At 41.4% G+C, this 144179-nt stretch overlaps 4 protein-coding genes across 22 annotated transcripts; all 4 read right to left on the bottom strand.

Annotated features, from left to right (window-relative positions):
• Positions 1 to 67074: 67074 nt before the first annotated feature.
• Positions 67075 to 79716, bottom strand: asmtl (acetylserotonin O-methyltransferase-like). 4 transcript variants are annotated; one of them, XM_036974092.1, is made up of 16 exons: positions 79585 to 79690; positions 78810 to 78867; positions 78430 to 78538; positions 78074 to 78205; positions 77896 to 77943; positions 77738 to 77802; positions 77578 to 77642; positions 77292 to 77400; positions 76469 to 76829; positions 76047 to 76286; positions 74051 to 74219; positions 73710 to 73891; positions 72733 to 72865; positions 72371 to 72511; positions 69330 to 69452; positions 67075 to 68478 (listed from the first exon to the last, which is right to left on the bottom strand). In XM_036974092.1, the coding sequence occupies exons 3-16, from the start codon at positions 78523 to 78525 to the stop codon at positions 68273 to 68275; spliced, it is 2070 nt and encodes a 689-aa protein (XP_036829987.1). In that variant the 5' UTR covers positions 78526 to 78538; positions 78810 to 78867; positions 79585 to 79690; the 3' UTR covers positions 67075 to 68272. The 4 variants fall into 4 exon arrangements, with proteins under 4 accessions (XP_036829987.1, XP_036829988.1, XP_036829986.1 ...); XM_036974093.1 differs by having other exon boundaries at positions 78801 to 78867; positions 79585 to 79648; XM_036974091.1 differs by lacking the exon at positions 78810 to 78867 and having other exon boundaries at positions 79585 to 79716.
• Positions 79717 to 80052: 336 nt separating this feature from the next.
• Positions 80053 to 103705, bottom strand: LOC110519965 (regulator of nonsense transcripts 3A). Of its 3 annotated transcripts, none has more exons than XM_036974090.1 (11): positions 103450 to 103705; positions 99405 to 99511; positions 98918 to 99000; positions 96106 to 96204; positions 95535 to 95645; positions 95400 to 95455; positions 91016 to 91174; positions 88742 to 88875; positions 86191 to 86488; positions 84823 to 84915; positions 80053 to 81788 (listed from the first exon to the last, which is right to left on the bottom strand). In XM_036974090.1, the coding sequence occupies exons 1-11, from the start codon at positions 103588 to 103590 to the stop codon at positions 81621 to 81623; spliced, it is 1449 nt and encodes a 482-aa protein (XP_036829985.1). In that variant the 5' UTR covers positions 103591 to 103705; the 3' UTR covers positions 80053 to 81620. The 3 variants fall into 3 exon arrangements, with proteins under 3 accessions (XP_036829985.1, XP_021452560.1, XP_021452561.1); XM_021596885.2 differs by having other exon boundaries at positions 98918 to 99024; positions 103450 to 103704; XM_021596886.2 differs by having other exon boundaries at positions 84823 to 84900; positions 98918 to 99024; positions 103450 to 103702.
• Positions 103706 to 107629: 3924 nt separating this feature from the next.
• On the bottom strand, positions 107630 to 135789 carry LOC110519964 (cell division cycle protein 16 homolog). Of its 9 annotated transcripts, XM_036974089.1 has the most exons (19): positions 135606 to 135789; positions 132987 to 133041; positions 132768 to 132865; positions 132085 to 132118; positions 131135 to 131173; positions 129557 to 129691; positions 128964 to 129123; positions 124951 to 125045; positions 124407 to 124540; positions 124101 to 124180; positions 123951 to 124000; positions 123682 to 123755; positions 123345 to 123470; positions 122937 to 123089; positions 121848 to 121911; positions 121628 to 121689; positions 110651 to 110786; positions 110398 to 110506; positions 107630 to 108490 (listed from the first exon to the last, which is right to left on the bottom strand). In XM_036974089.1, exons 6-19 carry the CDS (start codon positions 129647 to 129649, stop codon positions 108231 to 108233), a joined length of 1596 nt encoding a protein of 531 aa, XP_036829984.1. In that variant the 5' UTR covers positions 129650 to 129691; positions 131135 to 131173; positions 132085 to 132118; positions 132768 to 132865; positions 132987 to 133041; positions 135606 to 135789; the 3' UTR covers positions 107630 to 108230. The 9 variants fall into 9 exon arrangements, with proteins under 9 accessions (XP_036829984.1, XP_036829981.1, XP_036829980.1 ...); XM_036974086.1 differs by lacking the exon at positions 132085 to 132118; XM_036974085.1 differs by lacking the exons at positions 132085 to 132118; positions 135606 to 135789 and adding an exon at positions 134713 to 134840.
• Positions 135790 to 139813: 4024 nt separating this feature from the next.
• LOC110519963 (uncharacterized protein CFAP97D2) lies at positions 139814 to 143038 on the bottom strand. 6 transcript variants are annotated; one of them, XM_021596879.2, is made up of 5 exons: positions 142655 to 143038; positions 142353 to 142433; positions 141995 to 142113; positions 140869 to 141052; positions 139814 to 140332 (listed from the first exon to the last, which is right to left on the bottom strand). In XM_021596879.2, the coding sequence occupies exons 1-4, from the start codon at positions 142748 to 142750 to the stop codon at positions 140872 to 140874; spliced, it is 477 nt and encodes a 158-aa protein (XP_021452554.2). In that variant the 5' UTR covers positions 142751 to 143038; the 3' UTR covers positions 139814 to 140332; positions 140869 to 140871. The 6 variants fall into 6 exon arrangements, with proteins under 6 accessions (XP_021452554.2, XP_021452552.2, XP_021452556.2 ...); XM_021596877.2 differs by having other exon boundaries at positions 140869 to 140973; XM_021596881.2 differs by having other exon boundaries at positions 141995 to 142107.
• Between the last annotated feature and the right edge of the window lie 1141 nt (positions 143039 to 144179).

The raw sequence follows: 144179 nt of genomic DNA, 5'->3' as shown, positions 1-144179 counted from the left end.
TCTCTCTGTACTTTGCTCCATTCATCTTTCCCTTGATACTGACTAGTCTCCCAGTCCTTTCCAAATCATGTCCAACCAATTGAAATTACAACAGGTTGACTCCAATCAAGTTGTAGAAACAGCTCAAGGATGATCAATGGAATCAGGATGCACCTGAGCTCAATTTCATAGAAAAGGGTCTGAATACTTATGTAAGTAAGGTATTTTTGTATTAATATTTTGTATGAATTAGCAAAAAAAATCTAAAAACCTGTTTTTACTTTGTCATTATGGGGTATTGTGTAGATTGATGAGGAAAATGTGTTTTACAATCAATTTTAGAATAAGACTGTAACGTAACAAAATGTGGAAAAAGTCAAGGGGTCTGAATACTTTCTGAATGCACTGTACATACATGCAGTATGTAAAATACCAGTTGTAGTAGTTCTACCCTAGCCTGATCCCAGATCTGTTTGTGACAGCAGTGTGTAAAATACCAGTTGCAGTAGTGCTACCCTAACCTGACCCCAAATCTGTTTGTGACAGCACAAACAGATCTGGGATCAGACTAGTTCTGCACCATCATCTCTAAGAACCTGTGGCAGGTTCTCACAACATGCCACTCCTGTTGAGGAGGATAGTTTATGTTAAATCTATGAAGCCTAGGAATTACCGTTGTTTACCACCATGCCTCTTTTATGGTACTGGCACTAACCCTGTATATAGCTTAAATTCTCATGTTTTTCTTATTTTTCGTCTGTGTTTTACTTTACCTTGATATTGTAAGAAACATTTTTGTGACATTTTTTGGGGGAGTGAAAGAGCTTGCAAGTATGCATTTCACAGTACTGTTTAACATCTGCTGTATCCTGTGCACATGACAAATACAGTGCCTTGCGAAAGTATTCGGCCCCCTTGAACTTTGCGACCTTTTGCCACATTTCAGGCTTCAAACATAAAGATATAAAACTGTATTTTTTTTTGTGAAGAATCAACAACAAGTGGGACACAATCATGAAGTGGAACGACATTTATTGGATATTTCAAACTTTTTTAACAAATCAAAAACTGAAAAATTGGGCGTGCAAAATTATTCAGCCCCTTTACTTTCAGTGCAGCAAACTCTCTCAAGAAGTTCAGTGAGGATCTCTGAATGATCCAATGATGACCTAAATGACTAATGATGATGAATACAATCCACCTGTGTGTAATCAAGTCTCCGTATAAATGCACCTGCACTGTGATAGTCTCAGAGGTCCGTTAAAAGCGTAGAGAGCATCATGAAGAACAAGGAACACACCAGGCAGGTCCGAGATACTGTTGTGAAGAAGTTTAAAGCCGGATTTGGATACAAAAAGATTTCCCAAGCTTTAAACATCCCAAGGAGCACTGTGCAAGCGATAATATTGAAATGGAAGGAGTATCAGACCACTGCAAATCTACCAAGACCTGGCCGTCCCTCTAAACTTTCAGCTCATACAAGGAGAAGACTGATCAGAGATGCAGCCAAGAGGCCCATGATCACTCTGGATGAACTGCAGAGATCTACAGCTGAGGTGGGAGACTCTGTCCATAGGACAGCAATCAGTCGTATATTGCACAAATCTGGCCTTTATGGAAGAGTGGCAAGAAGAAAGCCATTTCTTAAAGATATCCATAAAAAGTGTTGTTTAAAGTTTGCCACAAGCCACCTGGGAGACACACCAAACATATGGAAGAAGGTACTCTGGTCAGATGAAACCAAAATTGAACTTTTTGGCAACAATGCAAAACGTTATGTTTGGCGTAAAAGCAACACAGCTGAACACACCATCCCCACTGTCAAACATGGTGGTGGCAGCATCATGGTTTGGGCCTGCTTTTCTTCAGCAGGGACAGGGAAGATGGTTAAAATTGATGGGAAGATGGATGGAGCCAAATACAGGACCATTCTGGAAGAAAACCTGATGGAGTCTGCAAAAGACCTGAGACTGGGACGGAGATTTGTCTTCCAACAAGACAATGATCCAAAACATAAAGCAAAATCTACAATGGAATGGTTCAAAAATAAACATATCCAGGTGTTAGAATGGCCAAGCCAAAGTCCAGACCTGAATCCAATCGAGAATCTGTGGAAAGAACTGAAAACTGCTGTTCACAATGCTCTCCATCCAACCTCACTGAGCTCAAGCTGTTTTGCAAGGAGGAATGGGAAAACATTTCAGTCTCTCAATGTGCAAAACTGATAGAGACATACCCCAAGCGACTTACAGCTGTAATCGCAGCAAAAGGTGGCGCTACAAAGTATTAACTTAAGGGGGCTGAATAATTTTGCACGCCCAATTTTTCAGTTTTTGATTTGTTAAAAAAGTTTGAAATATCCAATAAATGTCGTTCCACTTCATGATTGTGTCCCACTTGTTGTTGATTCTTCACAAAAAAATACAGTTTTATATCTTTATGTTTGAAGCCTGAAATGTGGCAAAAGGTCGCAAAGTTCAAGGGGGCCGAATACTTTCGCAAGGCACTGTACACTTGACATGACTAGTTTTAACCTATGCTCATTATACTCTATCATGCTCTATAAGTGTTATAGCTTTTTTTTCAGGAGGTCCAGAGCTAGACTGATAGGCCTTGACTATTTAAAGCCTTAGCATGTCACTAAAACCTGTGTATATCTAGTCTTGATGAAGGTGATGATTGCTGTTGCTCATCATCAATGACCCTGATGAATGAGTTGGTTGTGAATGCTTATAGCAAATCTTATAATGCACTATGGGGTGATAATAGGTGCAGTAAGTGCATCCATAATGCATTTTAAACAAGTCTTACTCTTCCCCATCTTTCTCCCCTTCTCTATTTCTCTCTCTCTTTCTTCCTTCTCCATCTAACTTCCTTTCACACTATTTTCCTTCTGTAGTGTTATGCTTTATATGAAGAATCCGAAGGCGAATATCACTTTGGTTAACTTTAATGAAACAATAAGTAACAGTGTACGACGGGTGTACGCGGACCGACTTGCCAAATCACCTTATGTCGTCATAAATATACTTGTGCCATTATAAAATAGTTCCAATACAATACATCATTTTTTCTTTGAGTCTTTTGAGACATGTCTTTCGAAAATATCAAAACATCACATAGTGTTTAAAGTTCATCACTCTGTAATAAGGTTTTGAAATAACACCATCTTTCTCTCTTTCTAAACCCATCTCTTTCTCTTCTCTCTGACTACTATTTTCTCACTTTCTCTATCCATCTTTCCGACTCTCTCTCTCTAGAATGTAAAGGCGAGGTCTCAGTTTATTAATCTGAAGCTGAAAATTCACCAAACGCTCAATCTTGGCTCTTCTTTGATCTGGAGAAACTTTGGGAAATTCTCCGGTCTTGAGCTGGCTCCCGTCCCCCCAGCCCCCATCAGCCACTGCTTCATTAGCCAACCTTTAGCTGCCGTGCAACAATTAGGCCTGTCGGGCGCTCACTGTAGATCGAACTCCGCTTGCCAGCTCCGCTCGCTATCTATACCCAGGAACAAATCCTCACTAATGACTGGCTAAAGAGACCTGACAGCGTGTTACAGCTGGAGACGTAATTTCATGGAAGCTCTAACAAGCCTTTGAAGGAGTGGAAGAAATATTTCATAAGCTTGATGCAATTTGGTGGGTGCACATAATGAAAATAATGAGTGCGCTCCCTTCAGATTTTAACACGTAATTGATGCCTCTTCTTTTTGTTCATTGCAAATAATAACAAGCGCAGACACAGACAGCAGATCATCAGATGTGGTTCCTTTCTCCCTCTGCATGTTGAGTAGGCTAGATAAAACCATTGTTTCCTGACATTTTACATACTAATATTTTTTGGGTCCCTTGCGTTTTTAACGAGATTGATGTTCCCATCTGCGAAACACCTGTTATACACCGAACATGGTGGCCCTTGACAACCAACTTATTAATACATGGGCAATGCACAATGAAACCAATGTGTTCTTCCATGGAAAACCATTCTGGTTGTATTTAATCATTAAGCTATATCCATCTGTTACAGCTCTGCCTCTTTTAGTGTCAGCCTGTTTTTATCTATCTTGTCGCACCCAGTCAAACTGGCTTAGTATATAATTCAACTATGTAAAAACACACAGTAATCAGGACCTTCTGAAAAACAAACATTTTGTTATGTTAAGAACCCAGACTATCAAAATAATGAAGCATTTATGAATAATAATCCTGTTTTGTTGGCGATGGAATCTGCTCATCCTAAGAGTTAGAGAAAGGAGCAACAGAGAGGGAGAAAAGTTTTCGGTCCCCACAGTGGCCAATAAATGATGCCAAAAAAAGACAAATATGGAACATCAAAAGATAACCCGATCTCATAGAGTCCGGTTAATCAGGACATCTAGATCAAAGTGATGCCACAGGAGCCAGTAAATTAAAGGAACAAAATGATTAATTGGACCAAATGACATTGAAAAAACAATAAAATATTAAGAGTGTACACTACGTTTAACTTTGGCATCAAGGGTGCACAGAGAGTAATCGCCAGGCTGAAGTATCATCATTTCCTCCATTTAGTGTAACAGTAATAAAAGACTTGTCAGAGGTTTGAAGTGAAGAAGCACCCAGGCCCCTCATTACCGCCATGGGAAATACAATGTTTTCTGGCCCCTAATAATGACAATATTTTGCCAAATAAAGTCATTTTGTTAATAGAAACGCTAATAATAAGGCACTTCCTGCTTGTTTGTTTTCTAGTTTGGACATATTTACATTATATTACACTGATGAACAAAAGCACAGTCCATTTGATTGCATCCATGTCTTTGATTTTGGTTCTGGGAGCGGAGGATGGGTACGTGTGCTTTGAATTCACTAGGGATGAATCTAGATGGGGTTTGAATATTTAAACAAGGCCCTCCTCTGAGCTTGTTTTATGAGATGATATTCCTCTTTGTATTAGGCTCCTCTATAGGAAATCATTACCTGGGCTAGTTAAGTCTAAAGTAGGTTACCACCGGTCAAAGTTTGGTTGTATTGAAAAGTCCTCAGAACTCAATTGGTTTGGTAGAGTAAACTTGAGACATTTTCTAAACTCTTCATTATGTGCCAATATTCCCTGTAGAAGGCAAATAAGTAAACAGATGGTCATACTATCAACAAACTATCTGTTGATAAGCAACTGCTTATATAGGGTTTGGTTTAGAATAAGCATTAGGGTAAGGGTTAAGGTTATGTTTAAAGCTAGGGTTAGTAGATAGTAGAAATGTTACGATAGTCAGTAGATAGTGTGTAGAGAGGATCTAGAGATGGACTATCCAAATAAACTGTTACAGCTCGTTACAGTTTTTGACATTTATTCAACAGCCACAAATGGCTGCAAACAGCGAATTAGGAAAATACGAATATGACGATCCATATGGGAGATGCACCTTGTCAATGTTATGAGTTTTGCTCATAAAAATGATTACTTATGCTTATAACTTCATAGACGCACCTTGGGTGAGGTGCCATTGCATGTCTAACAGAGCAGATTGACAGTCAACTGGAATTGAAGGCACCATTTTTTTCATTTTTTTCATTTTTTTTTCTTGCTTGTATATTTTTGTTTCTAATGGGGCACCTGGAGAAGGAAGCAAAGAACATTGTTGTGTCTCTGTATTTACCTCTGTATGTATCTCTATAATGTACCAGGGCCTCTACCAAGAGGTTTGGACTTTTACTGTGTGCCACAGGAGGTTGTGTGCTTGTCCTGCTTTCACATGATTGATGGTTCAAGACCTGCTTTGTCTGTTCCCTTTTAATCACTACAACAGTATTTACCAAGAGACCATCCCTGGGCCTTGTGTCAACAGACAAAGGGCTGTGTGGCCTATCCAGCAGAAGTCAGACAGCAACAGAGTGAGGTATTTTCCTTTTGAAACCTCTCCCCCTGAAGTCAATTAAGTGATGCTGACATCTGCAACACCCGGCCCTGATCAAAGGTTATATCGCCTGCTCAGCGGAGGGACATTAAATCTTAGCTGCCTCGCTACAAGGCCTGAGACGAGGCCTGATGCAGATCAACAGGTCAGGTAATTATCAGAAAGTTGGTGTTTTGCTACCGCTGCATCACCAGCAATCCCTTTTATTTATTTTGTTACTATTATAGGCACGGAATTCCCGGAGAGAGGTAGGAAAATAGCTCCTCCAGGAGAGGAGCGTGTGACATGAAACGGTCCCTGCCTCAGACAAGGGCAAGAGGGAAAAAATACGGAATTAATTTGACTATGAGTAAGTGCCAGCCATTCCTGTCGTTTAATGCATCGCTCACTCTCTTCCTTTTCTAATTGCACTGTAGACATCTTCAAGCACGTTGGGGAATTCCTGGCAGAGAATACCAGTCCCCCAATCCTTTGTTGCGGCGTTATTTGCATGATAATTAGTTGATGGCAATATCTATTCTAATTCATTTATTATTTCACAACCGCAGTGAGAGGGATAGTGTGTAAGAAAGACAGGGAGACCCCATACATTAATTATAGTGATCATAGCATTCATTGAACTTGAATATGCTTATTAAATTAGTAAGTCAATTTACAGATGAGTCTTTGGTTTCCTCATTGTAATTTACTCTGATCTATTTTGGTGAATCCGTATCCATTTTCCAGCTCCTACACTTCTCCACCAGGGTCTCTATCCTTATATGGCTTTCTACGGAACATGCTGCTCAGGTTATAGCCTGTGTATTTACACTGGTTTGAACATATGACACATTAGGGCACATACAGACATGAATGAGGTGTGCTTCAACAGGGTTGGAGCAGGAACCTGCACACCTATAGTTGCACTCCAGGAGGAGAGGTCACCGTCCCTGATTTAAACCAAAAGTGAGTACAATTCATCAGTGCTATGCAGTGCTAACATCCTATTAAAAATGTATGAATATCAGTACATATTACTGAGAGAAAATAGTTAATTATGACCCCATTATCCACGAACAGTGAAGAATCGGTGCTCTTCGAAATTCAGAGCAACACAAAATAAAGGTTGCAGGTCAAACAAAAACGCATCAACACAAAAGTGTAGAAAGACCCTTGGTACTTCATTGCTCCTTGACAGATGGAGAAGCCATCTCCCCCTATCCTCTCTTACTTTCCTCTTTCCTGGAGGGTCTGGGATAGGACAATGGAGGAACCACTGTGGTCCCGTTATGTTTGTGTACACACACACCACCCCAGCCTACATAACACTACAGCACATTCAAATTAAAGCACCACCTTATTGTTCTCCTGTGTGTCTATCTCGCTCCCCCAACACATCTCAAGGTGGAGCAAAGGGAACAACATGTGTGTGATAGAAACCAACAGTTGGTAAGATATTTGAGATGAGTGCGTGGAGTGGTGTATGATGCTATTTGCCTAGAGAACGCCTGAGGATTCAGGCCAGTCGGTGCTAGTGGTGGAATAGGCCTGTCAGCTGGCAACCAGCAATAATTTCTTCCTATGGCAGGGCCTGATGAAGAGCGGAGAGGAGGTATAAGCGGTCCAGGTATCCCATCTCCACAACAGCCCCAATAATTGTTTTGTGAGGGATGCAGAGAGTTATTGCCAATCTGCACGCTGGGCTGAGGCTCTGATTGACCGGAGAGATCTGGGGAGATGGAAGGGAAGGGGAATGCCTATGGTGCTGCAGACAATTTTGCCTCGAGTATCACAGCATTTTTCATTCAGAGAGAGGAGATGAGAAAGGGTAAAGTGGGGGGAAAGTTAGAGGAGAAAAGAGGGAGTGGGGAAAAGGTAAAGAAGGAAAGACAGAGGAGAAAGCAGGGGATATGTTTATCACAGCTTGTGTCACTCAGAATGGATGATAGGAGAGGGAATGGAGGGGAGACGAGAGGGAGGTATTCAAATCAAATTGTATTCGTCACATGTATTTGTGAACACCAGGTGTGGAGACGAACAGTGAAATGCTTACTTATGGGCTCTTCCCAACTATGCAAAGAGTAAGAAAATAGAGAAATAAAAAAGGGTCAATGCAGATAGTCCAGGTAGCTATTTGGTTAACCATTTAACGAGCTATTTAGCAATGTTATGGCATGGGGGAAGAAGCTGTTCAGGGTCCTGTTGGTTTCAGACTTGGTGCATCGGAATCGCTAGCCGTGCGGTAGCCGAGAGAACAGTCTATGACTTGGGTGGCTGGAGTCTTTGACCATTTGTAGGGCCTTCCTCTGTCACTGTCTGGTATAGAGGTCCTGGATGGCAGGCAGCTCAGCTCGGCCCCAGTGATGTACTGGGCTATACGCACTACTCTCTGTTGCCATACCAATCGGTGATGTAGCCAGTCAAGATGCTCTCAATGGTGGAGCTGTAGAACTTTTGGGGAATCTCAAGGCCCATGCCAAATGGTTACAGCCTCCCAAGATATTATCTTGCCCTCTTCACAACTGTATTGGTGTGTGTGGACCATGGTAGATCCTTAGTGATGTGGAAACTTGGAAGCTCTTAGCCTGCTCCACTACAGCCCCATCGATGTGAATGGGGGTGAATTCGGCCCTCAATTTGCTGTAGTCCACGATCAGCTTTGTCTTTCAGGAAACCCTCTTGTGCTGTAACTTTGCCGTATAATTATCCATACGTAACATTATTATTAATTTGACATGTGTTTCATTTCACAAGTGTTTCAAAAGGGTTCTTTGCAGAGGGATAGGGTTCTACCAAGAACCATTTTCATCTCAAGAACCCTTTTTGGAAGACAAGGGTTATTTGTAAGGCAAAGAACCTTTTTTATTGTAAGAACTGTTTATGAAAGAAAACAAGGAGCATTCTTTGGAAGACAGGAAGGGTTATACTGTCACATTCTGACCATAGTTCTTTTGTGTTTTCTTTGTTTTAGTGTTGGTCAGGACGTGAGCTGATTGGGCATTCTATGTTGTGTGTCTAGTTTGTCTATTTCTATGTTTGGCCTGAAATGGTTCTCAATCAGAGGCAGGTGTTAGTCATTGTCTCTGATTGGGAACCATATTTAGGTAGCCTGTTTTGTGTTGGGTTTTGTGGGTGGTTGTTTCCTGTCTTCTGTCTTTGTGTCTATGCACCAGATAGGACTGTTTCGGTTTTTTGCACATTTGTTGTTTTGGTATTTTGTAGTGTTCACGTTTATGGTCTTTATTAAACATGTTGAACTAACCACGCTGCGCTTTGGTCCGATCCTTCATCCACAGAAGAAAACCCTTACATATACATAGAACCCTGCTGAATCTGAATAAGCTTTTATAAATGTATTTTTTCTTTTTCTTTTAAATAGTGCCTTGAACATTAGTGTTTACCTTAGTGTTTGAACTTTAACCCTCTAGAAATAAAAACAAATTGCTGTAAGGATTTTTTAACTGTACCTACATTATATGGGAATATTTGTACACAGCAAACTGGCCAGTGTTACCAAGTGTAGACTTTTCTGTGTAACATTTCTAGAGTTGATTCAGGAGGTAAATTAACACTGTAAAGAGGTAAATTAACATTCAGTTGTATAAAATAACCCCAGTGCTGGTGTTAATAACCAGAGGTGAGTGTGATTTGTAAGTTTTACTCTGTGTAGAGTGAAACATTCAAAACCATGCCCATCCTTATCATATTAGCATATTAGCATATTATCATATTAGCATACTCCACAGCAAGTCGATTTTTATTTCAAAATCTGTTGTCTTTGCATCGATTGATTCAGCTTGTGCTACACAAAGATACACAACATCCTTTTTTTCTACACTAATAAAATCTGTTAGTAGTTGGACTTATTGCACCCATTACTGAGGTGATTTTTCCAGTTTAGATGGTTTAGATGGTAGTGTCATTTATCAATCTTCCCTACCCTGGCAGTCATTCTGAATGTATGTTGCGAGTGATTAAAAGTTTGAATTGTTGGATATCCTAGCACTGGATTCCAATAGGAATTACATATCACTTTGCAAGCCAGCATAATGTGACTTGTAGATCTTGCACCACTGTGTTAGGGTATAACTAGGCCATCAAAGAAAGATAAATGATAATGATAAATGTCATGTACAGTGTATTGTCATAAAGAGTTGAATTTAAAAGCTAATAAGTCTGGTGGAACCGTTCATAGAGGATTCTAGGTAGAACCCTTCAAATAATGGTTCTAGGTAGAAGCCATTCAAAAGGGGTTCTAGGAAGGAACCCTTCATAGAGGGTTGTAGGTAGAACCATTTACAGAGGGTTCTATGAAGAACCCTACAAAAGGGTCCTACCAAGTACCCATATTTGTATCCTATGTATCCCATGTCAGCTATCAGTTAGCAAACGTCAATAAAAGTGTAACCCTGACAGCTTATGACAATGCTCTATGGGGAGTGAGGCATATATCATCCTCCATAAAATGCAGGAAAACTCTTGATCAGACAAATAATTGATACGCTTGTCTTTAAAGAGACGCAAATCTCTGTCTGCCGATCTCAAGAGATGATATCTATCATTGACCGTTTTTAAATGGGTCATTATCATATCCTTTTACTGTTCAATCTCTCTCTTCAGGCACGACCTAATCTGTCTCGCTACAGCAACACTCTGGTCTTCTCTGATCCTGGTGAAAGTAGTGCTCTGTCCCAAATGGCACCCTGTTCCCTATGTAGTGCACTACTTTTTATCAAAACATTATGGGCCTGGTGAAAAGTATTGCACTAGATAGGGAATAAGGTACCATTTGGGATGCAGCCCAGGACCTTATCACTCACCTGTCTAAAGCAAATTCCTGCCAGTGTCAAGCATAGAATTGGATTTAAAGGCACTGGAGATGCGTGGGTCGGTCTACTGTCAGCAGGTCCCGGTGCCCCTACTTAGATGTCACTTCTGGAAGAAGGCTAGCTGAACCGCTATCACAAGACATTCAATGTCACTTCTAGAGAGCGCTAACATGCTAAATTCCTAGCACGGAGCATCTTAGGTCCTCAGTGACAAGTGACGTGCTATTATCTGTCAAGGAGAGAAAGGAGAGAGAGAGCACTGTGTTGTCAAGTCTCTACATGTGTATCCATCACAGACGTCTGGGATCAGGCGGGTGTCGTGTTAAAAATGGTCCCTCATGAAGGTTTGAAATCTGACATGGCCGCATATACTTCCTGTATGGAGGATAATATAAAAGCATCTTGGGAGAAGTCAGCGACGTGGCCAAGGGTAGGATTTGGGTGTTTTTGTTTTACATGTAGCTAAGCTACAGTTCAAACATAATTTAAGAGAATGGAGTGTTTCTCTATGATTCATGTATCCATTTATCAATCGTTCAATCAGAGGGCTTCCATTTTCAGGCTAGATAATCAAAGACACACAAACATGAACACACACAGAAGTGTGTTGCGCATGTGTTTGTGCGTGGGGTCGCTGACGACAAAAATTCAAAGGGAAATAATAACCACACACAACCACACCACCAAATCCACACAAAAAAATCACAATGTTCGAATATAGCAAAATCAGTACAAAGCAACCCATTGAAACTCTAAGTGTATGGCTTTCTTGTCATAGCTGTATTTAAGGGCCTACCAGATTTAAGCCAGTGATTTGTGGGTATCCTATTCCCCCTCAGGGTGCCAGTCGCTAAAGCACTGTACAACACATGCCCTAAATAAAATAGTGTATAATACAGGCCTCACTAAGGAATAATCTACACCTGCTGCTGTATTCCCCCTAGCTCACTCCACTCTGAAAACACATGATTAGGTGCATCTCATTGGGGATGTTTGCACATATTATTGGTAATAATTGACGGATGCTTTTGCTTCTTGCCCCTACCTCATGTCGTTAAAGAGACAGATTGGCAGGTAGTTGCTGTGTGGTAGAAGGATGTCTACAGTATGTTTGTCTGTTGTGTGTGTTTGTTGACTCTGTATGTGTGTTACCGCTACTGTCCTGTGATCTGTATCCTTCCACCTGCATTTACACGAAGCATACGGGTGCTGTAATTACTGTGTGCCGATAGAAACCCCACTGAGTGTGTGTGGATGCGGTGGCTGTCGTTTTCTGTCACACTTTGTAACGCCTGCCACAGGTCAGTGCACACCGCTAACATCCATGGAAGAGCCTAGTAATTGCCGTGGTAACAGAGCTGTTTAGGGATTGGTCAAGGGTGAGGGATTATCCTGAAAATCTTTCCTGATTTAAATGGCTGCCTCAGCTATCTGCCTGCCTGGTTGGTTGGCATTCAAATTGACAGGATTCAAGTTTCTCATACACCCCCAATTCTCTTGTCTTTCTCCCATCTTGTACACTCTCAGTCCAAACCTGCGTGTCCATCTACTTGCACTGTATCACATCACACCTCTCTTCACCAGACACAGCTCAGAGCCATAGCAGGAGTGTATGTGTGTGTAATTAACTTACCTGTCTGATATCTTCTTGTGTGTTTGCCTGCATGTCTTTGTGTGCATAAAATGGGCCTGTTGGCTGACAGTCTGACAAGGTTCCCCTTGTAAACAAACCTCAACAACTACCATGATCTGATCTTACCCACAGCATTGTGCTTTGAATTAGAATTAGATTGAATCCTCTGTCTGTCTCTTATCACACACACACACACACACACACACACACACACACACACACACACACACACACACACACACACACACACACACACACACACACACACACACACACACACACACACACACACACACACACACAGTCAGTACCTTTGCAGAATCTTAAGTACCTTATGCAAACTGTGTGTTTGTTGGGGAAAGCACAGGCAGAGCGCTGATGAGTGTCTCATTAAGGCAACACCAGCAGTACACACTGGGTATCGCATAATCAAAGCCTGGGGGTACAGATTAATTATCTGTTTGAATAGTGATGACATTTAAAAAATGTTCTCCTTAAGGCTTCCATCATCAGCAGATGAAACAAAGAGTGATACAGCTTGCGCACTCGGGCTCACATGTGTCTTTACATCTGTTCAGGATATTTCAATTTGGTGCTCAACAAGCTGAGACTCAGATTAAAGGATAATAGTGTGTCATCCTCTCTCACAAACATCTCTTCCACGGCGTGGTAATAGTACGTTGCTAGACAAGCAGCTCTGCTCCTGGAGAAAAGAAGCTAGCAACTGTCACAGATGACACAGACTCTACAGTCACGCATGTATCTCCTATTCGTCTATAGCCACGGCGGCTGAGGCAATGCCTCTCTCACATCACATGTACAAGTTGTCGAGGAAGAGAGGGAGAAAGAGAGAGAGGGAGTTTTTGTATCGAGATTTGCTTGATATAAATATTTATGAGATGCTTTTCTTTTTAAGAAAGCATTGTCTTTAATGAACATGTTTCAGTATTGTTTCAGCATCTATACAGGTAATTTATAAGGTAAGGCTTCATTGGAAAACAGGGCTAGTTTGTAAGTGTTCTTAATAATGATGAAAAAGTGCATCCTGCACAGCCGCTGCTGCACTGGAGTAGAGGGCGGCAGGAAGCCTAGCGGTTAGCGCGTTGGCGGCCAGTAACCGAAAGGTTGCTAGTTCGAAACCCAGGGGTGACAAGGTGAAAAATCTAGTGTTCTGCCCTTGATCAAAACAGTTAACCCTCCACAACAACAGCTCCCCCAGCTCGACCTACAAGCCAAATTCAGATAGGCTCGACCTACAAGCCAAGTCCAGCTAGGCCGGATTACAAGCAAAGTCCAGCTAGGCCCGACCTATATTGCCGTACAGCTCACCAGTGATCCACAGAGAAAGCCTTTCATCTGCACTAGTGGCAAATCCCCCATAAAAAAAAAGCCTCCCACAAAACCGAGACATTAAACTTTGTGTTTTTGAATTCAAACAGGATCCTAAGTCAAGGAGCTAAACCCAAACACAACACACATTAGACTTCCTTTGGATTTGTGTAACAAGTTTGTCTGGGTGTCTCCTTTTATGACCATGGTAGAACAGTTGGAGATACACGCTTGGGAATGACAGTGTTGGTGAACAGATGAGGTTACAACCAATAACCAACGAATAAAAGGGAGATCAGCCTCGGCACTATAAATCTGGAGAAACTCTATATTCTGTGTATTTGGGTGGGTGCATTAGCATAGAAAAAAAATTAAAATACTGTAGCTGTCAAGCTTTCACCCTGTCTAAGTTTCACTTTTAGGAGTGTCTCACTCTATGCACACACCACACACACTGTTTGCAAGATATTCTTCCATTTGTCAGGGATGTTGGCAAACCTGTCACCCTCACAGAGAAAATCAAATGTCTTTATTTGGCTTCTAAGTAATTAGAGGCGTTACTGTGGCGCCTCACCGTGACAACCCTTTCTACAATCAAGTGTCAGAGTGCGGAGAGTTAAGACATGCCAGGAGAGAATCCCTCTTTTGCCCACCCCTCCCTCTCTCTCTCGAATATGGCAGAAAGTAAAAACATTGTGGAACAGCTAGGAATACATCTAGATAGCACGGAAAACATTTCCAATCAGGACTTCGATAGATGTTGGTCCTCAGGATTTGTTCAATTTGACTCACTAGGTACAAGTGAAGAAGGCACAGCGAAACACCAGTGCCAAGAATCCAATTGAAGGTATTTGTTTCCATGTCCAGCTATTTGGCAAAGACGAGACTAGATAGATATGAACGCAAAGGCTTAAGAGGAAATATGTTGATACTGTTGCCTCTTTTCTTTGACTCAAAATAATTGAACAGAGAGAGGAAGGCCTCTGCAGGGTTTACAGTATATTGAATTTTACAGTTTCACCCACATCTGTTTCACCCACTTGTCTCTACACACACACATCTCTGCATACACCAGGTGACAAAGTGCCTGTCTGTGCTTCAATTTCTTTTAGCTTTTTGACAAGGCGAAAAAGATTAACACTAGCATACAGGTACGACGTGGTAAGACTCTGCTGGGTTTGGCCAGCAGTAACACTCCTCCTCTACCACTAGACACCCACGCCCCAGAGCCCTGACAGGAGAGATATGACATATTAAAAACAGAGGACTGGAACAAAAACAACTTCCCCTTTTAAAGCTGCCTGTGTTCTACATCTCCCTCACACGACAGCTTCGGGGACAGCTTATGTGAGAAAGACAAAGACTTTGACACTGTCAGCTTCTGTCACTGATGCAGCAGATGGGTTGAGAGTTACAGTCATTGTTACAGCAAAGCCATACACAATTCATTCCCGCACCACTTGTGTGTTCTGTGCTGTCTTTGGCAGCTTGTAAAAGTGTGTGACTTGACTAACTCGTTTGTGCGACTGACTGAATGTCTGAGGGGTCTTATGATAATGAGTGCATGAGCCAGGCGGTAGGTTAGGTCTTCCCACACTAAAAGAGTTCAATAATACATGAAACATTGCAGCCCCCGGTTGATCCACCAACATCATTGGAACGACAAGAGAAGCGGAAGAGCTTACTTTCACTTTAAGACAGCGAAGTTGAGCTTTGATACGCATTCACTATCCTAAGCCACCTAAGAGCAAGAAGAAGGTTGCTTTTCCGGGGCAAAGGGAGGATAATTTAGAGAGTCGTGTAAAGATGTAATCATCTGGGTTGTTGATTATCCTGATTACCATTATGAAGTAGCTTTTAAAGAAACATGACCGTGAGACATATTTACATGGGTTCATTTATTAATCAGCAGCTATTTGTTCGAGCACACAAGAGATACAGTAGTAGAGGTATTAGCTTGGTTATACTGTTGCGTTAGGGAGAAACATACAAACAGTACAGTGGTGCAGAATAGGGGGTTCCCCCAAAAGCTTCAGAGATAACAGTGATTTTTTATTTAAATGCATGATTTGCTGAGAGTTAATTGCCATGCAGGTGTTTTTTTCTGAGCAGCATACACACAGAATGCTAGGTAGAACCAAGTATCAACAGTCTATCCATCACAGGCTGGAAGCTATCAAGCCTCGATTGGTCAATTACACATGCGATTTTGCCCGGAATTTGCATATAGTTCAGCTTCCCCAACTTTATGCATGCTCTGTTTACCGAGCTCCTCTTACTGAAAATTAATGGTAATGTAACTAAGCGTTTTACTGCACTGTTTTACACCTGCTCTATCCTGTGCACGTGACAAATGAACTTACCGTTAAACATCGACTGAGTTCAACAATTCTCTCTCACTGCAGTGTGGAGAAACAAAGTAACACATTAGCTAGAAGGCTCTCAGTTCAGTACTGTAAGATAGGGGTGCACTGACAGTGATACATGCACTCCGACTTTATAAACTGTGTGTGAAGAGCATTTACTCAGACAATGGTCCTTTAACACACACCATTATATTTATTAACCATTATCCTATCTTGCCAAATATTTTGAGAGTCACTGATATACAATTTATCCCGTACTCAGGTTTTTTATGGCAATAAGTCATTATACCATTAAACCAGAATTTATTCATATTATTGTTATCTGCAGTTTTTATGGAAGTCTGTGCCACCTTTCCTGGTTGTTGAGTTGCCATAAAAATAAATGATTGAATGCACATACAAAACAAATACATATTTCAGACTGTACACAATTCTCAATCTCTTATAGTCTTGCTACCTTTCACACTACAGTAGTTCTAATTTCAAAATCATAAAATGTGACTTTCCAATAGAACAGCAAAGCTTTATGGAATATGCATGTGGGCAATAATTATCAACCAATAATTATCAACCAAATTTTGTTTGGGAACCTGTCCATCAAAGCCTGTAGACAGCTCATTTCACATTACACAAATTGTGCCCCATTATTTCCATGGGATGCTTGCCTGACGACTCATCCTGAATTTAAGTCCTCTGCTCTATCGATCGCTCCATGCATTCAGTCTGAAACTGCCATCCTGTCATTTATTTGTGTTGATGTCAAAATGAGGGGCATTGTACAAAATAAGTTAATCAGCGATTGGATCTTCTCTAACCAATCAGAGTATCAAAGGCAATTATGTGATTCATGATTCGTGTAGGACGGTTCTGGCCCAACCCATCAGTATTGTCACGATCGTCGTAAAGACGAGACCAAGGCGCAGCGTGATATGAATACATGCTCTATATTTAATGAAGAAAGAAAACAAACAAACTTACAAAACAACAACCGTGCCACTATATAATCTAAATGTGCAGCCACAGGGAACTAGACATAGATATAGATAATAACCCACGAAATACCCAAAGAAGATGGCTGCCTAAATATGGTTCCCAATCCGAGACAACGATAAACACCTGCCTCTAATTGAGAACCAATCTAGGCAACTATAGACATATATAAACACCTAGATGATAAACAACCCCATAAACCTACAAAACCCCTAGACAGTACAAAAACACATACATCACCCATGTCACACCCTGACCTAACCAAAACAATGAAGAAAACAAAGAATACTCAGGTCAGGGCGTGACAAGTATATGTGGAACCAATCAGAATGGTCAGAATAGGTTTACTGTCTACAAGACATGGGGGAGGAAAGCAAATCCAGACTCATTGTGGAAGAAAACGCTAGTGGGCATGGCGTTTGGCTGGAGCGATGTGTATGGGTAGTCCGAATAATAAGATGCCCAGAAGTCCCGAAGAATATTGGGAATTCCTAGTCATTCATGGTGAATATTGTGTTGTGTGAAAGCAGCTGAAGGCTGTCCTGCAGACCAGGCCCAATAGATGTAACCAACCCGCTTAATCATGTTAAAAGTTTGGTGAAGACATTTAGAGAGCCTCAATTTTGTTGAAGGACGATGAATTCGACTAGAACACATTCACAATCACTGATAATGAAACATTTAAAGTGAAATCCCATGATGCTCTCCACTTTGATTATCATAGAGACAAACAAATTAGCAACTGGTCAGTCCCTTCTGCCCTTTAGAAAAAAAATAGACCTCTGTTTTCCCCTGATTGTAATAGTCAGGTTGTGAGTGGTCCCCCAATGTAAGGTTAGAGCTTAGGTGCCTGCAGGTTGACTCGAGAGATGTTGACTCAAGAGATATTACTAGTTGGTTGTAAAAAAAAAAGATGAAACATTGAGGGAAAAAAAGGGAGAAAAAATATAGAACTATTTTTCCAGATGCATGGTTGTAGTTGTGAGAAGCTCAAATTAGTTACATTTGATGAGGTGATGGTATAAGGGCACAAGGCGAGACCCAGATGCAGACATGGGAGGCAGATGGTTTGAGTCTTTGATATTTATTATAATCCAAAAGGGTAGGCAAGAGAATGGTCGTGGACAGGCAAAAGGTCAAAACCAGTTCAGAGTCCAGGAGGTACAGAGTGGCAGGCAGTCTTGAGGTCAAGGCAGGTAGAATGGTCACGGTCTACAAGACATCTAGATAGGCAGGTACAGTCCAGAAACAAGCAAGGGTCAAAACCGGGAGGACTACCAAAAAGGGAATAGAAAACGCAGGCGCACAGGAAAAACACACTGTGACAGACGGTTTGATTTAGCCTGGATGACTCGTGACACGTGAGTGAGTGAGTGACTACACAGTGAGTCAAGAACGTAGAGAGGCTGGTGTTAGCAAAATTAGGTTTGATGATGATGTTATGGATGTTAATTATTTAGTTGTGTATTCATTAATACATTACAAGTACTATGTCAATGGTAATTTTTCCATTCAAATCATTTCTGGAGCTTGATTTTTCCAGACACTAATTAAAAAATATATATATATACATATACATATATATGCTGTACACTGAGTGTGTGTGGCTTAATAGTGGAAATATAGTAATAAGAAATATAGTGGAAATATAGTAATAAGATGATCAAAGAATTTGTTCATTGGTTTGTCAATGTGGCAATACGCACTAGAGTATTCAGCCAGGCTCTTTCTATAACCTGTGTGCTGCTGTGTCCTACCCAATGATGTATATAAACCCTGGTGATGCTATGTATTGACCTTTAAGAGGCTTTGAAGCCCCCGGTTGGCCATATTGGCACTCCCCCTTATGAGCAGTCCTCCATATCAATCAATCAAATGTATTTATAAAGCCCTTGTACATCAGCCGATGTCACAAAGCGCGATACAGAAACCCAGCCTAAAACCCCAGACAGCAAGCAACGCAGATGTAGATTCACAGTGGCAAGGACAACTCCCTGAAAGGCAGGAACCTAGTTAGAAACCTAGAGAGGAACCAGGCTGAGGGGTGGCCAAGTACTCTTCTGGGTGTGCCGGATTGAGATTATAACAGTACATGGCCAAATTGAAATTAATGGAATCCTACAGTATTTCAACTATATTTTTCAAGGACAAAATTATAACAATTATTTGTTGTTGTGGTGGGGAAAGTAAAATTAGCAATCTATAAAATTATACTTGAAGGAAGCCTTATAAGTTCATTTTTTCCATTTTTATTTGTATGTTTAGCTCAAATAATTTAATTATAATTGAAAAGTATGCATTAACATGTAATACAAAATGTGGCAAAAACTATATAAATTAATTTATATTGCTTCCAACAGTGGGGTTGTGCTAAGATTGAGGCACGGTGGCTTCAACACAATGCACCCCATCGGTCATTTAGTGTATAGATAAATCATTGGTCCTATCCCTCAATTTCCTGTGTCTATTTTCCTATTGCTCCAATTCCTCAGTTACAGAGTTCCGGCATTGTAGAATTCCAGACATTGTCAGGATTCCCCTTACAAAAAAAGATTGCAGTATTATGGATGCAGTAATTTTTGGATCCCTTTTTCGTATCTGTACCAGATGGTAGGCATTCCGCAGGTCCAACTTGGAGAAGATGGTAGCCCCCTGGAGAGGCTCGAAAGCCGAGGTGATGAGTGGAAATGGTTAACGTTTAGGAACAGTGATGTCTTTCAGGCCCGGTAGTCAATACACGGGCGTAGGGCTTTGTCCTTCTTCTCCACAAAGAATAACCCGTCTGGAAGGACAGATACCCCCTGCAGCCAGAGAGTCCTCAATGTTTGTCTCCATCGCCTTGGTCTCCGGAACAGACAGGGAATAAAGTCACCCCCGAGGCAGTGTAGTGCCGGGGAGAAGGTCGATGGCACAGTCATAGGGCCGAAGGAAGACGTCCCGGGGCAATGAGCGTGGCAGAACGGGCTCCAACCCTTGATCAAAATCAAATCCAATTTAATTAGTCACATACACATGGTTAGCAGATGTTAATGCGACTGTAGCGAAATGCTTGTGCTTCTAGTTCCGACAGTGCAGTAATATCTAACAAGTAACATCTAACAATTCCACAACAATTTCCTAATACACACAAATCTAAAGGGATGGAATATGAACATATAAATATATGGATGAGCGATGACCGAGCGGCACAGGCAAAATGCAATAGATGGTATAAAATACAGTATATACATATGAGATGAGTATGTAAGATATGCAAACATGATGTGGTATCCCAGGAGGTCTAACCTGGGTAGAGGGGAGGTACGTGATGCAACGTTGTCTCCCTCTGCTGGGAGTACACGAGCTGGGCACCCCCAACACGGATGGCTCAAAGTGGAGGTAATTAGGAGAAAGTGCCAACCAGCCGTGGAGGCCACATAAATGGAGCACTGTGGCACACCGTGAGAGAAAACCGTGAGGGACCGACACAGAGCCAAAGCTGAGAAGAAGGACTGAGCCAAACCTATGTGATTTTCTTTGTTATGTTTATTTTATGGTCTAGTAAAGTTGTGTTTGCTGACAAAAACCTCCCTGTCTCAGTGTTAATCTCTGCAAGCTCAACCCAACACCCCAAGGGTTACCACAATTATTAAAGTGACTAGTGATGCATTTATTAAAGTGGCCAATTATTTCCAGTCTGTGTATGTAGTCAGCAGCTTCTCTGTGTTAGTGATGGCTGTTTAACAGTCTGGCTTCGGCATTGAGATAGAAGCTGTTTTTCAGTCTCTCGCTCCCAGCTTTGACGCACCTGTGCTGACCTCGCCTCCTGGATGTTAACGAGATGAACAGGCAGTGGCTCGGGTGGTTGTTGTCCTTGATGATCGTTTTGGCCTTCCTGTGATATCAGGTGCTGTAGGTGTCCTGGGGGGCAGGTAGTTTTCCCCCGGTGATGCGTTGTTCAGACCGCACTTGCGGTGCAGTTGCCGTACCAGGCGGTGATACAGCCCGACAGGATGCTCCCAGTTGTGCATCTCTAAAAGTTTGTGAGGGTTTTAGGTGATAGGCCAAATATCTTTGCGCCTTCTTCACCACACTGTCTGTGTGGGTGGACCATTTCAGTTTGTCTGTGATGTGTACGCCGAAGAACTTAAAAACTTTCCACCTTCTCCACTCCCTTTCCTTTCAATGTGGATAGGGGGGTGCTCCCTCTGCTGTTTCCTGAAGTCCATGATCATGTCCTTTGTTTTGTTTTGTTGACCTGGGGTGAGAGGTTGTTTCCTGACACCACACTCCGAGGGCCCTCACCTCCTCCCTGTAGGCTGTCTCCTTGTTGTTGGTAATCAAGACTACTACTGTTGTGTCATCTGAAAACTTGATTGAGTTGATTGAGTTGGAGATGATTGAGTTGGAGGTGTGCATGACCACGCAGTCTAGGGTGAACAGGAGGGGGCTGAGCATGCACCCTTGTGGGGCCCCAGTGTTGAGCATCAGTGAAGTGGAGATGTTTCCTACCTTCACCCCCTGGGGGCAGCCCGTCAGAAAGTCCAGGACCCAATTGCACAGGGTGGGGTTGAGACCCAAGGCCTCAAGCTTAATGATGAGCTTGTAGGGTACTATGGTTATAGCTGTAGTCAATGAACAGCTTTCTTACATAGGTATTCCTCTTGTACAGATGGGATAGGGCAGTGTGCAGTGTGATGGCGATTGCATCTTCTGTGGACCTATTGGAGCGATATGCAAATTGAAGTTGGTCTAGGGTGGCAGGTAAGACTAGTCTCTCAAAGCACTTCATGACAGAAGTGAGTGCTACGAGGCGATAGTAATTTAGTTCAGTTATCTTTGCCTTCTTGGGTACTGAGACAATGGTGGCCATCTTCAAGCATGTGGGGACAACAGACCGGGTTAGGGAGAGATTGAATATGTTTGTAAACACACCAGCCAGCTGGTCTGCGCATGCTCTGAGGATGTGCCTAGGGAAATCAACCAGCCTTGCGAGGGTTAACACGTTTAAATGTCTTCCTCACGTCAGCCACGGAGAAGGAAGGGGGAAGGGGCCGCAGTCCTTGGTAGCGGGCCACGTTGGTGGCACCGTTTCCTCAAAGTGGGCAAAGAATGTGTTTAGTTTGTCTGGAAGCAAGACGTCAGTGGCCGTGACATGGCTCTTTTTCTTTTTGTAGTCAGTGATTGCCTGTAGACCTTGCCACATACTGTACGTCTCGTGTCTGAGCCGTTGAATTGCGACTCGACTTTGTACCTATACCGACATTTAGTTTATTTGATTGCCTTGCGGAGAGAATAACTACACTGTTTATATTCCGCCATATTCACAGTCATCTTTCCATGGTTAAGTCACAGTCGGTACAATATCTCCAATGCACTTCCTTATGAACTCACTCACCGAGAATCCGCGTATAAATCGATGTTAATCTCTGAGGCTGCCCAGATCATTTCCCAGTCTGCGTGATCAAATCAATCTTGTGTGTGTGTGGATTCCGATATGTCAGACCAGCGTTGAATAGTTCTTGTCACGGGCACATCTTGTTTGAGTTTCTGTCTCTATGATGGTAGTAGCAAAATGTAGTCGTGGTCGGATTTGCCGAAGGGAGGGCGGGGGAGGGCCTTGTATGCATTACGGACGTTAGAGTAACAATGATCCATTGTATTGCCCGCACGAGTGCTACAATCAATATGCTGGTCGAATTTAGGTAACCTTGATCTCAAATGTGCTTTGTTAAAATCCCCAGCTACAATAAATGCAGCCTCAGGATATAATTATTTCCAATTTGCAAAAAGTCCAGTGTAGTTCCTTGAGGACCGTCGTGGTATCGCCTTGAGTGAGGATATACATGGCTGTGACCATTACCGATGAGATTTCCCTTGGAGATAATATTATCGGTCAGTTGAACAAAAGGAATGGAGTTCCGGCTGCTGCCTTTGCTGGATGACATGCCTTCAACAATCAAGTAGTTGACTTATTGTCAACTACTTGATTCACAGCAGCTCTCTTTCTCATTGGAGGTATTAGACCATTCTCCTTGTATGACTGGTGGAGAAGAGTCAGGTGTGTTCTACTGATGCTGAAAGACAAACTCCAGATACTAACGTTACACACACCTCATACATGTAAGTTAATGTTAGCTAGCAAGCCAGCCATCTAAACTCGGCTAACATTAGCTAGCTAACAGAAAGCTTTAACTTGGTCTTTTGTTTAGACATGTAATGTTAACGTTAGCTAGCTAGTTAAAAAATGAACTAAAATCCCTATCCATAGAGTAACGTAACCATCGAACTCCAGCTGGCTAGCTAACAGCAGGCTTTAACTAGCATTACAAACCGATTGTCATAGCTAGCTAAAGTTAACCAAATTAGGTTCAATGTTAGATTCTTACCCATATACATGGATGAAAGCTTCACGGCAGACTGCAGCCCCTATTATTAAATAAGATGTCCTGTGTCGTTTCAGTTTAACTTGAACAGTATGTTTGGCCCGTTGTGTCAAGTCACTCTGGTTCACACTGACCCTGTGCAATGCCATAAGAATCATCAGATCTTTCTCCCTCTCTGTCACCAATGCCATGGTTGCCTTTAGTTTGAAGATGTAATCAGGAGACATGTGTTTTATACAACAGCCTTCTGTGTTCTCTTTTCGACTCCCATTTGTCTTCAAACTCCTTATCATTTGGGGCGGCAGGTAGCCTAGTGGTTAGAGTGTTGGACGAGTAACCGAAAGGTTGCACGATCGAATCCCCGAGCTGACAAGGTAAAAATCTGTCGTTCTACCCTAGATCAAGGCAGTTAACCCACTGTCCCTAGGTCCTAATTGAAAATAATAATTTGTTCTTAACTGACTTGCCTAGTTAAATAAAGGTCAAATATATATATTTTTTTTAAATCATACCAGACATTCCACAGATTTCAAAACTCTTCCATGACAGCAACACTGTTGATTGTAGCCGTTTCTTCTATATCACTGTCATCAGAAGACTCAAATGTTTTTACCTAAATCAGGGATTTCCTCGTCTGATTAATTTTCATTGTCAGCGAGAGTCAGCATGGCACGATCGTCCTACAGAAAGTAGTCCATCACAAACTTTTCCCACTGACCTTTGTTGATACCGCCTCATAAATTCAGGGCAGTAATGTTATTGAGAGCAGTAGGAACATATTTTCAGTTCTCCATGGCTAACGTTATATCTTTTGAAAAAACTGCAATAGAAAGGATTATCTACGCATTACGACCAGCTCATTTTATAGACACAAGATGCTACACCGCAGACCAATCCAAACTCATCTCTCGGCATGTCCAGCCAACTCATTATCTCAGCCAATCATGGCTAATGGGAAGGTTGCCCCGTTTTTCTGTTGCTAAACCAACTAGGCTCGTAATTTAACAATTGTATTCGTCTTTACAGATGGCATACAAGTTTGATATTAAGGCAAATTAAAGTTCACATGTTCGAGAAGGCATTTCTGCCAAAAAAAACGCATTTTGAAAATATATTTTTTACATTCAAACGGCTCTCCTGTGAAGTCGTGACTTCCGACATACGCCTATTTTTCTGAATCGGATCACATATAGATAAATATATAGCTTTGGCCCTAGCTAAGTGCAGGAGCAAACTAGCCCAACCTTTACATGATGTCAATTAAAACATTTAGAATATCAGCTCATGCCCTGAATTGACATGTAATGACTGACTCTGTTTTCTACCAGTCAACATCACCAATGACTCTCTGTTTATACCTGCCAGGGAGGAAATGGAAGAATGAGAGGGTTGGTGGAACAGACATGAGGATAAGACAATGAACCGTACTGTCTCTGATTGTATCTTTGTTAATTTTCTCACATCTTTGTATCCTTCTCACACAATTTTCAAAGAGGGGACCCAACTCTACTCATGCCTCCTCCAATAATTTATTAGGAGGAGGAAAGACGAATTAGGACTAATATCTATTTTTTGTTTTGTTATTCTGTTATTCTTTCAGGTGATCCAAGAAGACCTGTGGGTTATTCCAAACAGTCCAAGAACTGGGAAGAGAAGAGAGCGCCTGAAGAGAAGACATTCAACTTTAGAACCCGATTGGTCCAGCAGTTTGTCAAGCGGTGGGAAGATGAATGGAGTCATATGCAAAGACCCAGTCTTCAAATTTGACACACCAGACCAACCTACCAACTTTAACCTTGTTGAAACTCCTGTAACCAACGAGGAGTTGGTGGAATAACTTTTCACCCTAATTGTGTAACTAACTGGCCTAATGATGTTGTGGAACGTCATCAAAAGCATGTCATGCAATCATTGGGGTTGTGTGCAATAGGACTGCTATGTAGACCACCCGGAACAGCACTATTCTCCATCTATGGGGTGTATTCAATCTGGTAAATTCATGGGAATAGAAATCAGAATGACTAGAACAGGCTTTGAACCGCTAACCCTGGTAAACTCATGGGTACATTTGCAATGGTGCCTGGTATTGTCTTGAAATCAAATATTATTGGTTGCAAATGCTTTGTAAACAACAGGTGTAGACTAACAGTGAAATGGTTACTTATGGGCCCTTCCCAACAATGCAGAGAGAAAGAAAATAGAGAAAGTAAAACACATAATAATTAAAATAGTAAATACACAACTTGGCTATATACACGGTGTACCAGTACTGAGTTGTGCAGGGGTACGAGGTAATTGAGGTAGATATGTATGTATAACTAGGAATAAAGTGACAGATAATAAACAGCAATAACAACGTATCAGTTAAGAACAAATTCTTATTCACAATGACGGCCTAGGAACAGTGGGTTAACCACCTTGTTCAGGGGCAGAATGACAGATTTTTACCTTGTCAGCTAGGGGATTCAATCTAGCAACCTTTCGGTTACTGGCTCAACACTCTAACCACTAGGCTACCTGCCACCCCAATCATGTGATAATTGAAAAAGTTTGTGCAAAAAGGGTCAGTGCAGATAGTCCGGGTAGCTATTTGCTGAACTATTTAGCGGTCTTATGGCTTGTGGGGGAAAAGCTGTTAAGGTTCCTGGTGGTTTCAGACTTGGTGCATCAGCATCGCTTGCCGTGCATGATGCAATAATTTCCATAGTCATGTAGAATGTTCATTCAAATCATGCTAACTGATATGGCTTATGCAATGGATTGTATTTTTTGTAATGTCAGTTGAGTTGATTCAACAAATCACAGTACAGATTGATGGGTACACTCCCTGCTTTGCTCCTCTGGGTACACTCACAATGGCCGTCAGTACACTCATTATGCCATCATTGTCTTGAATGGGAACACCCGTTCTATTCAACAAGGGGATTCGATTAATCTGGCCCGGGTAAGCGTGTTTTGCACCAGATAAAAGTTTGATAGCCCGTGGAGAAATGAGTAAGATTCTGAGGGAAGATCTCAGTTGCATACTCCTTGCAACTTCTCTCCACGTGTCCTTTCTCAAAACACATTGGATGAGAAAGACAAGCCAGGATGCGAAGAGTATGCAATTGGGATCTTCCCTGTGATTCACATGCAAAAGTGATTGCTTTTGACAAAAATGCTCTACCTTTGTTCCCAATGAAAACTATTTAGAAAAATCAAACATATAATTTATGTAATAGATGTATGTTTCTGGATGATGCACCATGCTGCCTTGTTAACAACATGACCAAGTGGTGCTGCTTTGTTGACAATATGACCGCTCCTTCCTTACCGCTTTTACCTGTTCATGTCGGTGCTCAGCATAATCAAATCCGCCAATTCTGTTTCTATTACCCCACAGTTCTCAAAACTTGTACCTGGAGAGCTACCGTCCAAAATGGGTTTTCAATCTAACCCAAACCTAGTCAAGCTCACTCGTTGGGAGTGAAAACCTACAAGACAGTTGCTGTCCATGAACATGTTTGTAAATCCCTGGTCTAATGCTGAATGATAGTGTAAATGTAATTGTAAAAGGGTTTGTACAGACAATGGAAAGTCAATTTCAACGACTTTCAAGTACTTTTTCAAGCACTAATATTCAACGTGTAATTGTTGCTATTATGCAACTGTTTCTAGTCGCCACTAGATGGCAGTATATCGCCACAACCGTCATGAAAAAACCCACCTAATTTACTACTCATCATTACCTTAAAGTTCTACTCAGCAAAGTAGTTTCACTACTTATTACTACATACACGAGTGGTAAATCAGAACTTATGATGTTGACTGGTTTCCTTATATGAACTGTAACTCAGTAAAATGTTTGAAATTGTTGCATGTTGTGTTTATATAAAATCGTGTTTATGTTTAAATTGTCTTTCTATTTCAAAATATTTGGTCCCACAGGCTGTCCCAACACATAATTACATGAAAGTGAATTGTGACAGTGGTGTAAAAGGCCTTCAGATGACTGTGAAATGTTGTGTGCTATACCCATTTGAAGAGAAAAAAGTTATTAATGTGTTTGATAAGATTAAAGACTCTCTCAGGTGACCCAATTTACATTTTAGGGGACCCCACATGGGTCTCCCCGCTTACTCCAATGCTTCCTTTCTGTGTCTCCTTTGCCTCCTTCATTTCAGCCTGACTCACCACTGTCTGTCTCACTATTCTCTATAAAGAAAAAATGTTCATTATGAGAATTTATAGCAGCCTATCTTTTGATTATAGCTAGCTAATTTCAGTCAATTGCTCCTGCTGGGGTCAGGCTCTGTACAACGTTAGCTTCTAACTTAATCATTTTAGCTATCTGTCTAATAGGCAGAGCCCTTGAGATACATATCTCGCTAGACATCTGACTGAAATATCAGCGACTACCAGTTGCACACTCATTTTCAGAGAGTCGGGGGTGGAGGGGTTGTTTGGGGATGTCTGTTGACACCACAGGAATTGAGGGGTGTTAAAATAATTCCCATTGTCAGCGGCATCTCTGCAACTTGCCACTGTAAATCTGGGCTGAGGTAGTTTGTTTCACCTCTCTGCCTATGTCGTGGGTGGAGTTTCCCGTTGGACAGAGTGGTGAATGAATGCGCTGTTAACAAGGCAAATCCTGTGGAGCAGGCGAACATAACGAGCGTACATGAATCAGTCATGATTCCCCTCATTCGCAGAGGTAGGCGCGATTAGAACTCAGATCATGAAGCCTTCTTTGCGTTGATCAAAGCTGAGAACGCAATCAGTGGGTAAACGATAATTAACTAAATAAAAATGAGAGTAAACGCTATTTCAAAAATAAAAAGGTGCGTAAACAGTGTTTACGTGCGTTTACCCTCCACTAAATCCCTGGTTGGTTTTGGCAAAACCCATTCATGAACATCAATTGACTCTACATTTGCCCAGCATTTTAGCTATCGATGTGACGTTTGGCAGCGCCTAATCAGTCAGTTCTGTACCTCCCTGGCTGAGTGAAAGAGTGGATGCGAGCCAGAATGCGAAACACGTGAATAAATACAATTTCTGTAACAGGTTTTCAGTCAGAGAAACAAGAAACAAAATGGTAGGAATTATGTTGCAACTTCAGCATGGACAGCGCGATAAACACTTGCTGTCCTGTGATGCCTGCTCGCTGCAACAATGAGGAGAGTCAATGTGTGCCAGTCACAGACACTTACGGTAAAATAAAAAAATACAAATGTACACAGCGTGTCCAACTGGGATTTTTGGGTTGTCTTGGACAGCACTAATAAACACACCAGTGTTGCTAACTATTCAGTGAGATCCGCTATTGGCTCCTTGATTTGTCGCTAGAAGTCGCCTTGCTGCGGATTGTGTATTAGAGGGGATTTCGCTAGTGGTTGAATGGGGAATTGGGTTTGCCAGGAAAATGTTGTCTGAGATTGAAGCAGTAACCAAGGTGGGCGGGGCTTAGCAAGGGGCTAATTACAGACTGCAATTACATGTTGTTCGTTTAATGTAACTATGAATTATTACAATTAATTTATGGAACGCTGTTTGGGTCTTTCAGAGTCTAAGAAGTACACGTCAAATAACACTTTCAAACAAGCTTGTTGACCAATCAGGACTGAATATGATTGCACGTCACATAAGAATTGAACAAATTCCCTACATTTTTACGTAGTTATTACACATGGATTACACCATCACTCATATTTTGTGTGTCACAGCGATTCACCGAGTGATTCACATTAAATCAGTTATAAAATATCTGTAGCAAATTGAGTTACAAAACCATGATGCATCAGTCTGAGGACTAAGATGTCTTGTTGCTTTTTTTGCCCGAATTTTTTACATTTTCAACCCAAATTCTCATTACTGAAATGTGTCTGAATTAAATACTTAGTTTTTTTTTTTAAAGATACTGTATAAACTTATTTGAATAAAACAGAAAATAAATTGTCCGGGTTGGTCCCTCTGGGGGTCGAGGCAGCAGGCAGGGCACTCTGGCGTCACCCAAGGTGAGTCTGCACCACTCTCATCCAGAGTCCTCTGTTGTCCAACTGTTTGTACCTGTTTGTTTTCCTGATTTTCCCCTGCATTCCCATCATAAGGCTCTCGTCGATTTATGATCCCAATTATCCCTGTGGCTAGACCTTTCCCAGTGCACGCTCTGGATAGTCAACCATTGGGGTCCGGGCTAATCAGGGAAGCCACTATCTCCCTGGCCATGGTGATGCAGGGGAGTCACAAGGAGAGAATCAGTCTCTTTCTTATTGACTCTCCTGCGTTTCCCGTGGTACTGGGCCTTCCCTGGTTAGCTCATCATAACCCCACTATTTCATGGCAACAGAGGGCTCTCACGGGGTGGTCGTGAGAGCTCAGGGAGGTAGGTAGGGGTTTCCGTCAACGGTGGAAAGTCCAGCCCAGGTCTCCACTGTGCGCATCCCCCCTGAATATGCTGATTTGGCTCTCGCCTTCTGTATAAAGAAGGCGGCTCAATTACCACCCCATTGACGGGGGGATTGTGCGATAAATCTCCTGGTAGACGCTGCACTTCCCAGGAGTCATGTGTATCCCCTGTCGCAAGCAGAGACGGTGGCTATGAAGACATATGTCTCCGAATCCCTGCATCAGGGGTACATTCGGTCATCCACTTCACCCGTCTGCTCGAGTTTCTTTTTTGTGAAGAAGAAGGATGGAGGTTTGCGCACGTGCATTGATTATCGAGGTCTCAATCAAATTACAGTGAGGTACAGTTACCTCTTATCGCCACGGCGATTGAGTCAATGCACGGGCGCGCTTCTTCACAAAACTGGATCTCAGGAGCACATACCACCTGGTTCGTATCCGGGAGGGAGATGAGTGGAAGGCGGCGTTTATGTTCCACCTCAGGGCATTATGAGTACCTCGTCATGCCGTACGGGTTGATGAATGCTCCATCAGTCTTCCAATCCTTTGTAGACAAGATTTTCAGGGACCTGCACGTGCAGGGCGTAGTGGTGTATATTGATGACATTCTGGTATACTCCGCTACACACGCCGAGCATGTGTCCTTGGTGCGCAAGGTACTTGGATGACTGTTGGAGCATGACCTGTACATCAAGGCTGAGAAATGCCTGTTCTTTCAGCAAGCCGTCTCCCTCCTAGGGTATCGCATTTCCACATCAGGGGTGGAGATGGAGAGTGACCGCATTTCAGCTGTGCGTAATTGGCCGACTCCCACCACAGTAAAGGAGGTGCAGCGATTTTTAGGGTTTGCCAATTACTACCAGAGATTTATCCAGGGTTTTGGTCAGGTGGCTGCTCCCCTTACCTCACTGCTGAAGGGGGGTCCTGTACGTCTGCAGTGGTCAGTTGAGGCGGACAGGGCTTTTGGGCAACTAATGGCTCTGTTTAACTTGGCGCCAGTGCTGGCCCATCCTGATCCCACTTTGTCGTTCATAGTGGAGGTGGACGCGTCCGAGGCTGGGATAGGAGCGGTGCTCTCAGCTCTCCTGTACACCACCGAAGCTCCGCCCCTGTGCCTTCTTCTTGAAGAAGCTCAGCCCGGCAGAGCAAAACTATGACGTGGGGGGAGCTCCCGGTTGGCTGTAGTCAAGGCCTTGAAGGTGTGGAGACATTGGCTTGAAGGGGCTAAACACCCTTTTCTCATCTGGACTGACCACTGCAATCTGGAGTACATCTGGGCAGCGAGGAGACTGAACCCTCGCCACGCAAGGTGGGCCATGTTTTTCACCCGTTTTGTTTTCGCCCTTTCGTACAGACCAGGTTCCCAAAACGTTAAGGCAGATGCACTGTCCCGGCAGTATGACACAGAGGAGCGGTCCATGGATCCCACTCCCATACCCGCCTCTTGCTTGGTATGGGAGCTGGACACGGACATTGAGCGGGCGTTATGTGCAGAGCCCGCTCCCCCTCAGTGTCCAGCTGGGCGTCTGTACGTTCCATCTGCTGTCTGTGACCGGATGATTGGGCCCACACGTCACCCTCCTCTGGTCATCCTGGGATCGGTCGGACAGTGCACTGTCTTAGTGGGAAGTATGTGGGGGTTTATGTTTCCTCCTGCTCGGTGTGCGCCCAGTGTAAGGGCTCCTAGGCACCTGCCCAGAGGTAAGTTACAACCCTTACCCACAACGGCCGTGGTCGCACCTGTCGGTGGATTTCATAACCGATCTTCCACCTTCACAGGGTAACACCACGATCCTGGTCGTTGTGGATCGTTTTTCTAAGTCCTGTTGTCTCCTCCCTTTACCCGGTCTCCCTAGGAGGCCCTGTTTACTCTTCCGGCACTGTGGGGTGCCTGAGGATATAGTGTCTGATCGGGGTCCCCAGTTCACGTCGAGGGTCTGGATGGCGTTCATGGAACGTCTGGGGGTCTCGGTCAGCCTTACCTCAGGTTTTCACCCCGAGAGTAACAGGCAGGTAGAGAGAGTTAACCAGGATGTGGGTACGTTTCTGAGGTCTTATTGCCAGGACCGGCCCGGGGGAGTGGGCAGCATAAGTGCCCTGGGCAGAGATGGCCCAGAACTCGCTCCACCACTAACCTTTCTCCCTTCCAGTGTGTGTTGGGGTATCAGCCAGTTCTGGCTCCTTGGCCTCAGAGTCAGACCGAAGCTCCTGCGGTGGATGACTGGTTCCGGCGCGCGGAGGAGACCATGTCCATCTTCAGCGCACCATGCTGCGCCAGAAAGTTGGTGCAGACTGTCACCGCAGTGAGGCCCCGGTGTTCGCACCGGGGGACCGGGTCTGGCTCTCGACCCAGAACCTGCCCCTCCGCCTGCCCTGTCGGAAGCTGGGTCCGCGGTTTGTGGGGCCATTTAAATTCCTGAGGCGAGTGAACGAGGTATTTTATAGGTTACAGCTTCCCCCCGATTACCTCATTAACCCTTCATTCCATGTGTCTCTCCTCAGGCCGGTGGTGGCTGGCCCGCTCCAGGAAGCTGAGGTGCGTGATGTTCCTCCACCCCCTATGGACATCGAGGGGGCCCCGGCGTACTCCGTTCGATCCATCCTGGATTCGAGACGTTGGGCGAGGGGCCTTCAGTACCTCGAGGACTGGGAGGGGTACGGTCCGGAGGAGAGATACTGGGTTCCGGAGGAGGATGTGTTGGACCCTTCTATGCTGCGGGATTTCCACCGTCTCCGTCTGGATCGCAGTGCACCTCGCCCTACGGGTCGTCCCCGAGGCCGGTGTCAGCTCGCTGCTGAAGCCGCGCATCAAGGGGGGACTTCACTGCTACCAGTTACGCACCCCTTACATGAGCTCAAAACTGCACTGAAAGTAAAGGGGCTGAATAATTTTGCACGCCCAATTTTTCAGTTTTTGATTTGTTAAAAAAGTTTGAAATATCCAATAAATGTCGTTCCACTTCATGATTGTGTCCCACTTGTTGATGATTCTTCACAAAAAAATACAGTTTTTTATCTTTATGTTTGAAGCCTGAAATGTGGCAAAAGGTCGCAAAGTTCAAGGGGGCCGAATACTTTCGCAAGGCACTGTATGTATTAACTAACGCTGCAAAATGTACAAAATGTGTAAGAATATGTCAAAACAACAATATACACTGAACAAAAATATAAACGCAACATGTTAAGTGTTGGTTACAAGCATTTCGCTATACTCGCAATAACATCTGCTAAACATGTGAATGTGACCAATACAATTTGATTTGATTTGGTCCCATGTTTCATGAGCTGAAATAAAAGATCCCAGAAATGTTCCATATGCACTGAAAGCTTACTTCTCTAAAAGTGTGTGCACAAAGTTGTTTACGTCCCTGTTAGTGAGCATATCTCCTATGGTAAGATAATCCATCCACCTGACAGGTGTGGCATATCAACGGATTAAATTGCCTGATCATTACACAGGTGTACCTTGTGCTGGGGGACAATAAAAGGCCACTCTAAAATGTGACTTTTTGTCACATAGCTCAATGCCACAGATATCTCTAGTTTTGAGGGAGAGTGTGCAGTTGGCATGCTGACTGCAGGAATATCCACCAGAGCTGTTACCAGAGAATTGAATGCTCATTTCTCTACCATAAGCCACTTCCAACATCGTTTTTAGAATTTGGCAGTACATCCAACCGGCTTCACAACCACAGACCAAGTGTATGGCGTTGTGTGGGCAAGCAGTTTGCTGATGTCAATGTTGTGAACAGAGTGCCCCATGGTGGTGGTGGACTTATGGTATGGGCAGGCACAAGCTACAGACAACTAACAAAATTGTATTTTATCAATGGCAATTTGAATGCACAGAAATACCGTGATGAGATCCTGAGGCACATTTTTTTAAAGGTATATGTGACCAACAGATGCATATCTGTATTCCCAGTCATGTGAAATGCATAGATTAGGGCCTAATTAATTCATTTAAATTGACTGATTTCCTTATATGAACTGTAACTCAGTAAAATCTTTGTAAATTGTTGCCAGCTCTTATATTTTTGTTCAGTATATAATATAAATTGTCCTTATTATTATTTATTGTACTACTGTTGTTTTATCTATCAGAAATAAAGAGATAAATAAGATTTCAAATAATCTATACAAGTGTGCAAAAAAGACAACAGTGTGCAAAATGTCCTTTGTCCTTTGGTTCAATCATGTCACATACAGTCATATACAGTACATCATTGGTCCAAGGCCATCATCGTCACAAGCACCTCATCAGCACAATTTCAGTAATGTTAATTTAATTAAAAATTAAATGAAGATCTTGGTCCGTCCCTCACCAGAACACGTACGTTCCATTGACCTCCAAGTTAGGGTAGCTCTGGAGGCCTAGGTCTGTTAGATGAGAAACCGGGTCAATATGAGTGGATTCTTCTTCAGCTTGTCCATCTTCCCTCTCTGCTTCTTCTTCCTCTTCCTCCTCAGTCTTTGCTGTGCTGACAATTTCTATGTCAACTGTCTCACATTCCACACTGGGCTCTATGAAAGTACTGTGCCACTGCCAACAGAGAGATAGAAAGGTAAGAGGTTAATTGAGGTACTGTAGGTCGCTACAACTCTTGTGCAACTCTGTAGAACTTAAACTCCATATGAATGGTGTTAAATAGATGTATTGTGAAGAATACCTTGTTCATACAGGTTTTATGACTGCTTTACGTATACCCCTCAAAGTAAAGGTAAGGTAAGTGTTTACCAAACTATATTATCAACTATGAATATAACTTCAGTCTGTTACCTGAAACTGGTCCATACTGAAGAGAGTTTCACAGGTGTGTTTGGGGTCTGGGATGTGAGGTAGGAAGAGTCTTCTGACCCTGTTGGCAAACAATTATTGCATTATGATTATATGTATGTATGACCTACTCAGGATCTACACAATTCCAAATTGCTCTTTAATCGTTAGCATATCATTGCAGAATAGAATAGACTTGACCACTTGCCTTTTCTGTGAGAAAGTGACTATCAGCAGGAAACAGATCAACAAAGGTAAAATGGTCACAACATAAACAATGGCATTTATCTCTGTGGCACAGGGACCTGTTGACAGAAAGAGTATGAGTATTTGAAAAAGTCATTCATCAAATATACTACTGTTCCCTTATTTTGTTAATGGGCTAAACAATTGACCTATGGTTAAATGTGAGAGAGTGAGAAATAAAAGGAAAGTGAGGGGGAGAAGGAATGGAACATAGAAAGCCAAAGGCAGAAAGAATCGCTCTACCTGTCTCGGTCTCATTTCTCCAGTATCTAGTTGGTGTCCATCCACTCCAAGTCTTCAGGTCACCAAACAGACAGTCGTATCTCATCCGTATCCTGAAGTAATATCTCCTCTTCCTGTCTGGCTTGTCCACCTGGTAGGAGAACTCCTTCAGTACAACAACCTGTTCAGAATCAAACACAGTAATATACAGTGCATTCGAAAAGTATTCAGACCCCATTACTTTTTCCAAATTTTGTTAAATTACAGCCATGCACACAGTGCCTTGCAAAAGTATTCACCCCCTTGGCATTTTTCCTATTTTGTTGCATTACAGCCTGTAATTTAAATTGATTTTTATTTGGATTTCATGTAATGGACATACACAAAATAGTCCAAATTGGTGAAGTGAAATAAAATAAAATAACTTGTTTAAAACCTGTTAAGGATATGGCAGACATACGCCCCCTTTGGAGAGATTGGGTACCCCTAGTAAACTGGAAAAAAAATCTGTCAAAAATTGCTAATATATGCAAATAAAAATTATTATTGGATAGAAAACACTCTAAAGATTCTAAAACCGTTGGAATTATGTCTGTAAGTATAGCAGAACTCACAGGGCAGGCATTCTTCCAAACTAGTTTTTGTGGCCATGAAAGTTGGAGCAACTTTGACGTCATGGCCCCCACCCTTCCCAACCAGCTATGATTCTGGGGACACTTTCTATCTCTTCCGCTAGATGTCCTCTTTCATTAGAGCTTCAAATCGTTCAAATCCCGCGAGAATTGACCCTATGGGAGTGAAATTAGTGCGTGCCACGAGAGAATAGGCTGTGCGTATGGGCGCGAATTGGTCCCAGCCATTCCTTTGTTTCCAGCACTCAAGAGAAGGGCAGACGATGGCCGATTGAATTGAAGTTTGTTTTGCATGTCTAAAACATCATAAAGCTTGCTTCTGCACTTAGTTTGACCTGTTTAGTCGACATATAATGTGTAATTTTGAAGTTTTGATGCGCAACTTATCCGGACCAGAGGACGTTTTGGGTGCATTTCAGCTGATGTTATTAGCAGTAGCTAATACAAAGACGCAAGACTTGAAACCAAACGATGTATTGGGTAAGTATGAAGCCTTCCAGAACATTCTGAACGAAGACCATCGAAGGTAAGGGAATATTTATGCTTAAATCTGTGTTTCTGTTGACTCCAACATTACGTGGAAATGTAGCTTGGAACTGAGCGCTGTCTCAGCATATGGAATAGTGTGCGATTTCTGTAACGTTAAAAATAAATCTAACACAGCGGTTGCATAAAGAAGCAGTGTATCTTTCTAACTATATGTAGAACATGTATATTTAGTCAAAGTTTATGATGTCTATTTACGTTATCTTGCCGCGCTACATAGATTTCCTGCGGGCATTTTTGAGTAATTTCTGAAGGTGAACTCACTGTAAATGGACATTTATGGATATAAATGGCATATTATTGAAAAAAAAAAATATGTACTGTGTAATATGTCATATTACTGTCATCTGATGAAGATTTTCAAAAGGTTAGTGAGCGATTTATTTTTTAATCCTGCGTTTGTTGATTGCATGTTTTGGCTATTGAAATGAGCTGTGTCTGGTGGTGGTTTTACATATATATGTGCTATGTTTTCGCCGTAAAACATTTTAGAAATCTGACTTGCTGGCTAGATGAACAAGATGTTTATCTTTCATTTGAGCTATTGGACTTGTTAATGTGTGGAGGTTAAATATTTTTAAGAATATTTTTGCGTTCCATGCGCCACCGTTTCAGCTGAACGTGGGAGGGTTGATTCCCAATTGGGAACCAGTATCGTAGACAGGTTAAAAAAATTCTAAAAATAAAAAAGAGAAAAGAGGTGTGTGCATATGTATTCACCCCCTTTGCTATGAAGCCCCTAAATAAGATCTGGTGCAACCAATTATCATCAGAAGTCACAAAACAAATTAAATAAAGTCCACCTGTGTGCAATCTGTGTCACCTGATCTGCCACATGATCTTAGTATATATACACCTGTTCTGAAAGTCCTAAGAGTCTGCAACACCACAAAGCAAGGGGCACCACCAAGCAAGCGGCACTATGAAGACCAAGGAGCTTTCCAAACAGGTCAGGGACATAGTAGTGGAGAAGTACAGATTAGGGTTGGGTTATAAATAAATATCCAAAACTTTGATCATCCCACGGAGCACCATTTAACCCATTAATAACAAATGTAAAGAATATGGCACCACAACAAACCTGCCAAGGAAGGGCCACCCACAAAAACTCAAGGACCAGGCAAGTAGGTCATTAATCAGAGAGGCAACAAAGAGACCAAAGATAACCCTGAAGGAGCTGCAAAGCTCCACAGCAGAGATTGGAGTGTCTGTTCATAGGACCACTTTAAGCCATACACTCCACAGAGCTGGGCTTTACGGAAGAGTGGCCAGAAAAAGCCATTGCTTTAAGAAAAAAATAAGCAAACACATTTGGTGTTCGCCAAAAGAAATGTGGGAGACTGACCAAACATAAGGGAAATGCTATGTCTGGCACAAACCCAACACCTCTCATCACCCCGAGAACACCATCCCCACAGTGAAGCATGGTGGTGGCAGCATCATGCTGTGGTGATGTTTTTCATGGGCAGGGACTGGGCAGCGCTAAATACAGGGAAATTCTTGAGGGAAACCTGTTTCAGTCTTCCAGAGATTTGAGACTGGGATGGAGGTTCACCTTCCAGCAGGACAATGACCCTAAGCATACTGCTAAAGCAACACTCGAGTGGTTTAAGGGGAAACATTTAAATGACTTGGAATGGCCTAGTCAAAGCCCAGACCTCAATCCAATTGAAAATCTGTGGTATGACATAAAGATTGCTGTACACCAGCGGAACCCATCCAACTTGAAGGAGCTGGAGCAGTTTTGACTTGAAGAATGGGCAAAAACCCCCAGTGGCTAGATGTGCCAAGCATATAGAGACATACCCCAAGAGTCTTGCGGCTGTAATTGCTGCAAAAGGTGTCTCTACAAAATATTGACTTTGCGGTGGTGGATGGTTCTGCAGGCTCAAGTTTTCTATTTTTTTGTCTTATTTCTTGTTTGTTTGACAATAAAAAATATTTAGCATCTTCTAAGTGGTAGGCATGTTGTGTAAATTAAATGATACCAACCAATCAAAATCTATTTTAATTTTGGTTTGTAAGGCAACAAAATAGGAATTATGCCAAGGGGGTGAATACTTTTGCAAGGCATTGTATTTGGGGAGTGTATGTAGTTTCTCCCATTCTTCTTTGCAGATCCTCTCAAGTTCTGTCAGCTTGAATGGGGAGCGTCGCTGCACAGCTATTTTCAAGTCTCTTCAAAGATGTTCGATCTGGTTCAAGTCCGCGCTCTGGCTGGGCTACTCAAGAACATTCAGAGACTTCTCCCGAAGCCACTCTTCTATTATCTTGGCTGTGTGCTTAGGGTCGTTGTCCTGTTGGAATGTGAACATTTGCCCCAGTCTGAGGTCCTGAGTGAACTGGAGCAGGTATTCATCAAGGATCTCTCTCAACTTTGCTCTGTTCATCTTTCCCTCAATCCTGACTAGTCTCCCAGTCCCAGCCACTGAAATACATTCTCACAGCATGATGCTGCCACCACCATGCTTCACCGTAAAGATGGTGCCAGATTTCCTCCAGACGTGACATTTGGCATTCAGGCAAAATAGTTCAATATTGGTTTCATCAGACCAGAGAATCTTGTTTCTCATGGTCTGAAAGTCCTTTACGTGTCTTTTGGAAAACTTCAAGCGGGCTGTCATGTGCCTTTTACTGAGGAGTGGCTTCCGTCTGGCCACTCTACAATAAATGCCAGATCGGTGGAGTGCTGCAGAGATGGTTGTCCTTCTGGAAGGTTCTCCCATATCCACAGAGAAACTCTGGATCTCTGTCAGAGTGACCATTGGGTTCTTGGTCAGCCCCCTGTCCAAGGCCCTTCACCCCCGATGGCTCAGTTTGGCCAGGCGGCCAGCTCTAGGAAGAGTCTTTGTGGTTACAAACTTATTCCATTTAAAAATGATGGAGGTCACTGTGTTCTTTGGGATATTCAATACTGCAGACGTTTTTTGCTAACCTTTCCGAGATCTGTGTCTCGACACAATCCTGTCTCCGAGCTCTACAGATAATTCCTTTCACCTCATGGCTTGGTTTTTGCTCTGACATGCACTGTCAACTGTGGGACCTTATATTGAGAGGTGTGTTCCTTTTCAAATCATGTCCAATCAATTGAATTTACCCCAGGTGGACTCCAATCAAGTTGTAGAAACATCTCAAGGACGATCATGGAAACAGAATGTACTTGAGCTCAATTTTTAGTCTGAATACTTATTTAAATAAGGTTTTTCAGTTTTATGTTTAATACATTTGGGAAAATTTCTTAAAATCTGTTTTTGCATTGTCATTATGGGGTATTGTGTTTAGATTTATCAGATTATTTTTGAATAAGGTTGCAACGTAACAAAATGTGGAAAAAGTCAAGGGGTCTGAATACTTTCCGAATGCACTGTAATTCATATCTAGTATCTGTTAGTATCAATATAATCTATTTTCACATCTTTACATAAGCTGGCAATGGCAAGATATCTGAGCCTCTATATTGGATTTTTTAAAAACCCTTTGGCAGTGTGTGGGTATTTATCTTTCTGTTCGAAACTTATGCACCTGTGACTGACCGTTTATTAGGGACTGAGAAAAACGAGCAGACAGCAACCTTCTGTTTCTATGGTAGCAACCATTTTACTTTCATTAGCTATTATCCTACTATAGCTAACATGCGTCCTAAAATAGTTTCTCTCTGTAGAAACTTACCTGCCAGTCCGTGTCACAGTGGTTCCTGTATTGTAGTGTGCTCTCATAGCAGTGGTCTCCTACTACACGGTTAGGGTTCCTCCACGACACAAAGACAACATCAGAGCTGTCAGATAGGTCCAAACAAATTTTGTTTGGGTTTATAGCTGGGGAAAAAATGTTGTCGGTCACTTTTAGGGTTATATAAAAAGGTTAAGGTCCCAAATAGCTTTAATACCCTGTCAGTTTGGAAGAGGCCTCAACAGTCCAGTGTTATGGATAGGATCCGTAATAAATAATATATTAATTTAGGATATGAGAAAAAATGTATGCATTATTATGTAATTATGCTGTAGTTTGGCTATGCATTGTAAGACTTGTCATAACCATGTGTGACCCCCTAATGTCTAATTGTCATCTGGTAATGATCCTGATAAATGGCAGCCATTTTTTATCAGTCAAAAATGCCCTTCATATAGAGACATAACATATATTATAATACATTATTAAAACACACCCAATTGTTGTTATTAAATAATTGCTTGCAAAAAAGTAAAGAAAGCCATATACAGTGCCTTTGGAAAGTATTCAGACCCCTTGACTTTTTCCACATTTTGTTAAGTTACATCCTCATTCTAAAATTGATTAAATAGTTTTTCCCCTCATCAATGTACACACAATACCCCATAATGACAAAGCAAAAACAGTTAGTTTTTTATCGGGTGTGTGCTTTTATAGAGAGCTGTGTGCTTTTTTTCATGCTCATTAAACCATTCAGTTACCACTCGTACCATGTGGATGTGGCAGTGGTGTAAAGTAACTAAGTAAAACAATGTTGAAGGGTTGTTACACATAAACGTACAACGCTTGATGTCAAATATGGACCTTCTGGATGTCTGGGTGCATGAAACAAACCCTGACATTCTGGTTCTCACAGAGACCTAGCTAAACGGCTCAATCATGGAGAACAACATTGAAATGGACATTGCAACATTTTCTATATATGTGCTACACTTGTAGCATAATGTTCCCTAAGTGTCACTATTCCCAACAGGTTTGAATGTTTGGTTATAGAGGCCTTGTTTGTATGCACTTGTTTGTAGCAGGGATTTATCACCCTCCTTCTGCACTGGCGGATGCTGTTTGGCACTATCTTGGAGTATATAAAAACTCCATAACTCTTATAAAAAATAATCTACATTATTGCCTTATTCTAAAATGTACTAAATAAAAAAATCATTTTCAATCTACACACAATACAAAGCAAAAACAGGTTTATAGAAATTTTTGCAAATGTATTAAATATGAAAAACACTTATTTACATAAGTATTCAGACCCTTTGCTATGAGTCTCGAAATTGAGCTCAGGTGCATCCTGTTTTCATTGATCATCCTTGAGATATTTCTACAACTTGATTGGAATCCAGATTGAACTCTTTGGCCTGAATGCCAAGCTTCACATCTGGAGGAAACTGGCACCATCCCTACAGTGAAGCATGGTGGTGGCAGCATCATGCTGTGGGGATGTTTTTCAGCAGTAGGGACTGGGAGACTAGTCAAGATCAAGGGATAGGTGAACGGAGCAAAGTACAGAGAGGTCCGTGATGAAAACCTTCTCCAGAGCACTCAGGACCTCAGACTGGGGTGAAGATTCACCTTCCAAAAGGACCCTAAGCACACAGCCAAGACAATGCAGGAGTGGCTTCGGGATAATAAATGTCCTTGAATGGCCTTGAATGTCCTGAATGTCCTTGAGTAGCCTAGCCAGAGACCAATCAACATCTCTGAAGAGACTTGAAAACAGCTGTGCAGCTGACGCTCCCCATCCAACCTGACCGAGCTTGAGAGGATCTGCAGAGAAGAATGGGAGAAACACCCAAAATACAGGTGTGCCAAGCTAGTAACATCATTTCCAAGAAGACTTGAGGCTGAAATCGCTGCCAAGGTGCTTCAACAAAGTACAGAGTAAAGGGTCTGAATACTTATGTAAATGTGATATTTCTTTCTTTATACAGTGGGGAGAACAAGTATTTGATACACTACCGATTTTGCAGGTTTTCCTACTTACAAAGCATGTAGAGGTCTGTAATTTATATCATAGGTACACTTCAACTGTGAGAGATGGAATTTAAAACAAAAATCCAGAAAATCACATTGTATAATTTTTAAGTAATTTATTTGCATGACATAAGTATTTGATACATCAGAAAAGCAGAACTTAATATTTGGTACAGAAACCTTTGTTTGCAATTACAGAGATCATACGTTTCCTGTAGTTCTTGACCAGGTTTGCACACACTGCAGCAGGGATTTTGGCCCACTCCTCCATACAGACCTTCTCCAGATCCTTCAGGTTTTGGGGCTGTCGCTGGGCAATACAGACTTTCAGCTCCCTCCAAAGATGTTCTATTGGGTTCAGGTCTGGAGACTGACTAGGCCAACTTGAGACCTTGAGATGCTTCTTACGGAGCCACTCCTTAGTTGCCCTGGCTGTGTGTTTCGGATCGTTGTCATGCTGGAAGACCCAGCCACGACCCATCTTCAATGCTCTTACTGAGGGGAGGAGGTTGTTGACCAAGATCTCGTGATACATGGCCCCCTCCATCCTCCCCTCAATACTGTGCAGTCGTCCTGTCCCCTTTGCAGAAAAGCATCCCCAAAGAATGATGTTTCCACCTCCATGCATCACTGTTGGGATGGTGTTCTTGGGATTGTACTCATCCTTCTTCTTCCTCCAAACACAGCGAGTGGAGTTTAGACCAAAAAGCTCTATTTTTGTCTCATCAGACCACATGACCTTCTCCCATTCCACCTCTGGATCATCCAGATGGTCATTGGCAAACTTCAGACGGGCCTGGACATGCGCTGGCTTGAGCAGGGGGACCTTGTGTGCGCTGCAGGATTTTAATCCATGGCGGCGTAGTGTGTTGCTAATGGTTTTCTTTGAGACTGTGGTCCCAGATCTCTTCAGGTCATTGACCAGGTCCTGCCGTGTAGTTCTGGGCTGATCCCTCACCTTCCTCGTGATCATTGATGCCCCACGAGGTGAGATCTTGCATGGAGCCCCAGACCGAGGATGATTGACCGTCATCTTGAACTTCTTCCATTTTCAAATAATTGCGCCAACAGTTGTTGCCTTCTCACCAAGCTGCTTGCCTATTGTCCTGTAGCCCATCCCAGCCTTGTGCAGGTCTACAATTTTATCCCTGATGTCCTTACATAGCTCACTGGTCTTGGCCATTGTGGAGAGGTTGGAGTCTGTTTGATTGAGTGTGTGGACAGGTGTCTTTTATACAGGTAACGAGTTCAAACAGGTGCAGGTAATACAGGTAATGAGTGGAGAACAGGAGGGCTTCTTAAAGAAAAACTAACAGGTCTGTGAGAGCCGGAATTCTTACTGGTTGGTAGGTGATCAAATACTTATGTCATGCAATAAAATGCAAATTAATTACTTAAAAATCATACAATGTGATTTTCTGGATTTTTGTTTTAGATTCCGCCTCTCACAGTTTAAGTGTACCTATGATAAAAAATAACAGACCTCTACATGCTTTGTAAGTAGAAAAACCTGCAAAATCGGCAGTGTATCAAATACTTGTCCTCCCCACTGTGTATATATATATATATAAATTGGCAAACATATCTAAAACCTGTTTTTGCTTTGTCATTATGGGGTATTGTGTGTAGATTGATGAGGGAAAAATAACTATTTAATCAATTTTAGAATAAAATAACATAACAAAATGTGGGAAGAGTCAAAGGGTCTGAATAATGAGATACAATATTTAATTCTATTATAATATCTGTTTATAAACTTACCATGAAAAAGTACCATGATGATTTAGTGTCCATATAGCTGTTATATGATATTTGCACTGCTACTAAGTAAGTTCTCCAGTATTTCACCCGCTAAAACCTCCCCCCATCCCAAGTTGGGTTGTCGTCCCAGGGACAGGCAGACCACCCCTGTCCACCTGGATCCTAGGGCCTTTGAGAAATGGGGACCCATCCTTTAAAAAGAGCACACAGTGCCACTCACAGAACAGAAGCAGATTAACTGCCAACATCATTTCCAACGCCCTCCTCGATTGTATTGTATACAGTTATTTAACAAATACAGCTATACATATTTAAAAAATTGGCATATCTTAATCTATTTCCACAATTAACACAATTATTCATAATAATGTAGACAGTTCATATGAAAGAGTTGTTACCTAAAACTAGGATTGCCATTACAAAAATTACATTTTGGAAAGCAATTATTATTTTGGCGAACAACTATTGTGATTCATCCTATATCCAAACACCATTACCCCATAGCAACAGATGCGGGATACACACACCACTCATACACACTCCCCACCCTTCCCCCCAAAACGACCACAAGCTCAGATGTTCAACAGATGTTCCATCCCCAAGCCCAACTGAAGAGAAGACGATGTGGAAATGCATATACAGTTGTAGCTGTTTGGGAAGGAATGCAAAATTGAGAATGAATGGGGAGATTTGATTAACCAATGTCAAGTCCTAGCTGATGGAGCTCAGATACACCCCTAATTACAAATCATTTGCAGACTGCAAATGGACCGCAAGAAGCCCAAACAGATACAATTTTTTTTTAAACAAGTCAAAATACATTTCCATTGACTCCTCAGATACCCTACAACGTAATCAAACTATACTATTTCATACGGAAAGAATTATGTTCAATAGGAAACCGATATTAGCAGGTGCATCTTGTCTTCATCGCGCGCATACATGAATTTCCAAAAGTGTGTCCCAGTACTAAAACGAATTATTCTTACTAATTTTGGAAGAAACAAGCCTGAATCCTTGAACATAGAGTGCTGACACCCTGTGGAAGCCATAGGAATTGCATACTGGTAGGTAGATTTCATTATTTCCCATTATAGCTGTAAGAGCTGGTCTCTCAAAAACAAACATTTCCAGTTGGTTTTTCTTTGGATTTTCTCCTACCATATCTATTGTGTTATAGTCTCATATATTATTTTAATATTTCTACAAACTTCAAAGTGTTTTCTTTCCAATGGTACCAATTATATGATATATGCTTCAGGGCCTGAGCAACAAGCAGTTTACTTTGGGCATGTCAGTCAGGCGGAAATTGAGAAAAAAGGACCCTAGCCTGAAGAAGTTAACCTCTTGGTGTTAGGGGGCAGTATTTTAATTTTTGGGAAAAAACGTTCCCGTTTTCAACGGGATATTTTGTCAGGAAAATATGCTAGAATATGCATATAATTGACAGCTTTGGATAGAAAACACTCTAACGTTTCCAAAACGGTAAAGATATTGTCTGTGAGTATAACAGAACTGATGTTGCAGGCGAAAGCCTGAGAAAAATCCAATCGGGAAGTGCCCCAGGTTTTGAAAGCGCTGCGTTCCAATGACTCCCTATTCAGCTGTGAATGTACCATCAACGAGCTTACGCTTTCTACGTATTCCCCAAGGTGTCTACAGCATTTTGACTTAGTTTTACGCATTTCTGTTGAAGAATAGCTGTAAGGCGGCCACATTGCGTAAGTGGTCACATGGTGGCTCCGAGAGAGATTCTCGTGTAAAATACAGAGGTAGCCATTACTCCAATCGGTCCTAGTGAAAAACAAATTGTCCCGACGGATATATTATCGAATAGATATTAGAAAAACACCTTGAGGATGGATTCTAAACAACGTTTGCCATGTTTCTGTCGATATTATGGAGCTAATTTGAAATATTTTTTGGCGTTGTGGTGACCGCAATTTCCAGGCGATTTCTCAGCCAAACGTGAAGAACAAACGGAGCTATTTCGCCTACAAAAATAATATTTTGGGAAAAAATTAACTTTGGCTGTCCACCTGGGAGTCTCGTGAGTGAAAATTTCCGAAGTTCATCAAAGGTAATTTGATTGCTTTTCTGATTTCCGTGACAAGGTTGCCTGCTGCTAGCAAGGCATAATGCTATGCTAGGCTATGATAAACTTACACAAATGCTTGTCTAGCGTTGGCTGTAAAGCATATTTTGAAAGTCTGAGATGACAGGGTGATTAACAAAAGGCTAAGCTGTGTTCCAATATATTTCACTTGTGATTTTCATGAATAGGAACATTTTCTAGGAAGATTTATGTCCGTTGCGTTATGCTAATTAGTGTCAGATGATGACAACGGTCCCGTTCACGGGATGTTCTTCACTACAGGTTAACAAAGTTTAGCGGTAGATTTTAGGATTCCTTTCTCTGCATGTTGAACAAGTGGATTACTCAAATCGATGGTGCCAACTAAACAGACGTTTTGGGATATAAAAAGGATTTTATCTAACAAAACAACATAACATGTTATAGCTGGGACCCTTTGGATGACAAATCAGAGGAAGATTTTAAAAAAGTAAGTGAATATTTAATCGCTGTTTGTGAATTTATGAAACCTGTGCCGGTGGAAAAATATTTGTATGTAGGGCGCCGTCCTCAAACAATCGCATGGCATGCTTTCGCAGTAATGGCTACTGTACATCGAACTGTGCAGTTAGATTTACAAGAATTTAAGCTTTCAACCGATATAAGACACTTGTATATAACTAAATGTTTAATATCCATCATTTTTATGATTATATATTTGAATTGCTCGCCCTCCAGTTTCACCAGAAGTTGTCCCGCTAGTCCATATTATGGCAAGAACAGCTCAAATAAGCAAAGAAAAACGACAGTCCATCATTACTTTAAGACATGAAGGTCAGTAAATCCGTAAAATTTCAAGAACTTTGAAAGTTTCCTTCAAGTGCAGTCACAAAATCCATCAAGCGCTATGATGAAACTGACTCTCATGAGGACCGACACAGGATAGGAAGACCCAGAGTTAGCTCTGCTGCAGAGAATAAGTTCAGCCTCAGAAATTGCAGCCCAAATAAATGCTTCAGAGTTCAAGTAACAGACACATCTCAACATCAACTGTTCAGAGGAGACTACGGGAATCATGGTAGAATTGCTGCAAAGAAACCACTACTTAAGGACACCAATAAGAAGAAGAGACTTGCTTGGGCCAAGAAACAGCAATGGACATTTAGACCGGTGGAAATCTGTCCTTTGGTCTGATGAGTCCAAATTTGAGATTTTTGGTTCCAACCGCTCTGTCTTTGATGAGATGCAAAGTAGGTGAACCGATGATCTCCACATGTGTGGTTCCTACGTGAAGCACGGAGGAGGAGGTGTGATGGTGTGGGGGTGCTTTGCTGGTGACACTCAGTGATTTATTATGAATTCAAGGCACACTTAACCTGCATGGCAACCACAACATTCTGCAGGGATACGCCGTCCCATCTGGTTTGCGCTTAGTGGGACTATAATTTGTTTTCAACAGGACAATGACCCAACACACCTCCAGCATGGTTAAGGTCTATTTGACCAAGAAGGAGAGTGATGGAGTGCTGCCTCAGTTGGGTTGAGATCGGGTGATTGTGGAGGCCAGGTCACATGATTCCATGTGTTATTTCATAGTTTTCTACAATGTGGAAAATAGTAAAAAATAAAGAAAAACTTTTGACTGGTACAATACACTGAGTGTACAAAACCATTAGGAATGCTCTTTCCATGACAGACGTAGATTGACCAGGTGAATCCAGATAAAAGCTATGATCCCTTATTGATGTCACCTGTTAAATCCACTTCAAATTAGTGTAGCTGAAGGGGAGAAGACAGGATTTTTAAGCCTTGACACAATTGAGAAATGGATTTTGTATGTGTGCCATTCAGAGGGTGAATGGGAAAGACAAACGATGTAAGGGCCTTTGAATGGGGTATGGTAGTAGGTGCCAGGTGCTGCTGGGTTTTTCAACAGTTTCCCGTGTGTATCAAGAATGGTCCACCACACAAAGGACATCCAGTCAACGGCAGGCCAGTGGTCAAAAGCGGGTCATTGATGAAAGGAGGCTGACACATTGTGCAGAGAAACAGACGGGCTACAGACAGTCAACCGACAGTCCAGTACATCACTGGTGCCCAAAGACCCATAAAAGAATGCACAACTCATCGTACCTTGACTTGAATGGGTTATGGCAGCTGACGACCTTACAGATTTCCACTTTCAGCAAAAATCAATAAATTGCGGTTGCAGTGGGCTAACGAACAAAAACGTTGGACACTGGAGAATTGGAAAAACATTGCCTAGTCTGATGAATCCCGGTTCCTGCTGTTTCACGCTGATGTGAGGACTAGAGTATGGAGAAACCCACATGAGGTAGGTGCATACATCATGCCACCTGTCAACATTGCAGGCTGCTGGTGGTGGTGTGATGGTGTGGGGTGTGTTTTCATGGCACACATTGGGCCCTTGATAAAAGTTGAGCAACGTTTTGAATGCCACAGGATATCTGAAAATCATTGCCAATCAGGTGCATCCCTTCATGGCAGCAGTGTATGGATTGTTTTCAGCAGGGTAATGCCCCATGACAGTGAATTCAGCTTAATGCAGTGACCTGCCAGGTTACCAGATCTCAATCTAATTGATCATCTGTGGGATGAGATGGAACATTTCAGAGTAGAGATCCACTACCACTAACGTAAAGGATTTTTTGATTTTTTTTCACCCAACTTTTAACCAAAATCTAAAGACATGGTGACATTTTTTTGTTGATATCATATTGAATTCATGTTAGTTGACAACTCAACCAAATGTAAATCAAAACTAGACATTGAAATGATGTCTGTGCCCAGTGGGTTGTCACTTTGTAATCATGAACCTTTAATTGTACATACCTGTCTCTGTGGCTGTGTTTGCCTTGGGATCCTAGGACTCTGCTGCTTTTGACATACATTTACAATAAGTGCAAATATTATTTGTTTTCTTTCAAATATTTTGAGCGTGTTGAGCCTTGCACGTTTGGGACTATTACATTGATTCCATTGTGCCGGGCAAGCTCAATCAAGCTCAGCAAAGATACAGTATTTGAAAGAAACTGTATGCTATTTGAGCCCAGGTATGCAATCCGCGATCATAAACGAGAGAGGGAAAGGAACTCCTAAAGAGTTTTGGAAAACAGACTTGTGTATTTTGTTTGGAGATGGTTTGCTGTGGCAACCTGATATATTTTGCAGGTAACTAATTTTGTGTTAACTACTGTGCACATTATTCCTAAAGACCATAGCTGATTCTTACCATGGCACAGTATAGAGTGGCACCAATGTGTGAATATTTACATGTAATTACATCATAAAATGCTAATTATGAACGGTAACCTGATAATTTACAGTAAAGCACCTCTTACCTTCTCTAATGGACTTTTGATGATCTAATGGTATTCTTCTTTCTTTGGTCTTCTTTGGATGGTCTTTCCTAGCTTCGGAGCAGAGCACCAGCATAGACAAGAGCCAAGCGAAGAGAGCACTGGTACACATGGCATGCTACCCTAACAAAATCTTCCTACACATACACAACACTCCACACACACACCTGCCCCCCTTACTCTGCAGATACACACTCCTGAACCCTCTGTATGCAGGCACAAACACGTGAAGGCACCTGCCCTCTACTCCTAAAAAAACTCTCTGTATCCTGACCGTTAGATTCACAAACACACACTCAAAATCTGAGCTACTGTCACTAGTCCCCACAGAAGGACACAGTCTCAGCTACTGAAGTCAGTGTCAACCACATCAAGACACCTCCACCTAACTCAGAGGTGGCTCATATTCTGACGTGTGATGCCTCACCAGTCAAATGTCATATTTAATATTTCCCCATGTCTCCCACTGCCTTCCTGTAATACCAATGATGCTACAGTGTATTCCTGCTCTTCTGCCTATAAAAGGGCATCCGTACCCACACACAGGGGTCTCCCCAGATACTTGATGCCCACCTTGTTACCCCCCACCAAAGGCTGGTAGTAGGGGAAAAATGTGTTAGTGTTAGAGGTAAACAAAGGCACAATAACCTTACAGTGATTCGACGTGTGACGAGGCTCTCTTCTTCGCTTACAAATAACAGTATTAGGGGCAAAATGACCCCTCAAAATTAGGGGTCAACGGGATAGGACACAAACCATTTTGATTTTATATTGACGCTTTGATGTATCAAAGCTCCCCTAACTTCTGCTCTCAAGATTTTCAATCACATAGCTGAATGGCAAAGGTGTAGATACTGTCTGAGTTTGGTGTACAGAATATTATAATACATGTATCTGCTCCAATTAATGTGATTCTTGGGTCGTCTTGCGTAAATTCACCTCAATATGAATTTTCTTGACAAAAATGTTTGCTTGTTTTCTTATCTCGTATGAGACGTGTGTGTGTGTGTGTGTTAGATGTGGTCCAGTAATCTACCTGACCTGAGCAGACTGGACAGTCCGCGAGTGAAAAGTTTGCTCTCCATCACAGCACCACTGATATGAGAGATATCGCTGTGGGAGTGACCATGGAATGTTATGGGAGGGAACCTACTGAGTAAAGTATTTGTTATTTACTTTTTGCGAATCAAATGACTGCAAGGCTTGGTCCAGGAACTTGTGGTGTGCTAGCAAAAGCATTCCCCTTGGCCTCAAAGAGAGACAAAACTACAGGTCCTACCATAGCTAGCTATGGCTTCACTGAGGAGAAGAATGACTACACCCTTTAAATCGGTGGTCGATGTGTGTTGCGCTTGTGGGGAATACTATCCCAATAAGAGTTACAAACACAATATCTTTAATGCCAAGATGTTGGACCGATATGACAGAGGTGTACAAGACAAGTGAGGGAAGGTGTTGTGGAATATGATTGGTTGGTAGATTTAGCCGATTAAACCAATTCCTATCATGGCAGGAGTTTCACAAGTCTTTCTTATTGGCTAACAAAGGCCACGTCTGATGCATTGGTCCACCAGTTTCTCCTCACAATTGGGGCGGAAGTGAGTCTAGGAACAAGATTATCGATATGCTAAGATTCCATTTTTTGTACAACCTCAAATATATATGATCGAATTCACAGCTAGGCAATTTTTTAAGAAGCTATTGATCCTCTGTGGCTAATTATAGGCATTTTCATGATGTAGTAGATAGCAGATAGCAGTAACTCTATAACTTTAGCAAATTTATTTCAATTCATCACGGGTGCTGCAGCTCCTCCAGAACCCTTCACGCGGCTATGATTCTATAAGGAAATAAATGATGAAGTGCAACGCTGTAGAGATGAGAGTTGTAGGCTCACGTCTATCACAGCATAGAGAGATCATAAAAAGTGAACTTCAAATTGGTTCTGGAAAGAAGCAGTCCAAAATGGAGAGGTGCAGGATCCAGCTCAAATTAAGCACTGGGAAAAGCGCAATTGCACATTCAGGTGACACCTTCTCAGTATGGATGAGTAGTATGTTAGTATTTGTTGCTTACTGCATACGTTTTCACTAAACAGTATGTTCTAAATAGTATGTAGTAAAATGAGTACACAGTATGCAGTTTAAATAAGTAGTAGGCAAGACAGATTTCAGACACCACCACTGTGATATGGCTGCACAAGCAGATGCTACCTACAATTGTGCTCAAAGCTGTAAAATCACTAAGGCATTTTTATCCTCATTTGAATGAGTATGATAGTAATCATACATCGACATAAAAATCATCCTTATCCTCTTCAAAAATGTCTTTAAATGTTTTCAATTATGATTTTTTGTTCCATGACTGATAACACAATGCATGTTCACCCTGGCCACCCATTCTCAATCAAACCATCAACACTCGGATGGAAACCAAACAATTCCAAAGGCGCTCGTGATCAAATCAACAAGAGGACAACAATGGAAATACGTTTTTAAATGTTTTTGTGTTATCCTCAAGGAATTTTAAATGCATTGCATGTTTAGTTTTTTTGGTCAAATAAAAACATTTCCCCACAGTTTCCACAGCCACTAATTACAGTTGACTCTTTGACATGCAGGAGGCTGAGTGTGAACCGTTTATCTCCACAGCCCATCAGACAGTTCTGTGAACATCTCACCTCAGCCAGACAATAACATTACTTAGAAGCTGTCCCCAGTATTAAGAGGAGGAAGAGGGGGGAAGACAGAGATGATAGCCAAGCTCTCTTTCTCTCTTTCTCTCTCTCCCCCTCTGTAGTAATGTGGTCTGGAAATGTGCCTGTTGTGTAAATGCATGTACTTAGCATTTGACTTCTGTGCATTTAACTTCTGTTTGGTAGTGTTGAGGATATGTAGATCTGTGTTGCTGTAACAGAAACCACTACATGGTATTGCAAATTTTCAAATTTGACTTCTCTGGGGTCATCTATGGGAATTGTCTTTTTGGGCTAGATTTCAGCTAAACTGCAATACTGGAGCTAGCCTGTAGATGCAGTGGAAAGCGTGCTTCCAGACCTGAACCCTGGGGCCTTCCTTCCTGCACTTTCTATTACACACTCACTGGCTACTCTTAGTTTCCACACTGGACTGTGAATCCAAACCAAAACATACAAACAATTGTGACAATTTAAAATACCCAACATTTTTTTCCAGTTCAGCACACCTGTCTCAAATAATAAACTAATCATAATCATCCAAAAAGATCTCAATCAAGTTGAAAACAATTAAGAGCTAGGCTGGAACAAAAACAGCCTTGACTCCTCAGCCTTGACTCTCTACTCATGGTACTCCTGGGCTGGGCTGTGGGTTCGGGATGAGAGGCGTCAGACACTCACAGACAGAACAGGTCAACGTAGGGAGGGGAAGGAAAGCAAAGAGTCAAAGAAAGAAAACGGAGAGGATAGGTAAAGTCTTTGAATCCCGCAGACTTCCTCTCCTCCTCCACTCCTCCACTGCATGCATCCTCTGGGAAGAGATTGGAGCCTGTGGTGAGAGCAAGGTAAGACAAGGCCTGTCAGGAACAAAGCTCCAAATTCACATGATATGTTTAGCTAAAAGGGTGAAAGAGAAAATGAATCAAAGATTTGGCAAGATAAGAGACGACGGAACAATAAAGACAAGGCATTTGCCGTGGGACCGGCAGGAGATGAACATCATTTATAAGTTGTTCTCTGGGTGGGGTGGGGGTTAAAAATAGTATGGGGGTTAAGAGCAGGGGTCAGCGTATCACAGCGAGAGAGCTACTGCCTCATCTGTTTTAACCAGCAGCATTCTGTTATCTGTGGCTGAGGGCCACCAACTTCACTTGCACTTGCACAAAAACAGATTCACAGTGCACTCCGTAGCCAACATAAATATCTACTCAACACAAACCACATAGGCTAAGTTGTCTATTTGTTTTGTGGTATGCGAAGGGTTACGAATGTTCTTGTGAATTATTTGAAAGGAAATTACATCCTGCCAGATGTAGTAAAAGAATGCTGTTCATACATGTAACTATAGATTTGAAAAGCAGAATATTGTTGCCTATTGATGTAGTTCTCCGCATACACAGTAAAATTCACCATCTTTGATAGAGATCAGATTATAATCATTGTCATGGGAACAGTGACGTCATGACAACTTGTGTTTAGTGTAATAGTTCCACAGGTGTCAACCGCAACCCAGACCACAGGTTCCTCTCAGCAGACAAGATGGAGCTCGAGTTACAATATACGTCAATAAAAAAAAGAACAAAAAAAAGCCTAGAACAAGTCATATCTGTTGCTGTGTTTCCTTCCGTTATTGGGGGAGGACTTACATTTTTGGCAAAATATCCAGAAAAAAAGACTAATGATACAGTGCCTTCAGAAAGTATTCATACCGCTTAACTTATCCCCTTTTCTGACCAATCTCCACACAATACTGCATAATGACAATGTGAAAACATGTTTTTAGAAAGGTTAACAAATGAATTGAAAATTAAGTATCTAATTTACATAAGTATTCACAACACATTGCTATTGATCCTTCTTGAGATGTCACAACAACATGATTGGAGTCAACCTGTGGCCAATTCAATTGTTTGGCCATATTTACAGTATAATTGGCTCATTCATCCCCCTCCTCTCCCCTGTAACTGTTCCCCAGGTTGTTGCTGTAAATGAGAATGTGTTCTCAGTCAACCTACCTGGTAAAATAGCGGTAAAATAACATTTGGAAGGAAACACACGTGTCTATATAAGGTCCCACAGTTGACAGTGCATGTTAGAGCAGAAACTATACTATGAAGTCCAAGGAACTGTCCATAGATCTCCAAGACAGAATTGTGATAAGGCATATATCTGGGGAAGGGTATGAATCCATTTCTAGTGTGTTGAAAGTTTCCAAGAGCAGTGGTCTCATCATTTAAAAAATATGAAACTACCCAGACTGCCTAGAGCGGACCATCTGACCAAACTGAACAACCGAGCAAGAAGGACCTTGGTCAGGGTGACCAAGTGTAACGGATGTGAAACGGCTAGCTTAGTTTGCGGTGCGCGCTAAATAGCGTTTCAATCGGTGACGTCACTTGCTCTGAGACCTTGAAGTAATGGTTCCCCTTGCTCTGCAAGGGCCGCGGCTTTTGTGGAGCGACGTGTAACGATGCTTCGTGGGTGTCAGTTGTTGATGTGTGCAGAAGGTCCCTGGTTTGCGCCCGGGTATGGGCGAGGGGACGGTCTAAAATTATACTGTTACATTGATGCTGTTGACCCGGATCACTGGTTGCTGCGGAAAAGGAGGAGGTTTAAAAGGGGGGTGAGTGTAACGGATGTGAAACGGCTAGCTTAGTTAGCGGTGCGCGCTAAATAGCTTTTCAATCGGTGACGTCACTTGCTCTGAGACCTTGAAGTAGTGGTTCCCCTTGCTCTGCAAGGGCCGCGGCTTTTGTGGAGCGATGGGTAGCGATGCTTCGTGGGTGACTGTTGTTGATGTGTGCAGAGGGTCCCTGGTTCGCGCCCGGGTATGGGCGAAGGGACGGTCTAAAATTATACTGTTACACAAGAACCCAATGACCTCTCCGACAGAACTGGAGAACAGAAGGACAACAATATCTACAGCACTTTACCATTCTGGCCTTTATGGGGGAGTGGCCAGACGGAAGCCACTCCTGAGAAAAAGGCACAGAGCATAAGGCAAAATGTTCTGATGAGACAAACATTTTACTGCAAAGCACCATGTCTGGGGAAAAAAACAGGCACAGCTCATCACCCGCCTAACACCATCCCTACCATGAAGCATGGTGGGGGCAGCATCAGTGCAGCAGGGACTTGGAGACTGGTAAGGATAGAGGGAACAATGAATGGAGCCAAATACAGGCAAATCCTTGATGAGAACCTGCTTCAGAGTGAAAACAACATTAGAATGGGGCATAGATTTACATTCCAACAAGACAATGGCCCCAAGGTTACAGCCAAAGCAACACAGAACAAGAATGTGAAAGTCCGGGGCCCAGCCAAAGCCCAGACTTGAATCCCATTGAAAATCTGTGGAACGACTTGAAGATTGCTGTTCACTGCCGCTCCCCATCTAACTAACAGAACTTGAGAAAATCTGCAAAGAATGGGAGAAAATCACCAAATCCCGATGTGCAAAGCTGATACAGACATACCCATGATGACTCAAAGCTGTAATCGCCACCAAAGGTGCTTCTAAAGTATTGACTCAGGTTTGACTACTAATGTAAATGAGATATTTCTGTATTCCATTTTCAAAAAATTTAATTGTGATGTATGGGTAATTAATGTTACTATTAGGCTACATAAATAACTTAGCAGTTTCTAAGTCAAATGATGTAGGTTAGTAGAGCGTTCAATATGTGTATTGTGTGGTTAAGGCAAAAGGAGTATGTGAAGCGGTACGAAAACGATAAAACATGTTCCAATTAAAGCTCTGAAAATATAAACCAATTGGCCCAAATACTGAAAGGCAACTATTTTCATTTTCCATCCTATAGTCGAAGTGACAGCAATGAATCAATGGCCAAAATAATGAGGGGTAAAACTGGTGATTATATTGAAAGCACAAAATTAAGAAATACAGTGCTTTCAGAAAGCAGTCACACCCCTTGACTTTTTCCACATTGTGTTGTATTACAGCCTGAATTTAAGATATTTTGTGTCACTGACCTTTGTCACACAATACCACAATGTCAAAGTAGAATTCTTACAAATTAATAAAAAATGAAAAGCTGAACATTTGGACTTAGTGTGCAATAATAGTGTTTAACATTATTTTATGAATGACTACCTCATCTCTGTACCCCACACATAAAATTGTTTATAAGTTCCCTCAGTCGAGCAGTGAATTTCAAACACAGGTTCAACCACAAAGACCACAGAGGTTTTCCAATGCCTCGCAAAGGGCACTTATTGGTAGAAGTAAAAAAAAATGTAAGCAGACACTGAATATTCCTTTGAGCATGGTGAAGTTATTAATTACACTTTGGATAGGGTATCATAAACCCATTCACTACAAAGATACATGCTTCTTTTCTAACTCAGTAGCCCGAAAGGAAGGAAACAGTAAAGAAATTTCATCATGAGGCCAATGGTGACTTTAGGAGTTTAATGGCTGTGTTAGGGGAAAACTGAGGATGGATCAACAGCTTGTAGTTACTCCACAATACTAACATAATTGAAAAGAAGGAAGCATGTACAGAATAAAAATATTCCAAAACATGTACAGAATAAAAATATTCCAAAACATGCACCCTGTTTGCAACAAGGCACTAAAGTAATACCGCAAAACATATGGAAAGGCAATTCTCTTTTTGTCCTGAATAGAAAGTGTTATGTTTGGGGGCAAATCCAATACTGAATACCACTCTCTATATTTTCAAGCAAAGTGGTGGCTATACCATGTTATGGGTATGCTTGTAATCGTTAATGACTGGGGAGTTTTTTAGGATAAAAAGAAATAGAATGGAGCAGAGCACAGGCAAAATTCTAGAGGAAAACCTGGTACAGTTTGCTTTCCGCCAGACAATGGGAGATGAATTCACCATCCAGCAGGACAATAACCCAAAACACAAGCCAAATCTACACTTGAGTTGCTTACCAAGAACACAGTGAATGTTCCTGTTACAGTTTTGACTTAAACCTGCTTGAAAATCTATGGCAAGACCTGAAAATGGTTTGTTTTGAAAATAATAATGGCCGAATGTTGCACAACCCAAGTTTGGAAAGCTCTTACAGTCTTACCCACAAAGACTCACAGCTGTTATCGCTGCCAAAGGTATGTATTGTAAGCTAAAATGTACTGACTCAGGGGTGTTGAATACTTAACTAATGAAGATATATTAGTGTTTTATTTTTCATAACATTTTGACATGTTAGAATTCTTCTTCCACTTTCACATTACATAGTAGATTGTTGACAAAAAAATGACAAATCCATTTTAGTCCAAAATGTTGAAAAAGTCAAGGGGTGTGAATACTTTCTGAAGTCAAAACACACCTAACACACACAAACACACACTCCTCTCCACCACAACATGCAAGCTGGTATGATTGACAGTCACAGTGAACATGTTGCAGCGTATTGTGTGTTTGTGTGTGTGTGTGTGAATGAGTGGAGATTGGACCAAGTCTGTCTGCTGCTAGCTGAGATTGCCCCCGTGAGAGATCCAAAATAACAAGAAAGGGGCCCTCAGTGGGTCGGATGAAAGCCTGTCTCCAACCATTTCAGCACGGAAAGAAACGGAAAGTCCCCTCCCCTACTGTAGGTCTGACTAACTGACATCACACTCATCTTTAAGGAAAGGAAAGAGAGGAAATCTCTAGTTATCTGTTTGACTATGATGCGGTTTTCCCAAATACAATGTTACCTAATGAGATAATATCAAAATGAACACTCAATTCTCTCCATTTACTCTATTCTATTTTTCACATGTTCCATCCTACATGGGTGAGTGAGTGAGTGAGTGGGTGAGTGAGTGAGTGAGTGGGTGAGTGAGTGAGTGAGTGAGTGAGTGAGTGAGTGAGTGAGTGAATTGAGAAGGGCTCTGAGCGTTTTACACAAATGAATGTTAGTTGAGGAGCTAGCTATCATCTCACTTATACTCATTGTTTGCTGAAACAGTGGTCTAGTCAGTAATTATTTACAGTTGAATTCAGAAGTTTACATACACTTAGGTTGGAGTCATTAAAACTCGTTTTCAACCACTCCACAAGTTTCTTGTTAACAATCAATAGTTTTGGAAGGTCGGTTAGGACATCTACTTTGTGCAGGACACAAGTAATATTTCCAACAATTGTTTACAGACAGATTATTTCACTTATAATTCCCTCAATCACAATTCCAGTGGGTCAGAAGTTCACATACATTAAGTTGACTCTGCCTTTAAACAGCTTGGAAAATTCCAGAAAATGATGTAATGGCTTTAGAAGCTTCTGATAGGCTAATTTACATCGTTTAAATAAATTTGAGGTGTACCTGTGGATGTAATTCAAGGCCTACCTTCAAACTCTATGTGCTTGACATCATGGGAAAATCAAAAGAAATCAGCCAAGACCTCAGAAAGAAAATTGTAGACCTCCACAAGTCTGGTTCATCCTTGGGAGCAATTTTCAAATGACTGAAGATACCACGTTCATCTGTACAAAAAATAAAACACACGTATAAACACCATGGGACCACGCAGCAGTCATACCGTTCAGGAAGGAGACGTGTCTGTCTCCTGGAGATGAACGTACTTTGGTGCGAAAAGTGCAAATCAATCCCAGAACAACAGCAAAGGACCCTGTGAAGATGCTGGAGGAAACAGGCACAAAAGTATCTATATCCACAGTAAAACAAGTCCTATATCGACATAACCTGAAAAGCCGCTCAGCAAGGAAGAAGCCACTGCTCCAAAGCCGCCATAAAAAAGGCAGACTACGGTTTGCAACTGCACATGGGGACAAAGATCGTACTTTTGGGAGAAATGTCCTCTGGTCTGATGAAACAAAAATTGAACTGTTTGGCCATAATTAACATTATGTTAAGAGGAAAAGGGGGACGCTTGCAAGCCGAAGAACACCATCCCGACCGTGAAGCACGGGGGTGGCAGCATCATGCTGTGGGGGTGCTTTGCTGCAGGAGGGACTGGTGAACTTCACAAAATAGATGGCATCATGAGGGAGGATAATTATGTGAATATATTTAAGCAACATCTCAAGACATCACTCAGGAAGTTATAGCTTGGTCGCAAATGGGTCTTCCAAATCAACAATGACCCCAAGCATACTTCCAAAGTTGTGGCAAAATGGCTTAAGGACAACAGGGTCAAGGTATTGGAGCGGCCATCACAAAGCCCTGATCTCAATCCTATAGAAAATTTGTGGGCAGAACTGAAAAAGCGTGTGCGAGCAAGGAGGACTACTAACCTGACTCCGTTACACCAGCTCTGTCAGGAGGAATGGGCCAAAATTCACCCAACTTATTGTGGGAAGCTTTTGGAAGGCTACACAAAACATTTGAGTTAAACAAGTTAAACATTTTAAAGGCAATGCTACCAAATACTAATTGAGTGTATGTAAACTTCTGACCCACTGGGAATGTGATGAAAGAAATAAAAGCTGAAATAAATCACTCTCTCTACAATTATTCTGACATTTCACATTCTTAAAATAAAGTGGTGATCGTAACTGAATTTTTACAAGGTTTAAATGTCAGGAATGGTGAAAAACGGAGTTTAAATGTATTCGGCTAAGGTGTATGTAAACGTCCGACTTCAACGGTAGGTGCCTTTTTGTTCCATTTTAAAGAATGATTAGACAATTTACTAATTGATTGTCTAAAAGCACACATGAATAGCAGTGATACTGTAGTTAACAAATTATTGTAAAAAACTGTTGATCATCACACATTTATTTGAATTGATAGTTTTGTCAACTCTGAAAAATAGCACAATATAGTACGACATAATAATAATTGCACAACAATTAAACAAAATGGGAGTAGACAGACAATCTCAAAATGTATATTTTTTTTAGTCCAGATCCCGAGTGGCGCGAAGGTCTAAGACATAGCATCTCAGTGCTTGAGGCGTCACTACAGACACCCTGGTTCAAATCCAGACTGTATCACAACTGGCTGTGACTCAGAGTCCCACAGGGCTGCGCACAACTGGTCCAGTGTCGTCCAGGATTGGCTGGTGTAGGCCGTCATTGTAAATAACAATTTGTTCTTAACTGACATGGCTAGTTAAATTAAATAAAGAAATTAAATGCTCTGTTGCAGCTGGCTGCAACTGGGAGATGGCACACAACTGGCCCAGAGTCCGGGTTAGGGGAGGGTTTGGCCGGCAGGGATGTCCTTGTCCCATCGTGCTCTAGCAACTCCTGTGGCGGGCCAGGCGCATGCATGCTGACACAGTCGCCAGGTGTACAGCGTTTCCTCTGACACTTTGGTTCAGCTGGTTTCCAGGTTAAGCAGGCATTGTTGTCAAGAAGCAGTGCGGCTTGGCTGGATTGTGTTTCAGAGGACGCACAGCTCTCGACCTTCCCGAGTCCATATGGGAGCTGCAGCGATGGGACAAGACTGTAATTACAAATTGGATACCACAAAAAGGGATACAAATGATTTATTGTTAACCATATTTGTGTAAGAACTTGTTCCTTTTGAGGTTTACATTTTTTGCAAAGAGAAAAATAGCACTATATTGGTGAAGACATACTGTATATTGGTGTAGCTTCACATTAACTCTAAAATATCCACGTTGCTGTTTTCTTGGCCAACATTGCCCTCATGTGGGTAAACTATGGGGTGCTCTAAATGCCTCACTACTCAGCAACAAAACAGGTCCATGTGTCTATCTATACTGCTCAAAAAAATAAAGGGAACACTAAAATAACACATCCTAGATCTGAATGAATGAAATATTCTTATTAAATACTTTTTTCTTTACATAGTTGAATGTGCTGACAAAAAAATCACACAAAAATGTCAATGGAAATCAAATTTATCAACCCATGGAGGTCTGGATTTGGAGTGACACTCAAAATTAAAGTGGAAAACCACACTACAGGCTGATCCAACTTTGTAATGTCCTTAAAACAAGTCAAAATGAGGCTCAGTAGTGTGTGTGGCCTCCACGTGCCTGTATGACCTCCCTACAATGCCTGGGCATGCTCCTGATGAGGTGGCGGATGGTCTCCTGAGGGATCTCCTCCCAGACCTGGACTAAAGCATCCGCCAACTCCTGGACAGTCTGTGGTGCAACGTGGCGTTGGTGGATGGAGCGAGACATGATGTCCCAGATGTGTTCATTGAATTCAGTTCTGGGGAACGGGCGGGCCAGTCCATAGCATCAATGCCTTCCTCTTGCAGGAACTGCTGACACACTCCAGTCACATGAGGTCTAGCATTGTCTTGCATTATAAGGAACCCAGGGCCAACCGCACCAGCATATGGTCTCACAAGGATCTCATCTCGGCACCTAATGGTAGTCAGGCTACCTCTGGCGAGCACATGGAGGGCTGTGCGGCCCCCCAAAGAAATGCCACCCCACACCATGACTGACCCACCGCCAAACCGGTCATGCTGGAGGATGTTGCAGGCAGCAGAACGTTCTCCACGTTCTCCAGACTCTGTCACGTCTGTCACATGTACTCAGTGTGAACCTGCTTTCATCTGTGAAGAGCACAGGGCGCCAGTGGCGAATTTGCCAATCTTGGTGTTCTCTGGCAAATGCCAAACGTCCTGCATGGTGTTGGGCTGTAAGCACAACCCCCACTTGTGGACGTTGGGCCCTCATACCACCCTCATGGAGTCTGTTTCTGACTGTTTGAGCAGACACATACACATTTGTGGCCTGCTGGAGGTCATTTTGCAGGGCTCTGGCAGTGCTCCTCCTGCTCCTCCTTGCACAAAGGCAGAGGTAGCGGTCCTGCTGCTGGGTTGTTGCCCTCCTACGGCCTCCTCCACGTGTCCTGATGTACTGGCCTGTCTCCTGGTAGCGCCTCCATGCTCTGGACACTACACTGACAGACACAGCAAACCTTCTTGCCACAGCTCGCATTGATGTTCCATCCTGGATGAGCTGCACTACCTGAGCCACTTGTGTGGGTTGTAGACTCCGTCTCATGCTACCACTAGAGTGAAAGCACCGGCAGCATTCAAAAGTGACCAAAACATCAGCCAGGAAGCATAGGAACTGAGAAGTGGTCTGTGGTTGCCACCTGCAGAACCACTCCTTTATTGGGGGTGTCTTGCTAATTGCCTATAATTTCCACCTATTGTCTATTCCATTTGCACAACAGCATGTGAAATGTATTGTCAATCAGTGTTGCTTCCTAAGTGGACAGTTTGATTTCACAGAAGTGTGATTGACTTGGAGTTACATTGTGTTGTTTAAGTGTTCCCTTTATCTTTTTGAGCAGTGTATATACCTTAGGGATCCTATACTTGATATGGTGTACTGTAAGTACACCAAGTAAATATCAGAAAATAAAGTGTGAAATGTCATAAAAGTCCACACAAAAGTAAGTACCAGTCAAAAGTTTGGACACACCTACCCATTCAAGAGATTTTCTTCATTTATTACTATTTTATACATTGTGGAATAATAGTGAAGACATCAACGCTATGAAATAACACATATGGTATCATGTAGTAAACGAAACATGTTAAACAAATCAAAATATACTTTCTTCAAAAGTAGCCACCCTTTGCCTTGATGGCAGTTTTGCACACTCTTGGCATTCTCTCAACCAGCTTCACCTGGAATGCTTTTCCAACAGTCTTGAAGGAGTTCCCACATATGCTGTCACTTGTTGGTTGCATTTCCTTCACTCTGTGGTCCAACTCATCCCGAATGATCTCAATTGGGTTGAGGTCGGGTGATTGTGGAGGCCAGGTCATCTGATGCAGCACTCCATCACTCTCCTTCTTGGTCAAATAGCCTTTACACAGCCTGGAAGTGGGTTTTGGGTCATTGTCCTGTCAAAAAACAAATGATAGTCCCACTAAGTGCAAATCAGATGGGATTGATTATCACTGCAGAATGCTGTGGTAGCCATGCTGGTTAAAGTGTGCCTTGAATTCTAAATAAATCACTGACAGTGTCACCAGCAAAGCACCCCCACACCATCACACCTCCTACTCCATGCTTCACGGTGGAAACCACACATGCGGAGATCATTCGTTCAACGACTCTGCGTCTCACAAAGACATGGCGGTTGGAAACAAAAATCTGAAATTTGGACTCTTCTGACCAAAGGACAGATTTCCACCGGTCTAATGTCCATTGCTCATGTTTCTTGGCTCAAACAAGTCTCTCCTTCCCATTGCTGTCCTTTAGTAGTGGTTTCTTTGCAGCAATTTGATCATGAAGGCTTGATTCGTGCAGCCTCCTCTGAACAGTAGATGTTGAGATGTGTCTGTTACTTGAACTCTGAAGTATTTATTTGGGCTGCAATTTCTGAGGCTGGAACTTATCCTATGCAGCAGAGGAAACTCTGGGTCTTCCATTCTTGTGGCGGTCCTCATGAGAGCCAGTTTCATCATAGCCCCTGATGGTTTTTGCTACTGCACGTTCAACATTTTTGACATTTTCTGGATTGACTGACCTTCATGTTTTAAAGTAATGATGGGCTGTCATTTATCTTTGCTTATTTGAGTCGTTCTTGACATAATATGGTCTTTGTCTTTTACCAAATAGGGCTAGCTTCTGTATACCAGACACAATAAGGAAAGAAATTCCACAAATTAACTTTTAACAAGGCACACCTGTTAATTGAAATGCATTCCTTATGTGTTATTTCACAGTTTGTCTTTTCTACAATGTAGAAAATAGTCAAAATAATGAAAAACCTTGGAACGTGTCGGTGTGTCCAAACCCTTTGACTGGTACTGTATGTAATTACACATACACACTGAACAAAAATATAAACGCAACATCTAAAGTGTGGGTCCCATGTTTCATGAGCTGAAATAAAATATCCCAGAAATGTTCTATAGGCACAAAAAGCTTATTTCGCTCAAATTTTGTGCACAAATTTGGTTACATCCCTGTTGAGCATTTCTCCTTTGCCAAGATAATCCATCCACCTGACAGGTGTGGCATATCAAGAAGCTGATTAAACAGCCTGTGCTAGGGACAATAAAAGGAAACACTAAAATGTGCAGTTTTGTCGCACAACTCAGTTGGCATGATGACTACAAGAATGTCCATCAGAGCTGCTGCCAGATAATTGAATGTTAATTTCTCTATCATAAGCCACCTCCGGCGTTTCCAACCGGCCTCACAATCGTAGACCATCTGCAGCCAAGGATCTACACTTCTTACCTGCGGGATCGTCTGCGACCAACAACCCGGACAGCTGATAAACTGTGGGTTTGCACAACCAAATAATTTCTGCACAAACTGTCAGAAACCGCCGCCAGGAAGCTCATCTGCATGAATTTTGAACAGACTGCAGTTCGGCATTGTAACCGACTTCAGTGGGCAAATACTCACCTTCGATTGCCACTGGCACGCTTGAGAAGTGTGCTCTTCACGGATGAATGCCGGTTTGAACTGTACCAGGCAGATGATAGACCGCGTGCGTGTATGGCATTGAGTGGGCGAATGGTTTGCTGATGTCAACGTTGTAAACAGCGTGCCCCATGGTGGCGGTGGGGTTATGGTATGGGCAGGCATAAGCTACGGAAAATGAGCACAATTGCATTTTATCGATGGCAATTTAAATGCACAGAGATACCGTGACAAGATCCTGTGGCCCTTTTTTGTGCTATTCATCTGCCACCATAACCTCATGTTTTTGCATGATAATGCACGGCCCAATGTCGCAAGGATCTGTACACAATTCCTGGAAGCTGAAAAAGTCCCAGTTCTTTCATAGCCTGCACACTCATCAGACATGTCACCCAAGTTTGGGATGCTCTGAATCGACGTGTATGACAGTGGGTTCCAGTTCCTGCCAATATTCAGCAACTTCGCACTGCCATTGAAGAGGAGGGGGTCGACATTCCACAGGCCACAATCAACAGCCTGATCAACTCTATGCAAAGGTGAGTCACGCTGCATGAGGCAAATGATGGTCACATCTGATACTGATCCTTACATTTTTTGAAGCCATCTGTATTCCCATTCATGTGATATCCATAGATGTTGGCCTACTTGATGTATTTCAATTTCAATTGGAACTGTAAAATCTTTAGAATTGTTCCATGTTGCAGCTATATTGTTGTTCAGTGTACATGTATTCAAATATCTGTTTTGATGAAACAAAAAAAAATCCACAGAAACTTTGATTTCACAATTTAAGCAGTATCATGGCTTCCATGAAAGGTTGGTTTCTGCTGCTCTGCATGCATGCGCTCCTAAACCCATGTCCATACAGAAGGTGGATCCTGTCCCTCTCCTCCCCTTCAGTCTAGAACAGCATGTTGAGATACTGGAGATTCGTGTAGGTTCCACCCACCATGGTCTCTCTCTGCTATGATCAAAGCACCTCCCGGTCCAAAATACAAGGCCGTTTTTTTGAGTTTGACTGGGTACTTTATCACTTTATCCAGAAACGAACCCATTCATCGTGCAGGCTTTCCAACTCAACACTTAAATGAAAGTTTCAATCAATAAACCTATCTCATATCAAATCAAATTGTATTGGTCACATACAAGTGTTTAGCAGATGTTATTGCGTGTGTAGCGAAATGCTTGCATTTCTAGCTCCGACAGTGCAGCAATATCTAACAATTTCACATATACCCAATACACACAAAAAAGTAAAGGAATGGAATTAAGAATATATAAATATATGGATTAGCAATGTCAGAGCAGCATAGACTAAAATACGGTATATACATATATGAGTAATGCAAAATATGTGAACATTATTAAAGTGACTAGTATGCCATTTATTAAAGTGGCCAGTGATTTCGGGTCTATGTAGATAGGCAGCAGCCTCTAATGTGCTAGTGATGGCTATTTAACAGTCTGATGGCCTTGAGATAGAAGCTGTTTTTTAGCCTCTTGGTCCCATCTTTGATGCACCTGTAATGACCTCACCTTCTGGATGATAGCGGTGTGAACAGGCAGTGGCTGGGGTGGTCCTTGATCTTTTTGGCCATCCTGTGACATTGGGTGCTCAAGGTGTTCTGGAAGGTAGGCAGTTTACCCCAGGTGATGTGTTGGGCAGACCGCACCACCCTCTGGAAAGCCCTGCGGTTGCGGGCAGTGCAGTTGCCATACCTGGCAGTGATACAGCCCGACAGGATACTCTGAATTGTGCATCTGTAAAAGTTTGTGAGGGTTTTTAAGGCACCAAGCAAAATTTTTTCAGCCTCCTGAGGTGGAAGAGGCGCTATTGCGCCTTCTTCACCATACTGTCTGTGTGAACCATTTCAGTTTGTCAGTGATGTGTATGCTGAGGAACTTCAAGCTTTCAAACCTACCACTGTTGTCATCTGCAAATTGATGATTGAGTTAGAGGCGTGCGTGGCAACACAGTCATGAGTGAACAGGGAGTACAGCAGTGGGACTGAGCACACCCTGGGCCCCAGTGTTGAGGCTCAATGAAGTGGAAGTGTTGTTTCCTACCTCACCACCTGGGGGCAGCCCGTCAGGAAGTCAAGAACCAGTTACACAGGGCAGGGTTCAGACCCAGGGCCTCGAGCTTAATGATGAGTTTGGAGGTGTTAAATGCTGAGCTATAGTCAATGAACAGCATTCTTATACAGGTATTCCTCTTGTCCAGATGAGATGGGGCAATGTGCAGTGTGACGGTGATTGCATCGTCTGTGGATCTATTGGGGTGGTAAGCAAATCGAAGTGGGTTTAGGGTGACAGGTAAGGAGGTGGAGGTGATATGATCCTTGACTAGTCTCTCAAAGCACTTCATGATGACAGAAGTGAGTTCTAGGGGGCGATAGTCATTTAGTTCAGTTACCTTTGCTTTCTTGGGTACAGGAACAATGGTGGCCATCTTGTAGCACGTGGGGACAGCAGACTGTGATAGGGAGAGATTGAATATGTCCTTAAACACACTAGCCAGCTGGTCTGCCCATGCTGTGAGGATGTGGCTAGGGGTGCCGCCTGGGCCGGTAGCCTTGCGAAGGTTAACACGCTTAAATGTCTTACTTCGGTCACGGAGGAGAGTCCAGTCCTTGGTAGCGGGCCGCGTTGGTGGCACTGGGTTTTCCTCAAAGTGGGTGAAGGAGTTTAGCTTGTCTTAGCTCATCTTAGTTTAATCAGGTGTGAGTGCTGGGCTGGAGTAAAATCCTGCACACCATAGCTTTCTGAGACCAGGATTAGGTGATCACTGCTCTACACAGTTGCATTAACATTTAATGAAATGTTAATATTACAACATTGTTATTCAAAACACGGGGACAAATCAGATTTCAGACAAGCCCCGCAAAAGCAGAAATACAGCAAACACATGGTTACAAATAGTGTACACAGAAGAGAGAAAAAAAACAACAGCTGAATTATTTCAGACAAAATATTTATTTCATTATTGAAACAATTCAGACAGGAAAATTGTCAAAAGGCAAACAACGAAGTGTTGTGGTGGTCTCAAAATGTTGGGAAAGCGGTCAGTTAATTATTGTTGGTTGTCTTTGCGGTCATCAGCTGTCATGACAGTTTTATGCTACCAGCTCTCATACTCTCAGAATTAGAAGTTCATCCATGTTTCTCAAACGTCAAATTTAGAAGTTGTTCCAACTTTTTGAAGTGATTAAGGTCAAGTTTAGGTATTAACTCTGAATTGTTATGGTTAAGTTCAGGCATTATCTCCAAATGGTTAAGGTTCGGGATAGGCTTACGCTCATCCATCATCCCCAACACCCTTAGTACAGCGTTTCCCAAACTCGGTCCTCTGGACAGCAGATTAAAATGATCAAAGCTTGATGATTAGTTTATTATTTGAGTCAGCTGTGTAGTGCTAGGGCAAAACTCGGTCCCGAGGACCGAGTTGGGGAAACCCTGGCCTACCAAAACCTACTTGAAGGTAAAGGCACTCACTGTTGCCACCAGTGGCCGGTTTCCACATCATCTCCCTGCGTCCTCAGAAATGGACGGACATCGAATACTGACTTATATCACAGGTGACCTGGCTGGCTTAATGACAGAGACTTCAAGGATTACTGTGAGATCAAAGTCAGCTGCATAGACATACCTCTGATAGTCTATATTGCAGTGTTTGAAAGAAATGCCGTCAGTGTGGTCCATTGAAATTCACAACATTGTGGTCCATTTTTATAATGAATTAAAAGTCAAATTAAACTGTCTTGGTCATTGTGGGGAACAGTAACATGTCTCACAGCCAAGGGAGGTGGCGGCTCCGTAGTCACAGAATCTATCATCCAAAATAAACCCCTAGCCCCATTTCCCCAACATTTCCTGACCCCTTTGAAGATCAACATGAAATGGATGGGTAAAAGTAATATGGAGTGAGGCCCTGTTTGAACAGTTCTAAAAAGAGTCCTTCCTTCCTACCTTTCTTGAAGTAATCGTTGATCTGACATGACAGGATGGCTGTAAGCAGTTTGCGATCAGTAAACCTTTAGTATTTAAAAACAGGGCCTCAGTGTCTATTGGTTGGGGCAAGAGCTTGATTCTAGACTGGGGAGGCATTTAATTGATTTATATTCTTTATTGGTTTCAAGGTTGTTTGTCTCCAAGTCACTCAGTGACACACAGGATGGCATCCAGGAGGTTGTGTGTGTGTTTGACTTGTGCTGCGGTGAAGCCGTGGCTCTTCAGTAGGAGACTGTATTCGGAGGCGCTCCTTTGTCTCCCCTCGGTCAAACTGAGGGCCTGAAGTAGGCCTCTGCTCGGCCCCTTCCTGTCCTCATCCAAAAAGATCTCACTCACCAGCACGCAGCAGCCTGGGACGGAGATGGCGTACACAGGATGTATGCATACATATTTAACGTTGTGTATACAATCAGTATTTACATTAGCATGTGAAAGTCACATTCATAATATGCAATAAAGGCATTTTGAACTACGATACACAAATTGGACTAGTCAATTGGTCGTTTTTTTAATAAGGCAATAATGTAGTATTTCTTAAAAGCAGAAACAGTCAGGTACCTAGGCTAGTCAATGATGTGTGCCCTCTGCTTTTCACTTTTGATTTGAAGAGTTTAACATGCAACTTGCACACTGTTAAACCACTACGCTGTTATAACCTTGTGGTTCATTCCGTTTAGGCTTGAGCCAACTCCTCTGTGTTCATTCAAGTTCATTAGAACTTGCCTAATAAACTTTTGCTTTTTGCACACTTTGGTGGGGGCAACATAACAGAACAAATCATTGCGTGACTCAAAGTTTACTTTGACATGATGGTTGTTATTACCAATGTTTGCGTATATGAAAGCATTTACAACGCAAATGTCACAATCTATTTCACTGACTAAAATGTCAACACTAAGACATTTTACCGAAAGATTTTCTGTTTTTATCAGGCCTGTCGTGAGTTTTTTTTATGGGTCAGGTAATTCATCCACATAAAATTGTTGGATGGAAATGTTCATTCTGTTGCTAAATGTATGAGTAATGTATGGCATGACAACAACAGATGAGTTGGCTTTGGCACATACAGCATGGGACCAGGCTAACTCTTTACACAAGCACAAGTGATACACAAAAAAATGTCTAGCCAATGTGTGAATCATTATCCTTATCAGGGTCAGAAATCGGAATCCAAAAATAATATATTGTTTTTCACTCTTACCAGGATTGCATGCTTTCGCAATTTTACTCAGCAAAATGTGTACTTTCTCATCCGACCAGTCGTGGAGAATTCTTGCCAATATGTATACGTCTGCCTTGGGAAGCTCATCTTTGAAGAAATCTCCTGTTCAGACATTAAAAAGAAAAACCATTCATTACATTTTACATGTACCCTGACAGAAAACAAATTCATGATCAAAATGGCACTTATTGCTAAATGTTTTTTTGTTAAATTTTTTTTATTATGAACACAACAAATACAAAAAAACAGAAATATACAAACAAGAGTACATAAACCTAACAGACATGGGTATTACATATCAAGATTCATTTTCAATATGTTAAATACTTTTATGGTGCGTATTGCTTTTTACATTTACTGATAATTTCAAAATAATATTTCAATTCTATCTTAAATAATGTGAAAAGGGGTTTATAACTACAATAACTACGATTCGGTTTAACTTCAGATCCATTCATATTTAAAGATAAGAATATAACTTTATGATCAGTAAGAATTGATGGTTCAATTGACACCTTGACTACAGAATTATCTAATGAATTAGAAATCAACCAGAAGTCAATTCTTGACCGTCTGGACATGTCCTTGTTACTCCAAGTGAATTCCTTTTTATCAGGATATTTAGATCTCCAAATATCTACTAATCCAAGACCAAGACATAGGTTATTAAACTCAGGATTAACTATGCTGGATCTGTTAGGAGGGGGATATCTGTCATTAGATACAGAATTAAAATCTCCACCTAAGACAATTTTGATATCCTGAAATAAGGTCATCGGTAGTAAGACTCACCACTCTGGACGTTGGGTAAATTTCAAAGATATTTCAAAATATGTTTCAAAATTCTATGGTAACCTCTATACCAGTAATGCCTGTCCTACTAGTGACATATCTGCCTTTCTAGACTCTGTCAAAGACTGTGCAAAATTCATAGATGAAGACATCCAAAAGTCTTGTGATAAAATTATTTATATTAATGAAAAAAAATAAAAAAATGTATCGGCAAGTTAAAAGAGAACAAATCTCCAGCAAATGATGGCATTTCGTTGGGTATTAATTTCTTTTTCAAATTCTTGAAATAATATCCTGTTGTTTTGTTTGTTGTTGGATGCATAAATATTCCCTAATAAAAACATTTCACTGTTGAAATTTACCCAACGTCCAGAGTGGTGAGTCTTAATACTGATGACCTTCCCTTTAAATGCACCTCTTAAAATTGCTACACCCACAGAGTGGTTGTTGCCATATGATAACTAGATATGGTTACCTCATTGATTTAAAAAAAAAAAAAATAGATCGGAAGAACAAGCATGAGTCTCTTGTAAAAAGTAAAAGTCTGCATTAAACCATTTGCAATACAGGAAAATAGCCTTACGCTTGAGTAAATTTTGAATACCCCTGACATTAATTGAACAAAGAGATAAAGACAAACTTCAACCAACAACCTTGTTATGCTAATATAAGCTTTTCCTAAGGATATGTAACTCAAAAGGATTTCCATCCCATTATTTAACCTCTCCAACAAAAAATAAATATTGGTCATAAAGTTACCAAAGTATTCTTACTCCCACAAGGGGGAGACATTGTGTAGATTTTACAATAGGCAGTTATTCACCTATAGTTAGTGTTTAGCTTACCAGTTCTCAGGTCTCATTCAAGTGTTTGTGTACATTTTTATAATAAAAGGCTGCTTTTCACCTGGTAATCAGTTTTTTGACCTGACAGTTCTGTCCGAGTTAGACTCTGGCTCTCACTCAAATGTTCTGATTTGGCCGCATTTCTTTCCCATCGATGATCACTCTTGCACCGATAGAAAAATCAGTTTTCTCTGCCTTTCGAGCTGCAGCCACCATTGGCCACAGTTTCTCTCTTGTCAGTTTGTCCGCTGAGGTCAGATCCTCCATGACCCTCAATTTTTGCTTGATGAGGAATTCACAATTCTTCGCTCGCCTCCAAAGAAGATCCCGTGTAGATCTGTTGGTGAACCGGATGATGGTCGTCCTCGGTCTCTTGTCTTGATCCTTAAGTCTTCCCAAACGATGGACGATGTCTACATTTTCCTGAAGTTTGGCTTTTGATTCAGGAATGACAGCTCCACAGATGTCAACAACTCTGCATTTGATGTCCTCACCTGCCTGCTCTGGAATTCCATGGAGCCTCAGGTTCCACCTGCGCTGGTATCTCTCCGCCTCATTCACCTTTTGCTCGAGTTCAGCCACCTTCTTTTCATTTTCCTGGCAGATAACTTCCACTTTCTTCATGTCACTTTTGAGGGTTTTCACTTCTCCAAAGAAAGTCAACAGATTTTTTTAATGGCCCTAATTTTCATCGTATTCTCCCTAACCATGAGCTCCAAGCCATTTGCCCTTTCATCTATCTTTGCTGTCAAAAGCATTACAATATTGTTTTGCATCAAGAAATGACATCATGACCTCATCTTTTTCCCCTGGGGCTTGACTGGAGTGCCGGGGTCGTAAGGTAAAGGCCTGAGCTGGGTACTGGAGGTGCGCAAGTTGTGAGCATTGTTGCTCACCACATTTTCATCACCCATCATCACATTTTCATCACCCATTGCAGTATTTCCCCCCAGTTACATTCTGAAGAGGAGTACCCAAAATCATACTGAAGAGGAGTACCCAAAATCATACCATCTTTTGTGGTTAATTGTCCATCTGACGATCTTTCCATTTCTTTCCTTTTGGTTCTGGTCGTGGCAGTTTCCATGTATGTTCAACAAGCTAGTTTGAGAGCTAGCTAGCTTATCAGGCTATCGAGTGTTGTTGCAAACTTTGTTTTAGAGGTGAATAACTTGCAGAAAGTAATCAATTACTTTGGTAAATAAACTAAACCATATTCATAGAGTTTTATGACCGTAGAAACAATCCAAAACAAATGATCTGCACTGACCACCATCTTGCGCGCCCAACGCTAAATGTTATTGTGCATCGACAGACCACATTACCCATGATGATAACAGTATTCTAAAATCCATTCCACCCGCTGTAAGTCATTAAACAAACCTGCTACAAACGATACTCTGTCATCTGCGTCATGTGGCCGGAAGTGACTGCTCATCTCAATGACTTCGGGTAAGTCGAACATGGTCACAGACAACCCCGGGTGTGCTTTGGCAAACTCATACGCCATGGCCCCAGTGCAGCCTAGGTGAAGGAAAAAAACACTGATGATTGGTATGGATTGATTCTGATAGGCTACACCCGATTCCCTATTTAAGGGCATACTTCTAGCCAGAGGCTTTCTAATGTAAATCACATTGAAGATAATAACGGAAGGGCCATTTGAGATTTTACTACAATATTGTAGCAACACAATGTGATGGCCATTTTAAATGGAATTGAGGTTCAGGTTACTATGACCTCACCTCCCAGGTCACAGGCCGTCTTATATTTGGAGAGGTCAAAGGCCGTCGCCACGTCTCTACCAGAAACCTTTGCGATGCTGTGCATGGCCTTCATGAATCGCAGCTTCACTTCATGTCTGCTGTAGTAGGCATCCTATAACAATGAACAAGGACGAAAACAAAAACAGTTACCACTCCAATACTCAGTTCTACAGTGAGAAAACAAATCATTAGGAACACTTTCCTAATATTGAGTTGCACCCCCTTTTGCCCTCATAACAGCCTCAATTTGCCAGGGCATGGACTCTACAAGGTGTTGAAAGCATTCCACAGGGATGCTGGCCCATGTTGACTACAATGCTTCCCACAGTTGGCTGGATGTCCTTTGGGTGGTGGACCCTTCTTGATACACACAGGAAACTGTTGAGCGTGAAAATCCCAGCAGCGTTACAGTTCTTGACACAAACCGGTGCACCTGGCACATACTACCATACCCCATTCAAAGGCACTTAAATATTTTGTCATGCCCATTCACCATCTGATGGCACACATACACAATCCATGTCTCAATTGTCTCAAGGCTTGAAAATCCTTCTTTAAACTGTCTCCTCCCCTTCATCTACAAGGATGAAGTGGATTCAACAAATGACATCAATAAGTGATCATAGCTTTCACCTGGATTCACCTGGTCAGTCTATGTCATGGAAAGAGTAGGTGTTCTTAATGTTTGTATATTCAATTGTTTACTTATAAACAATAATACAAAACCATTCTATCTAGTGTTAACTGGAGAGCTGCATTGACTGTACATTTGAATCCCAGTTTAGTGCCTTCACACCTGATACAACTAATCAACACGTCTCCCACACCTTGACTAGCTGATTCTGCTAAGCTTGAACAAATAGCTGCCGCACTGTGGCTCCCCAGGAACAAGACTGATCTGTTGAATAATTACCAAGGTAACTGGAATGTGACATGAAACTTGAGATTGTTATTACCTGGAAAAGGTTAGAGGTTTTCCCGAAGGCCTTCTCGTGCTGGTTGGTACCCTCCCTCACAGCAGTCTCCAGGTGGGTGAAGAGAGGCCACACCAGTTCGTTACAATGCTGGATGTACCCCTGCAGAGAGAGGGGACCGTCCGACAGCAGGAAATGCCTGGACATCGCTGTGTTTGTGTACTCTAGGGAGAAATTGGCATGTCAGAAGGCATGTCATAAATCACTCCTTGACACACACAGCTTAGGCGCCATGAACAATGTCTAGGAAAAAATAAAGAATATGTCTAACAGAAGGAAACAAATTATAGAGGGAGACAATGTGAGAAATTGAGACAGTATACCTTTTCCCGTTCTTTGCAGGAGTCCCAGAGAGACGCAGGCCTCCAGCAGGCGTTCGGTCCCCTTAATAGATGCTTTGATCTCCTGGGCCACATCCTCAGCCTGCAGCTCCCCTTTCTTACTGCTCCTTAACACGTCAAACACACGCAGCTTGGATGCTGTGAACAACACCTAGGATACAAAACAAAGGGAAAACGTTCAATGCGAGACTAGAGAAAGAAGAGGAGTAATAGAAAATTCCAATTCATGTTTTAACCTACCTCAAGCAAAAGTAGTTTGATTAATAAGCCTAAAATTAAACTTCCTGCAACCTCAGCTTGAACATGACTACATGAACAACATAAAACCTAGCTGTATGGGGAATTAAAACACAATAGCAAGGAACTCAATGTTTTGTTATAGTATATACAGTTGAAGACGGAAGTTTACATACACCTTAGCCAAATACATTTAAACTCAGTTTTTCACAATTCCTGACATTTAATCCTAGTAAAAAGTCCTTGTTTTAGGTCAGTTAGGATCACCACTTTATTTTAAGAATGTGAAATGTCAGAATATAGTAGAGAGAATAATTTATTTCAGCTTTAATGTCTTTCATCACATTCCCAGTCGGCCAGAAGTTTACATACTAATTGGGTGTATTTGGTAGCGTTGCCTTTCAATTGTTTAACTTGGGTCAAGCATTTTGTGTAGCTTTCCAAAAGCTCCCCACAATAAGTTGGGTGAATTTTGGCCCATTCCTCCTGACAGAGCGTGTGTAACGGAGTCAGGTTTGTAAGGCCTCCTTGCTCGCACACGCTTTTTCAGGTCTGCCCACAAAGTTTCTATGGGATTGAGGTCAGGGCATTGTGATGGCCACTCCAATATCTTGACTTTGTTGTCCTTACGCCATTTTGCCACAACTTTGGAAGTATGCTTGGGGTCATTGTCCATTTGGAAGACCCATTTGCGACCAAGTTATAACTTCCTGACTGATGTCTTGAAATGTTGCTTAAATATATTCACACAATTATCCTGCCATCTATTTTGTGAAGTGCACCAGTCCCTCCTGCAGCAAAGCACCCCCACAACATGATGCTGCCACCCCCGTGCTTCACGGTCGGGATGGTGTTCTTTGGCTTGCAAGCATCCCCCTTTTTCCTCCAAACAAAACAATGGTCATTATGGCCAAACAGTTCTATTTTTGTTTCGTCAGACCAGAGGACATGTCTCCAAAAAGTACAATCTTTGACCCCATGTGCAGGTGCAAACCGTAGTCTGGCTTTTTATGGCGGTTTTGGAGCAGTGGCTTCTTCCTTGCTGAGCGGCCTTTCAGGTTATGTCAATATAGGACTCGTTTTACTGTGGATATAGATACTTTTGTACCTGTATCCTCAAGCATCTTCCTTTACAAGGTCCTTTGCTGTTGTTCTGGGACTGATTTACACTTTTTGCACCAAAGTACATTCATCTCTAGGAGATTGCACTTACTGTATATAGACTTGTTTTGTTTTCTTTTTTTCTACTGTATTATTGACTGTATGTTTTGTTCATTCCATGTGTAACTCTGTTGTTGTATGTGCCAAATTGCTATGCTTTATCTTGGCCAGGTCGCAGTTGCAAATGAGAACTTGTTCTCAACTAGCCTACCTGGTTAAATAAAGGTGAAATAAATAAAAAAGGAGACAGAATGTGTCTATCAGATGCTTCTAAAGCCATGACATCATTTTCTGGAATTTTCCAAGCTGTTTAAAGGCACAGTCAACTTAGTGTATGTAAACTTCTGACCCACTGGAATTGTGGTACAGTGAATTATAAGTGAAACAATCTGTTTGTAAACAATTGTTAGAAAAATTACTTGTGTCATGCACAAAGTAGATGTCCTAACCGACTTGCCAAAACTATAGTTTGTTAACAAGAAATTTGTGGAGTGGTTGAAAAACGAGTTTTAATGACTCCAACCTAAGTGTATGTAAACTTCCGACTTCAACTGTAAATACATATCCATCCACAGGATACCTTTGAGGCTTTAAATCCATCCATGAGCTCGATCATCTTGCTCAACTTTTCCTTGCCGTCTTCTGTCTCGTGCTCCCTCACATTCTGCATCTGAATGGTGCCCCTGCTGGTCAAGTCTGGTGCTGCAGGGTCGCTGATGCCCTGGGGCTCAGCCTCCCCGTTCGCAGAGCACTTAGACAGGTTGTTGACCAACGTCCAGGGCACCTCGCCCTCTCCACACCCACTCTCCTCCTGTTTCACCTAGATGGATGGATGAATGGGATAAATTATAAATGGATTCAATTCAATTAAATTTATTGTCCATGTAACACATTAAAAACAATTAATTGAAAACACCAACACTGACATATGACAAATGAAGTGTTGTGCAATAATTGCTAAGGGCAAAAGACGTATTTCAATGCATTGACATGTGTACTGACATTATGGGCTGTACTGGCTGAAGGGATGTTTTGTCCTTGGCTGTCCGGAGGGCCGTTATGGGTTGGGCTGCTGGCGGCTGGCTCGGCTGGTGGGACCGTGTCGACAGGGCTGCCTTGGGGGCTGGTCTGGGTGCTGTTGTGTGTCAGACTGCCTGGGGGGCTGAAGATGAGACCCAGCTTCTTGCAGAACTGGTTGAGCGGGAAGCCCACCACATTCAGGAAGTCTCCGTGTACATACTCCACCAGCATACCACCCAGAGCCTGGATACCATAGCCACCAGCCTTGTCCCTGTCACACACACACATACAGAGAGACCCAGATCCATGCATACACAAACAGAGACACAACAAACACACACGTCTCACATAAATTGACAGACAGTGAGACACACAGAGACAGAGAGCGATAGAGAGAGGGGCCACATAGAAAGACAGGACACCAAGACACAGGGAACACACACACACACACACACACAGAGGTGACAATCATGTGACGTGTCAGGCAAAACTGTGTCAGAACTGGCCACGGAGACCACACAGCAGAACATGCTTCTATGATTGAACTAAGGCTCATTGACCCTCACTTGTTTCTTTCAGGCTGAAATTATATAACAAAATCCATACCTTATCCCAATAAAGCGACACAAAATGGACTGGTTGGCTGTATCAAAGTCCACAAAACCATGGGTTCACAAGGTTTGAATTCAGGGAAGTGACCCCAATTGCCTCTGCGAGAGGTGAGGTGAGGTTCTAAACTTAGAAAGATCTATTGGCATTACACCATAGCCAGTAATTCAAACAGAAGAAGAGAGGTGAAACTCACATGGGTTCTCCGCTATTGATGTACTCCCAGAGTAAATCATCAGACAGATCTGCAAACTTCACCTTGGTCTCCTCATAGAAGTCAATAACTTGATAATCAATCTCTTCATCTGGAAAGAACGGGACCTAGTCAGTTGTAAAACTGAATGCATTCAACTGAAATGTGTCTTCCCATTTAACCCAACCCCTCTGAATCAGAGAGGGAACCATTGAAATAAATAATGTACAACTTTAAAGCAGGCAACTTCCCAACCTACCCTTTTACCCATTTTATGTTTAAGGCATACCTTCTTTCTCATGGCAGAGAATGATCGCCACTCCGGTAAAAACACTGTGTTCTTTACCACTCAACCTGTTCAGAAACACAAAAACAAAGATAAAATGGGATAACTACGTTTTCCTATTGTTATTATTATTTTTTAAATGTACACAGAATTCTCTCAAAACCTTGAAAGCATTCGGTAGGCATCTTGCTTGTCCACTGGCTTCTCAAGAATCAGTCCATCCACTGTCTGAGAAAAGAAGACAACCAATACAGTGTAAAGGAAATAATAACCACTATGATATGAAGGATAGAAGACATTGATATAGCTGGCTTTGCTTACAACAACAGTGTCTGCTCCGATCACAATGTCTGGAGTTTTCAGGTGTTTCTAGAACAAATTAAGAAACCACAGACATTCAAAAGTATATATTTGTTTCTTCAGTGAGGAAAAAATATCAACAGACAAATATGGTAATGATATTGTAATAATAATAACAATAAGCAAAGGCTTCACTGACAAACGGCATCCTCTTGGCCACCTCCAGGGCCTTCTGCTTGGCAGTCTCCACAGCATACTCATGGGGTGTTTTGAACAGCCTCTTGTCTAACGTTTCCTTGAACCAGGATGGGACAACCTCAAATCGTAAACCCTGTGACATAAATGGAATAACAAGGCATCATCACCATCAGATACTACATGTCATTACTGTACCTTAAAGGCTCAGTTTGCTTTCTTACTCCCTTAACGGAAGTAATCATTGAACTTTCATGACATGGATAGGTGATTGAAAATGTCCAATATTGTAGAAACCTTGTTTTCACTTATTTATCCTATCAAAGCGGAAGAGGGTAAGGAAGGAGGCCTCGGTCTTACCACATTGGTGAGTATCTCCAGCCTCCTTGGAGATGCACTAGCCAGGACGACCAGCTTACCGGTCAGCTTGGAAATGACAGGATTCATCAACACCATGGTGACCTCCTCACTGCGCATACAAGTTAAACATTAGGCTACTAGTTCGTCTCAGTCAGCTGTTTGGTGTCAGATGCCTGTGACTTTGCCTTGAAGTAGGGTACATACCATTTGCGTCACACTTTACTGCCTACAAACAATGCACGTATTCAGGTCAATATGCTTTTGTAGGCTACCCCTCATTGTTCTCTTGTATCAAAAATACACTGACGTGGAATTTGTGGCAAGGGATCAAAGGGCTATCCTAGAATGAACCTATCCATTGATGGAAATACCTTTCGCACCTATTGGCAATATTATCTTCTGGCTGGTGTAGCTTTGTTGACAGCCCCGACGATCGTTCTGAACGTTAAAAAACATTGCATGCAGGTTTTGGAAACACAAGGAACATACATTTGATACCTTTAGTTTTGATATCAAAACACACCTTTATAGGGTTATGGTTAAGATTCCCACAAGACCATTTGTCCATGTTACTGCACTTGTTTACAAAAAAAATACTGCTGCAACTGTGTTAAAACAATGTACAGTATCTGTATATTTAACATTTGTGAAATTATTGTATTGCATTTGTGAAATTATGTAGAGCGTTTTATGTTTATAGAAGCATCCCGCAATTAAGTATCCACGTTTAGATTGAGTGTTTTATCTGCCAGAGCCATTTCCCATTTAAAAAGAAAATGTAAGGTCACTGGACAATGAGGTCGGAGTAACGTTAGGCTCCATTTAGTCCTTTATTGGGCAATCCTAGAATATGCCATGAATAGACCGAATTATTATGTTAGAAGTTAGTTGACAACTTAAAAGGGAAAGGTCTGGTTAGTGTTTGTATGGATCAGTGATAATTATTGACATGGAAAAAAGTAACGTTAATGTTACCATGTTGCACATTTCACTGCTTAGCTTGAGAAACTCTTCCTCAGATCATGCAAGTTCAGCTATTCAGTTACGACATCTCAATCCTCAAGAAATGTTTACAACATGCAGCATACAACCTTGGGCAAAGCTGCTTTTAAATTACACTTTGAAATCTTGGACGGCTAAATGAAAAAACATTACCTGCAGATCTTCCATGCGAATGAATTCCTTGTTGCGCTTACAAGAGACAACGCATGCGCAAGCATAGCGGAAGTAGAATCGAGAGATTCAGCCTTTTTGCGTGTCATCATAAAACGTAACAGAGGGCGTACATCAAGTAAGAGTAGAATGAATGGAGTTCAATGGAGATTCATGGCAATCACCCCTCATTGCACAAACAATGCGTCAGAATATGGATTATATCATTTATCTTTCTAAAACATTGTGCTGTCTTTGTCGGCTTGTAATGCTTTATTAATAGAACAGCTATGCACCTATGTTGAGCACCATAATGCCAGTATGCATAGCCCATGAGGCATTACAATGTACTCATCATAGAAAGTGTAATGGAAATATTAAGATATTACTGAGTGGATATTATACATGTACTCCTAGTCATAAAAGAAGTGGACAAACAGACAAATTATTAATTCAATCAAGGAACAGGAAAACCTCTATTGGATAATTTTATTTAACTTTTTTTCAAATCTCTTCATGAAAACAAACAACAAACAGAAGGAAAGTGTCTTAACCAGAATGTGATTTTACTGTCATGTGCAAAAAATATCTAAGGCATGTTACACATATCTATAACATACTGCAGTTCAGGAATCAGCTGAATCCAACAGTTCACAATTTGGTAGAAAACCGTGCAAACAGTTTAGAAAATGTAGACTTTTAACAGCATCAAACTCAGCACCTTTAATGTTATTTTGCCTCCTTTTCATCATGACATTTAAGTGGCAGAAGTTTTTGTTGATCGTGTAACCTGACCAGGAAAAACTCTGGGCTCTAAATCCATGATGAATAATTTTGTTCTTCTTGGCTCAAGTGTGAAATACTGTTTTATAAGACAGTCCACGTCACCTTGTTTCCTAACACAAATAGCTACTGTCTATGACAACTAGAAACACGATGATGTAAGAATTGTCATAAGTCACATTATACAAGGGAACAATTGACAAAGCATATTGTTGACAACCTAAACATTTTCCTCTCTGGCTCCTATCACACACGCAAAACACTGAAACACACACGCACATATGCACACACAATTATTTGATTAATATATTCTAAAAGGTTCTACATCCAACACTGCAAATACATTTTGAATATCTTAAATATAATTCTCACTACTTCATATATTTTCGTTGTGATAAAATCTATAGACTTTCTTTGAAAAACATCCCAGTCAAATGGAATCACTAAAAAGGCTTATAAATATGATCTCACTTGCTGAGATATTCCTTAGTTACAGACACATAGGGGAAATTTACAGGACACAGATACATTTTAGCCCTGGACTAGAAAACTTCTCCGTTGACCATGCTTTTTTATTCCAGGACTGAGTAATCTGTGTCCGGGAAACTGGCTTGTAATGTGCTGCCTCAGGTACACTCTCATTAAAACAATGACACAATGTCTCATGTGGAATATACAAAATATAACTATAACATATATATAAATAACTGTTATCAGGCAGTGGTTTCTGAAATGAGTGAATGTTCCAGACGTGTAAACACCACGGATTAACTATCCTGTCATGAAACAACTGTACATATAGGGTAAAAAAACAAAAAAACATAATTAAGGAAGGTCCTTATTGTGCTATTGTACCCAAGGGTGAACCAAGATGGGAATAACACACAGGCAAGAAACAAACAACTTCCTATAACTTCAGTCCCATCATGCTTAGAGAACATTCTATTGTGATGCACAGTATACAACCAAATGGGAACACAATGAAAATGTTCCCATTATGTTCTGGGAATGTTTGATTTTTGTTACCCTCCTCCTCCTGTCAGGGCAGGCCAATCTTACAAGCCTTTCACATTATTTGCACAAAGGTTTTGATGCAGAAGTGTCGGAAAGTTCAAATGATGTGACCTGTGAGTGCAGCTCCATCAACCCCATAGCCTTGCGCATGCTTGTTGTTTAGTAATGCACAAGCCTACAATCTGGCAGCCCAATACGCATAAAGAATGTGAAAGGCCTATCAGAGCGGACTACGGACTGGACTAATCTTCACTACTCTTTTCTGAGCCTGTTCCCATGGCAATGGCCTCATAGCAGTGATCTACCGCAACGTGTTCTGGCGACTGGCCGATGGGGAGCTCGTAACCTTTGCTCGCTGAGCCCACGCATTTGCGAGTGCCAGGCTGGTAGAGCTGCATGGCCGGTCGGTCCTGTATGGAGAGGAGGCAGGAACACGGGAGAGAAAAGCGACACAATCTGGTTCACAACAACAACAACAAGCAAAATGGCTGCTAAACTATACGAGTTGTTTTCCTTGCCACACATTGAGCCTAGTTCTGGACAAAAAAAGCTATTTCAATGGAGATTCTACATTGAGAGCGCTTTTAATCCAGGACGAGGCTTAATCTTTGTCCGGGAAATCATCCATTAGAGGGCTATTTACAGTAAGTGAATAACGTTCAGGACAGAAAGAAAATGAAACCTGTCTAATGGAAGTTTACTTTAAGATTCTGATATTGTCAGAGTTTTGTGCCTATTCTGTACTATTCTTTCAAGATCTAAAATTTTATCATTGAGAATGGGAGTGTCTATATTAATTTATTAATTAAACGACTTTGGGTAATTGAAAAGCTCTATATAAGTCCCATATAAACTCAACAAAAAAATAAACGTACTCTCACTGTCAACTGCGTTTATTTTCAGCAAACTTAACATGTGTAAATATTTGTATGAACATAAGATTCAACAACTGATACATAAACTGAACAATTTCACAGACATGTGACTAACAGAAATGGAATAATGTGCAAATTTAAAAGTAAACAGTCAGTATTTGGTGTGTCCACCAACTGCATCAAGTACTGCAGTGCATCTCGTCCTCATGGACTGCACCAGATTTGCCAGTTCTTGCTGTGAGATGTTACCCCACTCTTCCACCAAGGCACCTGCAAGTTCCCGGACATTTCTGGGGGGGAATGGCCCTAGCCCTCATCCTCTGATCAAACAGGTCCCAGACATGCTCAATGGGATTGAGATCCGGGCTCTTCGCTGGCCATGGCAGAACACCGACATTACTGTCTTGGAGGGGAAAGGAAATCACGCACAGAACGAGCAGTATGGCTGGTAGCGTTGTCATGCTGGAGGGTCATGTCAGGATGAGCCTGCAGAAAGGGTACCACATGAGGGAGGAGGATGTCTTTCCTGTAACGCACAGAGTTGAGATTGCCTGCAATAACAACAAGCTCAGTCCGATGATGCTGTGACACACCGCCCCAGACCATGACGGACCCTCCACCTCGATCCGGCTCCAGATTACAGGCCTCGGTGTAATGCTCATTCCTTCAACAATAAACGCGAATCCGACCATCACCCCTGGTGAGACTAAACCTTGACTCGTCAGTGAAGAACACTTTTTGCCAGTCCTGTCTGGTCCAGCGACGGTGGGTTTGCGCCCATAGACGACGTTGTTGCCGTGATGTCTGGTGAGGACCTGCCTTACAACAGGCCTACAAGCCCTCAGTCCAGCCTCTCTCAGCCTATTGCGGACAGTCTGAGCACTGATGGAGGGATTGTGCATTCCTGGTGTAACTCGGGCAGTTGTTGTTGCCATCCTGTACCTGTCCCGCAGGTGTGATGTTCGGATGTACCGATCCTGTGCAGGTGTTGTTACACAGTCTGCCACTGCGAGGACGATCAGCTGTCTGTCCTGTCTCCTTGTAGCACTGTCTTAGGCGTCTCACAGTACAGAAATTGCAATTTATTGCCCTGGCCACATCTGCAGTCCTCATGCCTCCTTGCAGCATACCTAAGGCACATTCACGCAGATGAGCAGGGAGCCTGGACATCTTTCGTTTGATGTTTTTCAGAGTCAGTAGAAAGGCCTCTTTAGTGTCCTAAGTTTTCATAACGGTGACCTTAATTGCCTACCGTCTGTAAGCTGCTATTGTCTTAACGACCGTTCCACAGGTGCATGTTCATTAATTGTTTATGGTTCACTGAACAAGCATGGGAAACAGTGTTTAAATCCTTTACAATGAAGATCTATGAAGTTATTTGGATTTATCTTTGAAAGACAGGGTCCTGAAAAAGGGACATTTCCTTTTTTGCTGAGTTTATTATTATTAGGGGTTCAGCACCTAAGCTGGTGAAATCCTATTGTATTTGTTGCCGTTGATTATTAGGGGTTCAAGCAGTGAAGCTGGTGAAACCATTTTTGTATTTTCCCGTCATTATTATTATACCAATTCTGCAAATTTGGTGGAAAAAAAACATATTCCCGTGAGATAATAAGGCCTATGAGGAAGTCAAGTTGCATGATGGTAAATGGCCATGGGCCACACCCGCTGATGCAATGCCATTAGCCACATGGTGACGCTACAACAAGCGATTGAAAATGCAACCTTTAAAAGGTCACGCCCCTCAGCTCATAATTCGGTACATTGGTCCCTCTCCTCACAAGGAACAAATTTGCCTCATGAACCCATAAGGTCCACCATAATGGATTTTCTGCCATTTTGAATTTTGTGAAAAACACTTAAATTACATCTACTCTGGAACCACTGGACAGATATATAGCATCTATGGATCAAGGTCTCTCAACACAATATGTTCCAGGTTAGCATCTCAAACCACATGGTCGCTACTGACCAATACACATTCATATTCTAAACACTGTCAAGACTCAAAATATGCAATCACTTTGAGATTGACACAGTGGTGCTATAATGGGGACATTTATATGTCTTGTTCTGTTTGCCTCAGAGTGATACAATTTGTCATTAAATGCTCAGGGATATGAATCTAAATAACCTGTAAAGTATGGTTCAATTCGGCAGCATGGTGGTACTGTTGGACAGGAAAAAAATATTCATGCAAGCTCATTGGCTTATAAGTTTCAGCTACAGTCTTGGAAATATTGAAGATGTGTATCCATAGATGCTATATAACGAATTTGGTGCCGATTACTCCAGTGATTCTGGAGAAGAAGATGTTTAATATTTTTTTTCTCCAAATTACATCAAAAGCATATTGTTAGATGCTGTACTAGCAGATGCCCCAACCCCCGGCCCCCACCGATCAGACCTGGGTTTAAAAAGTATTTTGTCTTTCTTTATCTGCTTTTAATTGAGCTTGCCTGGTGCACTAAATTACTCCCAAAAGTGCAAACCCTGACCCCCCCCTCGTCGCCCATGTAGATAGCCTAGCTGTACCTTAGCTGGTAGTGGAAAGGATAGCTGACTGTACCTTGTTTGGCAGAGCCCCTCCTATCTGGTGTGGCCCCTCTGACTGGGACGTCCCTCTGTCCTGATGGGCTAACACAGACTGACAGACACAAGCCTGGATCAATAGGAGTAACATGTAGATATGTAATGTTCTTATGTGTGGTGCATATGTACTGTAATTTTCACTGTTTTCAACACGATGTAGGATGACAGTACATACGATCAACTTATGCTGTAAATCATCTCGTGCACAATAAAGTTGTATTGAAATAAAAATGTCTCCACTGCAACAGTAACAATAACACTGTCTTCACAGCTGACGAAACACAGACTTGGGTATACATGCTGCGTGACAAGCAGCTGGAAATGTGTTCAGTGGTTCCTCCTTTAAAAGTTGCGTCTTACTGTGGCACACCTTGTGTGCTGCCGCAGCATTCTGTGGCACTGCATTTAATTCTCAACCATTTTTTCTGTTATTGCAAGTTATTGTTAGTTTGACCACCAGAGGGCATCTTTGAGAAGCATTTGATCGTGTTCCGTATTGGCATTACCAGAGAATTTAAAACCTTTTTTGTAATAACATAGAGTATGGGAATGATTTTAAGAAATTTGGCTTAATTAATCTGATTAATGTTATGGCGTTTCTATTCAGAGAAAAACGAAAAACAAAACCCTCAGGGTTTCCGTTAGGATGGAATGGAAAATACGGCTGGGAGTAGGCTCCCAACATGACGGTTGGGAGTAGGCTACAGGACTGGAGGATTATAAATTGTTTGCCTTCCTTAGATTCCTCTTCTGACAACAGAACTTGACCAACTGCTCACCAGGCATAGCAAGGGCCGCCCGGACCGTTATGCTGTTCTGCTATTCCAAGGATGTGTAACCGAAGAGAGATACCACGAGTGGGCACAGAATGCATAGCCGCTTTGGTTACAACTTTGTTCCAATATTTCTGTAAATCAGTGATATTTATTCCCATAGTAATTCATTATGGATCCATAACTAAATCAACATCTGTAATGAGTTCTCTAACTCCCCCTTGTGGTGGTCTTGAGCAATGAAGCTGTGACACTGGGTACCTCTAAGTCCCGCAGTGTAAGCTCACAACTTTTAAAGGAGAAACCACTGTATGGTGGGGGTTATATTCTAAAAAAACAGAATGTATTACAAGAATGTAAAACAACCTTTGTTAACTTAAAAGTACTTAAAAGTCCAAACGAATCCAACCTTGCAACAATACTTTTTACAGTGTACGCACAGGAATAATTACACAGTAATAAAGGCACTGTAATATAAAACGTAACCTACTGTACATTACCAATGTTATTTCAATAAAAATTAACCACAAAAAGAACAACCTACCCCAACACCAGAACCTCTCTTTGCTCACCTTGTCGCTCACCTTGTTCCGGGTGCGGTCCTTCCTGCTAGCGCCAATGCCCTCCCTGTCCTCCTTACCCACCTTGTCACCCGTACTGGGGCAGTAGGAGTAGGAGCCGTGGTGGTGGCCATCTTTCTTGGCCCGGTCCTGGCAGTAGCCTTTGCCCCACTTGGTCTCCTCCTTGCGCCGTATAAACTTGTCAAACTCATAGTGGTGGCGCTGTCGTTTCCTCTCCTCGTCTCTTCCTCTGTGGTCTTTGTCTCTCTGCCTGCGGCCGTGTTCTCCCTTATCGCTCTCCATCTGACCCCTAGTGGCAGAAAAGGGAAGAACAGTTAGAATGGTTATCACACTGGAGGGTTGTGGTATCAGTTTAAGACCTTGGCCCTGAATAGAAACATTTGTTTTGTAAAGGTAAGGTTGTAGGTGGGTCATGGACAAAGTTGGCATCCCACTGTGAAAAGGAAGTTTCGCTCAAAGTAAAAGGCTCTCTCAACAAGTCCTTGATTTGGACGAAAAAAATTAATACGAGCACGTCGTGTATTTTCTGTGGGTTTTTTCCACCCCTTTTCTCTCCCCAATTTTGTGGTATCTAATTGGTAGTTGTTACAGTCCTGTCTCATCGCTGCAACTCCGTACGGACTCGGGAGAGGCGAAGGTCGAGAGCCATGCGTTCTCCGAAACACAACCCAACCAAGCCACACTGCTTCTTGACACAATGCCCATCCAGAAGCCAGCCGCACCAATGTGTCAGAGGAAACACCGTACACCTGGCCACCGTGTCAGCGTGCACTGCGCCCGGCCCGCCACAGGAGTCGCTAGTGGGCGATGAGACAAGGATATTCCTGCCGGCCAAACCCTCCCTAACCCGGCCGACGCTGGGCCAATTGTGCGCCGCCCCACGGGCCTCCCGGTCGGAGCCGGCTGCGACAGAGCCTGGACTCGAACCAGAGCCTGGACTCGAATCTCTAATGGCACCACTGCGCCACTCGGGAGGCCCATGTCTCAAGCCTTAAGGAAGGTGGAGAGATGACGAGAAACAAATTCTGTATACAGTTTTATCTGAATGATTTGAATGATTTTTGACCTGTCCCCAAATAAATATAATTGTTTCAGAGTTTGTTTTGATATTTCAACCTGTGTCTCCTGATCGCTTCTGGTGTGGGTGAACAAAATCAACGTGACCAGTTTGGTCAGCATGTAAGTTAGACATTAATTAAATGCTTACTTACAGACCCTTCCCAACAATTCAGAGAGAAAATAGAGAGAGAAAAATAGAAAAAAGATAAATAATAAAAAAGTACTAACATGTAATAATACACAATGAGTAATGATAACTTGGCTATATATATATATATGGGGTACCAGTACCGAGTCTATGTGCAGGGGCATAATAATATATTAATGAATCATTCGTATAGCATATATATATATATTTTTTTATAGACCTACTAAAGTGAATCTAGGCGATCACCTGTTCGATAAGCAACCCTAAAAGACAGACAAAATCCGTAGGAGTTTACCCTAATCAATAAGTGGTTGCACAGATTTAGATAAAGCACTCAAGTTAAAATGAAGTGTCAAAATAACCACACACTGCTTTAAAAAAAAATGGCTGATCATTAGGCTATGGAAAGGTTGAATGCATGTGTTATTTTCTAATGGTTGTCAATTTCATCTTCATATAGCCTATATCAACGCTGTCTCTATATCTCCCACTTAAAACTTTCCTAATCAATTTTAATGATAGGCTTCATTGATTGAGCACTACTCTATAACGTAGACTCGTTTTTGATACCCAACAGAAATTATTTTGAAGTTAATGGAGAAATGTGATTTGCTTATGTGTCTGAGTAAGATGCACTGCAGGAGGCTTTGATTTATGGGTCCTTTTCGGTGGGTGGGCGGGTGGGTGCATGTGTAGGCTATGAGTTTGTTAATTCTTTATGTCCATTCACATAGTTTAATAAAATAGACCTAGCTTGTCTGGACTTCATCTCTTTAATCAGATAGAAAGAAAACTGTAGGTAGCAAGCATCATGACGGTCAGCATATTTTGTGTGAGAGAAATGACGACAAGTGCCAGTTGCGTTCCCTCTCTTATTAAATGTGCCACTGAATGAAACATAGCCAATAATATCATATTGAGTCATGATCCATCCTATAGATGAATAGCCTATCCTAATATTTTCAGTCGTATATTGTTTTTCCAGTAGTGTATTATTTTTCTCATTACTGCATCCTCTCCAGCTACTATGAACAGCATATTAGTACTGAGAATGACCACAGCAGCATTGGTGATATTATACAAATTGTTTGGAAAAGTGGAAGGAAATATGCATCAGATTTTATGTGAATGGTTTAGTGCGTCAAAATCCGAATCTGTATTTTTGGTGAATTCGGATGAAAAGATTGCTATGCAGTTGGTGAGAAAAGGGCTTAAGGCATAGAAAACGTCCCACCACTAGCTAACTCCAATTTTGGTTTGTTATAACTGAGAGAAAAAAGAAAAGAAAAAAACTCAGTTATCTACAAGAATAGTTCACTTAAAAAAGGTACTTACTTGTCCTTGGCTTCCTTGAACTTCATTTGTCCACTGGGTTTGTCCCACTTGGCCCTCTCCGTATCCCCACTGTCCCCTTTGTCCTTGAGTCTGTCAGAGTCCATGTCATCGTCCCGGTCACTCTTCTTTAGGAGCTGAGGCAAGCCCAAAACACACTTACTACCCAAAAACTACGAACACTTATTAGCAAAACACAGTAACGAACTATCTGTTCTTTCTTTAAGCCTTAAATGGCCAGTTGCTACATACATTTTTTGACTTATAAATGATATTTGATTCTTGAAAAATCCATTAAAAATGCCTCATGAGCTGAATTCAACTCTTCTACCCAATCAGAACCCAAAATACAGTTGAAGTCAGAAGTTTACATACACCTTAGACAAATACATTTAAACGCAGCTTCACAATTCCTGACATTTAATCCTAGTAGAAATTCCCTGTCTTACATCAGTTACGATCACCACTTTATTTTAAGAATGTGAAATGTCAGAATAATAGTAGAGAGGATTTATTGCAGCTATTATTTCTTTCATCACATTCCCAGTGGGTCAGAAGTTTACATACACTCAATTAGTATTTGGTAGCATTGCCTTTAAATTGTTTAACTTGGGTCAAACGTTTCGGGGGGGCCTTCCACAAGCTTTTTGGCCCATTCCTCCTGACAGAGCTTGTGTGGCTGAGTCAGGTTTGTTCGCACACGCTTTTTCAGTTCTGCCCACAAATGTTCAGGGCTTTGTGATGGCCACTCCAATACCTTGACCGGGTTGTTCTTAAGCCATTTTGCCACAGCTTTGGAAGTATGCTTGGGGTCATTGTTGATTTGGAAGACCCATTTGCGACCAAGCTTTAACTTCCTGACTGCTGTCTTGAGATGTTGCTTCAATATATCCACATAATTATCCTCCCTCATGATGCCATCTATTTTGTGAAGTTCACCAGTCCCTCCTGCAGCAAAGCACCCCCACAACATGATGCTGCCACCCCTGTGCTTCACGGTCGGGATGGTGTTCTTCGGCTTGCAAGCCTCCCCCTTTTACTTCCAAACATAACGATGGTCATTATGGCCAAACAGTTCTATTTTTGTTTCATTAGACCAGAGGCATTTCTCCAAAAAGTATGAACTTTGTCCCCATGTGCAGTTGCAAACCGTAGTCTGCCTTTTCTATGGCGGTTTTGGAGCAGTGGCTTCTTCCTTGCTGAGCGGCCTTTCAGGTTAAGTTGATTTAGGACTCGTTTTACTGGGAATATAGATAGTTTTGTACCCGTTTCCTCCAGCATCTTCACAAGGTCCTTTGCTGCTGTTCTAGGATTGATATGCACTTTTCGCACCAGAGTACATTTATTTCTAGGAGACAGAACGCGTCTCCTTCCTGAGCGGTACGACGGCTGCGTGGTTCCATGGTGTTTATACTTTCGTACTATTGTTTGTACAGATGAACATGGTACCTTCAGGCATTTGGAAATTGCTCCCAAGGATGAACCAGACCTGTGGAGGTCTACAGTCTTTTTTCTGAGGTCTTGGCTGATTTATTTTGATTTTCCCATGATGTCAAGCAAAGTGGCACCGAGTTTGTATGTAGGCCTTGAAATAAATCCACAGGTACACCTCCAATTGGCTCAAATGACATCAATTAGCCTATCAGAAGCTTCTAAAGCCATTACATCATTTTCTGGAATTTTCCAAGCTGTTTAAAGGCACAGTCAATTTAGTGTATTTAAACTTCTGACCCACTGGAATTGTGATACAGTGAATTATAAGTGAAATAATCTGTCTGTAAACAATTGTTGGAAAAATTACTTGTGTTATGCACAAAGTAGATGTCCTAACTGACTTGCCAAAACTATAGTTTGTTAATTAACAAGAAATTTGTGGAGTGGTTGAAAAACAGGTCTCAATGACTCCAACCTAAGTGTATGTAAACTTCCGACTTCAACTGTATATGTTTGTTTTACTCCAATGTTTGTAAACAACGTAAATGTAAACAAACAGTATATAGAATCAAAATATGGCTAAAACTCACATTTTGGTCATCCTTAGAACTATAAATTTGAGAGTGATTACATTTCTCCAGCCCCATCCCTCAGTTTTTTACCGAAACCGGCTGGGAGGGCGATTTGTTATTATTTTTACTGCTGATTGCAGCTTTAACTCTAGGTCCCAAGTTTACTAACTAACTAATACTTAAAACTAACAAAACCCAGCACACAAAGGGCTTCCTAAACTCTTGAATTTAGTGAATGTGCATATACTACTCAAAATGAACTAGTGACCACCTTTATCTTGATCTCCTTCTCCGACAGCTTCTTCAGTTTATCCGCCTCCTTGCGTTTGCGTCTCTCCTCCTCCCTCCGCTTCCTTTTCTCCTCCTCCCTCTGGCGTTTCTTCTCCATCTCCCTGCGTCGACGCTCCTCTCTCTTTTCCTCTCTTATCCTCTGCAGAAAAATGGCATCTCATAGTGAGAGTTAATCTACAGTGGTTCCTAAATTAAAAGTTTTGAGTTTATGCTGTAGAGCACAGAGGTAGATTGTGGTATAGTGTGGTACTTTGCATCACTGCAAGGGGGAGCTAGAACACTGATTATGCATTTGGGTTCGGAGTAAAGCGCTGGTACCCAGGTGCTAATGTGTCTCTCTTCTCACTGAATGATGTGCATTGATGAATGGGTGATAGAAACTGATAATTGCCTCTTGAAAGACAAACAAAAAATGTAATGTTATATTCCATTATAGTCTTAAAATATATATGTGTTGACTCCTAAATTAATAAATTGATGGTGCAGCCATATAGCCTCGGCTACTAAGCAGGGGTAAATAAAACATGCTATTCTGTTATTTTGAAATACATTGTCATAGTATCATATCAATAGACCCTTGACGCCGAGTTGATTTCTATTTTTAGACTTGTATCAAACAGGTGAACAATCTTTTTTACCATTTGGAACAGTGTAAACACAAATACAAAAATAATTTATAAAGAATGTTTTATCTGTTCTAAGATGAAAAACATTTGCGTTTATTCGTGAATGCAATTCCTTTAGCCAACATGTTGCGGTTTATTTATTGTTTACTTAGTCAAGGCTCCCTTTGATTTGATGAATTAAGGTCACTAATTAGTAAAGAATTCCCCTCACATGGTTGTCTAGGTCTTATTTGAAAGGAAAAACCCAAAACCTGCAGACGATAGGCCCTCCATGGAATGAGTTTAACACCCCTGATCTACAGTATTTGTTCATCAACATCTTAATGTCAATAAAATAATGATAAAAAAAAAGTATGTTTTAAAATGCAGATGTTTATTTCAACTGCATTTGAACTCAATTTAAGTTGCACTTCCACTCCATGACCATGGGTAATATGTTGCCGAGATGATCAATGTATTTACTGCATTGTTGTATTGTAAGTTTCTCGAGCCAAAACGTCTTCTTGAGCCAAAACGCTTGTAGGCTTGGTAGAATTATGGATGAATGTTTTCAGTTGATAAAAAGTTAGAGTTAGATATACTGTAGGCCTATCCAGCTGTAGGTGACACTTTACCCTTTGGAACCACACAATTACCAGGTGAAGAGTAGGCCGTTTGCCTGCCTCAACGGCGAGTGTGGCCTCTTTGAAGCGATAGAGGAAATCAACAACATCCCTCTTTCACAATAGCTGTTATCTGCAGTTTTGTGCTGGGAACTGTCCCACTCTGTGATCAATAGCTCCCTCTCCACAAGCACCCACTCTTTGTTTATATTAATGGACTGTAGGCACAAGTATCCTTTTTTTCCCTCTCTCTCGCTCAACTCCAGGACCACCCGCCAACTGATTTTTGGGTTGATGAGATAGCTCTTTAATTTTATTCATGGTAATTCACAACGAAGCTGTATTTTTGCAAACCTCTATAGTGTGAGAGGAGAGACTCTGACAGAAACATTCACACCACCAATAACTCGGCAAGGTGTTAAAACCCCAATTTGTGACACAGTTTAGGCTACCGCTAAATTCTGCGGTCAGTCATCTGAGCGAGGATAGGAGCGAGCGAAGTGTGCCTATTGATTTTGACCTTCTGAATGAATAGATTTATGGAATGTTACCGAATAGATAACAATAGAAATAAACATCTGGTGGCATCTCGATTTACAGAATATCCCTCCCTCATTTACACAACAAATATACAAAAGTATCCCAATTAGCGGGAGAGATAGGGGCATCTTGTCACATAGTGCTGAAGTTTATAATGGCTGTCAGTCAAAACCCATACAGTGCTGTGAATAAGAGAACCTTCTACAACTAAAATTATCGTAAATAAAGGCCAGGATATAATGGAACGAGTCACATATGAATAGAAACAATCAGATTTCGGCCTATAACCATCCAAATATTTCATTCTTCCTATAAGTCTACAAAGAAAAAAAAAAATATATATATATATATATATAAATAAAATTCAATTATAATCATGAAGTGTATTCACCAATTGGATGTCATGGTGATCTTAAAAGGAGCATTTAACGGCAAGCACTGTAAAAGGTGCTGCATGGTCAATCCGACATCTGCATTGGCCACACAGCATTTACTGTGATGTGGCCTCTGCAGAAGTTAGAGCAAACATACTTTTGGAAGTTTTGGTATTTATTAGGATCCCCATTAGCTGCTGCAAAAGCATCAGCTAGTCTTCCTGAGTTCCACATGAAACATAACATAATACAGAACATTATTAATTGTCAAGGAAGTGAGTTTGTACAGGACCTCCCACCCTCACCTACCGTCAACCAATTACAGTGCCTTGCGAAAGTATTCGGCCCCCTTGAACTTTGCGACCTTTTGCCACATTTCAGGCTTCAAACATAAAGATAGAAAACTGTATTTTTTTGTGAAGAATCAACAACAAGTGGGACACAATCATGAAGTGGAACAACATTTATTGGATATTTCAAACTTTTTTAACAAATCAAAAACTGAAAAATTGGGCGTGCAAAATTATTCAGCCCCTTTACTTTCAGTGCAGCAAACTCTCTCCAGAAGTTCAGTGAGGATCTCTGAATGATCCAATGTTGACCTAAATGACTAATGATGATAAATACAATCCACCTGTGTGTAATCAAGTCTCCGTATAAATGCACCTGCACTGTGATAGTCTCAGAGGTCCGTTAAAAGCGCAGAGAGCATCATGAAGAACAAGGAACACACCAGGCAGGTCCGAGATACTGTTGTGAAGAAGTTTAAAGCCGGATTTGGATACAAAAAGATTTCCCAAGCTTTAAACATCCCAATGAGCACTGTGCAAGCGATAATATTGAAATGGAAGGAGTATCAGACCACTGCAAATCTACCAAGACCTGGCCGTCCCTCTAAACGTTCAGCTCATACAAGGAGAAGACTGATCAGAGATGCAGCCAAGAGGCCCATGATCACTCTGGATGAACTGCAGAGATCTACAGCTGAGGTGGGAGACTCTGTCCATAGGACAACAATCAGTCGTATATTGCACAAATCTGGCCTTTATGGAAGACTGGCTAGAAGAAAGACATTTCTTAAAGATATCCATAAAAAGTGTCGTTTAAAGTTTGCCACAAGCCACCTGGGAGACACACCAAACATGTGGAAGAAGGTGCTCTGGTCAGATGAAACCAAAATTGAACTTTTTGGCAACAATGCAAAACGTTATGTTTGGCGTAAAAGCAACACAGCTGAACACACCATCCCCACTGTCAAACATGGTGGTGGCAGCATCATGGTTTGGGCCTGCTTTTCTTCAGCAGGGACAGGGAAGATGGTTAAAATTGATGGGAAGATGGATGGAGCCAAATACAGGACCATTCTGGAAGAAAACCTGATGGAGTCTGCAAAAGACCTGAGACTGGGACAGAGATTTGTCTTCCAACAAGACAATGATCCAAAACATAAAGCAAAATCTACAATGGAATGGTTCAATAATAAACATATCCAGGTGTTAGAATGGCCAAGTCAAAGTCCAGACCTGAATCCAATTGAGAATCTGTGGAAAGAACTGAAAACTGCTGTTCACAAATGCTCTCCATCCAACCTCACTGAGCTCGAGCTGTTTTGCAAGGAAGAATGGGAAAACATTTCAGTCTCTCGATGTGCAAAACTGATAGACATACCCCAAGCGACTTACAGCTGTAATCGCAGCAAAAGGTGGCGCTACAAAGTATTAACTTAAGGGGGCTGAATAATTTTGCACGCCCAATTTTTCAGTTTTTGATTTGTTAAAGTTTGAAATATCCAATAAATGTCATTCCACTTCATGATTGTGTCCCACTTGTTGTTGATTCTTCACAAAAAAATACAGTTTTATATCTTTATGTTTGAAGCCTGAAATGTGGCAAAAGGTCGCAAAGTTCAAGGGGGCCGAATACTTTCGCAAGGCACTGTATGTCAATGCGGAGCTATACAGAGCCCTCCGTATTGTTACAAAATTTGAGAGGTACACAGCCATGTGGTACGGAGCTCAATTTGGCCTCTCTATGACTCCGGAGACTCCGTAATTGCGTCACACCATCCATACGGCGGCTTCGACCACATTTTCAGATCAAGCATAATTTGGCTTTACCGTGGTATAACGCAACTTTTAATTGAGGAACCACTGTATGTCTGGATAAGAGTCCACAATGGACAACTATAAACACATTATTTTTCACTGTTACATTGCTCTTACCTGCTTCTCAAGTTTCTTATTCTTGATGTACTCCAGAAGAGGTGTTGTTCTTTTGGCTGAAATTAAATCACATATAATGCAAAGTCAGATTTGATTGAATGCCTGACTCATTGGTTGACTGATTGATCCTAGTACCTATGAGTTCCCTTGTCTTGGCCTCTATCTCTCCCAGCAGGGTTTCAGGGTTGGCCATTGACTTCTCCTCATCACAGGAGTAGTTCTCCAGAAACCGACAGTACTCTGGGTCTGCGAGGGGAGAAGGATTAGGATGAGTCAAGAAGAGGGATGAGGTCCATCAGTCACATTGTTACCAAGGATGTGGTGGTAAAGAATAAGGGGGGTAAAATATAGGGTTAAAGCATCAGATGACAGGAGGTGATGTTATCAAAGCTAAATACGCTAATTTGGTGTAATAGGTGTGTATCTCTATTCAGAAAATAGAAAGGTTTGTTATCTGCATTTATGTGCGTTTATCCTTCACTACATCCCAGATTTTTTTTATTTGCGTTATTTATCAGATGCTGGATAAATGCATAAAGTACAATGAGGGGGCTGAAACCCCATATACTATAAATGTAAAGGGTAGCATGGGTTCCAATCTGTGTTTGCCAGTCCCGACATGTTTTGACATTGAATGCAGAAACAATCAGGCATCCAGGCTATATGTCTGAATAGTTTCTAAAAAAGTCACAGGTCCAGCACCCACCTTCTTCAATGCTTCCGGCTTTGGCATCTTTCTTTTTGAGTTTCTTCTTGGATACTTTCTGAAAGGGTGCAAACTCTACCACAGCTGGGTACTCCTGGCCTGAGCAAATATTGACATGGAGACAGATCATCATTAGACAACACCTGACACAATGATCAAACCATTACCATGGCATCTGGGGTTGTGAAAACCTCCTGTCTCATGACAGATTTAGAGCCTACACACACACAATAAAACACCACAAAAAAAAGAAGCATCACAAGAAAACACTGAACGTTGACCATTGAGGATGTGTTTAATTGCATTATATATATCCAGCAGCACTATACTTCTACCCACTATTTACAGTGCCTTCAGAAAGTATTCAGACCGCTTGACTTTTTCCACAATTTGTTAAATTACAGCCTTATTCTAAAATTGATAAAATAGTTTTCCCCCTCTCAATCTACACACAAAACCTCATAATGACAAAGTAAAACCAGGTTTAGAAATGTTTGCCAATTTGTAAAACAAAAAAACTGAAATATCACATTTACATAAGTATTCAGACCCTTTACTCAGCACTTTATTGAAGCACGTTTGGCAGTGATTACAGCCTTGAGTCTTCTTGGGTATGACACTATAAGCTTGGCACACCTGTATTTGGAGAGTTTCTCCCATTCTTCTCCGCAGAACCTCTCAAGCTCTGTCAGGTTGGCTGGGGAGTGTTGCTGCACAGCTATTTTCAGGTCTCTCCAGAGATGTTCGATCGGGTTCAAGTCCGGGCTCTGGCTGGGCCACTCAAGGACATTCAGAGACTTGTCCCGAAGCCACTCCTGCCTTGTCTTGGCTGTTTACTTAGGGGCGTTGAACCTTCGCCCCAGTCTGATGACATGAGCGCTCTGGAGCAGGTTTTCATCAAGGATCTCTGTACTCTGCTCTGTTCATCTTTGCCTCGATCCTGACTTGTCTCCCAGTCCCTGTCGCTGAAAAACATCCCCACAGCATGATGCTGCCACCGCCATGCTTCACCATAGGGATGGTGCCAGGTTTCCTCCAGACATAATGCTTGGCAATCAGGCCAAAGAGTTCAAGTTTGGTTTCATCAGACCAGAGAATCTTGTTTCTCATGGTCTGAGAGTCTTTAGGTGCTTTTTTTTTCCAAGTGGGCTGTCATGTGCCTTTTACTGAGGTTTGGCTTCTGTCTGGCCACTCTACCATAAAGGCCTGATTTGTGGAGTGCTGCAGAGATTGCTGTCCTTCTGGAAGGTTCTCCCATCTCCACAGATGAACTCGAGAGCTCTGTCATCGGGTTCTTGTACACCTTGACCAAGGCCCTTCTCCCCCGAATGCTCAGTTTGGGGCAGCCAGTCCTGGTGGTTCCAAACGTCTTCCTTTTAAGAATGTTGGAGGCCACTGTGTTCTTGGGGACCTTCAATGCTGCAGAAATGTTTTGGTACCATTTCTCAGATCTGTGCCTCGACACAATCCTATCTCGGAGCTCTACGAACAATTCCTTCGACCTCATGGCTTGGTTTTTTCTCTGACATGCACTGTCAACTGTGGGACCTTACATAGACAGGTGTGTGCCTTTTTCAAATCATGTCCAATCAATTGAATTTACCACAGGTGGAGTACAATAAAGTCATAGAAACATCTAAAGGATGATGAAAGGAAACATGATTGACCTGAGTTCAATTTCGAGTCTTACAGCGAATGGTCTGAATAATCTAAATAAGGTATCAGCAAAACATTCTAAAAACCTGTTTTCACTTTGTCGTTATTGTGCGTAGATTGCTGAGGAATTATTTGTATGTAATACATTTTAGAATAAGGCTGTAAACATAACTAAATGTGGAAAAGTCAAGGGTTCCGAATACTTTCCAAAGGCACTGTATTTCTACCTACAGGACTATCTGCTCAAAAACATTGTGTAAACACTAACTACTAAGCACTAAGACATTGGTAATAGGAAATATTTAGGATAGGTTTCCCAGACATAGATTAAGCCTATTCCTGCACTAAAAAGCAAGATTGATGGAGAATCTCCAGAATAGGAAGAAGAGTGGCAGGCCCCGGTGCACAACTGAGCAAAAGGACAAGTATATTAGAGTGTCTAGTTTGAGAAACAGACGCCTCACAAGTCCTCAACTGGCAGCTTCATTAAATAGTACCCGCAAAACACCAGTCTCAACGTCAACAGTGGAGAGGCGTCCCCCGGGATGCTGGCCTTCTAGGCAGAGTTACTCTGTCCAGTGTCTGTGTTCTTTTGCCCATCTTAACCTTTTCTTTTTATTGGCCAATCTGAGATATGGCTTTTTCTTTGCAACTCTGCCTAAAAGGCCAGCATCCCGGAGTCACCATTTCTCAGAACAAGAATAGAATGACAAGTTTCAATAGAAAGGTCTTTGTTTCTGGACATTTTGAGCCTGTAATCGAACCCACAAATGCTGATGCTCCAGATACTCAACTAGTCTAAAGAAAGACAGTTTTATTGCTTCTTTAAATCAGGACACAATTTTTCAGCTTTGCTAACATAATTGCAAAAGGGTTTTCTAATGATCAATTAGCCTTTTAAAATTATAAACTTGGATTAGCTAACACAACGTGCCATTGGAACACAGGAGTGAAGGTTGCTGATAACGGGCCTCTGTAAGCCTATGTAGATTTTCAGCTACAATAGTAATTTACAACATTCATAATGTCTACACTGTATTTCTGATCAAATTGTTGTTATTTTAATGGGCAAAAATGTTTTGCTTTTCTTTCATAAACAAGGACATTTCTAAGTGACCCCAAACTTTTGAATGGTAGTGTACATAAAAAAATATACCTTTGTTATCAATGAAAACATAGCCATCAAAGCGGTCTCTGAAGAGCAGGATGTCCTCTGGGTTTTTGAAGTTGATGTAAGCTCTGGAGAACAAGTGTGGGTAGAGGCTGCATGGAATTAACAGGTTGTTTTAGAAAGCCATTCCATCAAGAGCAGCCCATCTAAAATGTGGAGTTAAAAGAGTGATGATGACATATTATCTGATACACCCTGATTTTAGGTGGTAACCTAATGATTAGATTACTGTGCTAGTGTTTTAGCTTTGTTTTGGCAAGATCATTTAGAATTAATTCACTCAGGCTGAATCGGCATTAACAGCAAAGGCGGTATGGACTTCACAAACCAAGGTTTGGTGAAGCCAATTGTTTAATATCTGTGGGTAATGTCAATATCATGATGTTGGCATCACCCGATGCAGATCTGAGAAAAACAATGATCTGTGCAGGCACCCTGTCCCAACACATGGAGTATCCTACTAAATATTCACCTTTGATCTGCAGGGAAGAACTCAAAGTAGTCAAAGGATGGAAGAGGACTGAGCTGTTCTTCCAGCTGGTCCTTGGACAGGTTGGGTGGAAGTCGCCTTATTACTACCTGGAACCGAGAAGGACATACATGCACAAACACAAAATAGTGGGTTGAAATTACACTAGAATTGGCAAGACACCAAAGACATTCATGGTCACGTTAATAGTTGGATGGAATTTACTCTTAATCAATGAATTTGTACTGTGTGTCTTGGTTGTTTGATTACATACACTTCAACTACGACAGACAAAATGAGGGAAAAAAATCCAGAAAAATCACATTGTAGGATTCTTTATGAATTTATTTGCAAATTATGGTGGAAAATAAGTATTTGGTCAATAACAAAAGTATCTCAATACTTTGTTATATACCCTTTGTTGGCAATGACAGAGGTCAAATGTTTTCTCTAAGTCTTCACAAGGTTTTCACACACTGTTGCTGGTATTTTGGCCCATTCCTCCATGCAGATCTCCTCTAGAGCAGTGATGTTCTGGGGCTGTTGCTGGGCAACACGGACTTTCAACTCCCTCCAAAGATATTCAATGGGGTTGAGATCTGGAGACTGGCTAGGCCACTCCAGGACCTTGAAATGCTTCTTACGAAGCCACTCCTTCGTTGCCCGGGTGGTGTGTTTGGGATCATTGTCATGCTGAAAGACCCAGCCACGTTTCATCTTCAATGCCCTTGCTGATGGAAGGAGGTTTTCACTCAAAATCTCACGATACGTGGCCCCATTCATTCTTTACACGGATCAGTCGTCCTGGTCCCTTTGCAGAAAAACAGCCCCAAAGCATGATGTTTCCACCCCCATGCTTCACAGTAGGTATGGTGTTCTTTGGATGCAACTCAGAATTCTTTGTCCTCCAAACGCGACGAGTTGAGTTTTTACCAAAAAGTTATATTTTGGTTTCATCTGACCATATGACATTCTCCCAATCTTCTTCTGGATCATCCAAATGCTCTTTAGCAAACTTCAGACGGGCCTGGACATGTACTGGCTTAAGCAGGGAGACACGTCTGGCACTGCAGGATTTGAGTCCCTGGCGGCATAGCGTGTTACTGATGGTAGGCTTTGTTACTTTGGTCCCAGCTCTCTGCAGGTCATTCACTAGGTCCCCCGTGTGCTTCTTGGATTTTTGCTCACCGTTCTTGTGATCATTTTGACCACACGGGGTGAGATCTTGCGTGGAGCCCCAGATCGAGGGAGATTATCAGTGGTCTTGTATGTCTTCCATTTCCTAATAATTGCTCCCACAGTTGATTTCTTCAAACCAAGCTGCTTACCTATTGCAGATTCAGTCTTCCCAGCCTGGTGCAGGTCTACAATTTTGTTTCTGGTGTCCTTTGACAGCTCCTTGGTCTTGGCCATAGTGGAGTTTGGAGTGTGACTATTTGAGGTTGTGGACAGGTGTCTTTTCTACTGACAACAAGTTCAAACAGGTGCCATTAATACAGGCAACGACTGGAGGACAGAGGAGCCTCTTAAAGAAGAAGTTACAGGTCTGTGAGAGCCAGAAATCTTGCTTGTTTGTAGGTGACCAAATACTTGGTAATAATTTGCAAATAAATTCATTAAAAAATCCTACAATGTGATTTTCTGGATTTTTTTTCTCATTTTGTCTGTCATAGTTGAAGTGTACCTATGATGAAAATTACAGGCCTCTCATATTTTTAAGTGGGAGAACTTGCACAATTGGTGGCTGACTAAATACTTTTTTGCCCCACTGTATGTTCATTGAATTGAGCAATGTGATGTAGGCATTCTTTGGGGCAGAAGTGCACCACCTATACCTTTGCAACTTTATCAACATAGCATAAGCTACATGCATACGATAGTACAGCAAACATACACATTACTTTGTTCAAACATAGGCCTACTACATCAGATACACTATATATACAAAAGTATGTGGACACCTCTTCAAATTAGTAGAATCGGTTATTTCGGATGGTTCCGACCTAGAATATGTGGACATCTATAAGTACCTAGGTGTCTGGCTAGACTGTAAACTCTCCTTCCAGACTCATATCAAACATCTCCAATCTAAAATCAAATCTAGAGTCGGCTTTCTATTCCGCAACAAAGCCTCCTTCACTCACGCCGCCTAGTAAAACTGACTATCCTACCGATCCTCGACTTCGGCGATGTCATCTACAAAATAGCTTCCAATACTCTACTCAGCAAACTGGATGCAGTTTATCACAGTGCCATCCGTTTTGTTACTAAAGCACCTTATACCACCCACCATTGCGACCTGTATGCTCTAGTCGGCTGGCCCTCGCTACATATTCGTCGCCAGGTCATGTATAAGTCCATGTAAAGCTCCGCCTTATCTCAGTTCACTGGTCACGATGGCAACACCCACCCGTAGCACGCGCTCCAGCAGGTGTCTCTCATTGATCATCCCTAAAGCCAACACCTCATTTGGCCGCCTTTCCTTCCAGTTCTCTGCTGCCTGTGACTGGAACGAATTGCAAAAATCGCTGAAGTTGGAGACTTTTATCTCCCTTACCAACTTTAAACATCTGCTATCTGAGCAGCTAACCGATCGCTGCAGCTGTACATAGTCCATCGGTAAATAGCCCACCCAATTTACCTACCTAATCCCCACACTGTTTTTATTTATTTACTTTTCTGCTCTTTTGCACAACAGTATCTCTACCTGCACATGACCATCTGATCATTTATCAATCCAGTGTTAATCTGCTAAATTGTAATTATTCGCCTACCTCCTCATGCCTTTTGCACACAATGTATATAGACACTTTTTTTCTTTTTTTTTCTACTGTGTTATTGACTTGTTTATTGTTTACTCCATGTGTAACTCTGTGTTGTTGTCTGTTCACACTGCTATGCTTTAACTTGGCCAGGTCGCAGTTGTAAATGAGAACTTGTTCTCAACTAGCCTACCTGGTTAAATAAAGGTGAAATAAAAAATAAAATAAATTTCAGCCACACTCGTTGCTGACAGGTGTATAAAATCAAGCACACAGCCATGCAATCTCCATAGACAAACATTGGCAGGATTATGGCCTTACTAAAGAGCTCAGTGACTTTCAACGTGGCACTGTCATCAGATGGCACCTTTCCAGTAAATCAGTCATATTTCTGCCCTGGAAATGCGTTCTATGGAGTGATGAACCACGCTTCACCATCTGGCAGTCCGATGGACGAATATGGGTTTGGCAGATACCAGGAGAACGCTACCTGCCCGAACGCATAGTGCCAACTGTAAAGTCTGGTGGAGGAGGAAAAATGGTCTGAGGCTGTATTTCATGGTTGGGCTAGGCCCCTTACTTCCAGTTACCTTCTAGATGATTCTGTGCTTCAACTTTGTGGCAACAGTTTGTGGAGGGCCCTTTCCTGGTTCAGCATGCTACCATGCACAAAGTGAGGTCCATACAGATATGTGTCGAGATTGGCGAGGAAGAACTTGACTGGCCTGCACAGAGCCCTGACCTCAACCACATCAAACACTTTTGTGATTAAATTGGTAAGCCGACTGCGAGCCAGGCCTAATCGCCCAACATCAGTGCCCGACCTCACTAATGCTCGTGGCTAAATGGAAGCAAGTCCCCGCAGCAATGTTCCAACATCTAGTGGAAAGCCTTTCCAGGAGAGTGGAGGCAGTTATAGCAGCAAAGGGGGAGGAACAACTCAATTTGAATGATTTTGGAAAGAACTGTTCAACAGCAGGTGTCAACATACTTTTGGTCATGTAGTGTATGTTGTTGTTGACATATTGCATGCACCTAATGCAGATCGGTAGAAAATTTGGTAGGCGCATGGCGATGCAGTACAGAGAGCTCAATTCGGCCTCTGCGTGCCTTCCAGAGGCTCCGTAAATGCGTCACAGAGGAGAACCGACAACATTTTCGGATCAAGCATAAATTGTATCTTAGCATACCTCTCGCGTTCGCTGCCTGTGTTGCCGATTATGTTGCCTCGTCCATATCTGCGGCCGACTGTAATAACAAACACGCCATCACAGCGCTCTGCCTACCTTAGTAAATACCTCCTTCTTCTCTTCTTTCTGCTTTGAGTTGACAAAGACGGCGTCCTGTTCCCTCGGAATGTCTCTAAATTGTATCTCGACGACAATTTTCGCCCTGCCTCCGGGCATTTGGTCATTTTCAGACCTCATCTCTCTCCATCCCTCTTCCTCTCCTGTGGAAGTCACTATGTCCCCTCGCGAGAGTTCTAAACCAAGTACCGCGATTATTCAATGCCTCAGCGACGACGCTGTCCGCAAGAGCTTGTGCTGCTGTGTTGTTTATGTCGTGCGCACTTCTCATTTATCAGTTTGAGAAAATATCTATAAAAAAAATACGTTGTTAATATACAATAAGTGCGACTTCTATAGTTGATAGATTTTTTTTGTATTCACATGTTATAAACAGTCTTTACAGGTCTGAGCTGCGAATAGGACAATATTATGTTAGTAGGCTGGGATGTGTGAGGAAGTAGGTCTACTGCATCTTAATAAGATGTTTTAAGAAATACTGTGTTCATTCCCGGGAGATTATTGGCAATAAACGACAACATCAGTGAGGGAAATCAACATAAAAAAATATAATTTTGATTCCTTGTGGACCTCAGTGCGCGTCTGATGTTGCAGGGAGAGCCTACAGTTATGCCTCAATCAGACCGAAAGTGATTTGCGTTTGGTACTCCAGAAGTAGGCTACATTAATTTAAAATAGAGCCCTGCATTTTTTTTTTTTTTTTTCACTAGGTAAGTCAGTTAAGAACAAACCGCGACTCTTCAGTGAAGAGCACTTTTTGCCTGTCCTGTCTGGTCCAGCGACGGTGGGTTTGTGCCCATAGGCGACGTTGTTGCCGGTAATGTCTGGTGAGGACAGGCCTACAAGCCCTCAGTCCAGCCTCTCTCAGCCTATTGCGGACAGTCTGAGCACTGATGGAGGGATTGTGCGTTCCTGATGTAACTCGGGCAGTTGTTGTTGCCATCCTGTACCTGTCCCGCAGGTGTAATGTTCGGATGTACCGATCCTGTGCAAGTGTTGTTACACGTGGTCTGCCACTGCGAGGACGATCAGCTGTCCGTCCTGTCTCCCCGTAGCGCTTTATTAGGCATCTCACAGTGCGGACATTGCAATTTATTGTCCTGGCCACATCTGCAGTCCTCATGCCTCCTTGCAGCATGCCTAAGGCATGTTCACGCAGATGAACAGGGACCCTGGGCATCTTTCTTTTGGTGTTTTTCAGTCAGTAGAAAGGCTTTTTTAGTGTCCTAAGTTTTCACAACTGTGACCGTAATTGCCTACCGTCTGTAAGCTGTTAGTGTCTTAACGACCTTTCCACAGGTGCATGTTCATTAATTGTTCATGGTTCATTGAACAAGCTTGGGAAACAGTGTTTAAACCTTTTAGAATGAAGATCTGTGAAGTTATTTGGATTTTTAAAGACAGGGTCCTGAAAAAGGGCCGTTTCTTTTTTTGCTGAGTTTAGAATAACCATCCCTTCCATCTCAGCATCTGACCTTTGAATTGTGTGTGTGACATCTTGTCTCTGCTCTCCAAAGATATGGTGTAACACAAACAGACGGACAACCCGAGAGTTGCTCTTTTCTATTACATGGCTGTGTAAGTAGGCTACAGAAAGTATTCACACCCCTGAATGGCACACAAGTATTTATTGTTTTGAAGTAGTAGGGTTTTCAAAGGCTGTGTGTTAGGTCACAAAAACTATTTGGGGGTGGTTTGTAGATGTGGAGTTATTATAGTGGGCTAGTATAGTAGGCTAACGTGAGTACCATATGTGTTTTAAGCTCAAAATGTTTGTTTGAACATTCAACATTTTTTGTGGCAGTGATTTCAGTTTTGAATGTTGAAGCCTGCATTCCGCCATTTAAATGAATGGGGATACAACAAGCTTTATAGTCTATGAAGTGGGAATGATAACAAAATCCTGTGTTGAAGCCATCTAAATTGAGCCAGTCAGCACATGTCAACGTTGTAGCTGTGGTCAGTAGTTGTGGTCAGTGGTTGTGATCAGTAGTTGTGTTTCTCAGTAGTTGTGGTCAGCTATGTGGTTGTGTTCAGTAGTAGTGGTCAGTTGTGTGGTTGTGGTCAGAAGTGATGTGCAGTAGTTGTGGTCAATAGGTGTGTGGTTGTGGTTAGTAGTTGTATTCATTCAGTAGTGGTCAGTATACAAGTACACTACTCCAGACTGGTCTGCACATTTTAAAGTTTGAATGGTGTTTCTAAGGCACCTGAAATACATTGGGATTCATGCAAATATGGTGTAGTAGTATAACACTATTTTTTATTTTTTTACAATCAACAGTACCAGTACCAATTTTTAAGTTGTTTTTGTGTTGGTAGCTTTAACAGTTTATGAGGAGTGGCATATCCAAATATTTTCCATTGGGGTCTATGGAGTTACAAAAGTATAAATGGTATCAAAAAGCTGTACAGTTGTTGGCCAAAGGTTTTGAGAATGACACAAATATTAATTTTCAAAGTTTGCTGCTTCAGTGTCTTTAGATATTTTTGACAGATGTTACAATGGAATACTGAAGTATAATTACAAGCATTTCATAAGTGTCAAAGGGTTTTATTGACAATTACATGAAGTTGATGCGAAGAGTCAATATTTTCAGTGTTGACCCTTCTTCTTCAAGACCTCTGCAATCCGCCCTGGCATGCTGTCAATTAACTTCTGGGCCACATCCTGACTGATGGCAGCCCATTCTTGCATAATCAATGCTTGGAGTTTGTCAAAATTTGTGGGTGTTTGTTTGTCCACCCGCCTCTTGAGGATTGACCACAAGTTCTCAATGGGATTAAGGTCTGGGGAGTTTCCTGGCCATGTACCCAAAATATTGATGTTTTGTTCCCCCGAGCCACTCAGTCATCACTTTTGCCTTATGGCAAGGTGCTCCATCATGCTGGAAAAGGCATTGTTCGTCACCAAACTGTTCCTGGATGGTTGGGAGAAGTTTCTCTCGAGGACCATTCTTTATTCATGGCTGTGTTCTTAGGCAAAATTGTGAGTGAGTCCACTCCCTTGGTTGAGAAGCTACCCCACACATGAATGATCTCAGGATGCTTTACTGTTGGCATGACACAGGACTGATGGTCGCGCTCACCTTGTCTTCTCCAGACAAGCTTTTTTCCCGGATACCCCAAACAATCGGAAAGGGGATTCATCAGAGAAAATTACTTTACCTCAGTCCTCAGCAGTCTGTCCCTGATGTTTTTCCTGGAGAGAAGTGGCTTCATTGCTGCACTTCTTGACACCAGGCCATCCTCAGTCTTAGCCTCACTGTGCGTGCAGATGCACTCACTCCTGCCTGCTGCCATTCCTGAGCAAGCTCTGTACTGGTGGTGCCCCGATCCCGCAGCTGAATCAACTTTAGGAGACGGTCCTGGCGCTTGCTGGACTTTCTTGGGCGCCCTGAAGCCTTCTTCACAACAATTTAACCGCTCTCCTTGAAGATCCGATAAATGGTTGATTTAGGTGCAATCTTACTGGCAGCAAAATCCTTGCCTGTGAAGCCCTTTTTGTGCAAAGCAATGATGACGGCATGCGTTTCCTTGCAGGTAACCATGGTTGACAGAGGAAGAACAATGATTCTAAGCACCACCCTCCTTTTGAAGCTTCCAGTCTTTTATTGGAACTCAATCAGCATGACAGAGTGATCTCCAGCCTTGTCCTCATCAACACTCACACCTGTGACATGATGTCAGCTGGTCCTTTTGTGGCAGGCCTGAAATGCAGTGGAAATGTTTTTTTTTTTTTTAGGATTCAGTTCATTTGCATGGCAAAGAGGGACTTTGCAATTCATCTGATCACTCTTCATATCATTCTGGAGTATATGCAAATTGCCATCATACAAACTGAGGCAGCAGTCTTTGTGAAAATTAATATTTGTGTCATTCTCAAAACGTTTGGCCACGACTGTATACAAGCAACCTATTCCAGACCACGTTTTAAAGTTTGAATGCCGTTTAAACCACATTAAGGTTTGAATTCCGTTTCTAGCTTAAACGGTGGAAGACTAGTTACGACCAGAATTTTTTTCATTCATGTCTATAGCAATTGAAATGCATTGGGATGTATACAAATATGGTTGGTAGTGTGAAAAGTATTAGTGTCAACATTTTTTTTTAAAAGCAACCAGACCAAGACTGCAATGATCACACAAAAAAAAACAGAATATAAAAAGATAAACATGGTTTATTGTAAGTATTACCAGTATTTTCATCAAAACGCTCTTGCATTCAGCATTTTTTTTTTCTTTATTCAAAGTAAAAATCCACAGGTAGCAACACACGTTCCTGCTAGTGGGCAGGAGTAGGGGGCACAGTCAGTTACTGCTGCATTCATTCCATTCTGTTAAGCATCAGAGTACCATGTCTTTGCTTTCCCCACTGTCTTCAGACTACTCGCCTGAGGCACAAATCCAAACCAAGCCCACACCTCACATCCCCAGGTCCCTTTCAACCTCCCTTGGGAATATGAACGGATTGAAATAGTGTGAGCAATATTCATTCAGCCCAAAAAATATATATTTTACAATACGGTACTGAGCGTGACATATTTTTCCAACAAAACCAATTGGACTGAAGGTCAAATTCATGCTAAAAAGCTCTGCCTTAACCTCTTCCCCATCGCTTAGTCTATTCCAATCCCATCATTTCAAATCCCCAAGAGGGGAACACGACGAGAAACCTATAGATAAATGCCAACTGTCTGGTTGGTAATGGGTCCCGAGGCTGGGATCAGGCAACCTGCCACTACTATGATATCATCAGTGACATCACGCGCTGGTGTCGGACATCGAGGTCTCGAGCATCATGTCACTCTCGTACATGTTGCATTCCAGGGGCAGCGAGCTCCGCAGGGGCGTGTCCAACGAGGCCTTGTCCTGATTGGACTGCGGCGTCTCCAGGGCCATGATGCCGCTCTCCTCCAGAAGAACCGTGGTTCGAGCGTTACTGGGTTCCGTCGACGTGTTCAGCATCTTCATCAACCCCGGGGTGCTCAGCGTCCCACGGACTTTGTCTTTTATGTCCGTTCCTGAAAGACATATACACTATTAAATGATTTAGACACACACACATACACTATTAAATGCTTTAGACACACACACACACGCGACCAAAAGTATGTGGACACCTGCTCATTCCAAAATTATGAGCATTAACATGAAGTTGGTCTCCCCCGTCGCTGCTAGAACGGCCTCCACCCTTCTGGGAAGGCTTTCCACTAGATGTTGGAACATTGCTGTGGGTACTTGCTTCCATTCAGTCATAAGAGCATTAGTGAGGTCTACCACTGATGTTGGGCGATTAGGCCGCGCTCGCAGTCAGCGTTCCAATTTATCCCAAAGGTGGTAGATGGGGTTGAGGTCAGGGCTCTGTGCAGGCTAGTCAAGTTCTTCCACACCGATCTCGACAAACCATTTCTGTATGGACCTCACGGGCAAGGGGGCATTTTCATGCTTAAACAGGAAAGGGCCTTGGAAGCACAAAATCGTCTCAAATATCATTGTGTTGTAGCGTTAAGATTTCCCTTCACTGGAACTAAGGGGCCTAGCCCGAACCATTAAAAACAGCCCCAGACTATTATTCCTCAAACTTTACAGTTTGCATTATGCAGTTGGGCAGGTAGCGTTCTCCTGCCATCCGTCAAATCCAGATTCGTCCGTCAGCCTGTCAGATTATGAAGCGTGATTCATCACTACATAGAGAATGCGTTTCCACTGTTCCAGAGTCCAATGACGGCGAGCTTTACACCACTCCAGCCAACGCTTGGCATTGGCATGGTGATCTTAGGCTTGTGTGTGTGGCTGTTCGGCCACGGAAACCCATTTTATAAAGCTCCCGATAAACAGTTCTTGTGCTGATGTTGCTTTCAGAGGAAGTTTGGTACTCGTTAGTGAGTGTCGCAACAGAGGACAGACAATTTGTACGCGCTACACGCTTCAGCACTCGGTTGTCCCGTTCTGTGAGCTTGTGTGGCCTACATCTTTGTGGCTGAGCCGTTGTTGCTCCTAGACGTTTCCACTACACAATATCATAACTTACAGTTGACCGGGGCAGCTCTAGCAGGGCAGAAATTTGACTAACTGATTTGTTGGCATATGACAACAACAACTATGACAGTGCCATGTTGAAAGTCACTGAGCTCTTCAGTAAGGCCATTCTACTGCCAATGTTTGTCTATGGCAATTGCAAGGCTTTGTGCTCGATTTTATACACCTATCAGCAACGGGTGTGGCTGAAATAGCCGAATCCACCAATTTTGAAGGGGTTTCCACATACTTTTGTGTGTGTATATAGGTATTGTATCAAGCCGGCTTGACACCGTAACAACGTCAGGACTGGTGGTCTCCTAGTTTTCCGCTGTTCTTTTAGCATGTTAAGAAATAAGAAATCCAGCGCTAACCTGCAGGTGCACGTTAAGTTCTGCCTGTTCGCTGCAATCCACCCATAATGTTTACCATTAAAACAACGTATACATTCCAGACTGAAATTATTATGCATATTCCCATTGTACATCTGTCATTATGGTGTTGACTCATTTTAAAATTACTAATATTTTCTGATACATTTTTATAGAAAATACACTCATCCAACTACTATTCATTCTTCTTCTTGTTTGTTAGAATTAAACCTTTTACAGTGGATCACTGACTTGCAGGGTCTTTCTAACAGATGACACAGGGGCTCGGGTCGCAATCCCAGTGCATAATGCACATAGTATCCAAAAGTGTCCCTCAGAAAAAGCGACATTATTTCTTATTCGCCGGCAAGGCACACATTGGCAACAAGACTCAGAAAAAGCAAAAAAGAAACGCAAAATCAACAGTACTTAAATGTCTTGTAAGTCATTGATGTTTACAGGCAAAAATATAACAAATGCATCCACAAATGATTGTCGCAAATCTGTTTTAGCGTGGGTTGCAAAGGAAGTCATTTTACCTATGTAGGAAGTTTTACCTATGTAGGCATCCGTATCGCCAATGTACATCTCAATGCAGTGGCCGAGCATCGTCACAGAAAACGTGTCATCTCGCTTAAGACCGAGTGCCTGTCAGAAAAAGAAGCAAAAAAACTCACATCAATTGCTGTAATAACATTGAAATGCACTGCAATATTTATTCAACGTGTCACACAGGTTCTGTGTCTATGGATTTAAAATGTAAATAAAACGGACAAAAAAAATAAACAGTACTGTGTGGAAGTAGTCGATGGCGCTCTCGAAGTCTCCCATGAGGCTGTGCACATATCCGATAGCGGAGTAGGTTGACGCGTGCTGGGGGATGAGAACCAAGGCCTGGCGGTGGTACTCCAACGCCTGGACATACTTCCTATTGGAGGACAGAACAAAACAACCAATTGGACAGTTCTCTAATGACCAGAGCCAAATAAAGAGTTCTGCCTGGGTTGGGTGGGTTCAGAGAGCCAAAAAAAGGATGTAACCAAACAATACCTTCCCTATCAGAACTAGGTAAAAAAAAAAGTATTTGTTTTATTTTTGATATTGTTCCATAGTTGCCATGGCGCCTAGTGACAGCCTTGGTAATTTAATCTTGCAAACTTAATCCTTAGAACAGCAATTAGAAGTCTAAATAATAAATATGCTGAGTGATAGAGCTGGAGAAATGTAAGCACTCAAATTCATAGACAGAGCTATGGATACCAATAATGGAAGGACTGACCAATAATGTTTTACAAGTTATAGTTTAAACCATGTTTTGAGGCTTTCTAGTGTTGCTTGTTTAGTTTTACATTTATTCACAAACAATGGAGTGAAACAAGCATGTATTTTGGGTTCTGATGGGGTACAACAGCTGACAGCTTGGTAGCAAATGGATCTTCCAAATAGATAATGACTCCAAGCATACTTCCAAAGTTGTGGCAAAATGGCTTAAGGACAACAAAGTCAAGGTGGTGGTTGAAGATATCCCTCTAGTGGTGTGGGGGCTGTGCTTTGGCAAAGTGGGTGGGGTTATTCCTGCCTGTTTGGCCCTGTCCGGGGGTATCGTCAGACAGGGCCACAGTGTCTCCCGATCCCTCCTGTCTCAGCCTCCAGTATTTATGCTGCAGTAGTTTGTGTCGGGGTGCTAGGATCAGTCTGTTATATCTGGAGTATTTCTCCTGTCTTATCCGGTGTCCTGTGTGAATGTAAGTATGTTCTCTCTAATTCGCTCTTTCCTCTCTTTTTCTTTCTTTCTTTCTCTCTCTCTCTCTCTCTCTGAGGACCTGAGCACCAGGACCATGCCTCAGGACTACCAGGCCTGATGACTCCCTGCTGTCCCCAGTCCACCTGGCCGTGCTGCTGCTCCAGTTTCAACTGTTCTGCCTGTGGCTGTGGAAACCTGATCTGTTCACCGGACGTGTTACCTGTCCCAGACCTGCGGTTTTCAACTCTCAAATTTTCTCTACCGCTCCTGCTGTCTCTAGAATGATCGGCTATGAAAAGCCAACTGACATTTACTCCTGAGGTGCTGACCTGCTGCACCCTCGACAACCACTGATTATTATTATTATTATTATTATTATTTATTATTATTTGACCCTGTTGGTTATCTATGAACATTTGAACATCTTGGCCATGTTCTGTTATAATCTCCACCCGGCACAGCCAGAAGAGGACTGGCCACCCCTCATAGCCGGGTTCCTCTCTAGGTTCTGGCCTTCCTAGGGAGTTTTTCCTAGCCACCGTGCTTCTACACCTGCATTGCTTGTTTGGGGTTTTAGGCTGAGTTTCTGTACAGCACTTTGAGATTTCAGCTAATGTTTAGAAGGGCTTTATAAATACATTTGATTGACTGAAGGTATTGGAGTGACCATCACAAAGCCGTGACCTCAATCCTATAGAAAATTTATGGGAAGAACTAAAAAAGTGTGTGCGAGCAAGGAGGCCTACAAACCTGACTCAGTTACACCAGCTCTGTCAGGAGGAATTGGCCAAAATTAACCAAACTTATTGTGTGAAGCTTGTGGAAGGCTACCCGAAACATTTGACCCAAGTTAAACAATTTAAAAGGCAATGCTACCAAATACTAATTGAGTGTATGTAAACTTCTGACCCACTGGGAATGTGATGTAAGAAATAAAAGCTGAAATAAACCATTCTCTCTACTATTATTCTGACATTTCACATTCTTAAAATAAAGTGGTGATCCTAACTGACCTAAGACAAGGAATTTTTACATGGATTTGGCTAAGATGTATGTCAACTTCTGACTTCAACTGTAGTTGTTTGGATTTAAATATCAGCTCCAATCCTCCTAGGATCCTAGGGTGACAAATAGCCTAGCGGTTAGAGTATTGGGCTAGTAACTGAAAGCTTTGAATATCCAAACTGACAAGGAAAATATTTTTTTGCTCCAGGGGCTCTGTATTACTATGGCTGACCTTGTAACACAACACATTTCACTGCACAAATCCAGTGTTATTATATATATATATATATTAAAAAAAAGGTTTATCATCATCTTGTCTCCCATCTACAGGACCAAAGGCTGGACCAAAAGATACAGAAATGGGACCAAAGGCTGGAACTATCATTCACTACACCCAAGGATTCCTCAGATGTTTTGGAACATTTGAAAAGAAAACCTGTGCAGGAAACTGAAGAAAAGCCTATACAGGATCCTCCAGAAAAAAATGCAGACCGCAAGGATAATGGGGTGGTAGACTAAAGAACAAACCTATTGTAAGTCTATTGTATACACTGCCCAGTTCAATACAACACAGTACATCATGCACACCGGAGGTGGATGATAAAGGACACTGGACAGTTCTGCATGCTGTGCCTCAGGCAACTTCCAAAGTAAGTCAACTGGGGCTTTTAAATGCAAGATCCCATAAACAAAGGCTTACTACTGAATGACATCATTGCTGATAGAGGTCTTGGTCTCGGTCTCACAGACTTGGCATCAGCCCAAATGAGCATGGTATTCATACCCCTTTGACTTTTTACATTTTTTGTTATAACCTGAATGTAAAAAATATTAAATTGAGTGTCACTGGCGCACCCATAATGTAAAAGTGGAATTGTTTTGACATTTTTACAAATGAATAAAAAATGTAAAACTGAAATGTTGAGTCAAGTATTCAACCCCTTTGTTATGACAAGCCTAAATAAAGTTATTTTGAATGGACTCACGGTGTGTGCGAGTGTTTAACATGATTTTTGAATGACTACCTCGTACAGATAACTGTAAGGTCCCCCAGTCGAGCAGTGAATTTCTAACAAAGACTCAACCACAAAGATCAGGGAGGTTTTCCAATTTTTTAAGCAGACACTGAATATCACTTTGAGCATGGTATTAATTACACTTTGGATAGTGTATCCTAAACCCATTCACTACAAAGACACAGGCATCTTTCCTAACTCAGCTGCAGGAGAGGAAGGAAACCATCCGGGGATTTCACCATGAGGCCAATGGTGACTTTAGAACAGTTAGAGTTGAACGGCTGTGATAGGAGGAAACTGAGGACGGATCAATAACATTGTAGTTACTCCACAATACTAACCCAAATGACAGAATACATTTTTTTTATTGCAAAACTGCAAAATTTTGCAATTGCAAAATTGCTAAATACGTGGTCAAAGAAATGAACAATTTCCTGAATACAAAGTGTTATGTTTGGGGCAAATCTAACATCACCGAGTACCACTCTTCATATTTTCAAACATGGTTGTGGCTGCATCGTGTTATGGATATGCTTGTCATCTGCAAGGGAGTTTTTTTAAGCTAAAAAGAAAGAGGAAAACCTGGTTCAGTCTGCATTCCAACAGACACTGGGAGAAATTCACCTTTCAGCAGAATAACCTAAAACACAAAGCCAACTATACACTGGAGTTGCTTACCAAGAAGACTGAATGTTCCTGAGTGGCCTAGCTACAGTTTTTATTTAAAAATCTACGGCAAAACTTCAATTTCTGTCTAGCAATGATCAACAACCAACTTGACAGATTTTTTTGAAAGAATGTGCAAATATTGTACAAACTAGGCGTTCAAGGCTATTAGAGATTTACCCAGAAAGACTCTCAGCTGTAATCGCTGCAAAAGATGATTCTACCATGTATTGGCTCAGGGGAATACTTATGTAAATACGATATTTCTGTATCTCATTTTCAATACATTTGCAAACATGTATAAAACATTCACTTTGTCATTATGGGTTGTGTAGATGTGAGAAAAATATATTTAATCCATTTTGAATTCATGATGCAACAACAAAATGTGGAGTAAGTCAAGGGGTATGAATACTTTCTGAAGGCACTATGTTTTACAAAATGTTTACAAATGAATTAAAAATGAAAATCTGAAATGTCTTCAGTCATATTCAAACACTTGGTTATGGCAAGCCTAAATAGTTTCAGGAGTATTTTTTTTTTTATTGCATAACAATTTACATAACAGTAAGTTGCATGCAGACAATGAATAGGCAATGTTTTTGCTGGTGATATCTGGTTGAGGACCTGCCTTTACAACGGGCCTACAAGCCCTCAGTCCAGCCTCTTTCAGCCAATTGCGGGTAGTATGAGCAGTGATGGAGGGATTGTGCATTCCTGGTGTAACTCAGGCAGTTGTTGCCATCCTGTACCGGTCCTGCAGGTGTGATGTTTGGATGTACCAATCCCGTGCAGGTGTTGTTACACATGGTCTGCCACTAAGAGGATGATCAGCTGTCCGCCCTGTAGCACCGTCTTAGGCGCCTCACAGTACGGACATTGCAATTTATTGCCCTGGTCACATCTGCAGTCCTCCTGCCTCCTTGCAGCATGCCTAAGGCACATTCACGCAGATGAGCAGTCAGTAGAAAGGCCTCTATAGTGTCCTACGTTTTCATAACTGTCTCAACGACCTTTCCACAGGAGCATGTTCATTAATTGTTTATTGAACAAGCATGAGAAACAGTGTTAAAACCATTTATTACAATAAAGATCTGTGAAGTTATTTGGATTTTTACGAATTATCTTTGAAAGACAGGGTCCTGAAAAAGGGACGAGTTTATAAGTACCAGTCAAAGGTGGTCACACCAAGTCATTCAAGGGTTTTTCTTTATTTTTTTTACTCATTGTAAAATAATATTTAAGATGTCAAAACTATAAAATAGCACATATGGAATCACTTAGTAAACAAAAAATATATTTATATACGAGATTCTTCAAAGTTGCCACCCTTCAGCCTTGCACACTCCTAGCATTCTCTCAACCGACTTCATGACTGTCAATCACAACATTCTAATTGGCAGACTCAACAGCCTTGGTTTCTCAATTGATTGCCTCGCCTGGTTCACCAACTACTTATCTGATAGAGTTCAGTGTGTCAAATCGGAGGGCCTGTTGTCCGGACCTCTGGCGGTCTCTATGGGGGTGCCACAGGGTTCAATTCTGACTCAATGACTCTTCTCTGTATATATCAATGATGTTGCTCTTGCTGCTCGTGATTCTCTGATCCACCTCTACGCAGATGACACCATTCTGTATACATCTGGCCATTCTTTGGACACTGTTAACTAACCTCCAGATGAGCTTCAATGCCATACAACACTCCTTCCGTGGCCTCCAACTGCTCTTAAATGCAAGCTCTTCAACTGATCGCTGCCCGCACCTACTCTGGACGGTTCTGTCTTAGGTATTTTAAGTTGTCCACATATTCTAGGTGTCTGGTTAGACTGTAAACTCTCCTTCCAGACTCACATTAAACATCTCCAATCCAAAATTAAATCTAGAATTGGCTTCCTATTTCGCAACAAAGCATTCTTCTCTCACGCTGCCAAACATACCATCCTACCGATCCTCGACTTCAGCGATGTCATTTACAAAATAGCCTCCAACACTTTACTCAACAAATTGGATGCAGTCTATCACAGTGCCATCAATTTTGTCACCCAAGCCCCATATACTACCCACCACTGCGACCTGTACGTTCACGTTGGCTGGCCCTCGTTTCATACTCGTCGCAAAACCCACTGGATCCTGGTCATCTACAAGTCTCTGCTAGGTAAAGCCCCGCCTTATCTCAGCTCACTAGTCACCATAGCAGCATCCATCTGTAGCTCGCGCTCCAGAAAGTATATCTCACTGTTCACCCCCAAAGCCAATTCTTCCTTTGGCCGCCTCTGCTGCCAATGACTGGAACAAACTACAAAAAAAATAAAAATAAAATAAAATCACTAAATCTGGAGACTTAAGTCCCTCACTAGCTTTAAGCACAAGCGGTCAGAGCAGCTCACAGATCACTGCTCCTGTACATAGTTCATCTCTAAATAGCCTATCCAAGCTACCTCATCCCCATACTGTATTTATTCATTCAACTTGCTCCTTTGCACCCCAGTATCTCTACTTGCACATTCATCTTCTGCACATTCTACCATTCCAGTGTTTAATTGCTATATTGTAATTACTTCGCCACCATGACCTATTTATTGCCTTTGCCGCTCTTATCCTACTTAATTTGCACATGCTGTATATATACTTTTTTTTCTACTGTATTATTGATTGTATGTTTGTTTATTCCATGTGTGTTGCTGTGTGTCGAACTGCTTTGCTTTATCTTGGCCAGGTCTAGCCTACCTGGTTAAATAAAAGGTGGAAAAAGCAATTAAATTAACAGGTGCGCCTTGTTAAAAGTACATTTGTGGAATTTCTTTCCTTCTTAATGCGGTTGAGCCCATCAGTTGTGTTGTGACAAGGTAGGGGGGGTTATACAGACGATAACACTATTTGGTAAAATACCAAGTCCATATTATGGCAAGAACAGCTCAAATAAGCAAAGAGAAATGACAGTCAGTCTTTAATTTTAAAAGACATGAAGGTCAGTCAATCCAGAACATTTCAAGTTTCTTCCAAGTGCATTCGCAAAAACCATCAAGCACTACGATGAAACTGGCTCTCATGAGGACCGCCACAGGAAAGGAAGACCCAGAGTTACCTCTGGGTTCATTAGAGTTACCAGCCTCATCACATCTCAACAACTGTTCAGAGTAGACTGTGTGAATCAGGCCTTCAAGGTCAAATTACTGCAAAGAACCCACTACTAAAAGAACACCAATAATGAGAAGAGACTTGCTTAGGCCAAGCAACAAGGTCAATGGACATTAGACCGGTCAAAATCTGTCCTTTGGTCTGAGGAGTCCAAATTTGAGATTTTTGATTCCAACCGCCATGTCTTTGTGAGACGCAGAATAGATGATCTCCGAACGGGTGGTTCCCACCGTGAAGCATGGAGGTGTGATGGTGCCTTGCTGGTGCCTTGCTGGTGACAAGGTCAGTGATTTATTTAGAATTCAAGGCATGCATAACCAGCATGGCTACCACAGCATTTTGCAGCGATACACCATCCTATCTGGTTTGCGCTTCGTGGGACTATTATTTGTTTTTCAACAGGAAAATGACCCAACACACACCTCCAGGCTGTGTAAGGGCTATTTGACCAATAAGGAGAGTGATGGAGTGCTTCATCAGATGACCTGGCCTCCACAAGCACCCAACCTCAACCCAATTGAGATGATTGGGACCGCAGATTGAAGGAAAAGCAGCCAACAAGTGCTCAGCATATGTGGGAACACCTTCAAGAAGGATGGAAAAGCAGTCCAGGTGAAGCTGGTTGAGAGAATGCCAAGAGTGTGCAAAGCTGTCATCAAAGACAAAGGGTGGATACTTTGAAGAATCTCAAATATATTTTGATTTGTTGGACACTTCTGGTTACTACATGATTCCATGTATTATTTCATAGTTTGGTCTTCACTATTATTTTACAATGTAGAAAATATTACAAATAAAATCCCCTGAATGTGTCAAAACGTTATTTTATTTTTACTGTTTGGACCCGAATAAACACTTATGCGGCCAGTCCAATACTTTTCTATTTAGAAAAAGCTACACACTCCATTCCTGGTAAACTGCCTGCAGGACATCAATGCGTGGATGTAGTTGAGTTTATTTATTTTTCTTTTTTTTTTAAAAAACCTTTATTAACTAGGCAAGTAAGTTATGAACAAATTCTTATTATTTTCAATGACGGCCTAGGAACAGTGGGTTAACTGCCTTGTTCAGGGGCAGAACGGCAGATTTTTACCTTGGCAGCTCTGGGATTCGATCTTGCAACCTTTCGGTTACTGGCCCACCGCTCTAACCACTAGACTAAACTGCAAAAAGACAGATTGGCACTCACACCATCATAAATATCAGCAGCTACAGCCTCAATAGTGATGGTGTCAAGATCCTCCCCTTCAGTGAGGTTCGCAACCTGGGTGTGATATGACAGTATGCTCTCGTTTGAGGCCCACATCCAGTGTGACCAAAGTCTCAATTTCCATCTACAGAACATTGCCAGGTTACGACCTATACTATCACAACCTTAGGCTGATCGACTCATCCACGCCTTTATTTCATCCCGTCTGGACTATTGTAAAACGCCCTGTTTGTTGGCGCATCTGCCAAGTGCATAAACAAGCTACACTACAGTTCATTCAGAAAGTATTCAGACCCCTTCCCTTTCTCAACATTTGTTTACAGCGTTATTCTAAAACGGATTAAATAAAACATCTCAATCTCCACACAATACCCATAATGACAAAGTGAAAACAAGTTTAGAAACTATTGCAAATGTATTAACAAATAAACAGAAATACCTTATTTACATAAGCATTCAGACCCTTTGATATGAAACTCGAAATTGAGCTCCGGTATATTCTGTTTCCATTGATCACCCTTGAGATGTTTCTACAACTTTATTTGAGTCCACCTGTGGTAAATTCAATTGATTGCCTTTCCAAAATCATGTCCACACACTTGTCTATAAAAAAAATGGTCCCCCCCTTGACAGTGCATTTCAGAGCAAAACCAAGCCATGAGGTCGATGGAATTGTTTGTAGAGCTCCGAGACAGGATTGTGTCGAAGCACAGATCTAGAGAAAGGTACCATAACATTTCTGCAGCACTGAAAGTCCCAAGAACACAGTGGCCTCCATCATTCTTAAATGGAAGAAGTTTGGAACAACCTAGACTCTTCCTAGAGCTGGCCGCCTGGCCAAACTGAGCTTTAAGGGAAGAAGGGCCTTGGTCAGGATGGTGACCAAGAACCCAATGGTCACTGACAGAGCTCCAGAGTTCCTCTGTGAAGATGGGAGAACCTTCCAGAAGGACAACTATCTCTGTAGCAATTCACAATGGAAGCCACTCCTCAGCAAAAGCCACAACAGCCCACTTGGAGTTTGATTGAACCCTTTGGCCTGAATGACAAACGTCACGTCTAGAGGAAACCTGGCACCGTCCCTACGGTGAAGCATGATGGTGGCAGCATCATGCTGTGGGGATGTTTTTCAGCGGCATGGACTTGGAGACTAGTCAAGAGAGGGAGTGATGAACGGAGAAAGTAGAGAGAGGTCCTTGAAGTCCTAAGTGCTCTGCAGCAGGTTATCAGACTTGGGTGACGGTTCACTTTCGAACAGGACAATGACCCAAGAACACAGCGAAGACAACGCAGGAGCCTTTTAAAATTATAAACTTGGATTAGCCAACACAACGTGCCATTGGAACACAGGAGTGATTGTTGCTGATAATGGGCCTCTGTACTCCTATGTAGATATTCCATTAAAAATCTGCCGTTTCTAGCTACAATAGACATTTAGGACATTAACAATGTCTACACTGTATTTCTGATCAATTTGATATTTTAATGGACAAAAAAAAAATGCTTTTCTTTCAAAACCTGGACATTTCTAAGTGACCCCAAACTTTTGAACAGAAGTATATATACAAAAAAAGAATAATTTGCACCTTGGGTGTGAGAAGTGATTTCCAAATAAATTAATTATTAATATTATAATTATTAGCAGTTCTTGATTGAGATTGGCACAATGGAACCAATTGAATAGTCCCAAAACTGCAAACCCTGCCTCTCACTCCACTCAGGTTCAATTAATGGCTCAATATTTTACCATAATCAAATTCACCACATAGGAAAACATCCCATCATCTCTTGAACAAATCAATTACGGAACCATGTGCATGTTGTTTGCAGGGCTTTACCAACTGATTAATTCAATAGATCAGTGAACACTGCAATCCTGTTAAGAAGCCTTCATTAAAATAAAAACACGCATTAACTGCAAGGTGTGGATTTCCAAAGGTGCCCCTTTAGATATGAAGTACCCAAACATTTTCAAAACAGCCACTTGCACTGCAAAGCCTCTCTAGATCTGCTTAGTGGCTACTATGCATTATTCATCAACAGATCTGTGCATTAATACTCAATGATTCCTACTTATACAGAAGGACTGGAGAAGAGCAAATGCGTGTCTTTGAAAATAGTGCGAGGAGAAAGAAAAAAAAGAGAGATACAGTAAGTTAGGGATCATCAACTAGATTCAGCCGCAGGCCGATTTTATTTTTCAGCGGATGGTCTGGGGACCAGAACATAATTACAAATCATTTGTAGACTGCCAATTGACTGTAAGAAGCCTAAACAGATGTGTTTGAATAAATCAATAATTTCAAGCCTTGCTTACATTTCTCTCCATTATGAATGGGAAAATATTTCTTACATTTAAAATCAGTTTGAACGGATTTCCTGGTGATTCTACAGTATTCCATTTCCAACAAAGACCCATTTCTTCTTTCTTTTTTTCCCTTTCATCACCTCAGACTCTCCTCCTGAAATACCACTCAGGAAAATGTTTGGATCCCTGTCCTTTAACAATGCTTTATCAGGTACCTGGGAGACAGAGAAATGCCTGCCTGTCTAACTACCTAATCCTGAACTTATAAGCGAGATGAGAACAAGGACAGGACAACAATGATGTCATAGGAGATACAGAGATACTGCATATGCCAGTCAGAACTTCCATTCTGTTCAGTTCCATCCCCTCAAAAGGGGTGTGTCACAAGCCAACTAGAAATATTCTGGATTAGTTTAGGCTAACTAGTTTCAGTTAACGCCACATTCCAGTTCACAAAGGTGGATATTTATCCAACAGCTTCCACTAATTCAAACCAGGCTTGTAACTGCGTGTGCATGTCGCACATGGAAAACCCAGAGTCCAACAGTTACCCTAGTAATTTACCTGGCTAAAAGGTGTTGACCCCTTCATGACAATAGTTATCCCAAGTTGAATTCTGCTTCGTGACATACCCCTCTGGTGTCCTGATGAGTAAATACTTGCGGAGGATCTTTATACTCACTTCAGTTTTCGACATACGTGACCCAGGTTGTTCAGGAGTGGCTCCCACTTGTCCACTGTTACCTGGAAGAAAACACAACTTTCACTAAAAGAGGAATTTTTGCATTGAAAATAAAACACACAGCTACTACACTGGCTGCCAGTTCTTCTTAAGAAGTTAAGAATGGCGTATGACATGGTACATGTGGGGCTAGAGTTAGTCGAGTCAAATGATCAGCTACCTCATTCCCAATGGCTTTGATCTTGTCCATTGCGTCCAGGAACAACTTCTCGGCTGTTTTCCAGCTGAAAATGGCAGAATTGAGCACAATCAAACCCAACACATGAACAAATAAAAAAAATAAGGCTTAAGTACCCTTTCACACACACTATCGTGTCAACCCGAACCATACGGTGCCAGCACAGATTTTTTCTTTACAAATGGTCCTTTCCGGCACGGTTCCAGCAACTATGATGGAGGCGTGGCCAGGTGCAGCTAAACCTCAATAAATAGACAGAATCCATGTTTATCGTCACAACCCAAACCGAATCATTCGTGGCCCTACCTGTGGGTTTAAACCCATCGTTAGGAGAACACTCTTCTAACCCATTTGCTAATGGCTATGATGAGAGCCCTCAAGTGTGTATGTGTGCATGTGGGGGTATTGCAGAGTTTGTTAAACGTATTTCCATGACATAGACTGACCAGGTGAAAGCTTTGATCCTTTTAATGTCACTTGTTAAATCCACTTCATAAATCAGTGATGAAGGGAAGGAGACAGTTTAAAGAAAGATTTTTAAGCCTTGAAACAATTGAGACACGGATTGCAGGTGTGTGCCCTTCAGAGAGTGAATGGGCAAGACAAAATATTTAAGGTGTCTTTGAACACAGTATGGTAGTAGGTGCCCAGGTGCACCGGTTTGAGTGTGTCAAGAACTGCAACACAGCTGTGTTTTTCACGCTCAACAGATTCCTGTGTGTCCCAAGAATGGTCCACCACCCAAAGGACATCCAGCCAACTTGACACAAATGTGGTAAGCATTGGAGTCAACAAGGGCCAGCATCCCTGTGGACTGCTTTCGACACCATGTAGAGTCCATGCCCGACAAATTGAGGCTGTTCTGAGGGTAACAGGGATAGAAACTCAATATTAGGGAGGTGTTCCTAATGCTTTGTACACTCAGTGTAGTATGTGAGCACGTGAGGGTATTACAGTGTATGCTATATATCCTCTTGGGTGTACGTGTGTGAGTATGCACATATGTACGTTTTCCCAATGTGTGGGTGTTTGCATACACATTATCTCTATGTATTTGTGTGTGTGACTCACTCTCCATTCTGAAAGGCCACAACGGCCACCTCATGCATGACAAAGGGGTCTTCTGGTGCTATGCTCAGGGCCTGGCTGAAGAAGCGCTCGGCCAGTTTAGAGTTATTTGTAAGACCGTACTCCAGCCCTATGTACAACATGGGGAGATGACATCTGGACAAGAGAGATGAGAGCAAGGGTTAGGGGTCAAGTCTAATGGGCAAGGTTGTGAAGGTACATGCTATTATATATTTGTTATGATACTGTACATTACATGTTTTCAATGACTAAGGCACACCTGCTTTTAGCAAGATACATCTTTGAACAGACGCTAACAAATGTGTTCATGTTCAATATTGCTTTTCAGCACGTGACAGACCTGTTCTGTGGATGTGTGGTGTTGTGTCTGGGTACAATAACAGTACATACCCCTTCATCAGTTGAGCAGCAGTGAAGTAGGCAGCCATGGCCTGGTCGTGTTCACTCTCCACTGCAAACGAGTGACCGTAGGCGATCCATGCCGGACCGTACGTCCGCTCCAGAGTGGTCGCCTTGCTGTGGGAGGGAGCATAAGGAACATAGTGTAAATAAGAGAGATATTCTAGTCTGAGTGAATGATAATCAATGATGTTTTTTTTATAATACTTTGAAATTTGTAGATTTGATTCAGCAGCAAGTGAATCAAAATATTTTAATTTACAATATCAATGTCTGACTGCTGAATATAAAATACACTTGGTGATAAGAAAAACATGATATCTGGTACCTGAGATATCTACGCGCGTGTTCATTTTTGTGACCAACCATTAGATAGTAGCATCCCACAGCAAACCAAGAGACCTGGATGAAAACAACGTTTACCATTTGTCTAATAGTCAAAAAATAAAATACACACAAAAGAAAACATACCGTACCAATCAGAGCTTGGATATGTGGAATGGCAAGATGGGGGTGGGGGGGGGGGGGGGGGGGGGGGGTGTATTCATAGCAGAGCAGGCAACACTTTGCACTATATAGGGCAGGGATTATACTTACTGGGTTGTTGGGATACAAGTCCACAAGCCTGTGCGAAAGGTAAAACAGTTCTGTGGTAGTAAAAAGAGGAGAATCATGGTACACATTCAGATGTTAAATGTATCTTTCACTTGTATGAATAACCAAACTTAAGAGCTTCAACGGTCTTACCATTTGCTTTGCTGAGTTCCACCAGTGTTCCTATATGAACAGGTAGACAGTTGGCATGGAATGGGTCTTTCACCATCACCCTTGAAGAAACACAAAACATTCACGTTTTACAGACAAGACCAAATGATATGTGTGAAATGTATATCCTTTTTACACAACTGAGCCGAGCCGAGAATATTCCACTAACAAACCTATACGAATATCACAACAAGTTAAGATTGGCCAGTTAACGCTTGCAGACTGCCAACAAATCTCAATTTGTAGTAAAAAGGTTAAGGTGGGCCAGCGGTTAGTTACCAAACTTACATGGAAGTGAGTTTGTAGCACATTTTGAAGTCACAGTTGTAATAATGCCTCTCAGCAAGGGAGACCACCACGTCCAAATTGTCCTGGAGACCGTTGACCATCTCTGGGACCACCATATCACTGGGTTTGTTATACTGAGGGAAGGAAAGAGGAAAGGATGGATGGAGAAAAAAAAGTGGAGAAAGGGAGGGGGAAACAAATGTGAAATTGGAACAAAAGCACCATCAACTCTAATTTGAGACAAATGACCACGTAACTTTAGTAAAATCAGAGAGAACATTTCTGGGTTGTTGTTATCGGCATTGTTAGGGGCAACTGTAGACAACCAATATTAACCAAATATGAGTGATTGTAATATTTAGAAAATAATCATATGGTTCATTCTGTAGGGCAAAATCCAAAGTGACATGATGACCTGTGTATTCCAACAAAGAAACACAACATAGTGATCAACATAGCACATGACAAATGTAAAATACTGAAACTTAACATAGGAATCTGAACTCAACTGATGTCCTGACATGGAGGATAACAGTGGACGTACCTTCTTCAATTTATTCTCAAACAGGAAGTGAAGTAATTTGTCTTCTTCCTCTGTGCACTGTTGGCTCAAAGGAAGCAAGTCCAGGAAGTCCTTTTCTACAAACACAAAAATGACAAAAGGTCTTCAAAATAAGGGGTTTGGGGAAAAATATAATACATTTACCCTACAGACACATCTATAAACCATTAATGGCATAAAACAAACATACCTATATTTCAGGGATGCAAACTGGTAAGGGCCCAAAAAGGGGCACAGAAACACACACAAAATCTGTATATATTATCAGAGTGGGGTTGTCACAATACCAACATTTTACTAACAATGTGATACCAGGCCAAGGCCCATGGGGGCCCAAGAAGCAAAAAAAAAAGTTATCAATAAAAAATTAAAAAATATATAAATCACACACAAATGCCCAAAAGTTTTAGAACACCCTCATTTTTCCAGTTTTGAAATTTAAGCAGTTCAAGTCCAATGAATAACCTGAAATGGTACAAAGATAAGCAGTAAGCTGCCAGAGGTTAATACATTTTAAAAAGTTTAGGTTACAGAAAAACAATGTACAGCTGTTCTGCAGCAATTGAAGTAAATTAAGCCTTGAAAGTTGATGCTAACAATTCCTACAGGTGTCCCAACTTTTGTTGACTACTTACAAAACCTATGTCTGTATAAAAGCAGTGTTGGAACAGACTGTGTTCCTACTAGTGGTCGACCGATTATGATTTTTCAACGCCGATACCGATTATTGGAGGACCAAAAAAGCCGTTACCGATTAAAATCGGCCAATTTTTTAAATTTATTTGTAATAATGACAATTACAAGAATACTGAATGAACTCTTATTTTAACTTAATATAATACATACAAAAAAATCAATTTATCCTCAAATAAACAATGAAACATGTTCAACTTTGTTTAAATAATGCAACAAAAAAAAAGTGTTGGAGAAGAAAGTAAAAGTGCAATATGTGCCATGTAAGAAAGCTAACGTTTAAGTTCCTTGCTCAGAACATGAGAACATATGAAAGCTGGTGGTTCCTTTTAAAATTAGTCTTCAATATTCCCAGGTAAGAAGTTTTAGGTTGTAGTTATTATAGGATATATAGGACTATTTCTCTATACGATTTGTCTTTCATATACCTTTGACTATTGGATGTTCTTATAGGCACTTTAGTATTGCCAGTGTAACAGTATAAGCTTCCGTCCCTCACCTCGCCCCTACCTGGGCTCGAACCAGGAACACAACAGCAGCCACCCTGGAAGCAGCGTTACCCATGCAGGGCAAGGGGAACAACTACTCCAAGTCTCAGAGCAAGTGACATTTGAAGCATTGCGAAGAGCTGCTGGCAAAACGCACTAAAGTGCTGTTTGAATGAGTGCTTACGAGCCTGCTGGTGCCTACCATCGCTCAGTCAGACTGCTCTATCAAATCATACTTAATTATAACATAACACACAGAAATACGAACCTTAGGTCATTAATTTGGTCGAATCCGGAAACAATAAACGGTTTGTTTTCGAAATTATAGTTTCAGTGAAATACGGAACCGGTCCGTATTTTATCTAATGGATGGCATCCCTAAGTCTAAATATTGCTGTTACATTGCACAACCTTCAATGTCATAATTACGTAAAATTCTGGCAAATTAGTTCGCAATGAGCCAGGCAGCCCAAACTGTTGCATATACCCTGACTCTGCGTGCAATGAACACAAGAGAAGTGACAATTTCACCTGGTTAAGATTGCCTGCTAACCTTTCTTTTAGCTAAAAATGCAGGTTTAAAAATATATACTTCCGTGTAAGAAAGGCATTGATGTTTATGGTTAGGTACACGTTGGAGCAACTAGTCCTTTTTCGCGAATGCACACCGTATCGATTATATGCAACGCAGGACACGCTAGATAAACTAGTAATATCATCAACCATGTGTAGTTATAACTAGTGATTATGATTGATTGATTGTTTTTTATAAGATAAGTTCAATGCTAGCTAGCAACTTACCTTGGCTTCTTACTACATTCGCTTAACAGGCAGGCTCCTCATGAGGCAGGTGGTTAGAGCGTTGGACTAGTTAACTGTAAGGTTGCAAGATTGAATCCCTGAGCTGACAAGGTAAAAGTCTGTCGTTTTGCCCCTGAACAAGGCAGTTAACCCACCGTTCCTAGGCCGTCATTGAAAATAAGAATGTGTTCTTAATGGACTTGCCTCGTTAAATAAAGTTGTTAAAAAAAATCTAATTAAAAAAATAAGGCAAAATCGGCATCCAAAAATACTTATTTTTGATTGTTAAGAAAACTTGAAAATCGGCCCTAATTAAATCGGCCATTCCGATTAATCGGTCGACCTCTAGTTACTACATACACCCTCTTAAGCATTATTTGGACAGTATTGTTTGAGATTTAACAGCTTGCATGATAGGTGGCTCACAGTGCAACAGCTTCAAGCACAGCTTAACACTGGTCGAAGCAAGCAACTGTATTTACATTTATTTAACTAGGCAAGTCGGTTACAGAACCTCTTAAGGATCCGGCCCTTTTCCCCCAATTTTTTGCTTAAAATGAAATACCAAAATCTAACTGCCTATAGCTAAGGCCCTGAAGTAATGATATGCATATTCGTGGTACCATTTGAAAGAAAAAAAACTTTGTGGAAATGTAAAAGGAATGTAGGAGAATATAACAATAGATCTGGCAAAAGATAAGAAAAAAAACACATTATTTTGTATTTTTTTTGTACCATCATCTTTGAAATGCAAGAGAAAGGCCATAATGTATTATTCCAGCCCAGGTGAAATTTTGATTTTGGCCACTAGATGGCAGTATGTGCAACGTTTAAGACTGATCCAATGAACCATTGCATTTCTGTTAATTTTTGTCTCAAGACTGCCCAAATGTTCCTAATTAATAACTTTTCATGTTCAAAATTATGTACTCTCCAACAATAGCATGGTATTCATTCACTGTAATAGCTACTGTAAATTGGACAGTGCAGTTAGATTAACAAGAATTTAAGCTTTCTGCCAATATCAGATATGTCTATGTCCTGGGAAATTCTCTTGTTACTTAGAACTTCATGCTAATCGCATTAGCCTACATTTGCTCAACCGTCCCTAGGACGGGACACCGATCCCGAAGAAGTTTTAAGAACAAATTCAACCCAGCCAAACCTCAACTACGCTGGGCCAATTGTGCAAAGCACTATGGGACTCCAATCACGGCCGATTGTGATACAGCCTGGCATCGAACCAGGGTCTGTAGTGACACCTCTAGCACTGAGATGCAGTGCCTTAGGGCTCCCGAGTGGCGCAGCTGTCTTAGTCTCAACTGTGAAGAGAAGACTTCGAGCTGCAAGTTTGACAGGTCAAGTTGCAGTAAGGAAGCCATTGCTAAGATGGCAAAATAAGAAAAAGAGGCTTGCCTGGGCCATGATGCACTGCCAGTGGACTACTGAAGACTGGACGGTGTTCTGGAACTATTAATCAAAATCTTTGGTTCATCATGCAGGGTTTTTGCACGCCATATTGTGGGCGAAAGGATGGTTCCACATGGAGGAGGAAGCGTGGATCCAGAGTCGGTGACTGGCACAGAGTGGGTGGCACCTAGAACCAAAATGTCTAACACATCATTTTGCAGCACCATGCAATGCCCTCTGGTGTACGCCTAGTTGTCAGGGGTTCATCCTACAGCAAGATAATGCACCAAAACATACCTCCAGGCTGTCAGAACTACCTTAGAAGAAAATAACAACATGGTAGGCTTCAAATCATGGAATAGCCAGCACAGTCTCCGGATTTAAACCCCATCGAGCTAGCGGTTTTTTTTTTCTGACAGATCTACACGATTCCAGTGGAGGACCTACATTTTGAGATCAAAACTGCAAATATCTCCAAAAAGGGACAAGTTCGCATCCCTGTACATTACTTCTGATGCACACGTGCAAAAAACGTTACTCTTATTTTTTGATTCGACAGTCCCCTTAAGTCTGTTTCTGTTCCAAGTCTTGCTCTGGCCTCACCTTCCTGAGCAGTCAGCATGTGGTGGGACGTTAGAAGGTCGAAGGCTTCAAAGCAGTACACATCCAGTTTCAAGGCCTCTTTGTAGCTGGACGTGGCCAGAGGCCGGTTGTCCATGGCATCATAGATCTTCCCCCGCAACAGGCAGATGGAACTGTTGATCTGAAAAAGAAAGACGTTAAAGGGACCACAAGGGGTCAGAACCACTAAAGCAGCATCAGTCGGAAAACTCGAGAGGACTCTGACATTCAAAAAAAGACCCACACATGAGTTTTGTATGAATATGGCAGGTGATGTGGCTACCGGATGAATGACAGGACCCCTTTAATAATATGATGGTGAGAATGACAAAAGGACATTATTATAGCTTAGAAAGGAACAAAATCATAAAAATTCAGCCAAAGGGTCTTTGACATGGCAACATGGTATTCAATCTCTGCCTCAGTCACCTACAGTACAGTATCTAACTAGTTAACCTGTAATCACAACACCATAAATATGAAGAGACTGGAAAATCCCATTGAAAGACCACAAACGTGGTATTACAGGGCCACAAAAATACATGGGACCCTATTATGTCAAAGCTGAGACTCACAGAGGCAGGGGTCATCTCCCAGTCTGACTCTTGTATCCTGTTCTCCTCTTTGACACTCCGGTCCAGCAGCTTCTTGCTGGTTGGCTCCTCCATGTCCAGGATGTCTAAGGCCTGCTGGAACTCTTTGGCAGCATACTGCACAAGTCACAAACACTAGGTTAGTGCTTCCAATGTCGCAGCTCAGTTAAGAGTATGGTGTTGGGAAATTGAGGGTTGTGGGTTTTTGTACCTGAATGTAAAAATATTCAAGAGATAAAGTGCTTTAAAGTTGACCCATTTTGCATACCATGAGACATTAACGGTTGAGATTGATACCATTTAAAAGCATACAAAACAGGGTTGTGAAACCATTTTCTTTCTAGAATTTTTCTATACATTTTTTGATTATCCAAAAATGTGTAAACCCCAATGCATGTTGTAGCTTAGATTATTTTACATCTGAGGTTTGTTGTGCCCGCCATCGGTTGAGACATAACAGGCTATTGAATACAGGGTGTCATGTTTTGGCTGATAAATGTACAACCATTTTAAATTTTAAACGATACCACAAAGACACTTGGAGGTCCACACATCAGAGAATGTTGATTTGAATAGGAATCTGTTGTTTTACTGTTTTACTGTTCATTGGAAACCTATTGAAATCATAGAAATAGATAATAGAATAGACATAACCATTTAAGTTGACATTGGACGGAAAGTGGACCGGTGGCCAGAATTTAAAATGTCACTTAAAATGTACATTTTTCAATAAGAGACACAGGAAAGGAATGCGTATTTGGTTGATAATTAATCCATGAGGTGCTCTTTGATCATGGGATGAAATACTACAGAACAAAGTTGATGCTGCATAGTATTTTTTTTATTCCTGCTATGCATAAGCTGGAAAACAATAAAGGCTTTCTCATTTAGCCACTACATGAGAGTGCCTTGATTACTTCTGGAAGTTTGTTTGCACAAAGGCTTTTCCAGCATTATTTACTATCCAGCATCAACTTATTTTTGTTCTATTCAAGTTCAGTAAAATTGCAGTGATCTGAAGGGATAGGTCCATTCTATTCATTATATTTCTATGATAAAAATAACATGAGCATGTTGTGTCTCAACCAATGGCGGCACAACATAAAAACCTCTGATGATGTAAAATAGGGTCTAAGCTATAACATACGAGAATATGAAAAAAATCTTAGTTTACGCAATTTTAGATCCTTTGCGGTAATTGTTAAAATACACTTTAATAAATTAGAAAATAGTTAGACAACTGTGTGTAAGGTTTCAAATAATATCAAAGTCAAATGTTTATGTTTTTCAGCAATGAAGACATGTCTCACAATATGGTGGGGTATGCAAAATGCATCAACTTTGAACACCTTTATCTTCTAAATGTTTTGGCATAAAGGTCCAAGAAGTCACGTTCTGACCACTCATTTCATGGGCAAACATGTTTGAAAAGAAAATATATGTTTAAATCAAAAGGGATACTGTAGAAAAGTAATTGAATTTAAGTGGATTGACCCTTGGGATCGTGGAGTTTGAACAGGTATATTTCATCACAAGAAGTAGCCTAAGATTAATACTCACGTGGCACCTAGCAGCAAGATATTGACAAGCGCCATACAACTGAAATGAAAGATAAATATTAGGAACAAGCTGACTGACAACAATTTTTCAGATTGGAGGTCGACCGATTGTGATTTTTTTCAACGCCGATATCGATTATTGGAGGACCAAAAAACCCAAAATAAAGGAAAATTACTACAATACTGAATGAACACTTATTTTAACTTAATACAGCAATAAAATCAATTTAGCCTCAAGTAAATAATTAAACATGTTCAATTTGGTTTAAATAATGCAAAAACAAAGTGTTGGAGAAGAAAGTAAAAGTTACTTGCTCAAAACATGAGAACATATGAAAGCTGGTGGTTCCTTTTAACATGAGTCTTCAATATTCCCAACTTTTAGGTAGTAATTATTATAGGAATTATAGGACTATTTCCCTCTATACCATTTGTATTTCATTAACCTTTGACGATTGGATGTTCTTATAGGCACTTTAGTATCGTCAGTGTAACAGTATAGACTCTGTCCCTCTCCTCGCTCCTCCCTGGGCTCGAACCAGCAACACAACAACAACAGCCACCATCGAAGCAGCGTTACCCATGCAGAGCAAGGGGATCAACTACTAGAAGGCTCAGAGTGAGTGACGTTTGAAACGCTATTAGCGCGCGCTAACTAGCTAGCCATTTCACTTCGGTTACACCAGCCTCATCTCGGGAGTTGATAGGCTTGAAGTCATAAACAGCACAATGAAGAGCTGCTGGCAAAACGCACTAAAGTGCTGTTTGAATGAATGTTTACGCGCCTGCTTCTGCCTACCACCGCTCAGTCAGATACTTGTATGCTCAGTCAGATTATATGCAACGCAGGACACGCTAGATAATATCTAGTAATATCGTCAACCATGTGTAGTTAACTAGTGATTATGATTGTTTTTTATAAGATAAGTTTAATGCTAACTAGCAACTTACCTTGGCTTACTGCATTCGCGTAACAGGCAGTAACCTTGTAGAGTGCAACGAGAGAGAGGCAGGTCGTTATTGCGTTGGACTAGTTAACTATAAGGTTGCAAGATTGGAGCCCCCGAGCTGACAAGGTGAAAATCTGTCGTTTTGCCCCTGAACAAGGCAGTTAACCGACTGTTCCTAGGTCGTTATTGAAAATAAGAATGTGTTCTTAACTGACTTGCCTAGTTAAATAAAAGGTATAAAAATAAAAGTAAAAATAATAATAAATATTTTTTTTTTTTTTTTATTAAAAAAAAGGCAAATTGGCACCCAAAAATACCGATTTCCGATGGTTATGAAAACTTGAAATTGGCCCTAATTAATCGGCCATTCCGATTAATCGGTCGAGCTCTAGTTCAGATCACCAAGGACATGCCGCACACCCAGTACAATGCTTCTTCTATCAAAAATATCAAAGGCATACTCTGGATGGCACAAAGAAATGAAAGCTACATAGAAGAGTAACGTATAGACTGGACAGACTCATAATGACAAGTCAGAATATGCAGAGTATCCAACATGTCATTAGTCCTTCTGCATGCTAGTGCATGAGGGCCCCTCAGTGAGACGTGTAGAACAGGGAGGCACCCAAACTACCTGCATGCCCAATTGCAACAAATTGGGGGAAGCCAACCAGGTGGTCTTACCTTATCTAGTTTACGTGAGCGGAGGGCATGGGAGGCTCTATGGTACTGAGAGGTGAGGTAAAGGCACTGTGCTAGCCAGTAGATATCCTGGGGGTCTTCTGCAAGGACAGGAAAAAGGCATCACCTCCGTTAGATACCCTACCAACTAACATTTTATACTAACTAGCCAGATGAACACAAAACATTTGTTACATCTCATCAATCAGAAAGATCACTCACCATGTGACAGGGATGCAATCTTATCTGCCCAAAATAGAGCACTTTGATACTGTTGCTGCAAACAAAACAGACAGGGAAGGCAGCATGAAACCAAACATTCTGAATGTGTTTACTACAAGTATGAAACTGACACTGTCAGGGGCTGTCAACACTCACTGAAACAAGTTAGCTAGCCCTGATATAATGTTGCTAACCTCCAAGTACATTGTAGCTAGCTCAAGCCACTGACTTAGTAGCAAGCACAAGCAGGGTGGCTAACTAGCTACTAGCTAATTCATAAAAGGTAATGTTAATTGACTGATATCTCAGAACAAAACATATTAGATCTCCCAAACCTGTGTTAAGCTCAGACCTTATTTTCAGCATTTATCCCAAACCCCCATAGGAATAGCCAAACGAACCAGAGGTTACTCATTTCCGTTTTTTAGGACTACAACACAGATCGAACAATGAGCCGCATAAATCTGAAGCATCCGGTTGGCATTTCCACTCACCACCAAATATGGTGATGGCAGGAAGCCCAGTGGCTGGCAGTTTGGTGAAAATGGAGCGAGATGGATTTTGTCCAACATTCTGCACATTTTATCATTGATTAAACATTTGATCTCAGTACAGTTTCCTGTTCTCCAAACTAGAATGTTACAAAGAGTGTGGACTACGTTTTGTAGACTTTACCAAACACATTTTGTAAATTGCGTTGTTTAGAAGTACTATGGCGAATTGAGTTATTGCACACCCTCGCTTGGCGTTCCTTAACGCAAATAAATGCTAGAAAGCGCCAGTAGGACCTCGCTATGCCCACTATGATTAATTTACACCTGTTGGAAATCCAGGTAAATATTGGGTTACTTTCTCTTTTTTTATCGACAACAAGTTGGCAAGTTCTATTTACATTATGCTATCGCAAATATAACCTTACACAGCTGGATAACGTTCCTGTAGACTTGTCATTCTGAACAGTACCTAGCCCATTTACTTAGCTAGCAGGAGCAATACATTTTTTCCAATCTGACAGCGGTAACCTAATTTAGCTATCTAACGTTAGCTACCTCGATTCTTATCAAGACCTAGTCTAGGTAGCTACATTTCTTACCTGATCAATGTAGTGTCGTACACGTTTTCGAAGTCTGTCGAGATTCATTGTAATTGTCCAAATGCTTTTTACAAATCAAAGCGTATCATTATCATGTGAAAATGTACTCCCTAGTAGTAGCTAGCTACGCGGCTTCTTCTGCAGCAGCAGTGTCACTTAAACTCCGCAAGGAAACTCGGGCCTTTGATTAAGGGTTCCGGTCATTTCACAGAAAATAAAATGCTATGAATAGTTTAATTGCGGCGGAGAACATTTGACAATAGTTAACTACATGATAGATATAGCCAATTAAAATGTGTATTTATATTTGTAGAAAATGAGGCGAAACCCTTATCTGTATTATAACTACAGGTAAAGAAAAATGTTCACCCACTTGTAATGTTATTGTTTTTGTGCATCTCTGAGTGATGTCCTATCGAAGGTATATGAGTTAAATAGATATACAGTAATTATTTCATATTTAAAGTGCTCAGGATGTAAAGGAAATTAACGATTCATTTTTTAAAAACTTTTTCCTGACAAATAAGTGCAGTCTTTTTTTCAGCATAACACCGATATGAATTCAAGTTGTAAACCTTTTCAAACTAACTTCTTCAAGCATTAACCAGACAATCTGTATATTTCTCAGTTCACCATGTAACAATTCACTCCGCTCCCCGTTCAGTGATGATGCTGTCCAAAATGGTGATTATTGAAGCCATTCCCGATTTGCCCTCCAAGGGTTCGGCAATTACCCATTAGCTGAAGAGGTCAATCATGGTTAGGGCATATTGGTTACCAGCTTGTTAGAGTCGCGGTTCTCTTTTCATGCCTGTAACTTCGATAGGATGCCCGCGTTTTCATGTTTCATGTATCGACCTTATAGAATGTGAAAACATGGTACATTAGATATAACTAAGGCAAACATTCATCTTAATTTATAATAACTGCAATAGCACCGTTTTTTTTTAAATTGTTGTTTGGGTCCTGGATGCTGATTGGTTGATAGTAGGGAGTTATAGCGCCACAATCTCCATATATTCCGTGGGTAATGCCTGTTAACAATTAAATTAAATGTATCAATTTGCAGCCAGTGTCCCACAGCCCATCCAGTCAATTTATAAACTTAATATCCCCTGAAAAAAAGGTGTCTAGACAATATTTCTTCCACATGCTACCAGCCTAGCATTTGGTTTGGTACAGCAGCGGTTAATATAAACCTTGATGTGTGCCTATCCAACCTATGCAAAACGTTGCTGTTTTTTGTTAGTCATCTCCACAGTGCCATGCAGAAATGAACGTCACGAGACTGACAGCTTCTCTGAACCCGGAAAAATAATTTATCAGGAATCATTATTATAGTGGATATAGTCTGAGAATTGGCAATATAAACATTGTTAAACAAATGAAATTAATGCAGTTTGCTGTTATTTCAACTGCTTGATGTGATTGTGTTACGCTGTAAACACGGAATTCCCGCGATATGGGAGAAGTAACGTTAGCGTGTGATTACTTGTGAGTGAGGAAGATAGAATGTTAGCACTTACCTAGTAGATCGTTTCCTTCAGCAGATGTTCCCAGGTACTGTTTTCAGATAGCAGTCTTGAACAAATATATGTGCTATCATCGAAAAAGTAGAGCCAAGTCTTTGCAATTGCAAAAAACCTCCTCACATCAACCCTCAGCACTTAGACGCGCGAGTCCGGATTGGCAAAATGTAGCAAATGCACACACCCACAGGTGGGGCTCATTTTTAGCAACAAAAAAAAATATTGTAAACATTTTTCTGCTCTCTTGCGATGCAATGCAACTAGGTTGCAGGCAATGTTTTGGTGGTGACACACCTTGATAAAGTGACCAGATTTGAGAGAAAAAATTAAATGGGGTCCATTTTGTTTAAAGAGATTCTCTGGAAATGTTGTATACTTTTTAGCCATGCAGTACTTCTGAAAGTAGCACTCATGACCAGAAGTGGTCCACGAAAATTGCATACTATGTCACATATGTGCAGATATGTGCAAAAAAATAATAATAATCTCACCCATCGACACACAATAACCCTTAATGACAAAGTGAAAACATAATTGTTAGTTAGTTGTTTATCATTGCTAGATAGCCATTTAAGTCATTTAAGTCTTACCATAGATTTTCAAGCCGATTTAATAAAATATGTTAACTAGGCCACTCAGGAACATTCAATATCGTCTTGGTAAGCAACTCCAGTTTATACATTTGGCCTTGTGCATTGGGTTTTTGTCTGGCTGAAAGGTGAATTTGTTTCCCAGTGTCCATTGGAAAGCAGCCAGAACCAGGTTTGCTCTAAGATTTAGCCAGAGCTTAGGTCTATTCAGTTTATTTTTATCCTAAACAATACTCTCTAGTACTTGCTAATGACAAGCATACCCATCACATGATGCAGCCACCACCATGCTTAAATTTGTTGTACTTAGTGATGTGTAATGTTGGATTTGCCCCAAACATAATGCTTTGTATTCAAGACAAAGTTAATTTATTTTCCACATTTTCTGCAGTTTCACTATAGTGCCTTGTTAAAAATAGGATGTATGTTTTGGATATTTTTATTCTGTAAAGGCTTCCTTCATTTCACTCTGTTATTTAGATTAGTATTGTGGATTAACTACAATGTTGTTGATCCTGCCTCAGTTTTTTCCTATCACAGCCATTAAACTCCGTAACTGTTTTAAAGTCACTATTGAGGGAATCCCTGAGCGGTTTACATCCTCTCCGTCAACTGAGTTAGGAAGGCTGCATGTCTTTTTGTAGTGACTGGGTGTATTGATACACCATACAAAGTGTAATGCATAACTTCACCATGCTCAAAGGGATATTCAAAATCAGCTTTTATTTTTATTTTTACCCATCGAGCAATAGGTGCCCTTCTTTGAGAGGCATTGGAAAACCTCCCTGGTCTTCGTGGTTGAATCTGTGTTTAACATTCACTGCTCGACTGAGGGCACTTACAGATAATTGTATGTGTGGGGTAGAGGGATGAGGTAGTCATTCAAAAATCCTGTTAAACACTATTATTGCACACAGAGTGAGACTATGCAATTTATGTGACTTGTTAAGCACATTTTTAATCCTGAACTTATTTAAGCTTGCCATAGCAAAGGGGTAGAATACCTATTGATTCAAAACGTTTCAGCTTTAAATTTGTAAAAACTTTTTTTTTTAACTAAATTCCACTTTTCCACTTTGACATTATAGGGTATATTACCAGTGACACATCTCATTTTTAATTCAGGCTGTACCTGTATAAATTGCTTAATAAAGGAAACCCTGAAACATTCAACAAACAAAAATTGACTAGTGGTTCTAAAAGGTCATGAAATTAACTTAAAAATTATATACATGTATAATATACCAACTTTGAAAGCACCAGCTACAACTATTGTAAAAAAAATAAACATGTGTCATTGACATTACAATTTTGGAAGCTTAGCCATAGAATTCCATGTAGTGGGGCAGCTATGTTTTTGGATTGTAACTTTGGTGATAGAGGCAGCACATTTTACACACACAGCTAGAACAAGGTTTTAAAAAGATTTGTAGATACAGGGCAGTCACATAATTCATGTATTAACCCCACAGAAGCCTTTTTCTAATATGGCAGCCAAACACCTCAATGGCATCTTAAATATCTTAAAATGTTCATAGTGATGTAGGATACTCAACCAAATGAGCCAGGTGTGTCAGATACACACTACCAGTCAAAAGTTTGTACACACCTACTCATTCAAGGGTTTTACTTTATTTTTTACTATTTTCTACATTGTAGAATAATAGTGAAGACATCAAAACTATGAAGAACACATATGGAATCATATAGTAACCAAAGAAGTGTTTAACAAATCAAAATATATTTAAGATGAGATTCTTCAAAGTAGTCACCCTTTGACTTGATGACAGCTTTAAACACTCTTGGCATTCTCTCAACCAGCTTCATGAAGTAGTCACATTAAATGCATTTCAATTAACAGGTGTCCCATGTTAAAAGTTAATTTGTGGAATTTCTTTCCATCTTAATCCGTTTGAGCCAATCAGTTGTGTTGTGACGAGGTTGGGGTGGTATACAGAACGAGGTTGGGGTGGTATACAGAAGATAGCCCTATTTGGTAAAATACCAAGTCCACCAAGGCAAGAACAGCTCAAATAAGCAAAGAGAAATGACAGTCCATCATTATTTTTAGACATGAAGGTCTGTCAATTCGGGAAAATGTGAAGTACTATGAAAGTTTCATCAGGTGCAGGTGCAAAAACCATCAAACACTATGTTGAAACTGGCTCTCATGAGGACCGCCACAGGAAATAATCAGCCAGACTTACCTCTGCTGCAGAGGATAAGTTCATTAGAGTTAACTGCACCTCAGATTGCAGCCCAAATAAATGCTTCACAGACACATCTCAACATCAACTGTTCAGAGGAGGCTGCATGAATCAGGCCTTCGTGGTCGAACTGCTGCAAAGAAACCACTACTAAAGGACACCAATAAGAAGAAGAGACTCATTTGGGTGAAGAAACACTAGCAATGGACATTAGACCAGTGGAAATCTGTCCTTTGATCAAATTTACAGTTTTTGGTTCTAACTGCCGTGTCTTAGTGAGACGCAGAGTAGGTGAACAGATAAACTCTGCGTGTGTGGGTCCCACCGTAAAGCATGGAGGAGAAGGTGTGATGATGTTTTGCTGGTGACTGTCAGTGATTTATTTAGAATTCAAGGCACACTTAACCAGCATGGCTGCCACAGCATTCTGCAGCGATACGCCATCCTATCTGGTTTGCACTTAGTCCCACTATCATTTGTTTTTCAACAGGACAATGACCCAACACACCTCCAGGCTGTTTAAGGGCTATTTGACCAAGAAGGAGAGTGATGGAGTACTGCATCAAATGACCTGGCCTCCACAATCACCCGACCTCAACCCAATTGAGATAGTTTGGAATGAGTTGGCCTGCAAAGTTATGGAAAAGTAGCCAACAAGTGCTCAGCATTCCAGGTGAAGTTGGTTGAGAGAATGCCAAGTGTGCAAAGCTGTCAACAAGGCAAAGGGTGGCTACTTTGAAGAATCTAAAATATATTTGGTTTGTTAACTACATGATTCCATATGTGTTATTACAGTTTATGTCTTCACTATTATTCTACAATGTAGAAAATAGTCAAAATAAAGAAAAACTCTTGAATTAGTAAGTGTGTCCAAACTTTTGAATGGTACTGTACAAAGATGTTAAATTATTCACAGAACTTTGGTTAGAATGTGCCCAAAAAGCTGTCAGAATCATCAAGGGGCTGCATAACCTCATGACACAGAGAGGTGCTTACTGTGAGACAGCTTTAGGTACTTTGACACATTTCCAAAATGTTCCCCTTTGACAATGTCTTAACCAATTTCAGGTTGTTATACATTGGTGTTGATATTAAAACAGTAGTTAGCTAACTAACATATTAATACCGTTTACAATTAAAGTTGTTATACAGCTGTACATTGGTGTCGATGAAACATATGTTTTGTATTCTACCTGGTGATAATAGGCTGCATTTGACTTGACCATAGAAATCTAAACCAAAAGATGAACAAATACTGTGGTTTTAGTTGTGCACATGTGGTAGCCTAATTTCATCTCCATGTGAAGTTATGGAAGGCTGCTAATGTCTTTAAAAAAAGGTCAATTTTGTTCTAGCCCAGCTCGTTCACAGGCAACAGTCTTATGATATAATCACTGACGCTTTCCTCTGATTGAACCTTTGTTTTGACAACTATTTATTGTGTAGCTAACATGCATTGTGCATTGATTTCGCATAAAGGTGGCAAAGGCATCTGATCCCAAGACGAGAAGTTATAAATTCCTTTAATACTACAAGCCAGTAATATATTTTCAAATAACATCTGGAGACATTGCAAATGTAAATAATCTACCAAATATACAAATTACTTTACCCCTTCTTAATGTCCTTGTGCTTACACCTATTCTCAGTCTTTGACTTGGGAGTCAGGTCTGTTAATGTGCTTAGTGTGTCAGGTGTGTGAGGGGGTTCAGGTATTGGGGGACTTTCAGATGTAGGACCTTTGGTGTGTCAGATGACTTAGGTGTTTCCTACAGGCCCGCCTCCTCTTCCTGTTGATCAGGTTCTTCCTCACACTCCCCTTTTGCCATTGTGAGTGATGCTGCTGTGTGAGCTCTGTTCCGCATGAAGACTGTCCTTTTCTTCAGTCTCAGTGTTGCTGCTCTTCATTACTGGCCTGGCCTTGTCCCTATAGGATTGGCCTCAAATTATATGCATATTTTAAAAAGGTCCAATGCAGTCGTTTTTATCTGAATATCAAATAATTTATGGGTAACAATATTATATTTTTTAATATTTCTTTCTCTCAAAAATAAACATAAATAGCTTCTTAGCAAAAAGCAATTTCTAAAGCAAGATTTTTGCTAGGACTGTCTGGGCGTAAAACTGAAAACTATCTGTTATTGGCAGAGAGGTTTGGAACTCTTTCTTATTGATCTATTTACAAATTGATCACCTGGTGGTGCCACCAGGCCTGCAAAAACTCCATCCCACCAAAACAGGCAAAAATTTCAGCCAGTCTTTTCAAACAGCTCGTACACTAAAAGGGCATTATCATAATTTCACAATTGAACAGTATTATTCCAATCTCATAGTGTGGAACTACATATAAAACATAGGAACATCACATTTTTGACTGCACTGGGGCTTTAATATACATTTCAATAATGTGTTATGTTTTGAGTAAGATCTGCCAATCGCCTGTATGTGATGCACAGAACTCACCTTTTAGTCACTAACTCTTCGTGGATATCGTGCAATGCTCTCCATGAGCTTGATTGTCTTGAGCCAGTCCTCATGCCAGTCCTTAATGCTGTAGTGAGGCTGGCACTGGGTCAGACGAAGAAGGATCAACTGGTTATCTTTGGTGATACGGAGCAACTCCTGCTGTTGCATCTCTCTGCAGAGACTACCATTCCAAGGGAAAAAAAAGGTTTTCTATTGTGTGTAGGCCATTGAGTAGGTACAGTAGGATGCTAAGTTTGTGAACATGGACATTTTCAGACCTGGTGAAGCCTCCCTGAATTTAAGCATACTACTGCCTCTACCAAAAGGTCTAGACCATTGTGGCACATTTAATGTGCTTGCCCTGTGCAAGCTGAGTGGGTGTTTATATATAGTATTTATATATGACAACTTTTACTTGACTACATTCCTAAAGAAAATATGGTACTTTTTACTCCATACATTTTCCCTGACACCCACATGTACTCGTTACATTTTGAATGCTTAGCAGGACAGAAAAATGCACAGAACATCCCTACTTCCTCTGATTCTCGGACACACTAAACACACATGCTTCGTTTATGAATGATGTTTGGTTATTGGAGGGTACCCCTAGCTTTCCATACATAAAAAAAGAAAATGGTGCCATCTTGGTTGCTTAAAGGACAATTCCACCCCAAAACAATATTTTGGTATTTGTTTCATTTCATTAGTCCATTGTTCACATATTTCCTAAATATGTTACTTTCAAAATACAGATATCATCCCCGTATGATCCATTTTGACTAGCAAAACTTTTTTTGACTATGTCAGCAATAAACTAATGAAACAAATACCAAAATCATTTTTGGGTGGAGTTTTCCTTTAACATAAGGTATTTCAAATTATTTATACTTTTACTTCCGATACTTAAGTATATTTAAAACCAAATATCTTTAGATTTTCACTCAAGTAGTATTTTACTGGGTGACTTTTACAGTCATTTTCTATTACGGCATCTTTACTTTTCTCAAGTATGACAATTGGTTATTTTTTCTACCACTGTTTAGCTGTTACCAATTAATATTGGTGTCAGTAGTGGGATTTAAAGCCACACCCCTGAAGAGACTGGAGGTAAACACTATACCTTTTGTTTTCATAGTCGTTCCTGTTGTCGATGCGACCAGTAGTCCTCATGATGTGAGATATTTTCTCAAGCAGCATATTGTTTTCCCTCTGAATTTTGGACATGCTTTGCTCCTGAAACTTATTAAGGAAATATTAAGAAAGACAAAAACAAGTAAAGCCAACCAAAACAGCAACAACAAAATACAAGGTAACAACTGCTAAGGTTGCAATATGCAACTCAGAATGTTCAAGGAAAGCCTGGGACAGACGCATTGGTAAGCTTTCTCAAAAGACACATTTGCCAGCTCAAAAGTTCAGAAAAAGGACTCTTTGCTGGATACATGGTGAAATGACACGACTTAGAGATCCTTTATCACCTTTTGTTTCTTCATTTTGAGGGCAAGGTGACCATAGGTTTTAGGTGCAGTTGTGTCGATGGTGGGTTTCGCTGATTTGACCTTGACAAAAAAACGACAGTAAAGGTCAACAACACTGGACATTTTTACTCAGCTTGTTTTGTTGGAAGCACAAAAAAGGACAATTGATGACTCAGGAATATGACAATACTTTGAAAAACAACAGCTAATAACAATGTTAAATTAATATTGTCAATATGTTAAGGATACCTCCAACATTGTTGATAGCCTTTGATTTTAGCATCAAAGCAGCTTTTGCTTACCTTTCTCAGATGCATTTCATAGGAGGCCTTGTCCCACTTCTGCTGCAGGTATTTGTTTCCATTGAGAAGCAGTGGCTGGTGCAACAGGTGTTGCATGGCTGCAGTACTTGCACTATTGGTCCCAGTCTACCTCCAGTCAACCTAAGAATTGTCCTACACTGTTACCCCTGCCCTGTGGCCTTCTCTATCTACTGCATATGGAGCTCGCTCGGAGAGATGCAGTCTGTTTTTAGTCTGTTTCCTACAACTTCTGTTAGCTAGTAGAACCACTGTCAACTGCCAAGTACTGTCAACTTACTGTAACCTTCCTCCAGCACAGCACTGCAAGATGCCCCACACACAGCCTTCTCTGCTTTGCTAAAGTCTAGCCACTGCATACACAGCTCAGACAGACTGCAGTCTGTTTTCAGTCATACCCAGGTTGCCATGACAGCAACGGCATAGAGTGGAGATGAATGAATGTCTTCAAACACTCTAATTGCTTAACAAGTTCCACAAAGGGAGGGCGAGGCATTAGCGGATGAGATAAATGGTGTGTCGAGAACCTGTTGAAAGAGTGAGAATATAAACGTCTTCTTGAGCCTTGAGAAGTGATTCTCCACAAAAATGTTTTTTTTTAAATCTTAATTTCAAATCTTCTATTAAATGGTTATGATATAATACAGAAAGTATAAAAATCCTACTCTGTCTGTGGGCAGAAATGCATCGTGGTCTATCTATATTTCTCCCTAATATAGAGACGGTCCTTTTTAGTGTTATGACCTTGGATTCAGACCCGAACAGCCAACATATCTATCGTTTGAAATACTTGAAGTGTGCTTGATTTTGCTTGTCAGGTACAATGGAACCAATGGAATAGTGCAAAAACTGCATTTATACTCAAGTATTTCAAATATTGGAGATACATATATTATATATATTATTCAACCCATTTCTGCTTGGCTTTTCTGTGTCGTGCAAGTATGCAGCAAGTGGGCTGCCAGCAAGGCCAAGATATTACCAGTTTAATGTCATAACATCTTTCAACACCAAAATTTGAATTTTCAGAATGTTCACTTTGAAGTTATTGTTACGGACCCATTTTTAAACTCACTCTTATAAATCAAAACAAGACTGCATCGTTTTCATGTAGTTTTCTACTGAAGAGCAACAATTAATACCCTTAGTAACAGTTACCTGGAAACTAACATTGCACCAACACTCCCCAGTAAACAAAGCCAATTTACAAAAGCCTCCCAGGGAGATATTGATGTCATAAATCACAGATCAAATCTTGATTTTAAACTTAACTTTACTGCTTTAGACTTCTAATTAAGGGGCAATATCTGGCCAAAACACATGGCATTATTTTAAAATAAAATAATTGTGGTGAAGTGGTGCATTTATGGAAACACTTTCTATGAAGGCCATATGCATAATGCCAGCAATTATGAAGCACTATGTTGCTGTATATTATAAGTGATTATGATTTTTATGCAGAATTATAAGTCTTTACGTGCGTCTATATAGCTCTGCTTTTACTGCA

Source organism: Oncorhynchus mykiss, chromosome 3, assembly GCF_013265735.2.
Source record: "Oncorhynchus mykiss isolate Arlee chromosome 3, USDA_OmykA_1.1, whole genome shotgun sequence".
Lineage (NCBI taxonomy): Eukaryota > Metazoa > Chordata > Actinopteri > Salmoniformes > Salmonidae > Oncorhynchus > Oncorhynchus mykiss.
Note: the sequence above shows the minus strand (reverse complement) of the source record. Positions and strands in the feature narration are given on the sequence as shown.

Excerpts from the sequence above, each read along its gene's own strand:
- LOC110519963 (XM_021596877.2), bottom strand. The coding sequence starts at position 142,750 with ATGCAACACCTGTTGCACCAGCCACTGCTTCTCAATGGAAACAAATAC. Across the intron at positions 142,434-142,654 it reads ATGAAATGCATCTGAGAAAG|GTCAAATCAGCGAAACCCAC; the intron begins GTAAGCAAAAGC and ends TTTTTTGTCAAG. Across the intron at positions 140,333-140,868 it reads GAAGAGTTAGTGACTAAAAG|GGACAAGGCCAGGCCAGTAA; the intron begins GTGAGTTCTGTG and ends CCAATCCTATAG.
- asmtl (XM_036974091.1), bottom strand. The coding sequence starts at position 79,694 with ATGATGACACGCAAAAAGGCTGAATCTCTCGATTCTACTTCCGCTATG. Across the intron at positions 76,830-77,291 it reads ATCAATAGCGGAGAACCCAT|ACGTGTGTGTTTGTTGTGTC; the intron begins GTGAGTTTCACC and ends AATTTATGTGAG. Across the intron at positions 76,287-76,468 it reads CAGCCAGTACAGCCCATAAT|GTGAAACAGGAGGAGAGTGG; the intron begins GTCAGTACACAT and ends CCATCCATCTAG.
- LOC110519965 (XM_021596885.2), bottom strand. The coding sequence starts at position 103,590 with ATGAGGTCTGAAAATGACCAAATGCCCGGAGGCAGGGCGAAAATTGTC. Across the intron at positions 95,646-96,105 it reads AGCCGGAAGCATTGAAGAAG|ACCCAGAGTACTGTCGGTTT; the intron begins GTGGGTGCTGGA and ends CTCCCCTCGCAG. Across the intron at positions 84,916-86,190 it reads GGAACAAGGTGAGCGACAAG|GCTTGTGTCTGTCAGTCTGT; the intron begins GTGAGCAAAGAG and ends CTATTGATCCAG.
- LOC110519964 (XM_036974081.1), bottom strand. The coding sequence starts at position 133,401 with ATGAGTAACCTCTGGTTCGTTTGGCTATTCCTATGGGGGTTTGGGATA. Across the intron at positions 129,124-129,556 it reads GGGAGATGACCCCTGCCTCT|ATCAACAGTTCCATCTGCCT; the intron begins GTGAGTCTCAGC and ends TTTCTTTTTCAG. Across the intron at positions 110,507-110,650 it reads CCATCGACTACTTCCACACA|GCACTCGGTCTTAAGCGAGA; the intron begins GTACTGTTTATT and ends TTTTTCTGACAG.